This window comes from Hippocampus zosterae, chromosome 2, assembly GCF_025434085.1.
Source record: "Hippocampus zosterae strain Florida chromosome 2, ASM2543408v3, whole genome shotgun sequence".
NCBI classification, from domain to species: domain Eukaryota; kingdom Metazoa; phylum Chordata; class Actinopteri; order Syngnathiformes; family Syngnathidae; genus Hippocampus; species Hippocampus zosterae.
The window spans coordinates 35144184-35284765 of record NC_067452.1 but is presented as its reverse complement, the minus strand read 5'-3'; the positions used below and the strand labels follow the sequence as shown (position 1 = coordinate 35284765).

General features: G+C 43.2%; 10 protein-coding genes and 1 long non-coding RNA gene across 22 annotated transcripts in view; 2 read left to right on the top strand and 9 right to left on the bottom strand.

The window, feature by feature from the left end:
* The window catches only part of LOC127590950 (tensin-2-like), a 55744-nt gene extending 46062 nt beyond the window's left edge, over positions 1–9682 (bottom strand). For 3 of the 4 annotated variants that reach the window (XM_052050624.1, XM_052050642.1, XM_052050633.1), the window contains exon 1: positions 9072–9682. In XM_052050624.1, the coding sequence (XP_051906584.1) occupies positions 9072–9200 (129 nt within the window). In that variant the 5' untranslated portion in view covers positions 9201–9682. Of the gene's footprint in view, positions 1–627; positions 796–9071 lie in introns of those variants that run through there. The other variant, XM_052050651.1, reaches the window with a different exon arrangement.
* A 2606-nt stretch (positions 9683–12288) lies between these two features.
* Positions 12289–16475, bottom strand: LOC127591609 (PTB domain-containing engulfment adapter protein 1-like). Its single transcript, XM_052051874.1, has 7 exons — positions 16318–16475; positions 16095–16166; positions 13992–14090; positions 13778–13915; positions 13596–13700; positions 13409–13510; positions 12289–12580 (listed from the first exon to the last, which is right to left on the bottom strand). Exons 1-6 carry the CDS (start codon positions 16360–16362, stop codon positions 13442–13444), a joined length of 528 nt encoding a protein of 175 aa, XP_051907834.1. The 5' UTR covers positions 16363–16475; the 3' UTR covers positions 12289–12580; positions 13409–13441.
* Positions 16476–16642: 167 nt separating this feature from the next.
* Positions 16643–24900, bottom strand: sars1 (seryl-tRNA synthetase 1). 2 transcript variants are annotated; one of them, XM_052051219.1, is made up of 11 exons: positions 24702–24900; positions 23731–23801; positions 23569–23649; positions 22970–23128; positions 22599–22742; positions 22358–22513; positions 21443–21664; positions 21225–21354; positions 19312–19469; positions 18189–18318; positions 16643–17390 (listed from the first exon to the last, which is right to left on the bottom strand). In XM_052051219.1, exons 1-11 carry the CDS (start codon positions 24835–24837, stop codon positions 17248–17250), a joined length of 1530 nt encoding a protein of 509 aa, XP_051907179.1. In that variant the 5' UTR covers positions 24838–24900; the 3' UTR covers positions 16643–17247. The 2 variants fall into 2 exon arrangements, with proteins under 2 accessions (XP_051907179.1, XP_051907190.1); XM_052051230.1 differs by lacking the exon at positions 24702–24900 and adding an exon at positions 24192–24240.
* Positions 24901–26676: 1776 nt separating this feature from the next.
* On the bottom strand, positions 26677–35730 carry si:ch211-207e14.4 (interleukin-17 receptor D). The gene is made up of 12 exons (XM_052051087.1): positions 35486–35730; positions 33553–33637; positions 32398–32556; positions 31215–31333; positions 30729–30852; positions 29543–29581; positions 29202–29347; positions 28880–28954; positions 28741–28801; positions 28411–28545; positions 28099–28271; positions 26677–27290 (listed from the first exon to the last, which is right to left on the bottom strand). The coding sequence occupies exons 1-12, from the start codon at positions 35594–35596 to the stop codon at positions 26814–26816; spliced, it is 1704 nt and encodes a 567-aa protein (XP_051907047.1). The 5' UTR covers positions 35597–35730; the 3' UTR covers positions 26677–26813.
* A 125-nt stretch (positions 35731–35855) lies between these two features.
* fam50a (family with sequence similarity 50 member A) lies at positions 35856–45131 on the bottom strand. The gene is made up of 13 exons (XM_052051583.1): positions 44847–45131; positions 44632–44716; positions 44391–44490; positions 44122–44279; positions 42458–42534; positions 41576–41642; positions 41407–41468; positions 41239–41315; positions 39883–39937; positions 39713–39761; positions 39242–39312; positions 38322–38432; positions 35856–35989 (listed from the first exon to the last, which is right to left on the bottom strand). The coding sequence occupies exons 1-13, from the start codon at positions 44955–44957 to the stop codon at positions 35981–35983; spliced, it is 1032 nt and encodes a 343-aa protein (XP_051907543.1). The 5' UTR covers positions 44958–45131; the 3' UTR covers positions 35856–35980.
* A 1444-nt stretch (positions 45132–46575) lies between these two features.
* arhgap4b (Rho GTPase activating protein 4b) lies at positions 46576–80141 on the bottom strand. Of its 4 annotated transcripts, none has more exons than XM_052050997.1 (24): positions 79922–80141; positions 69776–70099; positions 66757–66928; positions 66508–66670; positions 66063–66125; positions 65776–65949; positions 64087–64215; positions 63533–63754; positions 63358–63459; positions 62425–62610; positions 62153–62237; positions 61567–61594; positions 61209–61305; positions 60123–60183; positions 59771–59848; positions 58421–58549; positions 57072–57177; positions 56589–56816; positions 55216–55271; positions 54883–55054; positions 54600–54695; positions 53362–53469; positions 52162–52264; positions 46576–49629 (listed from the first exon to the last, which is right to left on the bottom strand). In XM_052050997.1, the coding sequence occupies exons 2-24, from the start codon at positions 69843–69845 to the stop codon at positions 49414–49416; spliced, it is 2844 nt and encodes a 947-aa protein (XP_051906957.1). In that variant the 5' UTR covers positions 69846–70099; positions 79922–80141; the 3' UTR covers positions 46576–49413. The 4 variants fall into 4 exon arrangements, with proteins under 4 accessions (XP_051906957.1, XP_051906977.1, XP_051906967.1 ...); XM_052051017.1 differs by lacking the exon at positions 61209–61305 and adding an exon at positions 60781–60808; XM_052051007.1 differs by lacking the exon at positions 79922–80141 and adding an exon at positions 71294–71940.
* A 1690-nt stretch (positions 80142–81831) lies between these two features.
* On the bottom strand, positions 81832–85601 carry zgc:103759 (U8 snoRNA-decapping enzyme). Of its 4 annotated transcripts, none has more exons than XM_052051808.1 (5): positions 85528–85601; positions 83545–83676; positions 83325–83365; positions 82231–82468; positions 81832–82142 (listed from the first exon to the last, which is right to left on the bottom strand). In XM_052051808.1, exons 2-5 carry the CDS (start codon positions 83674–83676, stop codon positions 81897–81899), a joined length of 657 nt encoding a protein of 218 aa, XP_051907768.1. In that variant the 5' UTR covers positions 85528–85601; the 3' UTR covers positions 81832–81896. The 4 variants fall into 4 exon arrangements, with proteins under 4 accessions (XP_051907768.1, XP_051907784.1, XP_051907759.1 ...); XM_052051824.1 differs by having other exon boundaries at positions 83574–83676; positions 85528–85595; XM_052051799.1 differs by having other exon boundaries at positions 85456–85561.
* A 66-nt stretch (positions 85602–85667) lies between these two features.
* Positions 85668–94876, top strand: LOC127591303 (glutathione synthetase-like). 2 transcript variants are annotated; one of them, XM_052051290.1, is made up of 13 exons: positions 85668–85778; positions 86073–86205; positions 87009–87154; positions 87393–87468; positions 88399–88538; positions 88773–88889; positions 89099–89179; positions 89256–89333; positions 89415–89484; positions 90958–91152; positions 91955–92036; positions 92919–93108; positions 94508–94876. In XM_052051290.1, the coding sequence occupies exons 2-13, from the start codon at positions 86074–86076 to the stop codon at positions 94629–94631; spliced, it is 1431 nt and encodes a 476-aa protein (XP_051907250.1). In that variant the 5' UTR covers positions 85668–85778; position 86073; the 3' UTR covers positions 94632–94876. The 2 variants fall into 2 exon arrangements, with proteins under 2 accessions (XP_051907250.1, XP_051907259.1); XM_052051299.1 differs by lacking the exons at positions 92919–93108; positions 94508–94876 and having other exon boundaries at positions 91271–92037.
* A 3031-nt stretch (positions 94877–97907) lies between these two features.
* LOC127591314 (glutathione synthetase-like) lies at positions 97908–107946 on the top strand. The gene is given in 14 exon segments (XM_052051313.1): positions 97908–97926; positions 100171–100303; positions 100406–100551; positions 100752–100827; positions 102503–102639; positions 103039–103155; positions 103625–103705; positions 103860–103937; positions 104033–104102; positions 105474–105668; positions 106967–107048; positions 107233–107422; positions 107559–107686; positions 107808–107946. Coding segments are annotated over 12 exon segments (1428 nt in total). The 5' UTR covers positions 97908–97926; position 100171; the 3' UTR covers positions 107683–107686; positions 107808–107946.
* Positions 107947–124435: 16489 nt separating this feature from the next.
* On the bottom strand, positions 124436–129169 carry LOC127591696 (uncharacterized). The gene is made up of 3 exons (XR_007959941.1): positions 129049–129169; positions 124986–125108; positions 124436–124902 (listed from the first exon to the last, which is right to left on the bottom strand). It is a non-coding gene; the product is annotated as an uncharacterized LOC127591696 (long non-coding RNA).
* Positions 129170–130636: 1467 nt separating this feature from the next.
* pim1 (Pim-1 proto-oncogene, serine/threonine kinase) lies at positions 130637–134378 on the bottom strand. The gene is made up of 6 exons (XM_052051598.1): positions 133938–134378; positions 133630–133730; positions 133479–133529; positions 133023–133389; positions 132111–132287; positions 130637–132017 (listed from the first exon to the last, which is right to left on the bottom strand). Exons 1-6 carry the CDS (start codon positions 134008–134010, stop codon positions 131803–131805), a joined length of 984 nt encoding a protein of 327 aa, XP_051907558.1. The 5' UTR covers positions 134011–134378; the 3' UTR covers positions 130637–131802.
* Between the last annotated feature and the right edge of the window lie 6204 nt (positions 134379–140582).

The window sequence follows — 140582 nt, the reverse complement described above, 5'->3', positions numbered from 1 at the left end:
CCAGGTGGGTGCCGTGCAACAGTGCCTGGCGTACCCATCAATGCGTGCCCCAACCGGGGTACCATTCACCAATGGACATTCACGTGTTCCATGTTAATTCACCATTTATCTAATGTAAAATATGTGCCTTGGCTCAGGAGAGTTTGGGAAAACACTGCACATGCAGACCGTGCACGCACGCACACGTCTACGCGCACTGGTGAGTTTCATAGTAATCCTTTAACTGTGTGACATTAACGCCAAATGACTTGCTCTGACGCAGTAACCCCGAGGGGGAGAAGGGGTAGGGTGGGGCGGACTGCTTAATGCATCATATGACCCCCCACCCCCTCTCACCCCCTCCCGAAGAGGCGCATGTCATTGCAATGAAGTTAAACGTTACAAGGAGTCAGGCTGTTGTGAGAGAACTTATTTGCGCGATTTTCTCAGGCCACGAAGTAAGTCCAGCGACGTGAATTCTGCAGTTTGAACCGACGTCGTCAAATTCACGCGGAAAACATGCCACTCAATCCAAAGTGCGCATCACTCATCCGGACACAAACACAAACACACAAACACACACTAGTGTGTCGAATTAGCAAGCACACTCGGACTTCATCACCCGCCTGTCACACTAGTTGCTCTTACCTTGCTCACTTTCCCGCTAAACATGCTTCCAGTGGTTGAACTTTCAACGGGGGCCCCTCATGCCGAGGCGAGCTTCCACGAAAACGGCCACACTCTTTGACTGTTGCTGCTATGAGATCACTTGTTTGCTCTGCCCCGGTCCACCCTCCGAGTGTGTGGTGGTAGGGGGCGGTGGTGGTGGTGGGCTGCACAGTACAGGGTGGGGCCACACGCAGATCTGTGCTTCTGGGGGCGTGACATTACCTCTTCGCGCCCTTCCATTGGTCGCTTTGGGAAGGGGAGCGCGAGATGGTCCTTCCGGATTGGCTCAAATGACGCCTTTTGTCACAAGGCGCAGGTACAGTATTGAATACAATACACACATACAGTACGTTATACGTATAGTACACACACACACACACACACACACATTCACACACACACACACATCTATAAATATGTCCACTTTTGCACCAAAAATTCACAGAATGGGGTTCAGCCTGCCCCCATATGGTGGCATTTTAATGCAAAAATGTGGAATAATCCAGGTGATTGTTTCATTGAACTGTATGACCAGTAAATTTTCTACTTGCATCCCTAAAATTTAAGGTTCGCAGCCACTGTGCTCCTATGAGAAAAAAAAAGACTGGAGTCTTGAAAGGATACCTAAATTGGCTTTTGTCAAATCCTGTTTTAATTTTTTAAAAAATTAATATACTACATTTTAAATGGTTATTAATCTTGAAGTTTTACATTCCGTTCTGGATGGGTGACAAAGAAGCAGTGGTGACTTTGTATTATGGGCATCAGGACATTTAATTCCCGTCCAGAAGCTGCAAGTGGTGAATTTTATTTCACTGTATATATTATATACACTAAATAAAGCAGTGATTCATTCATCCATCCATCAATTTTGTAATCCACACAAGGGTAGCGGGCGTAGTGAAACCTATCCCAGTCATCTTCAAGTAGTAGGCGGGCGACACCCTGAACTTGTTACCAACCAATTACAGGGCATACATAGGCGAAGAACTATTCATGCTCACAATCACACCTTGGGACATTTAAAGCTTTCAATCAAACCATCGTGCATGTTTTGGGGATATGGGAGGACACCCAGAGAAGACCCAGGCACGGGCAGAAAATGCAAACTCCACCCAGGAAGGCCGGGGGAGGGAATGGAACCCTGCACCTCCGCACTCTGAGGCGGACGTGCGAACCAGCGAACCAGTCGACCTCCGTGCAGCAGTGATTCTTTTTTTTTGGGGGGGGGGGGGGGGGGGGGGGTACTGTCCCAACACTGACACGGCTGTTTATGAAGCTATTTCCTGAGCCCTAATTTTCCTGCCGAGCGACAATCGCCATGACCAGGAAAAAGAGCACAATAGCTCAAAACGTGGTTCACTTGTAAAGTTTATCAATGAATCTGTTTTGTCCTGTTGTCTGTTAGTCTTGACTCTAGAACATTACCATCGAAATATAAATCGGATTTAAATTAAATTAGATAGAGAGAACCCCCCTCACTCCCCCCAACCATTTCTCCCATTAAAAAAAAATCAAATACCAGTTCAATAAGTGATCAGGACGTGGTGCTGAAAAGCTGCAACTCACGGCAATGTTGCTCAACACAAAGTATACAGTGTGTTTGCACTGCCATCTAGCGGCTGAAATTAGATGACTGCGCGCCAGGATGACGTCATGATTTCTCGGGAGCTTGAAATTCCATCCGTCTGTTAGGTTGTGATATAATTTATATGTACGCACAGGTAGGGATGTTGGGTAAAACTGTCTCTTTTCCAATCACAGGAGAAGTTGACTGTCGTTCTGAACCTAAAGGCACTTTGTACGTGCCAATGCAGTCCATCCCCTCTTGTGATACGCATGGAAATCGGGATTTAGATTTTTTTCTTTTTTCATTTTCTATTTCTTCTTGTTGGTTCATAATTTACTGTATATTTGATGGAACGTGGAAGGGGGGAGCGATTTGTCAGAGAGTTGGATTCACAATGAAAGGTAATACTGAAATAAGTGTCATGAGCTAGTGCCACTCATGAAAGTCATGAGGACAGAGAGACAGGAAACCGATGTTTGGAGTTGGAACGAGGCCATGGGTCGGTCGCCGAGGTGGGGGAGGGTTCCCGCGTGGAAAGGGATTTGGGGAGTTGAGGGTGGGAAAGTGGGTGAGGTAGAATGACTTTAGATGTTGTGAAGTTCATCAAGTCATCATCATTTAGGTTGTGTTTGTATGCTCTGTCCAAATGAGGTAACATGGACCAAGGGTGGACAAGGCTAAATGACGAAAAGGACGGAGCGGGGGGGACGAGGGGGTGCGGGCAACAGGAAATGAGAGGAGGAGGAAGGGGAGGAGGCATAAAAAGCGGCGCTGGATTGTGTAAAACAGCACTCAGCCAGAGTGTTGATAAAGTGCAGCTGTTTAAGAGCAAGAAAGCATGAGGGACGACTCGCTCACGTGTTTTTCTTTTTCTCAGACACTGCAATGAAACAAAACATATTCAGCAGGTATAGGAGGTGGGACTGACAACCCACATTTTCTGGAAAACATGCCGATGTAATGCAAAGCATTATAAAGTGATCGTGCAAATCGTTTTAAAACTTCAGCGAGTGAGCATCTTATGGCTGAACATAATACGCCATTGTTTTTTGGGGGTACGTCGGTGCTGACCACACAATGGTATTGGTGATTGCAAAGAAGTAAAGTGTGATATCCGTACATCCTTAAATGGAAATGACTGATCGCAAAGGATGTGGTTGCTCAAGATAATACCGTATGTGCAATACAAATAATGAATCCATTGTAAGCTGTCCTGAGTCCTCAGCCCTTGACAACGTCCCGGATTGGTCATCACTGTCAACTTGTGGTTCCCAATCGGCGTGTTACAGCGCATGAGCGTGTCAGAAGAGATCATGAGGTGTGGTGCAGAAAATGAATTTCACTTAATTGGTCAGAAAATCATTCTGGACTACAATTGATGTATCATTGTTTATGAATCTATACCAGAGATGTTTAATGACAGGGAGAACCATTCTATGATCTTCCACAAAATGGCAGGAAGTACATTTGCCCTGGTGTCCAAATTCACGTGGCCTCAACTCAACTCAACTGTATTTATAGAGCACTTTATAACAGCCATTGTTGTATACAAAGTGCTCTACATGGAGCAACTATCATATATACAACAATAAAACAAGAAATCAAAAGCAAAGACGGTAGAAAGCACCAAACAGTAAAACTAAGATCAAGTCAAGTCTAGTCAACAGTATTTATAGAGCACTTTCAAACAGCCATCGCTGCATACAAAGTGCTGTACATGGAGCGATTTAACATACACAATAAACAGTAAGACGAATCGATCATAAAGGCGGTAGAAAGCACCAAGCAGTAAAATCAAGAATCAAGTAAAATCAAGTCATGCTGAGTCGAACGCCAAAGAATACAAGTGAGTAAAACTAAGATCAAGTCAGGGTCATGCTGAGTCAAATCTACCTTCATGGCAGAAACTTAATATCGTAATATCTGGCCTGCGGCCAACCAACATTCTCCCGCTCTTCGACACCACTCGACGCCGCTCTTCTTCTACGCTCGTCCAGTGGAAATTCGCCACCGTTTATGCAGACTTATGCAGTCCATGAAGACTACATGAGGACGACCCTTCGAAGGATTCAGCCCGTGAAAACTTACTCGATGATGCAGCCCTCAAATTGAAACGTAGCTAACGTCTAAATAAAACTACTCAATTTATTTTAACATCCTTCCTCGTTGCCAAGATGGTGCCACCGCAATATTGTTAATGCGGCTCAGTCACACTTAGTGGCTGGTATGGGAGGAAGAAATTATATTTTTTTCTAAAGTGGCTGTGCATCCAAGTGCGTGTGAGTAGACAGGCAGGCATACATGTGGTTGTATTTTTGGTAGGGGTCTGGGCAACCCCCCCCCCAAAAAAATGCACCGGGGCCTATCATCAAGATGTTACTCATCTGAGCATGAATACAAAGCCAACGGCTAAATAAAGGTTGTGAAACACTGTTTTAGGGGAGTTTGGAGACTGTCAAGGGAAATGTTTTATTTCTCTTCTTTGCCCTCCATAATCTGTAACAAAGAACAAGTCATCTAATTCTGGCCCAGACTTTGGTCCAGATAATTGTTTCGAAACCACAAGAATCTAGCCTACAGTATACAGCAACCACATTCGGAGTTGAAACCACCTTTTTTTTGTTGGTGTTGGGGTTTTTTTTTGTTTTCGCTAACACGGCCTGAGAGAGAATGTCTTCAGTTGTGTTCTAGTCTGTAGTGGCGCTATATTTACCAACAGATGTCCCCTTAGCGTCTCGAGTGTGTTTATAGTGAATGCCTGCGGCTGCAGTCCGCAGTCTCGGTCACTCTAAATGTTGTTGTTCACATGAAAATTACAGAGGGCGATGGACAAATGTGATACAAAACATCACAATGCCAAGTCAAATTAGTTTTTCTAATAAGGGAAAGCAAGAGCGGTTGCTACTTTTCAGTGGTGGCTAACTCTTTTGGAAGATGAGTTGAGCATGCTAGCTTGCTAGTAACTTGCCAGAGATTTACCATACGGCTTTTGGTGTTGCTGTGAAATAAATGCTTTGAAAGTCATACAAATACTTTGGCCTTTATTTTCGTAGATGGCGTACATGCGCTCAGGCTTAAAAACTGTCGTCTCTTCATTTTTGTGGCGGTAAAAGCCTCGTTTAGTGTGTCTGGGAATTTGGCAGACCGCGTTGCGAACCGATGGCGCCCCTGGCGCATCTGACAATTCGGTGGCTGAAAGGAGTCGAAACATAAGAGTAGATGGAACCAGGTCGAAATTGTGGAGCAGAATTTGACGGAGGTGCCGGGAGAGAGATTCTGAGCTATGTAAATATGTGTAGTGGAGGTCATAGAAGTTCATTTGTAAACATAAACAGTGTTCATTGAATGTATAAGTCTTGTCTTGATGATATTTTTAAAACCACCCACCAGGGGCCACAGCCCACGATCAAGGTGGAATGCGGTCTCTAAGTTCCCACTTCAAAGTGATCTGTAATTACCATGGCCAACTTTACATCATCCGCAAGTGGAGATTTTTTTTGCAATTCCTTTTAAAGACACTTTGCGAGCGTCAACCTCATGCAAGGACGGCAGCCTTGTAGACTGTGTGGCTCTCCCGCACTGAAGCAAGTAAACTGTGTTAATGCCCACAATGGAACAGACGCCCGTTTCTAATTGTGTGCGTCTGCAATTTTAAAAAAACAACAACAGCAACAAACAAACAAACAAAAGAGAGAAAAATCCACCCATGCATCGAGTTACGCCTTTCAATGAGAATGTAAATGGCGCCTTAAGACTTAAAACGGCAATAAATTCCATCACATTTCGTGGTGGAAAAAAAAATACACTCCCTGATGCATACATGCACATTTTGTAACATTTATATGTCAACTCTTGCCATAGCTTCTCCACTACATACTTCCCATTCCATACCAATACTGTATGTGATGATCAAAACAAGTTTTGGATGGAACAAAGATGGATGGCACCACATGTAAAAAGAGGTCTCAACTTCATGACTTTTGCTGTGGTTGTTATACTCACTTAATGGCGTCCCACAAGGGTTATATCGTTTAGCGGAGCTCTGAGTGTTAAACGGAATCATATGGATTCAAACAAGAAGCAATGACAAGCAATGATTGAGGGTCACTGTTCGTGACATTATTGAGGGTGGGTCTCAAATCCGACAGGATCGTACACGACTTCAAACAAATGCAGAAAGGATTAAATGCACATTTTTGGTAATGGTATATTAAGATATTTTGTGATGTTTTCTTTAAACAATGTATATCTTCTCAGTGAAAAACTCTTGAACCTGCTTTGAGATGATTGCATGACTTGGTGACTTGCTTGCCTAAGCAATTTCAGAGATGGACTCTGGAGCCTGCTTTGACGACTTCAGCGATAAACTATTGAGCCTGCGTTGACGACTTCATAGTCTGCTTTGCTTGAATTGTCGAAACTTGATTGTGATCAATGCCACTTGGTTACACAACAAACAGTGTGGCGTAGGGAGGGATGAGAATGGCCACTCACCCCTCCCGATGCTCACACTTTAGAGGATAAAAGGAGGGGAGCGATGCTCCTCAGCAGAGTCTGCTGTGGGTTAGCATACGAACGCCCAGCTCGTATTGAAGCTCACTCTACTGAGGGTGTTGGCTCTCCACCCTAATGGCATACGGTAAGAGTATATCATCTTTAGCTTCATACAACTTGTTTGAACTGTGTCATCACTTCTGTGTGGGACCAATAAAGTGCCTATTGTTGGTAGCCAGAAGTGTCTTGTCGTTATTTCTGAGTTCCTATCTCCGACGATCCTTTATAAAACTTGATATTCATTCAAATTGAATATCAGAAGTGTTTCAAAACAGGTAATAACAAACAAATATGATGGTAAATATGAGAAATAGGAATGACATAGCACAAGCTACAAAGTAGCTGTAGCCTAGCCAGGAAAAGCTGTATACCACCTGTCACAGGTCAGTCTTGGTACTACTCTTATTTTTCCCTCATCATGAACCGGAGTCTGGCGCTAAAAAAAAAAAAAAAAAAAATTGATGAAGAAATTCTCCCTCTTTTTTTTTGCTGTGTCTCAAGATATGTTTAAAGAAAGAAAAAAAGCTACGCGTGACTTGACATTTTCGATCATGGTCAACTCCGGAAGCTCAACAGAAAACATCTCTCCTCAGAAGAATCCATCCAAAAGTATATGATTTGTGGATCCTACACCTTCATTCATTCATTCATTCATCTTCCGAGCCGCTTGGTCCTCACTAGGGTCACGGGGGGTGCTGGAGCCTATCCCAGCTGTCTTCGGGCAGTAGGCGGGGGACACCCTGAATCGGTTGCCAGCCAATCGCAGGGCACACAGATACGAACAACCATTCGCACTCACACTCACATTTAGGGACAATTTAGAGTGTTCAATCAGCCTGCCACGCATGTTTTTGGAACGTGGGAGGAAACCGGAGCACCCGGAGAAAACCCACGCAGGCCCGGGGAGAACATGCAAACTCCACACAGGGAGGCCGGAGCTGGAATCGAACCCGGTACCTCTGCACTGTGAAGCCGACGTGCTAACCACTGGACTACCGGGCCGCCCAGATCCTACACCTTTCTTGACCAAATATTTACAGGAACAAACCACGGTATGTAATCTGCTATTCACACGCTATTAAAAAAAAAAAACCTTGAGACAAACAAGTCCATTAAAAAAAAACTCCATAAATAGAAGAAACATCAACTCTTAGTGTGATCGAGCTGCTTCCCACAGACATTGACTCTAACAGGGGTCATTCGCCGCCGGTTGACGTGGTCCAGAGGGCGCCGCATTCCCACAGAGCTCACCATGTGATTTTGGCCCCGCGGGGACATGCGGTGCAACCAAGCATGTGTATTCAAATATGGAACACAGATGGCAAAAAAAGGCAAACGCATGGGGAGACAGAGACCGGCCGCAAATACTTGTGACTGTCCTAAAAGTCACAGAAAACAGGTATGTGCACAATAAACCGTCTTTTAACGTGCTATCTTCTCATTTTGCCACTGAAAAGAGCAGTAAGCAACTACTTGACATTCTCCATCTGCCGGCCAGACTGCCCTCATTGTGCATTGTCAGTGCGCCATCGCATTACAGTACTGACAGCATCACGCCCCGCAAGGCTGCTTTTTGTGTGGCCACAAATGTGCACTGGGATGACGACGTTGTCGTCAAGTCAAGTCGCGTAGAATAGATTGTAAAATTTGATCTGTCGTTTGAAGCTCTCTGTTTGAAAGTTTGCTACGCCGAAACATTTTTTGCCATCACAGGTGGTCGTGATTTAAAATCCAATGATGAGTGAATGACGCCAGCGTGCGTTTTTCTTTTTAAAGATGATTCCATCACGTGTGTTTTTGTAAACGTTGAGGACAGCCGAGACCAAGAGTGGGGTTTTTTTGGGTGGTGGGGGGGTTGTAAAGTCAACGTTGTCTTCAATTGCATAACTACTGTACATTACATGACATACACTCCACAAATCTTTGTCAAAGACAATTTTGTCGCATGTCATTTTGTCTTCGATGAGTATAACCCGCACATTTTTCTGTAAACTCAAAAATGAAAATTAAATTCCATAAAAAAAAAAAAATTTTAACTTTTTGTAAAATTTGAAGAAATTTTAGTAACACTTAATAAAAAAAAAAAAATAACACAAAATAATTTAGTCTTCAACTTCATCACATAGGCCCCCCATGCTCCTGTCATCGTGGAACACGTTTTAGTCTCACACAGACAATTCAATGTCATCATTGTTTTTGTCAAGAATAATTAAGTTTTCAATTTCACAACAGGCGTTTTGAAATATTATATTGTAAGCACCCCCCCCCCCCCTACCCCCGATCACATTCCCACACTGACCTTCATCAGCCTCATCGTGCCACTGTCGCTCCTCTCCAGGCTGCGACTCCTCACGGACGGGTTCCTGACCACCGGCACCGCTTGCACCACGTCCTCCCCGCACCAGTCCGAGCTCAGGACGCAACCCATGTAGGTGGATGGGGTGGGAGGTGGGGGGGTCCTGACTGTCAGGGATGTCTCCACCTGCTATCCACCACTCGTCCCCGTCTTCCCGGTCCACCGCAATGCCTCGAGATCGGGCTCCCGCTCAGCTGTTTTTGTCAGTCGGAAAAAGAGGAGATGGAGGCCCTTCCCCTTTTCCTGGCTCTGGTACAGCCTGGCTCAACTTGCTCAAAGGGACAGAGGGGAGGATATGCTCACCCCCCCCCCCTTTTCCTTTCAAATTACACTTTAAAAACAACTCTTACTCAACTCCATGCTGGCACGTGGGGACCCATTATTCTACTTTTCCCACGCACGCTTTCCTACTTGCCTTATTCCTTCGACTCCCCAGTATCCATCGAGACTTTCTTCACTCTTTTCCACCCTTCCCATCCCAAGAACACACCTCCCTTTTCCCTCTCCTGAACTGCCCTGCCTCTGCCGCTTAGCTCGCTTACCTCACTCTTATATATGCGCACACAATTACCTCCCTGTTCTTACCCCCCCACCCCCTCCCTCCCCCCACCTTCCCTCATCTCATCTCCTTTGGGCTTCCTGCCCCCAGATGCTGGCGGCCTCCCCTCTCGGCCGTCTCAGTCCCAAAGCACATTGTTGGTATTGTCTGGAAAACAAGCGAGAAAACCGCAACGGTGACGGCGGCTGATAGGATGCTCGTCACGCCTCTGACTCAACCTCAGACTCTCTGTGCCCAAGTATGTCAACAACATATGATCCGTTCAAGCCGAGACAACCTGAAAAAGGGACCCGACGAGTGCGGTAAGGAGCACTGAAAATGCCGCGCGCGTTTCTCTCGTCTTGCTTATTTTGAAACTAATCTGTTCAGTGTTGTGATGGCTGCGCATGAGCTCACAAGGCCTGAACAAGAGAGAGCGGACCCCCTTAAAAGGCAAAATTCTCCATGCACCTCCACAAGACCACACTCCGCCCCCACCCCCGCCCTACCCTCCACATCTTTGTTATTACAGGCCCTTTTGCCTCAAGAGAGCCTTCCAGGAGACCTTCCCCGATAACGAATCCTTCCCTGAGAAGACTAGTAGACCCCCTAAAGCAGGCATGTCCAAAGTCCGGCCCGGGGGCCAAATCCGGCCCGCGGTCGAATTTCATCCGGCCCTCGGCCCCCGTCATAAAATCAGTGCCGTCTGGCCCGCAGGTTGGGCGCAATGGAACACGTGTTGCATTGACTGAGGTCTCGTAGACTGGTGAGTGATGTTTCATAGAGTACTGCTTCCCTCTAGTGGCTAAATGAGTAATAGCATTCACTAAATGAGTAATAGCATTTAGACACTAGAGGGCATCACTCACGAGTTAACAAGACATCACTCCGTGTTTATATTGACTGATATGTCATATTTCAAATGAACCAAAATAAATTCTTAAGATTGTTGAAATTAAAATAAAAATGGAAATGTGAAACAGACTGGCTTACTAAAATTTGTTGAACAATATTGTTGTTCAATGTAAAGAATGTCAGCCAAGGTCGGCCCCCCGACATTTTACCACATAAAATCTGGCCCCCTTGGCAAAAAGTTTGGACACCCCCGCCCTAAAGCATTAAATTTTACAAGCTCCTCAGTTTTCTTTCAAAGGTTCTGCTCGCAGACGTGAGCTCATAATTCAGTGTTTACAACTCCACCCCCCCCCTCCTGATTTTACATGCTGTGAAATTAACTATTTCTAATCAACTGTGAAGATTCCTCGCTTGTACACTGCGATTTTGCACTTACAAGATATATATTGTGTGTATGTGTGTGTGTGTGTGTGAGGGGGGGTTATTTTCCACAATATTTTATTGTCCAAAAGTGTCTTTCAGCATACTTGGCAGGAACGGTCTACACTCAGTATGTCGTTTGGATGAACAAAGATTTAATGGCTTATTTCTGGAAGATGGCGAAATGAGGAAAAGGTGGAACAACAGAGTGAGGAATAGGTCAGAGGGAAACATCCAAATATGGAAAAAGAGCGCAAAAGGGGGGTGGCGGTGTAAACAGAAACAAATCCATTTATTCACCCCGATGATGGAAATTTCAGTGCCAGAGTTGCAAATGTGTTTTGGTTGGTTAGGCATTGATGTGGCTCTCATTGTGTGAGGCTTGACAGCCTATTTGTTGGGCTAAAAACAAAACAAAAATACAGGGTGGGTTGTCTATAATGAGGCCTCATGAAGTATAACAAGACTAACAGTCTTATATCTCACTGGTCTTTTTCTCATGTTTTGTCTCTGTCCAATTTATGGGTACGATGCAACATTAACATATGAACAAAAAAAACTGCATTTTTACTGTATGCAGTTAGGGAAATGAATAAAATGATGTATATTTCATACAGTAGGTTTGTATGTATAGTCATTCATTCATTCATTCATCTTCCTAACCGCTTGATCCTCATTAGGGTCGCGGGGGGTGCTGGAGCCCATCCCAGCTGTCTCCGGGCAGTAGGCGGGGGACACCCTGAATCGGTTGCCAGCCAATCGCAGGGCACACAGAGACGAACAACCATCCACGCCCACACTCACACCTAGGGACAATTTAGAGTGTTCAATCAGCCTGCCACGCTTGTTTTTTTGGAATGTGGGAGGAAACCGGAGCACCCGGAGAAAACCCACGCAGACCCGGGGAGAACATGCAAACTCCACACAGGGAGGCCGGAGCTGGAATCGAACCCGGTACCTCTGCACTGTGAAGACCACGTGCTAACCACTAGACTACCGGGCCGCCCTTGTATGTATAGTCTTCCACTGAATTCATACGCGACTGTAGTTACTTCTGATGGGAATCTTATAATTTGGAAACTTTAATTTGGGGGAAATTGAGGATTTTTTTTCATTTACGTTTTTCGTCATAAAGTTGACAAAATTGTAATTCACCGGCTCTCCACTAGGGTACGACAATTGCACTCAAATTATTTTAGCGTTCACTCACAGACTATTTGGGAACAAATGAGGGCTGTCTGTTCATTTCTCACATTGTACCATCGTGGGATTTTTGGTAGTGTGTATTGAACAAATTATTTTTAACATTTTCATTACATAGAAGCTATGGGGTTTATTGATCCATCCATCCATCCATTTATTTTCTGATCCGCTTTACACTCACAAGAGTCGCGAGGCATACTGGAGCCCGTCCCAGCTGTCTTTTGGGCAGTAGGCGGGGGAAACCCTGAACCAGATCGTCAGTCATCAAACATCTAAAACTGTAAATGTTTGTTAAAGGTCAAAAGAAAGATGGTGCGTACAAAAGACGGAAATAGAGTGCCGAGGTCAGCCTGCTCAGTCATCATGGAAAGGACGGGAAGAAGTTGATCTTAAAAGTCAGGTCAAGACTCGTCGTGTCCAGAATGATGTGATGATGCTGCAGAGAGAGAGAGAGAGAGAGAGAGAGAGAGAGAGAGAGAGAGAAAAAACTGCACTTTCAAACTCCCTGTGCAGCATAAAGCAGACTATCAAAAGTTTAAAAACAACGAACAAAAAGCTAGCGAGTAACGTACAAAGATTGGTAGAAAACAGACTTCAATATTTCAGCAGCCAAGCACGGACAAGAGTGTCAGCGACGTTATTTTCCCAGATGTCTCCAAGTTATTTGTGTACAGTTGTTTCTGTGATGCTTTTTTTTTTTTAACTGCGTTTTCATATGGATTCAACTATGAAAAACGGTGATCCCAATAACAACATTCTGACAGTTGCCATACGTTTATGAATTTGTGTTTTCCTGTTCTTGTTTTGTTGGTTCATTTTACAATGACTCGACATCGTTAACTTTCAAATAAACAAGGAGGCCGGTTCGTTTTGTTGGTAGGCTATACAGTAATCCCTCGTTTATCGCACTTCATGGAGACCAAAACCACCCGCAATAAACGAAAATCCGCGAAGTAGCGACCAATTATTGCGCTTGAGCAGAGCCACACACACACACGCACGCACACACACACACACACACACACACACACACACACACACACGCCAGCGATCCCGCTGCGTGCAGCAGACGTGTTTATGATTAGTCAATTAAGGATGATTAGACAATTAAGGATGGAAGAGACCTGCTTTTTGCAGACTTAAAAAAAAATGTTTTTTTATTTATGAATATGTTTGAAAACATCTGCGATGCACCGAAGCCGCAATAAATGAACCGCAAAATCACTGTGTTCCCTCGCTATTTATATACTGTATAGTTAGTTACATGCAGGCGCAGAAACACTCCAATCTCATCTTTTTATTGTTGGTTGTTCTTGTCCGCAAGCCTCCTCTTGAGCTCGGAATTCTCCTTTTGTAGCATTTTGTTCTGAAAGTGACAAAACAGTGATCATGTTGTAGACTATTGGACATACGGTAGATCGTATCATCATTATAGCCGCGCGGCTGCCGACCTTGTGCCGGAGTGCCTCCACGATCAGATCTCGACTGCCCCTGACGCTCTCTTCTTTTTTCGCGGCTCGGAAGACGTCGCCGATGGCCGAGACCAGCACGTACGACTGGGAACAAGTTTTGGAAATTGGGAGTCGTGCCGATAGGCCGACGTATAGTTGGTGTGAAATGTACGCATGCTCACCAAAGTCTCGCTCTTGAACAAGTAGCAATGGTACATGTCGACCGCTGGGTGTTTGGCCACAAAGCCGAACACTTTGGGCGACAAGGGCAAGACGGCGCAGAAGGAAATAGTGGGGAGGGGGCAGGTGTACAGCAGAAACTGACGGGAGGACAAAGTTTGTGTCAGACGAGGATGTTTGAAGGTCTTGGTTTTGTTTTTGGGGGGTGTTGTGCACCTTGGTTTTGTTTTCCAAGATGTCAATGCCGCTCAGAGACACAAAGAGATGGACTTTGCTCTTCTTTCCAGCCTTTTCTGAAGCGTGTGGGTCCGGCGTCTTGTGAATAACAGGGGACAGCTTTAAACGGTGTTTATCACAACATTATGTACACCTTCGAATGAGATCCAATGTGAGAAACCTTTTTATAAAATGTCGCTTTTCCACCTAGGGGAAATATGGCCCGGAAGCCAGGTAGTGTCCAACCCCATGCATTCTTTCATTTGACGTTTGAAACAAATTTTTGTCACAGGCTCCATCGTAGTTATGGTTTCCCTTGGATGGTGAACCCTAATAAATGTAAGATTTTACCTCATATGATCACATATAGGCCTATAAAACAAGTTGATGGATAACTGGTTTTGAAATCCTAAGCTCGTAAAAACTTTTGTTGTACTTTTCAATCCATTTTAAAAGGTGGTCTGGTGGCCAGCCTTGAGGTTGACATGTATTTTAAAGTTTCAACAACTTGTAACAGGAGACCCACATCCCCCAAAGGCTAGTTAAAATCTCTTTAATTGGTAAACCGATTAATTGGAAATTTAAAAATCTATATGGCGGCCCGGTAGTCCAGTGGTTAGCACGTTGGCTTCACAGTGCAGAGGTACCGGGTTCGATTCCAGCTCCGGCCTCCCTGTGTGGAGTTTGCATGTTCTCCCCGGGCCTGCGTTGGTTTTCTCCGGGTGCTCCGGTTTCCTCCCACATTCCATAGACATGCGTGGCAGGCTATTTGAACGCTCTAAATTGTCCCTAGATGTGAGTGTGAGCGTGGGTGGTTGTTCGTCTCTGTGTGCCCTGCGATTGGCTGGCAACCGATTCAGGGTGTCCCCCGCCTACTGCCCGAAGACAGCTGGGATAGGCTCCAGCACCCCCCGCAACCCTAGTGAGGATCAAGCGGCTCGGAAGATGAATGAATGAATGAAAAAAATATATATACTCTATATTGGTAATCACATCATGAAAATGAATCGTTCAACTATTTTGCGCGAGGTCGGCTGCAATCTCCCGATGGGGAGTTTGCATGTGCATCCTCTGATTTACTCCTACATTCCAAATACATTCATCCATCCATTTTCCGATCCGCTTATCCTTACAAAGGTCACGGGGGTGTTGGGACATATCCCAGCTGTCTTTGGGGACACCCTGAACCGGTTGCCAGCCAATCGCAGGGCACACAGAGACGAACAACCATTCGCACTCACACTCACACCTAGGGACAATTTAGAGTGTTCAATCAACCTCCCATGCATGTTTTTGGAATTTGGGAGGAAACCGGAGTACCCAGCGAAAACCAACGCAGGCCCGGGGAGAACATGAAGACTCCACACAGGGAGGCCAGAGCTGGAATTGAACCCGGTACCACTGCACCGTGAGGTCAATGCGCTAACCACTGGACTACCGGGCTGCCATATATATTTTTAAATTTCCAATTAATCGGTTTACCAATTAAAGAGATTTTAACTAGCCTTTGGGGGATGTGGGCCCACTGGGCTGCCCATTCCAATACATTCATGCTAAATTAACTGAATACTCTGCATCACCCTCCCCCTCCAGCCCGGTAGCTCCTTCAGCCAGAGACTGTTACACCCGCGCTGCAAGAAGGAGAGATACCGACGCTCGTTCCTACCGACTGCTGTCAGGCTGATGAATAAAAAATAACAATCATGATAATAATAATAATTAAATGATGTGAAGGAAAATTGTAAATAGTACTGCGATTTATCTATTTTGTGTTCATATTGCATTTAATTGAAAGATGTTTGTTGTTTTTTTCTTTCTTCTTTCTACATACATTCTTGCTGCTGGAGGCTGTAAATTTCCCCAGTGTGGGACGAATAAAGGATATCTTATCTTATCAGGGGTGACCAACTATGGTCCTCCAGGGACCCCATCCAGCATGTACGCAAAGTCTCACTCCTCCAAACAAACCTGATTCAAATGAACAGCTCATCAGCAAGCTCATTTGACAGCGTCAATCAAAACAAACTGACGTTTGGATTCACGTGTATTGGATCTCAGGTGTACTTTGTGAGACACCATGGAAAGAGTGCAGCTATATTTTACCTTGAGACTCTGAGCAGCTTCCTCCAGGATATTTAGTCCGTTATGGCGGACCACCTCCACTCGGCCGAGAAACTAGTGTACACAACCACATCGGGTGATGCATAAACCAGGATTGTTATATCGCAGTAATTCACCGCACTGAGATCTTTTGATTGAGATCGTATGTACATTATTCTCCGATTTGCTGAATTGTCACACCCAAGAATCGGTCGAGAATACTTACCTTCACTGTAAAAGAGATCTCATTGTCATCCTCTGTGTCACTCATCGTTGCTGCGAGAAGATTCGGCCAAGTGGGCAACAGCTCTTATACACACACAACGTATATATCAGTAATGGAAATAGAAATGTAACTTCAGCTTTCCGTTTTGACAGCAACTTCCTTTAGTGGACGGGACTAAAGTCTGCTGGAGTTAATGAATAACTTGCGTCTTCCTTATTATCTGTTATCAGATTTCCTTGGTGACCAGTTGCAAATGAAAACTGCGCAGGAATTTAAATGGGAAAGGTATTTTTAGGACAGACAAAAGAACAAAACCAAAAAAAACTTCCATATGACCCGGATTTAACATGCTTACAGTCAGAGCCACTCGGTGAGTCTCTTGATACAGGCTGTCTTAAGTTCTAACAGTGACATGATGAAACAAGAGGGAAAAGGCAATATGAGGAGAATTCAGAGCCTCAATTAAAGTTGACACATCAGAAATCATCAAGATACAAATTTACCACAAATTTAGTTGTGACAGCTTTCGAACATGCGCCAACCTTTGGAGGATTCTTTTTTTTCTTTCCCAAATTGTGTTTGGCCGTAAATGAACTTTTGAGGACAGATTTACAGAAGTACTAAACTACAGTGGTCCCCTGCGTTTCAAAGCACGAGCAAACTAACAAACAAAAAAGTCTGAAATTACAGTGATCTTGTTTATGTTGGGCTCGGAATGTGAGTGAGCCATTTTATGAGATGGGTTCTATGACAGCCGAAAATTGCACATGAACTCTCTCTGTGTCATTTCTGGGACAGACTGTTAGAATGGAGCCAACAAAAGCATTGCGGAGAACCAACATTTATCATTTAAAACTGCCGGCATTTGTTTTCTTCCCTCTCCAAAAGAATTCGGTGTTCCAATTTCATGGCTTTTAATCATTTGCGCATCTAGGAGTTGTTGACCGACATCTGCTCCATGGCGTCGGGGAGGCTCTGATCTCCCGCCTGCTTGTTCTTCTGTTTCTTTGCCTTTTTGGACATCTCCTGGTCGATGGGCGCCGGTTTGACAAACTTGATGATTTCGGTCATACCTTGATAAACAGCACAGACAAGTGGACAAATCTGGTATTACAAAGCAAGCACAAAACAGGATATTTGGTCACCCTCCTCCTGTGCGGTGTATCGACACTTTTCGCAGGAGACAAAGATTGAAGCCTGCTACAAATGGCAAAAATACTTGAGTACACCCTGAACTGGTACCTAAAAAAATAAAAAAGAGTATGAAACGACGAATGCCAATGCCAAACAGTGAAGATTCAGGACCACCTTGCATGTATCCACCTCTTTTCACGATTTTAATCCAAAACATATTCTTCAACCCAAATGGAATCATCATTGGCATTCCCTCCAAGATACTTGCCTCATGAGGTGTCACTTGGCATACAAGCATACTAGTGGTGAGCCAAGTTTGCATGCACTACACAAAAATGTGCTTTTCTTGGGGAGGGGAAAAAAAAAGCCTCAACAGCCTGAAATTTGCAAGGTTTTTATAGTACCTGGAAAATGGCAGGTTTTACAAATCATCACTGTTGTGTGAAAATACGTAAGTCCAATTTTGTCACCTTTTAAATGTTTCCATGAATGTAAAAATGGTTTCAAATGGCACAAACGGACATCATGTATTTTTCACAGGACAGCGACGAGAGGTAAACAAAGCTCGGGTCGAGTCTGTCAAAACATTTCATCAAGTTCCCAGCCCTACAAAAAATGGAAATTTAAGTGACGTAACTAAAAGTCTCCTCCGGCCGCCACATCTGCACACGGATTCAACAAAATGTCATGCTCGTGTTCTTGATCTTAACAGCTTTCAGCACGGTCACTCAATTTACCAGGTGGCATGAATTCCCTGAGCTTCTCTGGAACAAGGATGCCCTCTTCTGTTTGGTAATTCTCCAGGATGGCGCACATCACGCGTGTTGTGGCACACATGGTGGCGTTAAGCATGTGAACAAACTCTGCCTGGAAACAGGAAAAACAGGGAGTGTCTTCAGAGTACAGCCAGAGATGAGGGTGTTTCCAAAAATAAGTTTCCTTGTGCAACGACCGGCACATTTGCAAATTTGATGTCTTTCCGCAATGAAAATTAAGTGCTGTGTTGGGAAAAAAAGCCGATGACGAGAATCATAGTTGTAAATTCAGACTCCTACAAATATGTCGGTCAACTGTAACAAAAGAATCTTTTGTTGAGAAAACCGAGAAGTATGATGTTGTAAAGCTTTTTGAAGTCAAACCCAAAGCGTCCCCCAAGCATCGATGGTTAGGAACCCATGGATGCATAAGATTACATTTGTTATTTTCTTCTTCAAAATGGTCACAGAAACAAAGTGGGGCCTGGAATTGCACCGTCTAAGACAGTGGTGGGCAAACTACGGCACGCGGGCCGATTCCGGCCCATTGGTCTTTTTAATCCGGCCCGCCGAAGGTTGGTCCACAATTAAGGTTCGATGTGAATGATTGCATTCATTTCAATTGGACTTGTAATGACAGGCATTTCACAGCCAGGTGGCGCATTGACTTGAAGTTGCAGAACACGGGGAGGGGGGGGGGATCTTTTCGACCACCTTGGACCTCTGTATCGCTCTACTTCTACTGGTCTGATCACAACCCATCTGCAGCAATGCACAGGCTAAAATAGGTCATCAACAACACTGTTGTCATTTAAAAAAGTATATTAAAACAGTACTTTCATGCTTTTGTTCGGTTGATGTTTGACATGGACTGTCAACAAATGCATTTTTTTTGTACCATAGCTCATGCTGACCTGGCCCTTCTGTCAAATTTTAAAAGTCAATACGGCCCCCCGAGCCAAAAAGTTTGCCCACCCCTGCTCTAAGGGGTGCTGTCAAGTAGTGTAACGCATGATGTCTCACTTCCTTCATCGTGACCTCACTGATACTCAGGGTCATTAAACACTTACAATGACCAAAATGTATCGATTGCTGCACTGCCCACCTTGTCCATCATTTTTTTGGTCTGTCCGTAGCGGATACGCAAGCGTCTGGCCTGGTAATCGGTGCAATTGGAGCAGGAGACCAGCTCACGGAAAGCCCCGGATCCCGGGAACCAGGCCTCCAGATCCAACTTTTTACTGGCGGCGTGATTGAGGGCACCTGAAGATGAATGAGATGAGAGTTCACTTGAATTCAAACGACTGAGGAGCACATCCTTCAAGGCCATCAGTTTCTCTCTGTTAAAAATAACCAACGAGCGCTTGCGAGTTGTCTTCATTGCCAGGATTTCTCAACAAAGTGGCCTCGTTCTCCTGGTAGTCATCTTTTCACTGATTGGTCGATGGAAAATTGCTATTTCGCTGCAAAAAGGTAATGGGATGTGTTCCTGCCAATGTATGTGTACATAATACCACGTTGCTGTGGATCTGGTTTGTCATTAATGGCAACAAGTGATTAGTTTCGTTTCACCTTCTTTCTTTTGGTTTCTTTTATTTCTACAGCCGGTTTGTGTGTGGGCTGTACAAGCAATTAAGAGCAAGGACTTCCCTTTTCAGTGCTGCCGACCTAGCGACACTGTGACATTTTTCTGGTGACAGTAATGGTCTTGTTTCTTCTAATAGGCGATAATAAAATGTTACTCCATTGGTATCCTGAGACTTCTGACTGCCCCTACTTAGCAATTAAAATTGTGGCGGCTTTTCTGTAGGGTGGAGAGAATTAATGACATTTTGAATTCATTTCAATGGAGAATATTGATTCGAGATACAAGAATATGTGTTCCAAGTTCGGTCACGGAACAAATGTTAAGTGTTCTTTTGATGGCGGCACGGGGACCCGCAGTGGCTCCTCTTGTTGTCCGTTTAACCCTCGTAGTCCACCGCTTGCGATAAATGTAAAATTATGTCTTTGAATCAAAGGCAAAGGCATTTGGAAAAACACGAGAGCTGAAACGTATGGGGGGGGGGGGGTTCTAAAATGGCCTAAATTTCATGACGTCACCGGCTGATAATTCTCAGGCATTGCAGCAATAATAAAAAAGGTTTTGATTCCGTAATCTTCACAATTTACATATTTTGCACCATAGAGACCCATTATAATTCATATTTTTGAATGCATCGTAAACCTAATGTGTAAACATGCATTTCACGCGATTTTTATGTCAATCAAACCAATGCATTTTACATGAACACGTCCGGTCGGGATTGTTAGTAGGGCTTGGTTGGGACCTCCAGACACAATTTTTTTTCCCTTTTGCAAAAAATAAAGAATAAAAGATCTCAAAGAACTAATAAAAACTATATATGTATGGATAGCACAGATGCCTCTGAACATTTTGAGTGTTTGAAAGAAAAAAGAATGTTTGTATAACACAAAATACATCATTACAAAAATTGTAAAATGCGTAACTTAGGTTTTTTTTTTAATTTGAAGGACCCAAGGGTTAAGAGGGAGGAAATTTCATCTGTGCAGTATGTACATTTGACAATAAAGTTGTACTTGATTCTTGAAATAAACCTCCTGAGTTGACAAACTAACCACTGTACTTTGATGAAATGTAAAATGTCTTAGTCGTTAAATAGACTCGGAGTTACACTCCATTATTTTAAGATTTCTATTTGCATGATTTCATGCAATCCACGCGTTATTTCAATTTTTTTTTTTTCTTGTCAGCTAGATCAACACGATTGGACAACGAGAGGCATTTTAAGACCTTTGTCAGCGTGAAGGTATTTTAAGAATATCATTCTTTAGTGACTTTTAAGAATTAATTGTGGAAAATCTAATGGAAGCGTTTTTTTTTTGTTAAGGATCTGTGGACAAACTACATGTTAATCGATGGGGTTTCCTGGGGAAAACAATCTATTGTGCGTTTTGAAATGGCAACAGATGGGGTAGATAAGAGGTCAGACATACCGGAGACGATGTTGACGATGCGATATGGAATCCCGAGAGACTGGTAAAATTCCTCTGCGGTCCCGATCATTTCATCAAACATCTCCCACGATTTTCCGTCGTGCGGTGATGCATAGACAAATTGCTCAATCTAAGAGGGGGGTGTGGGGTGGGGGCAGAAAACATTTCAGTGCCACTTTAAACGGATCAGAAAACCATCTTGGTCTGACAAGGCCAACCTTCTCAAACTGATGCACCCTGAAGATGCCACGTGTGTCTCGGCCGTGAGAGCCCACTTCCTGTCTGAAGCAGGTGGAGAAGCCGCCGTAGCGTATGGGGAGGTCCTCGGGTTTGAGCCACTCTTCCCTCAAGAATGCCGCGATGGGCTGCTCGGAAGTGGCGATGAGGTACTTCTCGTCGATGGAGTTGTCGTCTGCTCGCTCGCTGCCTTTACCGATGACCTACACAGGAGGTAAACGACTCAAACTCAAGACAAAAATTGCCGCGGGCCAGCATGCAGAAACATAATTACAGTGGTGATTGATCAGTAACAAAATGCTAACTTCCCTTGCAGGGTAATAGTACATCTTATTCATTCCAGCTATATATTTAAGAACCATACTTCAAAAGTAGCAATAATCCTCTTTTGGGGAAACGCCGCACCCGGTTTTCTTCTTTGTCATTTTGTTATTTTCAACAAATTAGTGCCACTCAAAATAACACGTTTGTACATTAACGGTGGATAATGCGAATGGCTTCATTGTTTTTGCTTATTGTTGAATTGTTTTCTGTAAATGTGGACTAAAATGACTATGAAGCTTTGAAAAAAAAAAAGCAGAAGTCAGCATTCTGTAATTATCAGTGTGGCCAAGATGTTGTGGACTTTATGGGTTATTAGTGCAAAAAAACAAAAACAAAAAATAATACTGGACAATTCCCGTTCAACAATACACTACAAAAACTCACAATTTCAGACTTTCGCATTGGGTCTATGTTTTGCTTTGTGAAAAAGATGAAAGGGATAAATGTGTCTCGGTTAACATTTTTCAGAAACACCTTTTAAGATAAGATAAGATAAGATAAGATATCCTTTATTCGTCCCACGTATCTTATATACTTATTTACGTATTACTCTCGCTTTTGAGATGATTTACCTTGTAAAGCTCGTCATCAAATTGGCTGAGCTGGGCCACTTCCTGCATGACTTCTTTCCTCATAAAGAAGGGCGTGTAAAGCATGGTGTAGTTCTTGTTGTGCAAGATCCTCATGGCGTAGTTGATTAGAGCCTGTTCAAGGAACACCAGCGGGCCCTGAATAACAAGAGAGTCGAAGCGTAAGGAAGGTAAAAGACAGGAAAGGTCGGCGAGCGTTTGTGGACATGCTCCACGAGTTCACCTTCAGGAAGTAGCCTCGACTCCCAGCCACGACGGCCCCCTTCTCCCCCTCAAAGCCGTCAATCATGACCACCAGGTCAACATGCGAGTACTTCTTCTGGACACTGCAGTCACCCCATATACGCTCCACCTTATTGTCTGCATCCTACAAAAATAGCAACAGACACCAAGATGGGATTACTAACGAACATTTGCGTGTGTGTTTCTGTGTAACAGACTTTTTTTTAAAAATGGGCACCAAAAGTGTACTTTAATTCTCTCCATGAGGATTCAACTGTACAAGTCTGAAAGTGTTTGCAGTAAATGCATGCGTGTTTGACAATACTCTGGTACTCCAACTTCCGGGGGGAATTCTTGAATTCAGACACCCACCTCATCGTTGCTGATGGGCACAGATGGGTGCAGAAGATTTCCAATCTCCCTCAGGTATGAGAAGCGTTCCCCCTCCAGCTTTAACCGTTCACTATCAGTTTTTAGCATGGCCTCATCCACCAGAACACGCACTTTCTTGATTTGGGTCACTGTTAGGGCCTACACAGAGAGGGAGGGAAAGAAAGGAAGGAAGGAGGGTGGGAAGGAAGGAAGGAAGGAAGGAAGGAAGGAAGCCACAATTAAAATATACAGATTAATTACTTATAAAAACTCTTAAAGGGGACAAGTTATGGAAACTTGATTTTTCATGACTTGTATGCAAATTGTTGGCTCTCTGGATTATCAAACCAATGCCAAAAACGTAAACCCATCTGCAGTGTCTGGATGAGCGTTAGCGAATGTGTCCGCTTCATGCACCACATGCATGCATCCACAACTCAAATCAACAAATAATTTGTAGCTTGTTGTTGAAGTTTTATGAAAGACTGTCAGAGACCTTTTACGACAACTCCTGGGGACTGTTTTAAATTGAGATTTGGGGGGGGGCATTTCTCTATTTCGTACAAGTGCAAACATGTAATCACTCAAGTACCACATACCGAGAGTATATCTGCCGTGAGCGCCTCCAGATTCTGCGCCGCTTCAGGGATTGACTCATCTTCCCCAACTGGTTCTTTCCTCTTCAATGACATGATGGGTCAAAGGTTAACAAACAAAAATAAATAATTCGACACTCCTTTTTGTAAAGGTCAAGCCGATACCTTCATTTTCTCGCCAATGCTTTTGCTGCAAAGGTTTTTTGCTTTGTTGAGGTTGTCTGCAGTGAAGCGGCCTGTGTAAGACAGTGAGCGATGCATTATGAGAATATTTGTCATGGACAGCACTCATGGCAATTTCTTTGCAGGTGAACTCGGACAATCATAATACTGTATAGTGCAGTGTGCACAAGAAATCAAAGCAACAAATAAAATTGTGTACTGTATCTGCAGTGTGGGTCACAATGACACGCGTGGTGGAGTCAACCAGCTGGGCGAGGTTGTCAAACGAACAGTCGGTATTGCGTCAGATTGCACGTTCTTAGCCGGCCAAGCTAAACCAACTCAACGTCATGCATCCCACATAACTAGGTATTTAATTAAAACGACAGTGGTGTTTGTGTGTGCAGGTGCCCATTTTCGACATTCACACAGTTAACCAAAAACTATTGCCTTTTTTGGCTTACTTTCCTGGCTGAGTGACGCTAACATTAGCCCCATAGCGAGGTAGCATATCCAGACTTGACACATCTCACCAAACCCTCGTGAAAAACGCGATCTGTCAAGGCTAAGTTAAAGAGACTCGTTTGAGGTTTGAAATGAGAACAACACGGTAAATTCGGGGAAAGTTAACCACGCCCATTGTAAAAAGTTTAATTGAAAAATATTGAATGCACTGAGACCTGCACTGCAGGTGAACGCGAAAGCCACTGCGGCGTTGGTCTGGGTAGAAACAAACTACATATGGATAAAACATTACTTTTTTAACCGTATCCGTGTGCATTTTGATGCCGAACAGTGGCAATGTCCTTAAATTATCGGTTCGTTTCACGTGTTTAAAACACGCAACTAAAGGGCAGACGGTAGAGACAATATTAAAATCAGTGAAATCGTTAACGGCGTTACACTGATGTTAGCATCAGTGGCTGCGATGTTAGCATTCTCTCCTGTGACTGAATGAGGAGGGAGCGTCTTACACTTTCTCCATTCTGTATCCGCAGCGACCAGCTTGTCGACGAGCGTAACATCCTTAAAGCGTTTCCTTTGACCCTCACGGATAAGTTCAGGATCACCGCCTTTGTCTGTCCGAAAGAGGTCCAAGTCGAGTACCATCTCTCCACGCTGTCACGTTCGCTGTCCGACACCAAGAGAAAGCCGGAATTGAGCTCCAGCGTGTGTTCCGCTTCTACTGTGTTGCCAGCTTCTGCTACTCCAGCCACGAAAATGCACCATTTCAACCTCAATTATGCTTTATTTGCTTTGACTTTTAACATATTCACTTTAAAAAATAATGGTTAAAGATAAAAAAAGGAACGAAATAAAGGTTTGGATACAGTTACGGCGGTTATTGCATCAACCTATGGGAAGGGTTAACACGTTTCTGGCAACCCACAACATCGCATGAAATACAAATACGTAGAACTCCCCGACGGATTTTATTTAAGTGCCAGTCAAAAATTTGGACCAAACTTCAAATTTAAATGACCCTACAGGTCAATAAATTCAAGCTATTAACTTTTGATAATGCACGGTTATGAAATGAAAGACATTCATAGGCATACAGCATCACAAAGCTGGCTGAGAAAATGCCAAGATATCTGAGCAAATTTGAGATGGAAGGTTACAAGAAGTATTATTTATAAATACAGGAATTTATTGTTTTGACACATCAAGAAAACATTTTCCCGCTTTTTAGGGACTATTTCTATTTTATCTATTACAGTACTGGAAGATCGTGCTGTCATGTCGTAACCGTTTACAACCACTAGAGGGCAAAGTTGCTCGACATTGCCATCTTGATCTTGGCATCTCATTACTTTCTGTCACACACATTTTTTTTAAAAAACTTACTGTCGTTTGTTGACAACTCGAGATAATCATATATCGTAGAGTGATTGTCACATGACACATTGAATACACCCAAGGGCACTTCTTTATTAGATTTTGGGTATAGAAAAACAATAGATAACATACGATACAAAATAATTTATAGAGCACTTTCAAACAGCCATCGCTGCGTATAAAGTGCTGTCATGAAGCAATTTAACAGATACAACAAACTATAATTAAGTCGTTTATACATTACAAAGATTGTCTCCTCTACTCTTGTACATATGTTTCACAGAAGAGCTTTTATATTAAGTTACATCATTAACCATGCATCATATCATAAATATCACAAAATGCATAGTGCACAACAATGCATAGTGCACAACCAGTGCAAAGAGAAGGAGAACCCGTTTTAGCGGGATGAGGTTCTACACAAGGACTGCCATACATTGTAAAAATGAATCTGTGTAAATTGTGTTTATGAAAGCTGACTACTATATTTGAATTGTTAGTTGAAATACACACATTACAATGCAACAAGTCAAAGTCAATGGGAGTACTCATTGTCCATCGTACAAAAACCTGACTCCTACTCACAACTTCGAAAACCACAATTCACACATTCATACTCATTTGAATATTGTTCTGGCACAGTATACTGTACGTATATGATTTTGTGTAAAACACATTTTTGAAACTCCATACATAGATGTAATAAATATCAAACCAAGCACACCACAAATAGCTTATTCATAAAAATCAGTAATCACAGCATTGCGACATTTGTTTCACAATATGTCTTTACATAGAACAGCAAACTGTATGAGAACACTTGTTTCAGAGTACGTTCATCTCAAGTTCTCGTACATTCTGCGGTGCAAATAACTACAATTAATACCATATCGACACATTTCATAGGTCAAAGTGCATTGCTGAGGTAGAAGGAAAATGTTCATGGGGGACATCAGCGGTAACAGTTTAGCTTCCTACCTACATCTTCATTTCAGGCCACTTAGGAGAGGTTAGCGGCTGTCATTAACGTCAGATGGTCCACCACAGGTTATTAACTTTGGCCGGTATGGAATGGACCGGATGGGTTTTTTTTTGGGGGGGGGGGGGGGGGGGGGGTTCTGCATTTTTTTCTTTCAAAATAGGCTATCTGTCAAGACAATATAGGGTAGCCTGTAAAATATCAGCAATAATATTTAAAAAAGTATTCTAATTTATTTCTCCTTTGCATTTCCTTCTCTGCCTTCCTGCTAAATGTTTTCGTTCATCGCCTTCTCCGAGTCACTGATCGCCTGCTGCAAAGCCCATCCAGAAGGTGTCATGGCAAAATCTTGCTCTGAGATATTGTTTATCTTTAAATAGCGGCCTGGTGTGTGAAGGCGCACTTGGTGCAGTTGTGAGAAAAGCAGCAGCATGTCAGCGGTCAGCCTGTAACGGACGACCAGACCCAGTTCGGTGGGGATATCTGCCTCGTCTGAGTAATTAAATATCGCTGCCATGTACTTGGAGAGGTCCCTGCCGTCACATTTGGCTCGGCCCACTTCCGCTCCGATGAGGCTGACCATCAACTCAGAACCCAAGAGGTCTTGTTCTAAAGACCCACCTTTGCGACACAGACCCTTGGAGCAAATAACCAAGACAAAGTCACTTTCCTGCATCCGACGGCAGAACCACTCTAAGCTTCCTTCCTCGGCCATCCTCAGGGAATCCCAAAGGTCCAGACACACCTGGAGGGATCGAGGGGGTGGTTAGATGACAACTAAAAATCACAGTGAGCATTTGTTGTGGGTAAGAGTTCTGTCATTATCCCGATATGTAGCTACAGTATGCAGGTCTACCTAACCGGTGGCTGCCCCACCATTTTCTTTCACATACAGTCAGTGTGACAAAATTAACCCCAATCCATATTTCACAACCCCGTTTTGTTCAGTGGCTATGTCGGCGCAATTGTACAGTCGGCGTTGGTGCGGCTGGATGGATGGCCGCTGAAGTTGAGGATGAGGAGAGAGGAGCGTTGGCGCAGAGCGCCGATGCGTATTTGGAACCGTGAGTCGCCGCTTGGAATTGAAATGGATTTCCATGGGACAGGAGAAGTGAATCAATCTCTTTTTTCGTCAATGGATGCTACAGCTTCTTGTTGACTTTGAAACTTAGCTTGTAGCCGACATGTGCACATTTTGAGCATGACGTCTCTGATCCAGTGGTTAAAGGACACTTTGATTCTCTCCTCTTTTATCTCAAACCGCTTCAAACAACAAAGCGTGTGACGGAAAAGTGGTTAGGACTGCACGACTGTCCGTGTTTTATGTTATGTGTTGTGTTTATTATTTTACTTTATGTTAACTGTTTTGTAAAGCGCTTTGTTACAGCTGCCGCTGTTGTGAAAGCGCTATTGAAATCAGCATGTATTGTATTGTATTGTAAGTTTCCCCAGTGTGGGACGAATAAAGGATATCTTATCTTATTACGTATGCCATCGAAAATTAGTTAGCACATTTCTGTCGCACGCTCGTAACAAAACGCCAAGCGGGCTACCTGAGTCGCCATGTGTTGCTGGATGAAGGCTCCGAGCTTCATGACCGCATTGACGTGGGCGGGCCCATCATTACTGCTGTAGCAGATCAGAAGACGAGGAGGGTTCTCGCATTTCTCAGACAGTATCATCACTTCCTTCTGGGCCTCGACTTCTTCCAGCTGCTTTATTGACTCTGAGAAGGAGGGTACATAGTGTGTTTACAAAATGTTCAACACAACATATCAAAATACTGAAATAAATATTCAATTTGTTCATAAAATAAAAGTGTACTCTTGAAATGTCATTTCAAATGTTTAAACTGCTTTTTGCACCTGATTTGATCTTTAACTCTTTCATTTGTGCGCAGTGACACCGCCAGAGAACGACCCACAGCATAATAAAAATGCCCACTGCAGCACAACACACGGGAAGCAGCAGAGTCCAGCTCGGAGATACGGAGACAACTTCTGAGGGCAGGAAAATTGTTGTTGTTGTTTCAAGAAACGTTGACCTCAGCATTGAAGATATACTTCATTTAATTCTGTCTTTGTTTCCAATATTTGTTGAGATAATATGTTGTGGCTCACGTTCATGATGCAAAATAAAAAGAGCTCTGGCCATGTTCAGTTGCATTTGAAAGCAATTTCACTCCAAACACGTACCTGAGTGCTTGACTTGAAATCGGAACAATTTCCTCACGGCATCAATTTCGTTTGCGGCTATCTGGAACATAAATGTCATCAAGATCATTATTCACATGGGAACTGCCATTGTGTTTTCAGGAGTATTTAGTCATTTTACCTCGCATGTGTAATTGCTTCCTTCTATGAGGTCTCTGAGCTCGAAGCTGTGGTGGGTCCGGTTTAATGAATAATTCTAAAGAAGAATACATTGAATTAATAACCATATTTAAAAAAAGAAAATCTCTCTCTTTAACTCATTCACTCCCAAAGACGTTTTTAAACGTCTTTTCAGACTTGGTCCAGAATTGGCTGGTACTGAATGCACACACACACGCACACACGATCATTTGAATCAGCTGAATCGAAAACATGCTGAATCAATGTTGCAGTGCGGACCAAAAGAAGTAGCCAGTTAGTGTATTTGGAACCAAATCACTTACAGGTGCAATCTCTGTGTACGTGGTCTTGCCGTTTGCTGAACAAATAGTAAAGTACGTTTTGATGCCCAAGCTAAGAGGCGCCAAGTTGAAAGTGACGGCGATCACATTTCCTCTCTGCTGAACCTCAACATGCTTCGGATACCAGTCTACAAAAACAAGCAACAATTTTTCATGAATGCAAATCTGGAAGTGAAGTATAAGATGTTACAATTTTACAGTGAAATCTCCAATTGTTTTGTAATTTCAAAGCAATGATCAAAATGAAGTTTTCTGGCGCAATATTTAATTGGTCATTTTGTTTTAAAATGTGCGAAAATCAAGACGGATCTTTGTTTCCTCACCTGCTTTGCAGTTCTGGAATCCATTTTTCTCTTCACATGCTGTAAGATCACAACATACACTAGTTACTACAATTGCGTGTGCTGTATTTTACTAGAACTGGAAATACAGGACTTTCCAAAAGGCAATCACTAGCTTTGTTGTTTGCGTGAATGTTTTTTTTTTGTTTTTGTTTTTTTTAAGAAATTAGTTTGTTAAGAGTGGCAACTTACGGCATAGATAGTGGCTTTCGAAACAGTAATCCAAAAGGTTCTAATAATAATAATAATAATAATAATAATAATAATGATACATTTTATTTGTGGGCGCCTTTCTAGAAACTCAAGGACACCTTACAACAAGCAGTTAAAATCACGAGTACAATGTTAAAAACAACATCAAATAAGATAAGAAAAAAAAATCTGATTTCATTTTATATTTAATACAATCATATATGCATATTCAACTGCTAAATTCATAAATGGATACAGTAAACATGTCTCACATGGCCTGGGGCGGGAGGCAATAACGATACGTGTGCATGCGTGTGTGTATGTATACACAGAGGATATCAAAAGTCTTGCGCACTCTTATTCAAACTCCACGTAAAAAAAAAAAGACTACTCATTTCAGAACTCCCCCCCCACCCACTAATAATGTGACATATAACTTCAACAGCTAAATTGAAGGGGAAAAAAATACATGTTTTTGAAGAAGAAAATTCAAGATAAACAATTGAGACTGTGGTTGCAAAAGTGTGCACACTCTCATAGTTGGTAATGTGGCTTTGTTAATAAACAAATTTATTAGGCTCAAGGTTTTGTGCTGACACTGACCGGTATTTGGAACACTTCATAATTCCCTCCCCTTTAACTAAGGCCCCAATTTGACCTGAAAAAAAAAATCATCTCCAAAGCATGATGCTAGTACTTAGATGCTTCGAGGCAAGTATGGCGTCCTTTGCATGGAACATACGACTTATGGTCAAAAAGTTCAACCTGGGTTTCTAAGATTTGTAAAAACACACTTGAATATCTCGCGATCGCATGCAGGCAAATGTGTTGTGGTGCGATGAAACTCATGAAGAAGTTAAAAAAAACAATGATTGGTTTGTCGAAACGAAGACATTCGTACTGTTAAGGATCCCCTTAAGGAGTACAAGTATTGAATCTGAAATGATTTGCGTGCAAGTGCACAAGTTCGTCTTACATCGTGTGGTGAAGATCTTGCTGTGATAGAAGCGCTCCCACCTCTCAGGCACCGGCACAGCCATAACAGTAATGGCATAATGGGACCCAAGGGGGAGGCCGGGAAACGGGTCTGACTTGTAGACCTGCAAGAAGACAAATGCTGTCATGAGCAGTTTATTTCAACAAATGATGTACCTGCGCTGGCATGATGATGATAATATTTTTGGAAGGGATTTCTTACTTGGAAATACTGGCGCTTTCATTTTATTGTTTTTAATACGTAATCACACGATTTTTTTCAGCACTTTTACTCAAAGTTTATTTATATTTAAATGTTCAAATTCTTGGCTAAAATTAGTAAAAAATAATTAATTAATTAAAATCAATTAATTAGTTAAAATTAATTAATTTTGTGTGACTTCATAATTTTTACATTTCGAGACTTCAATTTTTGAGGTCGATGTAGATGCTTTTGGTGGCGGGGAAGATCCCCGGTGAGAAATACCTTATCGGCGTCAGAAACCGACAAGGTGAGGTTTCTCCGAAAAAGAAAAAGCTGACAGGCAGCAGCAGAACCAGTCAAGGGCTGCATTGTCACCTGAAAGCCTCGCAGGAAGGCAATACCTGCAACACAAGGAAAAAAGAAATAAAGAAAAATGGCATCTTCATAGAAGACCAAAATGCGGTCCGCAAGACATTCTTTTGGAATTTTTCTCAGACATGTTAGAAAGGTGATGTTTGAGTTCATTTGTTCTTTCTTTGGCTCTCAGGCGCGACATTCGGTTTTTCCAACTGACAGATGTAGGTGACTAAAATGTAGGTGAGGTCAAAACGAACAAACATAATCACTGTGAGCTGTGATTTCAATCGGGTGTAATATCATGCACGCTGGTGACAATGGTGGAAAAGCAGTGCATGTCAGTTCCCATTTCGCTTTTACAACCAACGTTTAGCGTAATTGGCATCAATAAATGTTCCAATGTGCAAACTCTAACACATAAGACCACAATATTTTTATGAGCTGAATTGAAATAAATTCATGTCCATGTCAAGCAGCAACAGCTGTGGGCAAGGGAGGTTAAGTCCTGTCTGATATGACTGATTGCAAAAACAAATTCAAAAATATAGTACAAACAACCTACATCAATCAGAGTTAAAATTATAAATTCTAAACATTAAATATAATGATAAATCAGAACTAAGTTGATAAATAGAGAAAGGTATTGAAATAGCCATTATGAATACAAGAGAAAATTGACACAAGAGTGCCAGGGTGAGGATGTATATAATCCCGATACAAACCAAAAGTTGTGAAAATATCACGGTTAATGGAGACTTCTTACTTTTTCTTTTCTGATTGATATAAAAATGATTTAGTAGATATAAACACATGACGGGGTAGGACTAGATACGTTTTTTTTACTTCATCCTACTCCCTTGAACATAATAACTGTGTTGAATGAAGACTGATTTCTTTCTTTTTACTTTTTTATCTACCTTATTTTCTGTCAAATTATTACTGTAGATGTTTTATGTTCAATAAGCAAACAAACAAACAAACAAACTTACGAGTCAGTTTCCTATTGAAATGTAAGAGTAACGGGTACTGCTTTTAACATACTGCGTAAAACGAGATTGGGTATACGGTATAGTACGTGTGTGTTCGGGCGCAGGTCAACACAACGCACCATACTGGCTCGGCTTCCATGAGACGACAATGGTGTCGGAATTCGGATCCAGATTGGGTACAAACTCGATTTGCACATCAGAGGGTGCTTGAACATAGTGCTGACAAATGCTGGGGTCCTCGTCGCCCAATAGCCGAAGACACGGCCAGGGGATGCAATCTAAGGAGGGAAGGTAAACATACTTTTTTTGTCATTTTCAGCTTCTTTTTTTTTTTGCGTTAAGTGTCCGCGTTTGGGGCATGTTTCAGTTGTGAACATTTGGTAGGAAAAAAAAAGACAACATTTGGACAAATGTGTTTTTTTAACAGACAGCCATCGCACTTGAAAAGGCAGTGTTTGATTACATTTAGCTTAACTTTACATTTTGTGGGTGGCCCGGTGCTCCAGTGGTTAGCGTGTCGACCTCACAGTGCAGAGGTCGTGGGTTCAATCCTAGCTACGGCTTTCCTGTGTGGAGTTTGCATGTTCTCCCCAGGCTGGAGCTGGACTCAAACCCTGCACTGCGAGGCGTGCTAACTAGCAGTCCACTGTGCCACCACTAAAATGATTATTCATTCATTCATTCATCTTCCGAAGCGCTTGATCCTCACTAGGGTCGCGGGGGGTGCTGGAGCCTATCCCAGCTGTCTCCGGGCAGTAGGTGGGGGACACCCTGAATCGGTTGCCAGCCAATCGCAGGGCACACAGAAACGAACAACCACTCACACTCACACTCACACCTAGGGACAATTTTGAGTGTTCAATCAGCCTGCCACGCATGTTTTTGGAATGTGGGAGGAAACCGGAGCACCCGGAGAAAACCCACGCAGGCCCGGGGAGAACATGCAAACTCCACACAGGGAGGCCGGAGCTGGAATCGAACCCGATACCTCTGCACTGTGAAGCCGACGTGCTAACCACTGGACTACCGGGCCGCCCACTAAAATGATTAATCAGAGTTAATTCTTGTAAAATATGGCAGTAGGTGTCCTCTTTAATACTTTTTTCTTGATGCCCACTGTAATCGATGACTGTCGAATGTTTTAGAATGAAAACGGACACTTTCAAGCTATTGTATCTATTTAATCTGGTGTAAACCAAATCGAACAAATGTGACATATCAGCCTCAAATGTATTGACATCTAAATAAATGCAAACAAAAAGAGTCCCACTTACTTCCCAACAGATTTGGGGAGGTCAAGCCAAGAACTTGATTGATGTCATCACTGGTTATTCTGCAATAGTCACACCCGGGTCTCCCCTGCGGGTCACAGAAATGCAATCAGTATCAGTGGACTCTCATCCGTTCTTGTGATAAAGTTCTGCACATTCCTGTAATAAGCACTGTGAAACACCAAGGTGCTCGATTTTGGTAGACTGGCGCCCGTGCGCTTGGTGTAAAAATGTGCGTCATTTCATTTTTTGTCAGGATGAGGACTTAGTGTTCCTCTCGCACCTCCTGGCGCATCTGCAAATTCGGTTACAAAAAGTGCACTGGATTTTAGTCTCACAAAAAAGCGAGTCAAATTCGCAGCACTGGTGGTGTGCAACGCGATTTTGGTTTATTTGATCGAGATGCAGGCAGTCAAATTTTGCGCTCCTCAGGTGTGCGTAGTAGCCACCATCGGTATCCATCGTTGTATTTCACTCATAAATATGACACTGACTTTGGAAAAGCCCTATGAATCATTGCAAAAACTGATTTATCGAACAGACTTTGGGCGAATGATTCTCATCTCAAAAATATTTTAAGAGCACCCCTGGGGGTGGAGGGGTGTCTCACAAAGATACATGATTGCTGGCACAAGGCAATCTCCAATTCCCCATGATACATTGACGGCCAACGACATCATCCACAAGGGGAGATCTTGCAGTTTACTTGCCAGAGTCATGCATGGAGGACCGGATCGGAGTGACCCCCGCCTCCCATCCCCAATAGTGGTGGGGATGCTATTAAAATATTTTTAGGATGATAATAATGAATCGATTTCTACAATTCGGATGGATTGCCTCACGCTAGTGTCATATTTATGAAATAAACGACCATAAACACGCGCGTCGGCGGAGCGCCAAATCGGTCTGCCTGAGCCTCGATTGAATAAATCAAAAATGTGTTGGAACCAGGGCGGCCCGGTAGTCCAGTGGTTAGCACGTCGGCTTCACAGTGCAGAGGTACCGGGTTCGATTCCAGCTCCGGCCTCCCTGTGTGGAGTTTGCATGTTCTCCCCGGGCCTGCGTGGGTTTTCTCCGGGTGCTCCGGTTTCCTCCCACATTCCAAAAATATGCATGGCAGGCTGATTGAACTCTAAATTGTCCCTAGGTGTGAGTGTGAGCGTGGATGGTTGTTCGTCTCCGTGTGCCCTGCGATTGGCTGGCAACCGATTCAGGGTGTCCCCCGCCTACTGCCCGGAGATGGCTGGGATGGGCTCCAGCACCCCCCGCGACCCTAGTGAGGATCAAGCGGTACGGAAGATGAATGAATGAATGTGTTGGAACCACCAACACTGCAAAACTGGCTCTTTTAACAAGTCTGCAATGTTGTCGACTATTTGCCACCAAATTCCGAGATTCGCCACTAGGCAAGGAAGTAATGCCCAGTGAGGCGTTGGCCATCTAAGCATACAGAACCATTGCCCCGACGATGTGCCACTTTTTACGCTCAGCGCAGACTACTTTCTATTTCTGTTACCAACTTAGCAGGTGCATCAGGGGCGAGGTTGCTAATGCGCCGACACTCCTTGACAAGCGCAAGAAGGCCCCAAACACGCTAGACTAGATTTGCGCTGACAGCACGCTGAAAGCACGCGGGCACAAGTTTACCCAAATAGGGCCTGTGATATTTGTGCCGTATGGGGTCAGTTTCTAAGAGAAGGGAAGCACAAAAGACTCAGAGCAAGTGATTTTGGAAGACTTTTGACATCGGCTTTCCTTGACACACACGCACGCACGCACGCACGCACACACGACTACAAGAACGTCTGCCACTCAGCAGTCCCACAATTATAATTGTTCTATTTTTTTTGTACAAAAATAAAACCCATAGCATGTTCATAACTAACCCGGTAGCGTCTGTTGTGACTAATGCATCACAGGACGTGCAGCACCTCACCTGACGGATACAGTCGATGGTGCAGTCTTGAGGTCCGATGGTCCCCGTCGATTCAATAGGAACCTGGAGAAGTATGAAGACCTCACATAAAATTAGCACTGCCCTCCACATTCTGAAGTCACCAACATACAAATTTTTTAACGTCACGTACGACCGCAACGAAGCACTGAGCGGTGGGAGAGCGAAGCGAAATGTTCTTTCAGCGTTGTGAGTGAGAAAGGATCCAGGAAGTAAAAATCAGTGCGCCCAGGCGGGTGGGGAAGTGGGCGTGATCGCAAGAGCGTGTCAAAACAAATCCACAGATGACTTAAGACGCATTATGCATTTGGCATCCTGTATTTACAGCCAATAAGAAGAGATCACCTCCAAGTGTCATGACAGGTACAATTTAATAAGCAATAATTACACTTAGAAAAGCAGGTTTACATGGGAGGTAATGAATGTTTGAGGGGGGTTTTCAGCATCACAGGGAGAGAGTCCAACTGTAGAAGGGCTTCACCGGATCTGGAAAAAGACAACAGAGCGAAAGAAGTGTTATGTTGGAACGCCAACCAAAGTGCTAATTTGAAGCAGTCAGACTTGTGCAGTGGTACATCGACTTACAAAAATCAATGGTTCTGGAAAAAATTTCTTAACCAGAAAATGTTGTAAGTATAGACGCGTTTTACATGTAAATGCCCTAATCTGTTCCAAGCCCCCAAAGCATAAAAATGCATCAAAATATGTGACAAATGTATTTTATAATTAGATTATTGCACAATAAATGAGAGTTGTGATGATCATTTAACTTTGAACTGCGTCGTCATTGTTTTTTGCCCTCTTTATTTCATATTCTCTCTCAGAAGTGGTTTTTGCCTAGCATTTTGTCGGCTTTTAACAATCCTTCGAAAATGTCTAAGGCAAACATCAGCATAGTGAGCGATCGCCCGACTGGTGAACACTTTATCTGGGTGATTCGCATTTAAGTAAAGGAGATGACACTATTGGTGATACACTCTCGGCTGAGTGGCCACTTTATCCCTGAGAAGATCCCGTTTGAGGCCTCAACAATGGCTGTACTGTTGACCAACTGCCAGATGTCGTCTTGGCCTCATGAGGTCAAAATAGGAACAAGGTGATTAAACCAGGAACTGTACAGTGTTCATCATTACAAGAAGGCTAATTGTGAGTTGGATGTTCAGGTCCGATTTAATGAACAATCAGTACCGAAACACGAATGCTCGATTCACACGCTCAATTCCGATTTTGGAGTGGAGTGGGACTTTTTGCGTGCGCTCGGTGTGTGAACATATGGGTCGCAAAGTGACCTGCATGCGCTGAAGAAGAGACGACATCATTCACAAACTGGAAGGAACTTTGTGGTCCAGCGCGTAGTTGCCACGGACGTGGGAGGTCTCTTTTTTTTAAGTCGTCTCACATTTACAGAGGAGTGATGTGAGCGAAGGTATAAATATTTTCGGAAATTAGGTGAGGCTTTTCGATCCCATTTCCTAGAGAGGTCACTAAAGACTACATCATGTCATTCACGGCATTAATGAATGAAGCGTCTGTGCAGATGAATTACGACTACCATCACAAATGTCCGCTTTTATCAAGGCCACATACCAGGTCAATGCTGTTACACGTCACAACTTTAACAAATTTACGGACAATTAAAAAGTCAATTTCCGTCCCAAGTCCTCTTTCATCGACCTGCGCGGAGCTCATCTGATGTCTGGGTCAGATATATGCGACAAGGTCCTTTTGACTGCGGTCGTATTGCAAAAATATCCGCAATGCATCAGAGGTCCAGGCCGGATTTGGGAAACAACAAAATCTGAATTGAGCCGTTCATTAATTAAAAAACAATAATAATAATAATAAATTCTAGGGGGCGGCCCGGTAGTCCAGTGGTTAGCACGTCGGCTTCACAGTGCAGAGGTACCGGGTTCGATTCCAGCTCCGGCCTCCCTTTGTGGAGTTTGCATGTTCTCCCCGGGCCTGCGTGGGTTTTCTCCGGGTACTCCGGTTTCCTCCCACATTCCAAAAACATGCGTGGCTAATTGAACACTCTAAATTGTCCCTAGGTGCGAGTGTGAGCGTGGATGGTTGTTCGTCTCTGTGTGCCCTGTGATTGGCTGGCAACCGATTCAGGGTGTCCCCCACCTACTGCCCGGAGACAGCTGGGATAGCACCCCCCGCGACCCTATTGAGGATCAAGCGGCTCGGAAGATGAATGAATGAATGAATAAATTCTACAAAATTATAAAATAAAAAATCTGATCCAGGTTGCATATGTTAAAAACATTTTCAATCAGTTGGACTTGCCTGCAGTGTGAACCTAGACTTAGTTCGCCTGTAAAGGTTTTAGCGTCTTAGGCTCCTCTTGGACTTTCACTCGGAAGCTGAATCTCAATAACTTTGAGTGAGAACTGTGTATGTATTCATTTCTTTTCCCACCTGTGACAATTCAATTTGTTGGCAATTCAGATGCGTTGTGTCCATCACCCTGCAATATGTTTGAATGATCTCATACGTGGCTACATTTATTTTTACACTTGCATGAAAGTTTCGACTGTTAACCCATTACTGAAAACATTGCCTGTGCAATTTGTAAAGAGTACTAACTCGAGCTTACTTGTGCAATGGCAGACTTTTTTTTTTCAAATGCTGCAGAACTTTACGGCTCTTCCAAATGTACACGTGGGCAGATCATTTGCTTGTTGGCGAGTGGGAGGGGTTCCCGGCACAACGAGTGAGGTCGACCTACATGCAAGCTCTGAGCCAGACATACTGTATAGCGGATGTCAATTCGAAATGACGCTCAAGGACCTGCGGAAGAAAAACCAAAGCTCACCGTGTACTTGTCCCATTTCTTCTCAGGGTCGTACGGCTCCCAACGGCTGGCGGGGAAGATGTGCTTGTTCTTCTCGTACCAGCTCCTCAGCACGACTTTACCTGCGTGAGACTTAAGGACAGAGAGAGCACAATTGCATGGAGGTTGATTTGGAAAGTGGGATGCTCTGAGGTTCCATTTAGATGGACTCGTAGCCAAAAAAAAAACAACAACAACAACAACAAAAACCACTATTAACCACCCAATAGATTTCTTACTGGAAAGAATCTTACATAGCAAAGATTATATTTGATGGCTAATATCTTCACGAGCTATGGGTCGTGACCGAAAGAACGAGATCCCGGATACAAGCGGCCGAAATGAGTTTTCTCCGCAGGGTGTCCGGGCTCTCCCTTAGAGATAAGGTGAGAAGCTCGGTCATCCGGGAGGGGCTCCGAGTCGAGCCGCTTCTCCTCCACATCGAGAGGAGCCAGATGAGGTGGCTTGGGCATCTGATTCGGATGCCTCCTGAACGCCTCCCCGGTGAGGTGTTCCGGGCATGTCCCACCGGGAGGAGACCCCGAGGAAGACCCAGGACACGCTGGAGAGACTATGTCACCCAGCTGGCCTGGGAACGCCTCGGGATCCCCCGGGGAGAGCTGGAAGAAGTAGCTAGGGAGAGGGAAGTCTGGGCTTCCCTGCTAAAGCTGTTGCCCCCGCGACCCGGCCCCGGATAAGCGGTAGAAGATGGATGGATGGATGGATGGATGGATGGATGGATGGATGGCTAATATCTTAATTTTGCCGTGTGTACTGCAGACCACAAACTCTCAAAACAACTCAGGAACTTCATTCAAGTTTTTCAATGACCCGCTTTGTGCACCGAGCTCAAATAGAAACACATTCCGGCACATTATAACCTGCTCACGATGGTTCTTTACCTCATCTTTCTCGACAGTGGCATCATTGACCAGGCGGATGTCATCGTGGACGTCAAAGCTGAAGAGAGGACCTGTTGGGGTAGGAACAAATAAGTCTACTTAATAAGGGCAGACAGTAGATCTATCGTAAATGTAGGCGCACGGAAAACGCGAGCGTAAATTGTGTCTTTTCTTCGGTGCTGGAGTGTGTGTGTGTGTGTAAGATGCAGGCAAGCGATGAAAAGAAGAGTAGGAAGGTTCCTCAGAAGAAGAAAATGTGCGATGAAACAAGAAAATAGAAGTGGACACGGAATTTAAAAAATGATGTCGAGATTTGTTAAGATGCTTCAAGGAGACTGCCACAACAGCAAATGCTCACACGTCAATTCACAATAAACCCACCACATGCAAGGTGATGAGCACTTGGGCAGGTGAACGCGATCCAATACGAGAGCGAAATTTAAGGTTCTGCCCTTCGCAAAGACTGCTTACCTGATTTGCCCCTGGCTTTGGTCACAATGAAGTCATAAAAGCTGTGATGCTAAATGTGACAGAAAGGGGGTGGGCGTGAGAATTCCAAAGTATTAAATGCATCATCTTTTTTTTCATAAAACCATTTCATGTGTCGTAAACTAATGAAGCGAGCGATTTAGGCCACTTACATGCGGGATGATCAAATCTTCTTTAATATACATCAGCTGCTCAACTCCAGCAGACCTGCACAGAGAACAAGGCCTCCTTCTGTTTAGCAAATGTCCAATTGCCCTGGAATCACACAGCATCTCAACCATTTTTGGAAAATAATCTAATTGCGATTGTTTATTTCAACCCCCCACCCCAATAATGCCATTACGATTTAATGTGTGGTTATTTTGTTCTGGTGTATTTTTGAAAAACTGCAGCTTTATTACAATAATTCGTGACAAATTTATGATAGATAAATGTTTTGGTTTTACAGGTCAGGCTTACCTTCAAACCAAGGCAAGTGAACGCCATACACTTATTTAGCTACTTTTAGCTAACTGACGAAACATGTTAGCTTTGCAGTCTTTGAGGTGTTCGCGACCGCAACTTCACAACATTTGACCAAACAAGTGTGGCGTGAATCTAAATCGGTCTGGTAAATCGTAAATCAAGTTACAACAAACACGGAAACAAATCTGTGACTTTATTATTTCAGCTTTTCATGTTTCACGGAGCGGCCCGGTAGTCGAGTGGTTAGCACGTCGGCTTCACAGTGCAGAGGTACCGGGTTCGATTCCAGCTCCGGCCTCCCTGTGTGGAGTTTGCATGTTCTCCCCGGGCCTGCGTGGGTTTTCTCCGGGTGCTCCGGTTTCCTCCCACATTCCAAAAATATGCATGGCAGGCTGATTGAACACTCTGAATTGTCCCTAGGTGTGAGTGTGAGCGTGGGTGATTGTTTGTCTATGTGTGCCCTGCGATTGGCTGGCAACCGGTTCAGGGTGTCCCCCGCCTACTGCCCGGAGACAGCTGGGATAGGCTCCAGCACCCCCCGCGGCCCTAGTGAGGATCAAGCGGTACGGAAGATGAATGAATGAATGAATGTTTCACGGAAAAACGTTAGCGCGGACTGCAATTCTTAAGGACTAACCTTACCTAGACCCTAAATAAATACATAAATTATATGTTTAAATAAAATGACAAGCATTCTGACTGACCAAAATGCAATTGCAGGCTTTGCGATGATGAAAATTGAATTCTATCCAACTGCAATGCTCATTTGAATTCCATAACCGGTTATTGCTCAGCCCTACTGGAATCTGAGTCACTCATGCCTCTGATTTCCTGAAGCTAATCATAATCATGCAGCATTGCTTCATCAACACGTCATCATAACTGAATGTGCATGGAAGAAACATTCATCCGTGCCGAGTCAAACAGTTGAAGAGCTGCCAGCCGCCACCGCTGTTGACAAATTCGGTTCAGTTGTCAAAAAGCAAGTCATGACCCCTTACACGAACCCCGACAAACCAAACGAGGTCATCTCCTCCTCTGACCTGAGCTCACTGAAGTCCTTCCTTAGGACTTCCAGGGCCCTCTGCAGAAAGTTCTGGATCGTGTTTCCCTTCTTCATCTGAATCGGAAATAAAACACGACGAGAGCATGAGAGCGACGAATGGAGGAAAGCTTTGGCAGAGCTTTCCAGCGCGGCCAGTGTCCCACACCTTGACGGTCTTGCGATGGCCAGATCCATCCCAGTAACTGAAGGTAATCTCGATCTCCTCGCCTGAGTGATAAAAACATGCATATGTGCAAACACTTTATTGAGACAAAACTGACCGTAAATGAGCCAAAAAGTCGATGAGAGCGTTTGGTGCATTTGGGAAAACACACTCTTGATCTTCTCTTGCTTGAGCTCCCACTCCTGTCTGAGCTCTTCTCTGAGACGATTCTCTTCCTCCTGAAGACCAAAAAGGCATCAGAATTTGTTGAAAGCGATCATCGTGGGGTTAAGGACCTTTACTTGCACAACACTTAATCATAATAGTATCATTTCAATAAACAAAGTCGAAAACAGATAAATACAAATATGCAAATCCACCCATCTCTGCAGGTGTTCACGTTTTCAAATGATCACGTCTCGTAAATAACAATGGCACATCACAGGTAAGAACACGGCATGCGGGATAATTCTTGAGCATCTTGGGGGTATCTGGTGCCCACCGGCACCGTGTTGGCGACCCGTGTGCACTCATCAGTAACCCCAACACATTCACATACGAAATATTGTGGCAGCAGTGCTGCAGCTTGACGGCCTTTGTCAAATTGTCATTGATGTTTATTTTATTTTATGTTTCTACAATCATGTCCGGAGACCCAAATAACGTGTGTCCGATTTGATTCAATCGCCGGTGAATGTTGAAATGTTTAGCAACTCTTTGCTTCTCTGTAGCCAGTGTGAGCTGATGTCAGTGTTGTACTTGTTTCTCTGTAGAATAATTGGAGGTGTCTAAGGTGTGGCTCCTTTTGTTTTGAGGAATTGTTTTCCTTCAAAGCGAAAGAACAACAAACAAGATATTATTTCTAGGTGAACTACTCAGTTCCACACTACCACTACTTCTGTTGTTGTGTGTTGTTGAGTTTTGTATTTATTAACCCCTTTTTTTAGTTTCTTACTAAATGCACTAAGGTGTGGCACCCAAATTTCGTTGTATGAAATACATTGACAATAAATTCTGTTTCATCACCAACGAATGTGGAATAACTGAAGCATACTTCTCGGTCGCGATCAGGAAGGAAACTTGTGTCCACATCAGGATTTTTCCCAAGCTTCTTCTTCTTTACGGGGACATCTAGAAGAGAAGAGATGTCCGTCTTTATATACGAGAAGAGTTGTGTAGGACAGGAAAAGAATGAAGACACACTTCTTCTATGAAATCAAAAAATGACGTTTCTATTCAGGCTGCAGCTATCAGATTCGATTAGAATTGAGTATTCAAATGAAAATGTCACCAATTACTCAAGAGGAAAAATGCTTTTTCATTATGAAACAATCCCAAATAATTCAAAATGGAAATGACAGGCCCCTTAAATAGACCAAGCAATCGGCTTGTATTTTTTCAAAAACTACAGGTATAGTATTTATTCCAACTCCAACACAAACGTGTGTGTTCGGGAAAAGAGACATTTAACACAAGTTTTTCTGCTATTTCTAGTATCTAGTAGTGGTGCAAAAGACCAAAAACAACCTCAACTGTTCAGATTGGATCACGGATTTGAGTCAAAAACAAGATGAATAGAACTTTGTTCTTATTCATTTTGTAAAACATGTTTGCATATTAACTCAGTGTCAAAAATGCCGTTCAGATTTTAAGTGTCATTTCCAAGTGACAACTTTAAGTGTCATTTGCAATATAAGGCAGGATACTTTATTTTTTTACATTGACATGAATGGAAAACAAGATCTAAAAGGGGCAATTTAAGAAACGAAAACAAAATAAGAAATGAAAGAAAGCAAAGCAACAGCCGCCAGACTACTTCCTGTTGCAAGCCTGGCACACGTTGCTACGAGCTACCTTGTGGCCGCACACGCTTGAGCTTTCTCCCTTTTCATACAATGATGGCGTCATTAATTAGTGTTGTCTTTATGTCCTTGGTTAACAACTGAACATTATTTTGGTCTTGTGTTGTGTTGATGTCAGTAGCAAGTATGTAATGGCAATAAAAATTGTGACAAGGCAAGCCAAATTGTTGAAAAGACGAGTTAAGCTTGCAGTCACACCACCCCGTGGGTCAATTTCAAAATAAACGTCACACCCAAGTTAATTATTGGCATCAATGTATCATTTGGTAAATTTTTATTTTGAAGTCAGCCTTGTCATTTGACGGCGTGTTACATTATGTTAACAGCTTCCTTGACATGTCTACATGAAGATGCACACACCAAATAACACGTTACCTGAAACAAAAACATTAAAAAGTCCTCTTTTTTTGAATTTTTTATTTAAGGTACCCAAGTTACTCGAGGACATATTTCACCTCGAGCAGGGGGGGATAGGGAAAGGTGCCTATGTCCATAGTCATATTAGTCTGGGTGGAAAAATGATTAAATTATTGAGAAATAAAGTTCTGAAATTAATGACCTGGTAAAAACAGCGCCTTTCTATGTGAATCCATAACTTTTGAATGGCTATGTATATGACCTCTTGTGTGCTTTCAATTTCATGAAATTGTCTGGGTGACCACAAATGTTCAAACGGTAGTGTACCTAAAGCTTTGGCCGGTGACGATTTGGCTAGCTCTCATGACTGCGAAAATCCTGGAACAGATTCACAGAATTCTAACCAATGATTTTAATGTAATATACGGTATACATTATATGGCAGACAGACCTAGAACCTGATCAAAAGCACTGTAACAATTCTTAAGTTAGAACTCACATTCCTGCTCTTCTTCTTCGTCATCGTCATCTTCTTCCTCTTCCTTTTCGTCCTCCTCCTCTTCATCCTCACCATCATCTTCAGGATTAAACGATAAACTGGCAATCTTCCTTTTCTGTTCTTCTTTCCTCTTTTTTTCCTTCTGCTTCTCGAGCTTGCTGCAAAGTGATAAGAACGTGATTAACAATTTGACAAACACCACGCAAAGAACGAATGGATGTGGGATCATTGCTGCATCATGAATACAAAGCACAAGAGTTTTAACTCACAGCTGGAGCTCTTTGGATTGCTCCTTCTTTGCCAGCTGCTTCTCGCGCTCCTTCACAAGAGCCTCCTGCTTGGCTTTCATATCATTCAATGTCACCAGACCTAATCAAGACATTAGACATGACAAAAAAAACAGGTCCGTTTTAGTCTTTACAGTACATTGTTTTAAGACTTAATCCGTCACTATTTTTTTAGATGAAGGAACAATGTCTTTACTTGTTAGGTGAATACTGATTAACATACCAACTGTGCTGGACTTCAACTCTGCTTCCACAGCATCATAGTGAGCTGAGAACTTCTTGTCAATGTTGGATTTGACCATATTGTCCTGCCAGAAGCATACAATGGAGAAGAGAAACACACATGGCTGTGGATCGGTAGCGAGAGTTAAAGCACCCTATACAGCACACAGAAACATTTCAGACAACGGCTACTATCTAAGTGTACGGGTAACAAACCTCTGCAATCCTCTGTTTAAGTTGTTCAAGTTGTTCCCTCTCCTTTTCTCGTTTTTTCATTAGCTGCATAGCTCTCCCAGCCTCGCTGGCGGCTCCTTTGTATTGTGCCATGTTGCTTTGTTCTTTTTTTAAATGTTACTCCCAAAAAAGTAAAGAATGCAAATGTCACGGAATGATATCTACACGAATGTGTAAAACCAATATCAACAACAACAACGACCCCCCTCCGCAATCGTAAACTACTCTTGCTCGCAGAACACAACAATAAAAATGGCGACGGCAAGATGCATGCTGGGTAGGCGACAGGTTGCGTTCATGGACTGATCAAAGCTCGTAATTAAGATGACCCAACTCACCGAACATCCCGTCCATCCATCCATTTTCCAACCGACTTATCCTAAACATATACAGTATATACTATGAATAAAATGACTGATTATTATTATTGTTATTATCATTATTTATTGTGTACTGTTATTCTGTGCATGCAAATACTTCATGGTTTTCTACTTTCTTCCCTCCAAATTTTGTTGCTGTAAATTGCAAAAGTATATTTATGAGGGCGGCCGGGTAGTCCAGTGGTTAGCACGTCGGCTTCACAGTGCAGAGGTACCGGTTCGATTCCAGCTCCGGCCTCCCTGTGTGGAGTTTGCATGTTCTCCCCGGGCCTGCGTGGGTTTTCTCCGGGTACGCCGGTTTCCTCCCACATTCCAAACACATGCATGGCAGGCTGATTGGACGTTCTAAATTGTCCCTTGGTGTGAGTGTGGGCGTGGATGGTTGTTCGTCTGTGTGTGCCCTGCGATTGGCTGGCAACCGATTCAGGGTGTCCCCCGCCTACTGCCCGGAGACAGCTGGGATAGGCTCCAGCACCCCCCCGTGACCCTCGTGAGGATCAAGCGGTTCGGAAAATGGATGGATGGAAGTATATCTATGATACCTTCCTATGGGTTCTGAAACCTAAAAAAAAATATGCATTCTATCTAGCTATCTATCTATCTAGCTATAGCTGTCTACAATAGAAATAAGAAGTTTACACCCCTGTTCAAATGCCAGGATGTTGTGTTGTAGTAAAACATCTGCCAGGTATAAATCATTTCAAATCGTTTCCCATCGTAGTTGTGACCAATAACCCGTACAACTCAAATGGAAGCAAATATTTTACAGTGCTAAAATGAACAACTGAAATCATCACAAAAATCAACAAAACCTGGCATTTGAACAGTGGTGTGCAGAATCTTGACATCCACCATATCTACAGTATGTATCTGTCTGCCCATCTGTCAGTCCTTCCATCTACTCCACGCATGTCCAGCTGCGGTCTCAGAGGATCCTGATCATTTGAGTCATCAGAAATCTGTTGAACCCCCACTTAAGGTTTGTGTCTCGGTACTGCCCTTCTGATGGTATAAAAATGATGTGATTCTCTTCCTGCTTCGCACTCATGACCTGCAGCCATTGTCTGTAATCCGTGGGTGCCCGGAATATTCCGTTATTAAAATCTTCGAAGGAACTGTTCGATTACCAACATTCTCCTCGTCCGAAATTCAACGAACACGCGGGGGAGAGGAGGCCGCTCTTCCCCCAATACCAACTTAGCCCTGCTGGTTTTGAATCCAGGTCATCAGGACGTCCATAGAATGAAAAACTATTCATCAGGTGTCGGTGCGGCCCTGGAATCAGCCAGCCGTACTGTATAAACAGCTTCATTAAATACACTGACAACACCTTAAAAGTCATCATCGTTTCATCTTTTAATGTCATCATAGTTTCTTTTGCCACATATAATTGTACTTTTACACTTTAAATCTAGTGACATTATCAAACAGCAATTTTGAATAAAAGGGTACCTTCATTTTGTAAAACAAAGAAACTGCATTACATTTATGTTTCGATGAAAACACAACAGAAGACGAATGCAATATATGTAAAACCATCTCAAATGTGTGGAATCAAAGGAGATAACATTATCGACCTCTTGCTCGTGTTCTCCGGATGCCCCCCCCCCTCTCTCTCTCTATATATATATATATATGTGTGGATTTTGTTTTGTGTGCATGAGTGTAGTTCGGAGTGAGTTTGCTAAACTTTGATGCCATAGTCACAGTTAAAGCCAGAAGAAGTCACATGAGTTCTCCGCTGACATGAGGGCAGTGTTGGCTCTTTGCACAGCTTGAAGGAAGCCAAGAAAAGCCACTTAATTCTTTCAAAGGCAAACCTGAGTCTGCCCATCTTAACTCTGCAAAGCCCTGAGTTTTTGCCTCGTCGGCCATGTATCACATATGAAAGGGAATGTGTTTTTTTTTCCATCACAAGTTTGTCAAATCACTGCATGCTATTTCATATTGTGACATTCCGTAACTACAAACAGCAATGTCAATGGAAACACCTTTACATGTCATATATTGTAAAAAGACTTGAAATTAAGAGAAAAATGAAATTGTAAAAATAACAGAGGCACTCTTGACACAAACCGCAGATTGGCTTTTTTTCCCCCCTCTTTCAATAATGAACAGAAGTTGCATTTTCAAAACTTGCCACCAGAGGACAGTCTTTCGCTGACACGAAGCATGTCAATCAATTTGTTTCACATCGAGGCCTGTCACGATAATGGCTATATCGATTTATCGCACGATGACAAAAAATGGACAGGATAGGATTTTTTGGGAGTCGACAAATGGCAATTTGCACGCGTGTTTATTTGAATACGTTATGAACATTCACATGCGCTTCTTCGTTGCCTGTCAGTCAACCTGCTCGTCACCTTGTTAATTTAGCACCCACACACAGAAATATACATATAGATAAACGCTAAGATTGAATAGCTTCTGAAACCCATTTAATTTTTTTGGTTCATTTCTGTAAAAATTGTTTCTTAATCGGAATATCCAAGTCTATTTCTCATTTATTAATGAGCCGCGACGGTGTATGGTATTGCTGATAATAGTTAAGTAGCATTAATTGCTAGCGGGCGCAACCATGCGCATTGCTCTTTGTAGTATTTAATGGCTTCTTTATGCACTTTTGGTTCTGTGAACATTCGTTACACCCACTGGGAATTAAAGAAATTTGGCGAGCGGCACCAGATACTGTGTCCGTTTCAAGTGCGTAACGAGTCTGTATCTGTCCAATGTTGGTGCGTCGAGATAGCTTTCAGCTCGCTTGTCGCGATACATACAAACATAGCAGACGAGGTGCATTTGACATTTATTAATTCAGGCTTTTATTTTGCTCAATAATGATAAAATTGGAGGGAACACAACCTTTGTTAAGCCAAGGTACCTACTTTTGATGACAAATTTCAAACGGATTGGCAGTAAGCAAAATATATATTTAAAAATTTTGAATACTGTAATGAAATAACGATCTTGCCTACTCTCAATTTAGTCACAAATGCACTTAAACGGACGTCAGAATGATGTAATCCAATTTTCGTGACACGACAACACTATTGTTTATCGTGATCGTTTTGGGGAAAATATATTGTCTCGAAAAATTTGTTATCGTGACAGGCCTATTCACATCACTGAAAATAAGGAAGGAGTATCAGGGCCATACTTGAAAATAAAATAAAATACTGCTACGACAATAGAGTCAAAGACTTACAGGTAAACAGGCAATATTTTGAGAATAAAATTGTGATTTATGAGAAATAGATCATATTCCAAAAACCAAAAGGTGTTATATTGAAAACAGTTATTTTACCATCTAAAGTTGGTTTCTTTCCAATGTATGACAAAGGCTCATAATTGTATGTGAATGAAGTTATCATATTCCATTATCAATAATGCTTGCCAACAACAAATTTTAATCAGATGACTTTATGTGTCTCCAAACATATTTTTAAGGCTGATTTCAAAAATGTTCTAGCACATCAGGTTTGTTTTTAAAATCGACCTGTAAAAGCTTGTGCCATGCATTGTCATTGAAATATGACATTTCAGGAAAAAAATGCACTTGTTGCTGAATCTGAACTCTTTAGTCATAAGTATTATTAAATAAATATATTACATGTATTATTATTATTATCGTTATGAGTATCATTATAATGACTACAACGATTATGAAAACCTGATCTGCTTGACAATAAAAGCTGGGAAGATTCAGAGTCACTCTTAAAAAAATTCATTGAGTATACAGTACTTTACTTACATATCTGATTTGTAAAAATTTATTGACGAGTGGGGCCTGTAAACACACATTTTACTCCTGTAGTCTCACTTTGTTTTGATAAAATTTCAAGCTTGCTTTTTGTCATGTTACCATTTTGTTCTCTTCAGCATGGCCCTAATATTCCTTCATAACAGACAGAACACACGCCTTATTTTCGAAAAAGGGAGACCAAAACTGTCTTTACATATTTGGAAAAAAAGAAGACCAAAAGCAGCTGAAAAATCACACAAGACATACTGCAAAACAGCACCGTGTGGCACTATGAGATGGCACAAATGTAAATATGTACATTTATCCTAAAAATAAATCAAGATTTTCCCAGAATGCATGACACCGTATTCCTTCTCAAGCTTTAAATCTATACTTTCAATCATCCATCCAGTTTTAGGGTACGTCACTCTACCGGACGGAAAAGGGCCCGTCCTCGGATACCGAAGCCCACTTTTCTGGCAGTGGGGGCAACTTGAGGGAGTGGAGAGGAAGAAGAGGAGGAGGAGGTAGAAGGAGGAGGACCGGGGGGAGCCACGGCTGCGAGAGTTTGCGGCTGCATGGAAGGTTGTCGAGACAAGAGCTCCTTAAACACAGAGTTCATCTGGCGACTGATCATCTCCTGAGAGCGGCAGAGGGGCGGGGCCAGAATGGGATCAAAACAGGAAATGGAGCGTTACATTTAAGATGACAAACTCTTCTCTTCTGCTTGCTTTAAGTTCTGCACTAAGTACAGCCTGAAGGAGAACATCTGCACTGATTGATAAACGATCTGGACAGAATCCTCAGGGCACTGTCTCGATTGCGGAACAGACCGTTCGAATTGTCTTGGCAGACATTTTGCCTCTCATCTGAGCAGGCTTTATCAGATCATGTGCAGAAGCAAGACAGGACAGCCCTTGCCTGAATGTCAGCCTGGAAAGTATTTATGCTCTAAGTTAGAGGCACATACGAATGGTATCACTGTTTTGGAAACAGCAAGTGGTAAAATCAGCAGTCATCCTTATTAATACGTACTGCATTTAGTTGTAACAGTGGGTGCGGAGGCTAGTGAAGACTGTTTGCTTGCTTGTTTGGAAGAGAGACAAAAATGGCTGCTAAGACAATTGGAACAGTCCAGTTGCGATCGTTTCAAAGCGCTTACAATAAAACGACCTGAATGAATGAGAGTATTCAGACATGTATGGAAAAAAAGGATTGAGATGCCTGGTCATGACACCTGTTGGAAGAGAAAATCCTGCTTCTACTTGTCTTGGAGGGCTTCATGTGAGATGAATTTGGGGAACGTTTTTAAGGCCACTCCCCCAGAAGAAAAACTTTTTACAATGTTTTACTGCCTAATTTGAGCAAATAAGTATTTTACATCAGGGGCACCAGGACCGCCTTTACCAACGGACCTATCTGATAGGCCTCTGACTTGTGAGTTTTTAAATGGTGGTGATTGGTGATTTTCAATCAATCATTTCACATTCTTGGCATGAGTTGACCACCCCACAGGCGATTCTGAGCAGCGCTGTGGCCGTAATTCTAGTGTGTACCAAGAGAGGGACTATTAGAAACAAATCTGAATTCAGTACTTTCAAATTAGTCTGCCACATGTTGAACTTTGTGTCAGTCACTTAGTCATGAAGCCCGCTCAAAGATGCCTAACTTAAAGCCCTAGAGCCTACATTGCAAGGTATTCAATTCCACATTTTCCTGCCATTATTTTTATCAGTCAATCATATCATTGTCGGATCCGCGGACCAATCGCGGACTTGTACGGAACATCACGTGACTGATCCCGAGTGCTTGTTTGTTTATGCAGCGATGCTGACAGGATCGTAGCGGCGGCTTCACGACGGCAGAGTGCTTGCGATGATAAAAAAGGCTTGGAAGGTGACCAGTTAGTTCAGGCTACTGGGCGTATGTACTCACACTTGCCGGGCTTAATCATTGAGACAAGTATACTGGCAGAATCAACAAGTCAGGGCTAGACTGGCTGGCTTGGCGGGCAGGGAGTTGCGAGGGGGTGGGAGGCGATGGCGGTGGACGGCCTAACCTCAGCCTCGCTGTGAGGGCATGAGAAATGTGGCGCTCGCGGGACATCCCACCTCTGTTGCCGCGGCTGGGCGAAGAGGGGACGCTGTCGAGTAAGTAAAGGTGGTCCAGCCCAGAACCACATAAGTAGCCTGTGGACCTGCTCCAAACATAGCTCATCGACATTGTGATATTCTAGAAATGTGGTAGAAGTAATCATTTGAAAATGTGAATGCCGGAAGAGATTTCAAGAAATAAAACTGTTGCGGGTTCGTTTGAATCTGTTTCAGAGAAATGAACATGATCAGTGTCTTCACATTAATAAATGTAATTCATTATGAATAAAAAAAAAACACATGATAACAAGTGATTAAAGGCTATTTGAGCAAATAATTTTTTTCAGAACTGTGTTTCAAACTTGTCGCCCTTTGCATGTATCAAGACCAAAGAAATAGCTCTCGTTTTAAAAACGTTCGGTCAACCTTGCTCTAAATATAATGCATTGCCATACATGTACCGTATTTTCCGCACTAAAAGGCGCACCTAAAAGCCTTCCATTTTCTGAAAAGCTCACAGCGCGCCTTAAAATCCAATGCGCCTTGTGTATGGTCATTACGGTAATATGTCAACCCAAAAATGGCTCCTTGCTAGAGACATGCTGACAACGCAGAGTTTAAACATAAGGCGATTGGTTTCTCAGTTGAACACGGAAATAGAGCAGCGGCAAGAGAGTTCAACGTTAACGAGTCAATCTTATAACTTGCTGGTCGTTAAGTGAACTGTGTCGCTGCCAAATAAGCAGCGACAGCACCAAATAAGTTTTACTGACATCTGATCGTCGCGATATAAATCAGGGTGTAGTGTTCTGTTGGCATTTCCTTGAGCGGAGCTCCATCTAGCGGATGCATTGTAGATTGCGTCTTATAAGGTGGTGTGTGTCCAATATAGGAAAGAAATGACAAAATAGGCCATTCATTGAAGGTGCGCCAGTGCGCCTTTTAGTGTGGAAAATACAGTACAGTACATCTAACATACTCCTAAATATTTACTGTAAAAAGTAGATCATGACAAAAAGAGAAATAAAATATGATTTGACTCTGGGAAAACAAGCAATCGGTTCAATTGAGCAACCAACCTTGTCAGCTGATGTCCTGTCTGCCTGAACAAACGCAGGTCTGTCCACAGGTTTGAACCCTGCCTGTCTCACAGTGTCCAGCGTGTGTCTTCGCTCCTGAGACCTGAGAGACAAACGCAGTTTTTCTTCTTTAATTTTCCCTCAAGAACCCAAAACACAAACATTGTGTATTATTGGTGGTCGACTCACTGACTATGTAACTTAGATGTCAAACAATGTTTAGGAATAAACGTTTTTTTTTAATTGTTTGTCATTCTAACAGTTTATGTGCTTATTTTGTCATTGGTCTTTGGGACAGTAATTGTGTTAACTCGGAAAATAATCTGATGTGCATTGCTGTTTCTGTTAGCTGAATGATAATTTCAGTTGGGAAGTTTTCTAATCAAGCATGAATTATTTGTGTCGTCTATGACATTGTTCCCCAAACGAGGATCATTTTCAAATGACCACAAAAATCTATTATCTCCCCCACCAACTTCACACAATTGACCCATGGAGGTCTGCTGGTAGTTCCTTATAAATGACCTCTTGCACGGTCTCCGAAAATCAGTTTCTCCTTCTGCCACTTCAAGGACTATGCGTCCCTCGAGCGCCCATTTTAAAGAGAATGAGAGTAGCCAGTTCCTTTTGGCGATTAATCTATTTGGCGTCTGCAAAAATACCAAAACAAGGTCTCGCCCGCCTCTGCGCACATTTACGCTGCACCTCATGCCAGACACTGGTCACAAAAATAGAGTCCTGAGGGTAGAGAAGCATCTTGTTTGCTATCATGTTTGTGTGCCAGCATAGCAATAGCGCAAGACTTACACCAGGAGGAAGAGGGAAACATCTAAAACATGCAGGAGAGCGGCCCTCGAGGACCAGACTTTGAGACCTGGAGTCTAAACCCAGCTCATGTTTCCTACGAGTGGCTGAACACTGAAACGCTTGCTGGATTCTGCTTCACAATGATCGAGCCAACAACAAAGGACGAAAAATGCATCATCCTTCCCCAAGCCGCTAAGATATAGCATGCTGAAATCGGTGTGGCATGGGACCTTTAGAAGTGCTTGGTGCTCCCCAATTTTATTTTCAGAACATTGCTGCTTCACGTCATACTTTGTAGCAACATAACTATTTGATGACTCAATTGAAACATGATTATTATTATTTTTTTTAAGTTGCTACATTTTATAAGCCTGAGGTGTAAGTCCGACTTACACTGGAAGGTGACGTGCAGCTGGGGAGGCGGGTGGCTTTTGACCAGGGCTTCCATCACTTCCTCGCTGTCGCCCGGGCAACGAAGCACCATCGCTGTTCACCCGCATCCTGTCAAAAAGCACACAAAGGCATGTTAGAAATTTTCGACTGATATGATTTGGGCTGAAACTGAATATTTGCAGGTACTGTTAATTATGTACAAAATTTGTGATGGGCTCAAAAGTAACATGAATACTGTCAGAACAAAAATGATGAGTTTTGACAGAGCCTCTGTTACTTGATTGTATGGTGCTACTAATACATGCAAGTATATATTATTTTTAGTTCAGAGTACTCATTTCCCATCTTATATTTGACATTTATTTCCGGAACAAGTTCCACAATGTATGCCAAATGGAGTACAAAAGCTATGATGGCCAGTCCCTCCCACCCCCTCCAGCCCGCCCTGACAGCACTTGGTAGCTCCTTCAGCCAGAGACTGTTACACCCGCGCTGCAAGAAGGAGAGATACGACGCTCGTTCCTACCGACTGCTGTCAGGCTGATGAATAAAAAATAACAATCATAATAATAATAATAATTAAATGATGTGAAGGAAAATTGCAAATAGTACTGCAATTTATCCATTTTGTGTTCATATTGCATTTAATTGAAAGATGTTTGTTGTTTTTTTCTCTTTCTTCTTTCTACATACGTTCTTGCTGCTGGAGGCTGTAAATTTCCCCAGTGTGGGACGAATAAAGGATATCTTATCTTATCAAATATTTCCTGATGGTGGTGTTAATGCACAACAGTTGAAAATGAAATTCAGACATATAGGACTTACTGAACATATAATTCAATCGTTAACTGATCCATTGTGAAGGGAAGGTCTTCTAAAATATATTCTAAGCAGAATGAAAATATTCTTAAATATTCAATTTAAGAATATCATAAATATGGCATTACTGGTATACTTTATCTGTGATCAGCTAGCGCGGCGTTTTTGAAATTGAGAACGACTTCATGGTTCATGTGAAGGGCTACCAGTTTGATAGAAACTTCTGAAATAATACGTTTGCTCAAATTACATTGATGATAGAATTGTTTTGGGTTTTTTTTCACATTATTGATATTAAGTGTAGGTTTTGGAAATAATAAACATTGAAAAAAAACATTGCGGAATTTGAATGTGTGCATGTCAGTGTAGGTGTGTGTGTGTGTGTGTAATGTGTGTGTGTGCGTGCGTGTGTGTTTTACCGAACAGTGTTTTCTGTATGAGGATCTTCTGTTGACAAATTTCCAGTACTGCCACCGCTGCCACCTCCTCCATCTTCTCTTTTCCCTCTCTCTGACCTGCAGAAAAGAAACGTTACCATCACAATACAAAGTTTTAGTATGAGATGAGATTTCCTGTCAGGTGAGAAGACAAACATTCCTTTTTTTTCATTTCTGATCCTGTCTTGTGGTTTTTGTGAGATGAAAAAAAGTAGAAAAAGAAACAAACATCATTTGGTCTTAGTTCTAAAGGGTGCTTGCTCACCCTTCCAAGACACTGATGTACTTGTGTGGGATGAGACCTTTGACCCCTGCTGCTTCACCCCTCCACCAATCAGAAGAGGCCTTGCTATGAAGAGTAAGGAGATCTCCCTGCTTGAACGACAGCTCTGCTGGTGACCTCGCCACATAGTCGAACATTGCCACGGCCTCCCACTCTGTACGCGCAGGACATGGAAAAAAAAACCCACACAGAATCCTTTTCATTTATCATCATATTTTAAAACCTAATTCCAAAAAAGGATCGCAGAGAAGCTCTATTTTTTGTCACATCTGTAATTGTAACTGTGTGTGCATATAGGCGTGTGTGTGTTCTCACCATCCTCACTTGGTAGATGTTCAGCCTCTCCATCTCCCTCCTCTGTGATTGGTTCACTGCAGACAAATCAAAAGATGAGTTTGGGGAATTTTCCTCTTCTGGCTATACTACCACACTCAGAGGCTTCCTTTTGCATGATACCTCACTTTTCTTTTCATGTAATTTTGAAAATGCTTGCTGCATTATAAAAATGACAGCTCTATTTGAGAACAGCCCAAATTATTCAAGTTATCATTTCAAACTTATAAATAACCCTTTCATGCACCCTGTAACCTGATAAAATGACCAACTGTCCACTGTTGTAACCGCTGTCCCTGAAAGGGTTCATAAAGCCAGCTATTTGGAGTAGTCAATTTTTTTTTAATGCTATGAATGTATGACCGCTATTGAATCAGGTGTCGGTTGAACACTCTGCTGTTGATGGGTCAAAAGAGAATAGTACACACCTTTTCATTTCACAACTTACAAGTGGCTTTAAAAAATACACAGTGTATGAAAACATTACCGTATTTTCCGCACTATAAAGCGCTTCGGAGTATAAGGCGCACCTACAATGAATTGTAAAACTGTTTTCATATATAGGGCGCACCGCATTATAAGGCGCATAGAATAGAAGCTACAGTAGTGGCTGCGGTTGCGTTATGCATCCACTAGATGGAGCTACGCACAAGGAATACAATACCGCTTTGTTGATAGAGCGCTTTCACAAAGTTGAAGCTGTTACAAAGCACTTTACAGAATATTTAAAAGGTTAAGTCGCAGAAATCTGAATATTGATCCATATATAAGGCGCATCCGATTATAAGACGCACTGTCGGCTTTTGAGGAAATCGAATGCTTTCAGGTGCGCCTTATAGTGCTGAAAATACGGCACAAATATTCAAAGCCATGGATCTTGTTTACTGGAACTAACTGCACAGTGCAGTAGATGCTGTGTGTTTTTTCCCCATTGGTTTAATTCAAATGTCATATTTTGGGGGATGTCAAACATTGAAAAACTCAGCCATCCCAAACAAGCGGCATGTTTTGTTTGTTGATTGACTGTGAATCTCTTGGTAAACGACAATGACACGCAGCAGTGTCAAAATAGAATGACAATATTATGAATGACTGATTTCCCCCTCCTCACAAAAATGGAACATTGCTTGCAAACGGCTGCCAAGAAATGTCTTTGATGTGGCATCAACTTCACTTAATAAGCCAGCGGAAAAGCCAAAGAATGGAGCTGCTTTACATACTTGAAACCCCATCTCAAACTGGATATTAAATTCTGTCACTCACATCACACACATCGCATACAGTAAGGGAAAAAAATGGGAAACTCAAGGAATGAAAAAACACATTTTAAATGCCATTTCTATGATATCCCTTACCAATACTCCTGCTCAAGGGTCATGTGCTTCTCATAAATCGGGCCTGGCAATTCGGACTGGCCGGGAAATATGACATCATGCTGAAGGATCATGGTTTTGACAAGGTCATTGACCTGTGGCTGCTGAGCAACGGCATCATCCGAATCAACTCCCCTCAGCAGGCTCGGGCCAAAGCAGACGGCCAGGTTGTAGGACTGCATCATGTTCTCGTCGCTGTACTGAGTCACGCTGTGAAGACACGCACAAATGAAAAAGTACTCCCAAAACAGGCGGCAAAAATAATCAAACATCTACAAAGATATTTTGTCACAAAAGCTACATAGCTAATTCAAGTTTGGTTTTACAAAACAGATGGCTATGTTGAGGTACTGTGTTTTAGTAGTAAGGCATAAAAAAATATTGGCTGTAATAATTCGACAGTAATTATGTTTTCTGTCCAATATCTTACAACTTTTTTTTTAACCATCTCATGTGTTAACTCACTGATTGAGGAATGCGAACAGGTATCGCATTATGATGAGTAGAGGTCGTGGGAAGGCAGAGACAATTGATTTGATTTGTGCCGCTTTGTCCACCATACCTTCGATTTCTGAATGAAAATGTGAGGAAGGAAGATGAAAGAATAATATCAGACAAATAAAATAAATTTCAATTTACTGCAGTGGCAATCTTTTGATGAGAATAAAATGTTGGTATGCCGACCCATTTGTCTAAATATCAGGAAAAGCTAACAAGGTTTTTTGGAGAAAAAAAAATCTGATTTAGTTGATTCTTTTTCCTTGTCACATTACAAATTCTGCATTGCCAAGTATTGAATGTCTTATAGTGGACCAGTGGGGAAAAAAATGCCAGCCACGTCCTGAATGTTTAAACGACAAACCAATGCGTACCTACTGTATGGGCCACTTGGTTTAAACGCATGAATTACCGGTACATTGTGACAACATCAGCTGGTCAACATCAACATAAGCTGTCCACTGTAGTAACCACTATGCCTGAAAGGGTTAAATAGAGAACAGACAATTGTACAGTGGGACCTCTACTTACGAAATTAATCAGTTCCGGTAGAAATGTCTTATCTAGAAAACGTTGTAAGTAGAGACGCGTTTTCCATGTTAATGCCCTCATCCGTCCCAAGCACTCCCAAAATTCAGACATAAATGTTTTCGAAAGCATAAAAATGCATCAAAATATGTAACAAATACATGTTAAATGACAGTTGTGCATCATGTAAAAAAAACGAAGAGTAAAAATGATGGTCATTTAACTTTTAACGGCGTCCAAATCATTTTTTTGCCCTTTTTCGTTCATGTTCTCTCAGAAATGGTTTTTGCCTACCGTTTTGTAAAGAACTGATCCAAGGACATTTGCTTTTGTCAGCTTTTAACAAACCTTCGAAAATGTACCACTGTATTTTAAAGAGTACAAGACTAATGCCATACAATTATGGGAATATAGCTTTACCAATCTGAAACCTTTCTTGGAAGACTCTTGTGGTTGCTTTAACTTTTCTTTCCTTCAAAAGTAAAACTCCCATTACTATTAAAACATAGTGACTAAATTCGTGTAATGAGGTGTCATAGTCACTTCATTAGTATTTATAGGATTGGGACCAGCGCCACTCGTGATAATGAGCCGCCAGGAGCTGTTCCCACAGTGCCAGATTGGAGATTTGTCGACACAATTGACTGCGACTTCAGTACCAGTACATGTCGGATAAGGAGGTGGAATTGTGTGTGAGAAATTTCAGGAGCTAAAAAGTAACAACAATGTTGAAGCACAGGATGATCGGTATCTGCAAACGAAGAGTACGGAATCGAGTGGGCTCTTACGGACACACTCCAGCAGCTCCAAGTAGCTCTCATAGGGGAAGAGGGGAGGCTCGAGGCCCCTGAAATAAAGCTTCAAAACCCCAGCCACTGAATCCAAGTCACACTCACTGTCTGACAGAGGGTCTTCTCCTACACGGGGAGATACAGATATCGGCATGATATACAAAACACAAGTTCAGTGAATAATTTTGAATCGGAGAGCCACCCAAAGCACCTTGTTTTGTGGCCAGAAAGGGGCATTGAATTGAACTTCATCTGTTTCGGCATCATGAGCATTTTTTTATGACCGTGCTTAATCAGACGTTTGTGAATGGCTTCTGGACATTCTGTATAAATAAAGCTGTATTGTATTGTATTCCCTTTAGCATAGCTCCATCCAGTGGATGCATAGCGTAACTGAAGCCACTATTTCAGCTTCTATTTGATACATCTTACAATGCAGTGCACCCTATATATGAGAACAGTTTTAAAATAGGCCATTCATAAAAGGTGTGCCTTATATTCCAAAGCGTCTAATAGTGCGGAAAATACGGTACCTTATTTGGCAACCAAAGCCACCACCATGCAATGTAAAAGCATAATTGCAGCTTGCACGGGGAAAAAAGAGCATGTGGTGGTTGGCTCTCACTGGAAATCTGGCTTGGTTGCCGACAAAAAGGTCGCGGGTCGGTCGCGGTTTTCAGGTCACCTGAAAACTGTGGCGGTTAGTTGCAATGTGTTCAGGGATCTAGCTGTAGTGACAGCTAATTTCCTACCGAAGCGTACGGTAAGCCTGAGATTGTATTTGCACTTGCACATGAAAGACGATAATCAAGTTAGTCATGTTTGTTTAAATTCTTCATATATTAAAAAACAAACTTTTTTTCCCCCTGTTGATACTATAGGGCGAAAGATGCAGCTGTTTACTCCAGTGGACTGAAGGGGTGGCAACAATGGGGAAATGCCAGTACTATGAGGGTAACTCACAAAAAAAACTCCAATGAACTAGTTCATTTTCTGAGCGTGAACTAGATTCAAAATGATGCATTACGAGCTCTAAAATCAACTCGGGCATTTAAAATTTTTGACTAGTTTGTATAGGAAAATGAACCTTCCCAAACATAATACATACACAATATAAGTAGACTAAACACTACATTTGTGTTCGTTCCAAGTCTTCATTTTCTCGATAAGACGAGGGTCCACACAGTGTGTTTTATTACATTAATGGTTTGCAGTACTTAATCTCTGAATCTTTTGTGATTAAAAAAGAAAAAATGCATATAAAAAGATGTTGAGTATAATATTAGTTCAAATCAATCATTTAGGAGCATATTGTACATTGACTCTTTTTTCCCCCCCAAGATTTACCTCTCTCAAAAGCATCTTTGATCAAATTAACTTCTCTTTGTGACCCAGGAACTCTAAATATTCCTTCATGGTGGAGACCTGAAAAACACACACACACACACACACACACGCACGCACACACACACACACACACACACACACACACACACTTTTATTGTTTGAACTTGTGCATTAAGGTTCTCAAGAAGAAATTGGTTCTCCAGTGAAGTATGATCCCACTGGGACTAAATTCTACTGCTGGTAGAAATAGAGAACACAATGGGCTGACATCATGATGCCTACATGCGCTCGTTTTAAAGTCCGCAGAAGCTCTCCCAGCATGGTTTATGGCCAGTCATGCAAATTGTCTCACCGTGAAGGTTTATGAAGCGGATGCAGCTTTCAACCACCACAGGGATCTGTTGGCCGGAGCTCTGCAGAGGAAAGAGGATTTCAGAGTCAGAAGAAATAGGACACGGAGAAAAGAAGACGTAATAAAATAACAGCTTTTGTAGGACGGGGGTGGGGAGGATGCAAATTCATTTGCGACGTGATTGGAAAATGAATAAAAAGAATGTGAAGGTTGAAAAGCGACAGAAAGTCAATCATGAAATGATGGCAGCTTTGTCTTTTTGTTGCTAAGGTGGAAAACATGCATCAATGGCATTGCCAGGGCAAAAGCAAAGATGAGAAACGCTGTGGTAAAGCAGCACCCTCCTCCTCACCCCCACGCACCCATTTATGCTTCCGCCATATCGACAGTAACTTCCATTTCTCATCGAAAGGTAATTTATAAACCAAATTTATATTTCTATTCTGTGTATTACTCCTACAGGAGTTGGGAAATCCTAATTTATTCCTTTGAGAAATATTTTTTGGAGGTTGTTAGGACAAAAGGAAAGAAAATGGCTACGGGATGAACGATCATCCCTTATAGCATTTTTAGGATAAAACTCCCCCGGCAGTGTGTTTTAAGGGTGACAAAATGACCTCGTATTACCTGCTTCTTATGAGAAGCAATAGTTTGGTACCTGAGTACGAGACATTCTTCTTCTTCTTCTACACCAAGCAAAGCACAGCAGTAAACAGAAAGAGAAAAGGCAAGGTAAGAAAAAGATGTGCATTAAAAAAATAAGAGTAGGAAAGATTTCGAAGGAGTTGCGCAAAGTGCACACGTTCAGTTGCAGAGTCGAGAGAGGAGGCAAGAAAGACTTGAGTGTATTTTAATCCCTTTTGGAAGAGGGGAACGGATAAAAGTGGGAAATGGATTGAAAGGACAGAGTGCCATAAATAAGCTAGAAGCATGACCACACAGCACACACACACACACACACACACACACACACACAGGCATAGAATATTCCGCATCAGTTCCTCAGAAAAGCAAAGTCAGGTTTCACAAAAGCAAATCAAAAGATGGAATATGCACTTTTGGATTTGGAGATTGCGTGATCGTTACCTGTATGTAGGAGAGTATATCGGTGCTGAAGAGTGTGTGGCAAAATTGGGATATGGGTCTGGACTTGCGAACTCGCACCGAGCGAGCGCAGTGAGCTCTGGGAAGTACATAAAACGCATTATGGCATTTTGTTTGTGGGTATTCAAAGAGGCTGTAAAGAGGCTTGCTAAATGCGGCTATTAGTCACACTTGACTTCAGCGGTCTCATTCCCCCCCTCCCCCCCAAAAATTGACCTGTTATGTAATTGAGAATGGCTCAAAATGGAAATGTTGAAACCAACTCTCTGTCCTCACTGCTCTCCTCTCTCGATTTTGCCATATCTCATTCAGTCATACTATGTTTACATTTCATAGATACCTGGAGGGGTCTGTGTTGACGGCCTCAGCTGGTGGAAAGAGCCAAAAAAACAAAACACTTTTAACATTTCTTTAACATATTTCAGGAGTGACAAGTCTTTGAGAAACTACTGCCGTACAGTGGAACCTCCAAAGTTGCTCATGCCCAACATAATGTTCTTTTGCTAGTTGATGTGTTTTGCCTTTTTTTTGTTATGATGCCACCACTGAACGTTACCGATAACAACTAACTCGAAATTTTGATCACCGTAGATCGCAAACCCAAGAGAACATTGGGACGTGTGTGTCTGATCAGTTCAATATGACCACAATTCAAAAATAATTTTACCAAGCTTATGCTAATAAAAATGTGACAATTGAGGACAAGCACTTGAAGAAAAGAGCTCGATCGATGCAAATTTCAGTCAGGGGATACACTACACTGCAAATGTATTGATTCAATTAATACCGATAACATGCCAGTAGATGACAGGATCGCTCCACAAGTCCCTCTTTGAGACCAAATTTGGCGGCTCCACTGACAGCGGTCACGACAGTGGACATGTGTTATCAGGTTACAGGGGTGCGCGAAAGGGTTACGGGCATACCTTTCTGTATGGCATCGTGGAGTAGATCGTGTTTGGCTTGAAGTTTGAAAGTCAGAGAACTACTGGTGAGAAACTCCTTCACTTTCTATAGGAAAAGAGACAATAGCATCTGTTTTTTTTTTTTTTAAACAAGTCCGGGTCCAGGTTGATGATGCAAAATGTAATCACCTTGCCCGGTAAAATGTGAACAGTGATATCCTGCACGGAACTTTTATTCTTTCACATCACTTCTGACATTATCGGAGTTTGTACATAGTATACATGGAACTCACTGTAAAATAGTAGGTCTCGGTCTCCTGCTGATTTGCTCGACGCTTGGCGAGGGTAAGTTTGGGGGCAGAGCCTGCTCCGGCGGCCTCGTGTAATAGGCTGCTGGGCACGTCGGGGGCGGCGTTGCAGTCGCTGTCACACATGGAGTCCAGCAGGGCTGTGAGTGTCGCTTTGAGGGTTTTACTGACCTGAGATAAGGCCAGATACAGATCATCAGGAAACTGTTTTTCACTTTCTTACCATACAGTGGAGACAAATAGAAATATTAGCTATCATCAGTTGACTTTAGCTTCAGTAAGCTAACGTTAGCTTTCCTTAACTACCTCCAAATACAGAATACAGTAAGTATATTCTACTATCTTTGGTCTTGGCAATTATTTCTCTTAGCGATTGTTGAAAACAAGCATATAACAGTGATGCACCATTTTAGATATGCGATGAGCATGCCATTTTGTGAGTCTGCTGGATGAGACGGCTGCAATTTGTTAAACGTACCGTTGCTCTGCTGTTGATTATAAAACTATGGAAAAAGGCAGAATCAACCTTTTAGGGTATATGTAGAGTTTAAACTATTATCATGGGCAATTTATCTGTATCAGTAAAATTATGTATAATACATTCAATGAAAAAAAAATCTTTGTGGTTTGGAGTTGTTTTGTTTGCCTTGGATCTTTTATACATGTTTTGAAAAATGTATTATCATAAATTAAATACAACAATTATGATGTATTTTGCATGCATTTTGTCATTATTAAAAATCCATTTTTTGTCATGCATCTGGTTAGCAAGTCCGTGGTAGTGCTAAATTGTGGCCGACTCCATCATTTAAGTTGCCCATGCCCGATTTACATTTTATTTGGGGGGGCGGGGGGGGGGGGGGGTTGCGGATCGTCTTAGGGTTTGGTTTTTAATGCTATAGTGAAAGGTCATCTTACCTCCTCTGTCTCCAGAGTGACAGCAGCTAGCCGAGACTGAAGTTGTTGAAATCTCGTCTCCATCTCGTATCTAACCTGACTCTCCGCGCTCACCTCACATACCTGGAATACAAATCGTCAATCAAATAGAGCCACATTCGGGTTTCATCACGATTCTACAGAAACCCCGTTATACCTGGTCGCCCTCATGTGGATGGTAGTTAAACCTAAACGGAAGGCAGAAGGCGGAATCATGCTGCTGCAGCAGGGCATCTCTGTCTCCGCCCTGGTCCAGCGACGTTACTGCGGCCTCCAGCTGCTTGAGCCCTGCCTCCTCTGTCTTTTGGATGCGCCACCGACTAGCCAGGTAGCACTTCATTACCCTCTCCACAGACGGATGGAAACCCAGGTCACAACACTGCCCGGGGGGAGATAGGCAGCAATAAAGCGTAGAAGGGGAAGGGGGAAGGATGAATGCCAATAATGTGTCAGAGAGAAATTTCTGTCATTTGTTCATTCCGTTTTGAATTGGCAATCAGATGTGAAACTCATTATTAATCATGACATATGTTTCATATTTCAATTTTAGTTCAAAATATATTGACATTGAAAAATGGGCCTTAGGACTGAGTTTGACAAAATAATAGTGTCATTTTTTTTCTCTGGGAAATTTAAAATGGAAAGAAACAAATAACGTCCATATCCTTGGTTGAAGGGGATGAAAGAGCTGCTGAAATGTTTCTTTCTTACGTCAATGAGAGTGCTGACATCCTGCAGGTAGTACTTGTTCATGGCCGCATTGGCAGCAGCGAGATTGAGCAGGTAGTCGTTTCGAGCTTTAGTGCACTTGAGCTGGGTCTCCTGCACTCGGCCATGCCTCTGCATACACACACAAAATCTCTGTCCAATCACACTTATAGGCCACTGAAGAATGCTGACATGTATCTGTCCACTCACGTGCACTGCACAAATCCAAAGATGGCTTTCCATTCATATCGACACGTACGATGAACACATGACTGTCCGTTAAGTCGCACACATAAGATTTAGTAAACATGTAAGTCAGGCATGTCCAAAGTCCGGCCCGCGGGCCAAATCCGGCCCGCGGTCGAATTTCATCTGGCCCTCGGCCCCCGTCATAAAATCAGTGCCGTCTGGCCCGCAGGTTGGGCGCAATGGAACATGTGTTGCATTGACTGAGGTCTCGTAGACTGGTGAGTGATGTTTCATAGAGTACTGCTTCCCTCTAGTGGCTAAATGAGTAATAGCATTCACTAAATGAGTAACAGCATTTAGACACTAGAGGGCATCACTCACGAGTTAACAAGACATCACTCCGTGTTGACATTGACTGATATGTCATATTTCAAATTCCTGTTTCAAATGAACCAAAAGAAATTCTTAAGATTGTTGAAATTAAAATAAAAATGGAAATGTGAAATAAACTGGCTTACTAAAATTTGTTGAACAATATTGTTGTTCAATGTAAAGAATGTCAGCCAAGGTCGGCCCCCCGACATTTTACCACATAAAATCTGGCCCCCTTGGCAAAAAGTTTGGACACCCCTGATGTAAGTCCATTCACAAACACACACACGGGGCTCGATATTTGAAGACGTTGAACCTGAGCACAAGCAACAAAGCTGGGATATTTTTATTTTCATCCCGGTGAAAACCTTGTTTTGCCTGTTTGAGGATTTGGCAGACCACTCCGCGCTTTGGTGGGTGTTTTGGCATACCAAGGGTGTTTTCTGTGACGTGCAAGTCTTACAATCTGGCGGTTGGAATTCGACTAAACTTTACACTCAAAGGAATCACCTCTACCTTTTGACGCATGTAGTCAAACACCCGATTTGGTGAATTTGATCACAGCACAACAATAGGGGTGTTTGGTGGAGGGCTCAAAAAATCGCTGTGGCAGGGAGGGCAGTTGCCAAGTGCTCACTTCCCAGATCATCCGTCCGTGTAGGTCTGCTTTCAGGTCTTTATGAACGTACTTTATGTACTAGATGCACTTCGACCCACAGCATGGACTCCAGAAAACTAATTCCTTCTTCAACCACCTCAAGGACTGCGGCTCTCGCGCACAAGTTGGAAAGGAATTGAGAGAAGCCGCTTCGACTGGTGGTGGAATCTAGATGCCTATGTTCACACCCACAACGGCGCAAATGCCTATTTTTAATTGCATCAAGCCGCATGCGTCTGCAAAAATCGCGAAAGCCAGTCAAGGTCTATGACCGTGCCCTGCACTATAATTGCACTGGGCACGAAAATATTGTCCACCATCTCAACTTCTTTTCCGTCCATTTAGATACAAACACAACACATATCAAGTCAATATCAGTCCATTCATATAAACACATCACATAAACATTCCCTTCACTTCAACAGAAAAATAAACATTATTATGTCATTCTGGGGGGAACGCATGAGATTTACCTTCTCCATTAATCTCTCCATCTTCTTAACGGAGCTGCGCCTCTGCCCTCCTGATTGGCCGATGCCGAGCTCAGCAGACTTGCCAGTGTGTCGCTCTTCCAATCGCTCAGCCTCCTTCAGTTTGCCCTCAGCTATCAGGCAGTCAGTGTGGTACTGATTGTATGTCTTCAAAGCCTTCATCGGCATGAGCCGTGTAACACGCAGTGCACGTGATCAGTGTCAGTTTCCTCTGCATATGACATTATTTTGCATTGTTAATATGCAGAACATCAATATAGTTTGCTCACCGTCTGCAGCTCAGTAGTGACTTTAAGCAACTCATCCTGCATCTGAATTCCAACCTCTTTGCTCTGTTGGCAGAAAGATCATCAATTCTATTTGATATATAGTAGATACATTGTTAAAGGAGCTAAGTTCAACATTTCCTCGTGTGAGTGCTTCTACGAAGAAGTCTGAATCTTCAAAAGTCGCCCATACCACCAGAGAAAGTTATAAAATGGCAGCCTGTCACATTTTTGAAAACGAGTCGCTAGAATTGGCCACAACCACAACGCATTGCACTCAACATGCTAATCACGGTCATTGAAAGTTGCAGGGCAAATCAAGATGTGAAATGTTTTCATGATTTATCCGTACACTGTAAACGGTTTCATTTCTACTTGGAAGATTTTAATCTGAAACTAAAAAAATAAAATAAAATAAAATCAGCAAGCATTTCTGTGTCCCACTCACCCTTTTGTGGAGTCGGTGTGTGTCCTCGGTACTGTGCGCTAACCGCTGCGTAAGTGCGTTGCAGCAGGTGTCACCCAACGTTGAGTGCTCACGACTTTCCAAACGAGTCTGAGTCAGCAAAACAGACCAGACTTGACACACTGACTGACCCCACTGCTCCTTCCTGCAGAGGAGGAGATCATCCTGACTCACAGCGAACGGCTTATTACTGATTATGCATTCATGTGAAATGAGATGTCAGTTCCTCACTTCTTGGTCTTGTGTGTGAACCTCTCTGTGAGTTTATCAAGGGCTCGTGCGTATTCCGCCTCAATGTCGCCGCGTCGGCGGAGAAACTCAGAAAGATCTGAGAGCTGCTGCTGTTTCACCTCTACCTGGGAGTCCAAAATCTTGATCTGGTCAGTCAGTTGTGCTCGCAAGTCTGTGACACATAGGGAGAAGACACCTGCTGTTATATTTTTAATTAGCACACATTGCATTGGAGTCTAAAAGTGCTGGTTGGTGGCTCACATCACTTCTGACGAGAGAAAAACAAAACAAAAAACAAACAGTCCCCTCCATGTGTTTGAAAGGTAGCAGCATAATGCTCTTAAAATAGGGAGCTTCCTAAAAATGTACCGTAGCCTCTATTAATGATTTCAGTCAACATTTGTCCTCATTTGTGGCATAAGCAATCAAAAGTAATGTAAGCTAAAGTCGCCATGTAATAGTTATGTAGTATGTTTGCCCATTTTCAGCCATAAAGTAGTCTGTTCACCATTAAGCTGCGTTTGAAGCAGTAGGATATAATTTTTTATTTTACAACTTTCGTAATAGAAAAAAAAAAGACTGAATGATATTGGTCAACAAATCCAGCAGACTCTGAAAACTGCCATCTAAAAATCACAAATTTTTCGCAAAGAGGCTGATTTAATAAAAACATAAAAACTGTGTAGTTTCTCCTTTTTATCAATAAAAATGGCTTGCATGAAAGTGAACTCATCCGATTTTGTATTTTAATCATTCCCTAATGAGAAGGTAATGCATGGTTGCAATATATGTCTGACTCTGTTTCATGCAGCTATTACTTCCACTCAGGTAACTCGTTATAACCCCAAATATCATTGAAATACACACACGCTGGTGAGTGAACTCAGCATGGCGCAGTGCTGCGCGTGAGCTTTGAGGCCAATAAAGTCATCATTGTCTCATATCAAATGTGTCTGTGCATCACTCTTCATCTCTCGCTTTCCCAACCTTCCCATCCCCCGCCCCTTCTTTTCCCTTCTTCCCTTCATTTTGGGCGCACACAGCCCAGGGGCTGATTGGATGTGAGGAGACAGCGTGGCTAATAACGACTATAAATACATTCGTGTAGTACAGTACAGAGCCGGCGAACCTCGGTATGCACTCTTCCAAAACCTCGCATGTAACCTTACGCATGCATGCACGCACATACAGTATATGGATACACACGATTAGCTGCAATGTGTGTGCTGTCAGAATTGAATCATGGTTTGGCTTCCACTGAAGGATTCCTCACAAGGCTACGGGGTTATTCCAATGGAGACCTTTTGACATGGCTCATCGGGGGCTTCAACACCAGTGTTTCCCCAACCACAAGTCCATGTGTAATGTGGCAAAAAAAACTCTCTCTCTCTATCTCTCTATCTATCTAGGCGCCCGGTAGTCCAGTGGTTAGCACGCCAACTTCACAGTGCAGAGGTACCGGGTTCAATTCCAGCTCCGGCCTCCCTGTGTGGAGTTTGCAAGTTCTTCCCGGGCCTGCGTGGGTTTTCTCTGGGTGTTCCGGTTTCCTCCAACGTTCCAAAAAAAAAAACTTGCATGGCAGGCTAATTGAACACACTAAATTGTCCCTAGGTGTGAGTGTGTGCAGGCTTGGCTGTTCGTCTTTGTGTGCCCTGCGATTGGCTGGCAACCGGTTCAGGGTGTCCCTCGCCTATTGCCCGATGACGGCTCCAGCACCCCCCGCGACCCTAGTTGGGTGGTAGGCAGGTGGACACCCTGAACCGGTTGCCAGCCAATCGCAGAACACACTGAGACGAAGAACCATCCGCACTCACACTCACACCGAGGGACAATTTAGAGTGTTCAATCAGCCTGCCATGCATGTTTTTGGAATGTGGGAGGAAATTAAGTACCCGGAGAAAACCCACTCAGGGACGGGGAGAACATGCAAACTCCACACAGGAAGGCGGATGCCGGGATAGAACCCACAACAGTCTGAACATGAAATTCCCCAAAACAAACAAAAGCGGAAATAGGCCAGCGCTAAAGGCCTGGAAATGCATTTTGAATGAAGAACACAACAGTCTGGTGAAGTCAGTCGGTCGCAGACCTGATGCAAGTTTTCCAAAGTAACCATTTTACCACCAATTAAATGGTATTCACTTTTTTTGGGACACTATTCACTGTTCCCCCCGTATTAGGTTAATCAGAGACTCTCAATTGTTTGTAGGCGTGACGTAAATGTGGGTGCAAATGGTCGTCTATATGTGCCCAGTGATTGACTGTCAAGCGAAAAGCCCAAAAGCTCTCGAGTGACCTCAATCGAGAAAGCGTCATAAAAAATGGATGAATGGCTGTCCTTCAAATTCTGTGTCAGTGTTGTCTATATAAAGTCTAGAAACGGCTTGTAATTCACAACAGTAGGTAGAGCAACAACACTTGAATCATGAGACAGCCACATGGAAAACGCCCCCCCCAGCCCAATCATGCAAATGGTTGTGTACAGAGTAAGACCAGCTTTTCCGAACATCTTACGTTTTTGATTAGGAAAGTGAAAGTATTTTTCAAACAACCTGACCGTCAAACTACCAGATCTTTACGCATCAAAATGGGTATTGTAGATTTTTTTTTCATGCACCCTGTAACCTGATAAGCTGTCCACTGTATTAACTGCTGTCCCTGAAAGGGTTAATTTTCATTGTCTGTACTTAAATAAAGAGTGAGAGTACTCTTGTCAGCTCTGTGTCTTAGGAAGTGTCAATCCAAATATGAGTATTATTGATTTCATAGAGGAAGATGACAGGCCGTGGCTGTCTATTAGAGATGCAATATAGATGTCATTAGATTTTGATTTTGTGCTCTCCCACGATACGAGTAATTACCATTAAATGAGAATTAAAATGTCACTTAAAATCCAAAACTTATGCAACACAGACGGTTATATTGTAAACACATGTAAATACAAATGCAAGTAATACGAAAAGTGTCTGATCTGTGCATATGACACAACACAAGTTTGTACACATGACCGGCGACTCACCTTTCATTTGAGATTCATATTCGGCCAGACTACCCTTCTCCCTCCTCAGTTTTCCGTGTGATGTCATCATCTTTGCCACCAACTTGATGCTTGACGGTTTTCTCCTTTTCCTCCCAAACCTGGTGTGTTCCTTTCACGTCCCAGTTGACTCTCTGTTATCCTTCCAACTTTATCTCCTGTAGTCTGTGACCTTCCACTTCCCACACCTTGATTGACCTAGTGCCTCATGCAGGACAGGGGCATCGGCGTCAATCGGCCGCACTCGCCAGGGACGTCAGGCCGATTCGTTGTGTCCGTGGAATGACGATCCATTTGCGGATTGTCCTGAACGTGGGATAGTGAGAGGAGAGGATCATGTTTAGAGGATATGCATGGATGGAAGAAGACAGCTGGGAGAAAGAGAGGCAGATTTATGGTGAGCGCAATGGGAAAATGAGAGACTGGACAAATGAGGCCAGGGTGAGAGCAAAAGGGATAGTGACACCGGAGAAGGGAGATTTAGTAGGAGGGACAGTCTGATGGGGTCACGTCAAAGAATGGACAGTGGTGGAACACTGTGATGAGGAGGGTGATGACGGAGGAGGAATGGAAGGGGTGAGGGGGATGGAAGGATGAGAGGTGATGAGTAACAGCAGTAACGAAGGACATTCAGTGCCTCAAGGTCGGGGATGTCCATGAAGGTAAAAATCACAGAAAACAGAAAATTTGATATGGATGCTGACTACACTTGAAAATGAATGTGGTATGATGTCATCTGTTTCTTGTGTGTTCACTTTAGAAGGATTATGGACCCAGTTGCGGTCTACATCATCAAAAGCTGTGCACGCAGTATTGGCTTAAAACAACGTGCGGCTATGAAGATTTGGATTCCCCCCCGTGGAGTTGTAACAAGTTTTGAATTGTTTCAAACAATATCATCATGCTTTGCTAGTGTGTGTATGAATCAGAGAGGAAAGGCGTTAAACATTTCTCAACTCCAAGAGGAAACAGGCCAAATCACAAACATCGGAGGAGCCAGTGGCTGCAAGCTATTTCACGCACAGTGGTGCTCATTTCATATCTGGAAAATTATTGTGGCCTTTTAGTTTAACTTCACCTCTTTGTCTTGGAATGGTAAATAGTCAGGAATTGTGGAATAGCGAGTGGGAGCTAGTAAGTGGTACCTAACTCATTCAACGACGAGCTTCGGTGGACACCAGCTCCATGTAATTTCAAATCTTAATTCGTAAACGCATTATTGTTTGTGACGTTTACCTTGAGCGATGAGTTTCGGTGCACACCAGCTCCATGTAACATAAAAAGATCTGAATTCGTAAGCATGATTATTTGTGACGTTTACCTGTGCCATTTTTTTCCATGGGCGTCTGAGAACACCTCAACATTTTAATTAAAAGTAGGCCTAAAATGCGGTCCCACTGTCATCGCCGTCACAACAAACTGCAGTGAATCTCAGTTCCATTTTATATCGTAAAACAATCAACAAAACAAATAAGACGACTAGCTGGCTCCGTTACTCACCCTGCTATGCGAGTAGAATAAGATTCGAGGAGGTAGTTCTGCTTTCCGTTGACTAGACTAACGGGGCTCGCGGTTTTCTCTGTAGTGTGAACACTTGGTTTCGCCACATCTTCCTCTCACTCGGTAATCCCAAAAGGCTCGGAATGTTGCTTTTCAACTGACAATGTTAAATTTTCAACGGCGAGTTTCGCAATACTTTACAGTTAGTCGACCGGTGCACGTAACGAACCCCACCGTTCTTTCAGCGCCCAAAAAGCGCGAGCCTCCTGATTACGTCATATTTGTTTACAAACCGGAAACAAGTCAATACGTAGTCAAGATGGGAGACACATTTCATACCGTATTATTCCTACGTAACTCTAAAAGTGTCGCATGTCAACAGCGAAGAAATAAAACACCCATATCTGTTTTGAATTCCAAATGTCTTTCCAAATGTATTGAATGGATAGACTGTAAGAATAAATGAATAATAGAAATTAGCATGCTAATTGATCATTTATAAATAAATAAATATATCATGAATAGGCAGTCCTGGGAGACGAGTTTTTAGGATATTTGTCACACATAGGATGGCCTGATTCTTATTGCTCTGTTGACAATGAAATAAAAAGCAGTTCTTTGTCATTTAACAGCAAGGCACCTGTATGACTTAATCCACTGTCAATTTGCAGGGACCATCAATACTGGACAAGAATGCAATATACGGTGCCACATGCATGTCGTACATCATTTGAAGATGTAGTAGAATCAACATTTACAAAGTACTTAACATGACAAAAACATAAACCATTTGAGGCGCTTGGCTTGTTCTCATGAAACAATCGACGGCTGAAAAAAAGCTGATGTTATTGTGGGCCAGTTGGGCCTGTTAAAACCCATATAAAATGCTGGAAGTAGTACGTAATGTGAATGTGAAACTTATTAGCTTCGATTTAGTTTTGCTACTCCTACTGCTGACTTTAAAGCGTGCAACGATTATCTGCATCATCTGTGCAAACGTCATAGTATTGTAATTACCGCACCACTGGCCACTTTATCTTTGATTGATGACTCTCCGGATTATTGCACAACTGTCATTTACTGGTACTACTGCACAAACGCTACCCTTACGTTACGCCAAGACTTTCTATACCGATGTGTCGTGCCTTTGATTGTCATAGTTGCTTGTTACTGCAATACCAGAGTAGCTCACACTACCGGAGACAAATGATTCTCAACTATATGACATGATGGATCAAAAATGGTCATGTCACTTTGGGGGACACCATGTCAGTGCTTCATACTGAAAATTATTTTATAATCCTACAACCGGTACTCTTTGTCTTGAAATAAACATCAGCTCACCCATCTTTCAGCACTGACGAACAATCATATGACATCTTCTGTGATGAAGCAAGTGGCCTTGTTACAAGCAGATGGACAAACAGACACAATTTCACTTTTTTAAGTCTTGTAGATGTTTTTGCCGTCCTTGTTGACACTTGTGAAGTGACTCGTAACCATGGGAAGTTAAAGCACACATCGTCTAGCAATGCAGTCAATGAGCTGTGAAAACAAAAGAAAGGCTCACAAATGGTAACTGCACTGCAAAGTACAGTGCTCACACACACTTTCACCGGAATGTGCTTGTTTGAGTGTTTTGGCACTCAAGGTTTTTCACAAGAGGCGAGGACAGACAACCCCCCCGGCCCCAAAAGCAACGACTCACCACATCCTGTCTTGACAGGTTTCAGCACACTGCAATGAGTGGCAAAGTCTGCCAGTTTGACGACAAGTTTGATTGTTTCTCATCAGCTGGGGAACATCAATGATTGAACTAGCACAGCTACACTGTGCTTGTCGCATGCGCCTGACTAACACCGTGTCTTGAGTAAAACGTTGACACCTCGCAGAGCGGAAGCATTACCATTATGATTAAGAAGCTCAATTTCTGTCTCCCAGCCTAAGCTGGGCTACAGAAAGAAATTGAAAGTTAATGGAGAATTACAGTGAATAAATGGAGTGATTTCCCACAGCTGGGAATTGTGAGGACACGGAGACCTTGGAGGAGGCTCACTGGCCTTCATCAGTGTGCGACCTTAATCGGCACGGAACAAAGCGAATGTTCAAGATCTGCCCTGGAGGGGTGTAACAATCCTGAGGTGAAACACAAAAGGTCACGAAACAAGAAAATGACTGTTGAAAATATTTGTAGGATTTTGTGCAGATGTTAATGCAATACTGTGGTAGAACATTGATATGTGAATTGTTATTAAAAATAGACAGAATCGTATTTTATGGCTTGATCAGGCTATCATCTATGAAACTGGTCTAATTGAATGGGAGTTTAAGATGTTCATACCAAGGTTATCATCACATGGCCTTTTTTTTTGACATCGTAAGAGTCAAGATGATCCCCAAAGTGACTTTACAGCAGATTAAAGACCAAAAAAAAAAGGAAGCAAATGTGTCTCATACTAATACAAAAGGGATTTCCAGCTATGACTGCGAAGGGGGAAAAAAGTGATGCTTCATCAGATATAAAACAGGATATGTTGTAAAATGAAATGAGCAAGGGGGACATTTTGTTTGATAGTATGGCAGATTGTGAGTGCGCATTTCCTGAGAGACAGACAGACATACACCGAAATGTGAAACCACATTAAACTTGGGCTATGTGAGATGGTAGTCTGTTATTTTGCCATTTTGATGGCAAGTAGAAGCTCAAAGGAGCACTGGAACAGAGATGTATCATTAAAGAAAACTATTAAATGCAATACAAACTGGAATTCACCCAACAGTGGCAACATTTTTCACATTGGTATGAGTTCTATGTTACATTCATTCATTCATTCATTCATCTTCCGTACCGCTTGATCCTCACTAGGGTCGCGGGGGGTGCTGGAGCCTATCCCAGCTGTCTCCGGGCAGTAGGCGGGGGATACCCTGAATCGGTTGCCAGCCAATCGCAGGGCACACAGAGACGAACAACCATCCACGCTCACACTCACACCTAGGGACAATTTAGAGTGTTCAATCAGCCTGTCATGCATATTTTTGGAATGTGGGAGGAAACCGGAGCACCCGGAGAAAACCCACGCAGGCCTGGGGAGAACATGCAAACTCCACACAGGGAGGCCGGAGCTGGAATCGAACCCGGTACCTCTGCACTGTGAAGCCGACGTGCTAACCACTGGACTACCGGGCCGCCTTCTATGTTACAATATCTGCCAAAAACACAACCTCTTTGAAATTGTAGCAAAATACAGCGGTGCGTTATGTGTAATTCATTCTTGTAACTCAAAACACTCATATCGCAAATCACACCCCACTCCATTGAAATGGATAGAGGTGCCGATTATTTTGTTTCAGCCCCACTTTGTGCTCTTTTTTTGGTGCATAAGTTGTTTTCGGTTAGAGGATGACGTCATGTATGCTTGTGATAAACAGTATGTCGTCTGTCTACAAGTGTTGCTTTGCCATTTGTGTTCAAGCAGCCAATGCTTAAAGGGTTACAACACTGCAACTATTGATGCTATTCATTAGACTGTCGATGGCGTTTTGCATTATGTGTTAACATTGACCTATCTGAAATTTCTAATATACAATATTACCAAGTTGTCTTGATTTTAGCTGGTTTTCCCCACCTTGAAAAAAACCCCCAAAAAGCATACACGGCATATTAGTAGTGGCACTGCAGATGTTTGGACGTGCTCGTCTTCCAATTTGAATGTACTGTAATGTAGTACTAAATTCAGTACGTAACAAGTCACTTGACTTCGAATCTTTCCTACAGCTGTGTTGCCTCGAACAGCTGCAAGCTCCCACAAGTTGAAAATAAGTCATAAATAAATCAGCCATCCGTCCATTATCGATACCGTTGTTCCGGTTTGGGCTCGCGAGGAACAGGAGTCTCATCTCCGCAGATCAAAGCTGGACTAAACTCTAGACCCGGACAGGTCAATCGTCAAATCGTAATCGAACCCACGCTTCTCGTAAGAGAATGAGGCGAGTTTACCATTTCACCATCAGTGACTCATTTGGCAAGCAAGTCCTTTTATTATTTCATTAAGTTGATTTTGTTGGGGGGCGGGGGGGTTCTAGGCAGGCACAAAGTTGACCAAGTTGCATGCCGTTGTACATTCACTGATGCGTGACCCTGAAATCCTTTTGGCTCACTGGGAGGAGATTCTCAGGGGGAAAATGGCTCATAGCAATAAACTTCTATCACCTGCTTTCTAGGAAGTCTTTAAAGCCCCGCTCGGAATGTCTTCTAAAGGCTAGCATGCATTCGTGACGCTACCTTTCAGTCCGAAATCTGCAAGGGTTCCATGAGTATGTCAGTAGGCTGATTTCGATTAAATAAGGTTTACATCCCAATCATTAGTTATTGTTTGACCTTATTCGATATTTATTATAGGTGATATTATCTTTTTTTTTTAAAGTACCGCCTTGAGAGAAGTTGGGGTGTTTTTGTGTTTGTTATATTTCATAACGATTCACTTCTGAGTGATACCATGAAGACATTAGCTGTGTGGGGAACATCTACAATGCTAACCACCTTAATCCTTTACCCTTCTTTTCATTTAAATTGTTTTTTAGTTTGGTCATTCTCTCGTTCTAAAGATGCATTGTATTATATTTACCAGTGGTTAGTTTCTTTTGTTTGACAGCTACAAATGTTTCAATGTTACTTCAAAGATTGCCTGTTGATTTAAAACGCCCGACCCTGGATTATTTCACTTACTCCCCATTAACTTTAGATTTCAAACTTCTACATATCAAGTTGATTTACTGCTGATGACAGAAAACCCCAAAAGAGCTGCTACAAGTAGGAAGAACAGCCTCATACTGGCCTTTGTTGTAGAGTATCAGTCAAACAAATCAAGCCTCTGAAAAATATGTTATGCGCAGAAGTTTCAACCAAATTCAATATATCACTGACAAAATGAGTTCTGGTCAGACTCAGCCCGCACACTCAAATATTATTTATTCAGAGTCTGCTCCTTCAGAAGTGTTTCCAGCCACATTCATTCTTATTTAGTTCTTATTTCTGTCATTGTGATCTTAACGTTTTATGTGTCTCGCTGTGCTATTTTAGAAACCCGTTTTGAGACTCTGGTTGAAAACTTTATGCTAAGTCAGGTGCATTTATGTACACTGTTTATTCTTGGGTTGATTAATGCGCAAGATCCCAGTGAAATAAATAAATAAATACAAAATAACAAGCAGAAACAAAAAAACATACTGTGGGGACGACTCTTTTAGGGTTGCAGCGCAGAACGAAACATCCAGCACTAAACAAAGGACGGCTTGCAGAAAGCAGCGGGTTGACCGTTTTTAATCCAATGGTAGCGATCAACAGCACTGGGTATCAATAGATTTTTGCTTACAATCTGCCTTTTAGCATTTTGAAAAGCAACTAAATACAACTGAAGATAACAAAAATCGAAGCCTTTTTTTAATGCACAGTTATCAACATTTCTCAGCTTCCCGCTGTGGTTGAGTTTATGTGGAGGATCATTTACGGGTTTTGTTTGCGGAAGGCACAGCTAAAGGCTCTGGTCGAGGCACAATTAAAAGCAAACAGTTTGGCTGTGTCCAGGGTAGAGAGGCTTATGTCTCTGCTGAAAGGACATACCGACAATAATTACAGGACCATTTCCAAAGAATGATTTAGACAGTGAAGACATTATTACAAATATGGCTCAAATTGCTTCTCTTACAGGTGTTGCAATTTTGACATGCCAGTAACTGCAGTTGACAATGTATTGCCTCCTGCAGGAGTTACCAACTCTGGTCCACGAGGGCTCAGGTTATAATCAGGTTTGTTGGAAGATGTGTGTCGAATCAATGCAAAACTTGTCATCTTTTTCACCAAATGGTACAGTCCAGGGCAGTTTATCTCAGGATTTAACGTACATTGAATTCCTATCAGGGTTCCGTGGCACCCAGTGTGCCATGAGGGTTCAAAATGGGTGCTGTGGAAAATTTTGCAATTTCACTTCATTTGCACCAAAATCTTGTACCGGTAGTTAAAAATATATTTTTAGCCATATATCTACGTATATCAGCAATGTACAGCGACAGGCAGATCAATGTAATTCACGTCCTTTCAATGGCAGAAGGTACAATAAAATTTTACAACCACCTGTTTTGCATTTCATACAAGAGAATAAGTCATGGTTTTCTGTGAGTATATCAGTTTTATATTTGAGTAAACAGTCATTTGAGACAAGTTCATCATAAATTTAGTTTGATATTTGTTTGGGACATTTTCATTTGTGTGATTTTTCTCATGTAAAATGGACACGATGGCTCAATAAATGTTGGCAAATATTTTTTCCTGGATTTTCTGAATCGCTTATCCCCATTCTGATCGCCAGCGTGCTGGGACCCATTGACCGAGTAAATAGTATGACAGGAAAAAAATGTATGTCTTTCTTCTGCTTCATTTTAGCAACATCACCGCTACTATTGCTAGAAACAATGTGAAATCCCATTGATATGCTAACAGGAAATATGCATTTATTTCCGGCAGTGATATTCCCTTGAATAACAAATATTCACACACAAACGCTGGAGAAACATACACGCAGGTAACATCATAATTAACAATACAAATAGTTCCCAATCTATTGACAACAAAAGAGCTGAAAGCACAACTTTCTTTTTCCACTCTTCTTATCACAGTGTGTGTACTCCATGCATAACCGTCACAAAATAAAACAGAACAATGCGATATGATCAAATAAATACAATTTGAAACTGGGCAAGGATTTTAAGGCGTGGTTGCAGTAGAATGAACATGCAAGAGGCTTGACTTGGACATGATATTTACGAGATTATTTTGAAAGAGTGTTTAAAGCAGTGGTCCCCAAACTACGGCCCGCGGGCCGTATCCGGCCCGCTGGGACATTTGACCCGGCCCTCTAACCCTCCTGTTGTCATCGGGTCAAAATGGCCCATCACTGTGTTAAAAACGCCCCAAAACCCCCCTAAATGATAATTTTTTAACTTGAAATTTTATGACTTTTCCTAGATTGTCCCCAACTGCAGAAAATGTTAAATGTTGTTTTTATTCACATTTCCATGGAAGCTGTACAAAAAACAGTACAAAGGTGGTCTTCGGGGCAAAATGACCCATGACGCAAATAGGGTTGAAATCAAGGTCACAAAGTTATTTACACTCCATAAAATGTTTCAGTGTTTTAGTTGTGTCTCAGATCAATTCGTAGAACACGTGAACAAGACGGTAGCAGACATAAACAAGACAAGATAGGTGGTGTTCTCGTAGATGGCAGAACTCTTTTTTTGTGGATTTCAAGGGGCTATAAAGAGAGAGAGTTGTTTAGTTATTATTTATTTCCTGTTTTTCTGTGAAGAACTCAGAGAGGGTTATTTAGTTGTTATTTATTTCATTAATAGTGTTATTATTTGTTTCCTGACTTTTTTTCTGTAAAGAACCTGGAAAGGGTTATTTGGTTATTATTTATTTCATTAATAGTGTTATTATTTGTTTCCTGACTTTTTTTCTGTAAAGAACCTGGAAAGGGTTATTTGGTTATGTGTGGCTTTCTGGGAAATCGTTGATGTTACAAACTGACACCGGCCCCCCATCAGAGAAGGGAAAAGTTATGTGGCCCTCACAGGAAAAAGTTTGGGGACCCCTGGTTTAAAGGATAAAGTCTTCGACATGCTGAACATGCATGAGGGTATCGTCTTGGTTTTGAGTTGTTGAGCTCTTGTAGTTGAATAAATATCAAGTTTCAAAATCAATGAATAATTATTTTTATTAATCGTGATTTCAATATCAATGAACATTTCTTGCCCTACTGTTGGGAACAGTGTACTTCCCAAACACAGTCAAGGTGCCCTTTGGGCAACCAAGTGCGACACATCTGCTTCCCAATGAATATGGGTGGCAATGGTTCATTTTGTCAGAACTTGGCTTTGGACTGGATGCTAATGGGTTGGAGACCCACAGTGCACAAACAAATGGAAATTGGCAATGGTTGGGGTTGCACGTCCTGGGCATCGTCGACCGCCCCCCCCCCCCCCCAACAACAAACTATTGGTGGCATGATTGGTGGCAATCATGAGCGCTTCATTTATTTATTTAGCAGTTTATTTCCTTATCATTTCTTTTGCAAGTATATACAGTAGATTGAGAAATAGATGCCGTTTTTATTTTATGGATCAATATTAGTGTTTTTGCTAAGCAAAGTAAATACCACTCATGTGACATCTGTTGATTTTAACAGATGGACAACAGCAGATACGCTTGACAAATGCATTCCACTTAAGAATGAGCCGATGTGGTGTGTCGACTTCTATTTACAATTGCCATAAATCACCTCCTGCGACCAATGAGACACTGTGGCCACGGCTCCACACAATAGCCACATAAACACCTCGGCGTAATTACACGAGCAACCACGCGCGCGCACACACTGAACATAATGCACGCGTTACATAATAGAGTCAGCATGTGTCATCTCCAAAAGGCTTTTTAAAGACCCAAACTAAAAACGACAAAAAACACAAAGTCATTCACTTTACACGGACACAACCACTGCGCCACTCACACGCGGGGAGCGTAAACACATAAACGTACACGCACACAAACCGGCTGTCAGCGCCGCATACCTCACTTGGTGCTCCTCTGCTGTCTCTTTCTATCTTTTCCTCAGATCTCCCTTCCCATCCCTCGTTCTCTTGATCGCACAGACAGCGAGAGTCGTGTGTGTTTGAATCTGACAGATTCCTCTCAGCTCAGTACTCTCCTACACTCCCCCATATCTCTCTCTCTCCCCCTTGCATCTCAGACTCAAAAACAGCCCTCCCTTCACTCTTTCTTCCCCTCTCCTGCCAAATACGCTAAATAGCCTCCCTCTCACACCAGAGATGCTTGACTCCTCCCATTCCCTCCCTCACCACCTCACTAAGCCACGCCCCCACAATCTCCTCTCCTCCGGGCGGCTATAAATAAAGCTGCTGCTATGAATATACCATCTTTTCCCCTCAGCATCCCTTGTTCTTGCTCTACCTCCCTCCCCGCATGCGTCCATCCACCCATCCACCGCTTGCACCCCCCCCCCCCCCCCACATCTCTCTCCCTCTCGCAAATGTTATTCTTATGACCTTGTCGTATGACTTGCACATACGCATCCGAACACACGCTCACGGTGATGGATGCGATAAGCCGCCAACATACACAGACATCGAGAGACAAGACAGACATGTTTGCTGTCTGTGATCCCGGATGCAGAGCGTCACAAGCGGCTTACACTCATTACAAGATCGTAAACACAGTTCGGCAGACAAATGCATTCTTCGTTTGGATTCTTAATGCTGCTAAAACTAGGGGTCATCGTGAGTGATGGCTTTTACACCATAATGGAATCATTCATCACCTCGTGTGATGGATTTATGATTCCAGGGTGTTGCCCTCACTGAATGTCGTGGGTGTGATAAACTTGATTTGAGAAATGCTGCATTTTATGTGCAGGCGGGTAGAACGAACGCCCGAACTTGGACCGTGAGCATTGGCCACATTATGACAACAGCGTGGCTCTGCAACATTGTGTGGGAAGGAGGTTGTCAACATCTGGCGCAGCCGCCTCATGTGCACCGAGGGTACATTTAAACAGAATCAAATCTTCCGCCGCGGGCTATATAGCATGTCACGCACGTAATTAATCCGCGGATTGCCCGGCAACATGCTCTAACTCCATAAGCAACATTGAAAAAAAAACTCATCTATGATGTTCAAATCCAGGAAAGGGCGGGTACTCTCTGACGAATTGGCTATTTTACTTTGAATATGGTCATATTAGTGCAGACTCTTTATGGCCCGTTTGTCTTTTTTATTGTTATATGCTGCTTTTATTGTTTGAAAGTTAAAATAAGAAATGTTATTTTATGGGTGGGAGCACTGTTATATACAAAGTTGTTTCTCTGGAGTTAGCTGCTTATTTCCAAAAAAAGTGTCTCTGAGAGGACCATTCCGAATGCTCTACTTTACAAAATGATGCCTCACTCTACTTTGTCTGGCTGTGACTGGAAAACTGGGTGAAAAGGTAAGCAGAGCTGCAGCGAAAACACAGATAGGCATTAACTAACTAACTAATATATATATATATATATATATATATATATATATATATATATATATATATATATATAAATTTATATAGTGAAGACGATTGGAAAGATTCTCCGGTGTCACTTTTCTACTATTGTGTCATTTGTCATCCGCAACAAACTGTGTGTAATAACGTCATAGAAAGCCATAGAAAATGAATGTAAAATGGTATGACACACAGCTAAACGGGAAGTCATGTGCGTCAGCCGGTAGTAGTGGCCAAAATTAAATGTATATTAATATTGAGGAGATGGATGGAGAGATAGATTTTTAATAACGTAATTTTCAAATGTATACCAATGTAAGTGAGATTCAAAAGAATGGCAACAAGAAAGACATTGGATAAAGCTCATGAGTAAGTGGCACAATTTTCTTTTCTTTTTAGAATAGCAACACAAAAGTTGAATGTGGGTGAATTTATAATACTATTTATTTATATTGTTACTGTACATCTGTGTGTGCTAAAGTGACCGGGATTCAACACTGATCCCTCTTGGCTGCCGTCAACGCAAGTGCTGCTTGCATGTCCCTTGCACTGTGTGCATGTGTCTTGATTGAGTGCTTGAGGGCTTTGTGCAGGTCCTCTGGGGCAAGCAGGTGGAGGCGGAGTAGAGAGTTGAGCAGCTGGGTGCGAGCATTCCCGATGAACGCATGCGACAGGAACGAGGAGAGGCCTCCTCCATTTTTTGTAGTGTAGAGAGGGACTCGGACCATCCCAAGGACCTTGCCATAAGCGGGATAGAGCCAGTGGGGAACAGAGCATGGGATTGGGAAAAATGGCTGCAATCTGGCATTCTCGAGGCAACACTACCTCCTGGCCGTGATCTCTTGCTGTGGATGCAGACGCTTGCTCTACCTCCTTAATCTGCTCCTCCGTTAGCTTCTTCACATAGAAGTGAGTGATGAGACTGGGGGAGCAGGGAGCGGTTCCTGGGGCATGGCGAGCATCCACATGATCGTCTTCGGATATCGAAAGAGCCACACCCAGCTCCTCCTGTAATTCCCTACAAAGCCCCGCCTCCAGACTCTCTTGTGATTGATCAACAAAACTGGAGGATAGGCGGTCAAGGGTTTGGAAATAAAACAGAAATGCCTATCAACAATTTGGGGGAAGTTGCTCCAAAGTGACCTTCCAAATGTGGGTTGAATCAATATGGAGAGCGGATTGATAACAAAAGGCCATCCGGATGAAGTTTTCAACTCACACGCCCCAAGAGTTCAGAGTTTTACTTGAGAATTAAAGCTTTGCCGTTTTGCTGTATGGTACTGAGCAGCCTTGAAAGTGGCTTGTGTGTTTTTATTTTGCCATACTGTATGTTTCTTCTGAAGTTCTATCGGCCATCATCACATTTTTTTTCCCATTCATTGATCCTCTTCCGTGTTGGTTTTGGAAAAAAATTACAAAGACATGACAAAATGCGATACATTAGAACAGTTAATATGGTATTGTGATTTACTTCTGACTAGTCCTGGAAGTACGCCACATCCTGCCCAGAAGGCATCAGAGATCGGCTCCAGCTCACCTGTGACCCGAATGAAACCAGGCACGAAAGAAGCATTCTTGACATTTCCCCTGAACCGAAGTCTGATGATACATTCAGGTCTCACACGATGACATGCCTCTGGGTTCATAATTTTTGTGCAAGTTTGGAACCGTATACATGTCAAATAATTCCCGAATTGCTCAGCTAATAGTCAACTTTTCCAATGATGCAATTAGGTGGATGGATGCACCCTTCTGAAGTTGAATTCCACCCTGATGGAATATAATAATCAAATAGTCTAGTAAAAAGATGGAAGAAACTGAACAAAAATGATTGGATCTTTGAAATGCATTTCGAGATCATACACGGAATTGGTAGATGAATGTGAAGGAATAAAATAAAAGCAGTAGGAGAGACTCACCCGCCAGGGAAACCCAGCAGACCGTCAAAGCGCATCTGCATCTGCGGGATGTGACAGGACAAAGGCTGTTATACACTCACACACCAATGCTTCCGAACACGTTAACACATTTCCGACATAAACTAGTGAGAATTTAGCTCAAATTTAAATGCGGAGGATTTTACCAAGGCATTTTAAATGATTGCATTTTTGCCTGTTCCCCATTCCCTACCCCCCTCACCAGTATGATATGTTTGATGGGAGTTCTACCAAAAAGCAGACTTTTCGTGTCAGAGTAGAGCATCGCATGACATGCGTGTCTGTAGCCTGAGAAGGCCAACGCTTCGGCCCTTGACAGCTGCCCATTTGCCATCTACGAGTACAGAAACAAACAGTGCACTGTGATACAACATGACCCACTTGTCACAGCTCAGAGCATTCTCATATCCTTGAACGTTGCCCTTCTGTTGTGCAGTGAAAGCAAGACATCATTCAAGTTTTCATATTGCTCCCCATCCTTCATATTCAAGCTTTTACCAAGACCTGCGGAAATGAAGTTGCGTGAATGTGTCAATCCAGGAAACACGCGGTAAAGGCTGGGTATATGCAGAATGCTTTAGCACCCTCTGGTGGTACAGGGTTGAATGGTTCCACATCTTTCAGCTCTGATGGGAATTGATCAAGTTTCACATTTTAGTTTGGTGGTGTGCGGGGAGATTTGCTTTTAATGTAAAATATGTGCCTTGGCTTCGTAAATGTTGCGAAAACCAATTTACCAGTTCATCGTTTTTTTTGTCTTCACTAAAGTTGTGGTTCAGATGGAGTTTTTCAATCTGATTTTGGATGAAAAAATTCGGTAGTCCAGTGGTTAGCACGTCGGCTTCACAGTGCAGAGGTACCGGGTTCGATTCCAGCTCCGGCCTCCCTGTGTGGAGTTTGCATGTTCTCCCCGGGCCTGCATGGGTTTTCTCCGGGTACTCCGGTTTCCTCCCACATTCCAAAAATATGCATGGCAGGCTGATTGAACACTCTGAATTGTCCCTAGGTGTGAGTGTGAGCGTGGATGGTTGTTCGTCTCTGTGTGCCCTGTGATTGGCTGGCAACCAATTCAGGGTGTCCCCCGCCTACTGCCCGGAGACAGCTGGGATGGGCTCCGGCACCCCCCGCGACCCTAGTGAGGATCAAGCGGCTCGGAAGATGAATGAATGAATGAATGAATGAATGAAACAAACTTGCATGTTTTTTTTCCAAGCTGGAGTGCCTGAGCCCGATGTGCAAACCACTCTTTCTAAGACATAATATTTAAAAAAATATCACGGTATATTTTTGCTGGAGTAACAATGCCAAAGTCAAGTGACCCAAATGTCGAACCATTTTTGGAACAATATCAATTAGAAATCAAACAAGTAAATATTGTCATTCTATGATAAGTAAAGAGTAAACTTTTTTTTTTTTTTTACAAATCACACGTATACATTCTAATTCAACATTTGTTATATTATACCACTTTCACAACAGCTGCTGTAATGAAGCACTAACAATACAGTACTACAGAAGACAATAACATATTTTTCTCCATTCCCACATATGCTTTGCTGGTTGAATATTTAAAATGTATTTCTTGATATATATTACTTGTGGCTCAGATCAGTGTTCGTAAAATAAATCATGACGTTTGTTTTGTTATGTCTTTAAAAAATACTTTAAAGTGACCCGATGTTGACACTTCACCTGTTGTTCTTTTTGGTTCTTTACATTGCTATATATTGTCTCGGTTAGAGCAGTGGAAATCCGGATTTGGTAATCTTGAAAACGGTGTAGCCTTTGAAAAAATGGACGAACAAATAACCTAATTACCGGTAGTAGGATTATCCGATCATGCATAGCAAAATATTGAATTTGACAATCCAGATCATTTTGAGGATTTCTTTTTTTAACGACTGGCGACATTGAAGGGCGATGTCATGATCACAGCATGTATGACATTACACATATCTGCATCTGTACAAACATTGAACAACGATATATTTAGAAACGTGAAGTGAGATTCTATTGAACAGACACCACACAACCATTTATAATGATGTGACGGTTTTCAGAAGGCGTTTCAAACCCAGAAACTGGAAATAACAAAACAAAGATGGCTCGTTACGTTGGTAAACGCATTCTTGGTGCAAAGTGTGAAATAGCAAATTGCAAAAGAAGAGAGGAATAGCAGCCTCACTTTCCGTCAACGCTGTGCTCAGCAACTTCCTGGATTTTGTTCTTCAACTCGGAGATTGGGTGCTTTAATCACGTGTCTACGTGTAGCCAATAGCGAAGGAAGCACAGAAAGACTAGACGTGGTTGGACACGTTTGCATTTCCGAGTCTGAGTACTACAGATTGTACTAAAAAGCTATTTGTCTCTGCGGTGGGATTCATTTTTTTCCTCGTACAGTGATCGCTCCAGACGTAATCCGGAAAGCTAACACAGGTATCTTTTGACATTCGTGCAAATTTAAATCAAAGAATGCTTATACTACACAAGGAGACAGGCAGCTAAAAGGGACGTTTATTGTAGTTTTGGACTTTGTCCTGCACTTTGTTGATTAAAATCCTTTTTACATGAGGCTAATATCTGCATTATTACGTGCCAAACATTCATCCATCCATTTTCAACACCGCGTATCCTTGTATTGATAATTGCATAACTGCACCTGCCCTACTATTCAACACATTTCTATTTGCTCTGTGTGTATTTGTGTTTTATGTCTTAAATGTCTTTCAGAATGGCCCAAGGGATACCAAGTGATCTTCTGATGAATGCAACCCTCATAAATGATTTAGCAAGTGTGGCAAAAGATGCTGCACTTTTACAAGGTGTACTAATGAGGGTTAAAGAATCCCCCAACTCCTCAGAGGTGAGAATTTTCCATCTTTTTGGCAGTGGTAGTAGGATCAGGGTTAGGAGGGTTACTTTTAAAAATGTATTCAGATACAGTTAAGAGTTACCTGTTAAAGTATTTAGTCATGTGTTCTGAGTACCTTAATATTAAAGTTAATGTAACTTGACTTGTCATGGACCGGCAACTATTCGCCGCCAAGGGGCTGGGCAGGTGGGGGCGGGATTAAGGGGTTGAGTGGTGTTGATGTTTCTAAACCAATTTTTTCATTGCTTTTAATTTGCCAATTTTAGAGCATTGGTAGTGAAAAACAAAGATAATTATACAGTAATTTCAACATCATCGCTGACTTCCCTTTACTCAATGGGTCATGCTGCAGTGGCATTGTAACGTAAGTGCAGCTGGCTCAGACACTTGGTGTTTGCTGAACAGGCTCATGACATGAGGCCCAAGCAGACCATAATTTCCAGTCATCTAACAAAGCATTGTCATCCGTGTTTACTTTAAAGTACTATATCAACACTTCACTGACATCGCCTCCATCTGCCTGGAAGTTGTATGTCAGGCTGGTAAAGAGATATTGGTGTCGTAGTATTTGCGTGTTTTTTTCGTGGAAGTGCAGATATAGCGGATCAGCACTGACACCAGTATATGTCTTGCTACATTCCTATTAATTATTTATAGACAAAACTACTCAAAATGATTTCTAAGAGCCTATGTAGAAGGGTGGACTGTGGACCAAGGAAGTGTAGATCCAGATGCGGATCCCCATTTCATTCCCAGCAATCACTTGTATATCACGATTGCACTTTTGTTTTTAGGTGGTGACATATGCCCCCTTCACGCTCTTCCCCACACCGGTGCCGAAAGCTCCTTTCCTCCAAGCCATGGCAGTGCAAACTCATTACAACACACTGGTTGATAAGATCAGCCAAGATCCTGACTTCCTGGAAGCGGCTCTTGCCAGGTAGAATCCCACCTTCATACTGGGGTGTAAAATATAAATCAAACCGAATAGATTGCGAGATGTCTCGTAAAATAAGAAAGATGCTTCAAATTTGAAGCAGAAAATGTTGGTCGGACAAACCTCTAAAATAGCCAGTTCTTTTCACAATCTTTGTGAAGCTGATCGCTAAACATTAAAAAAATATTATGAAGGACAATAATTGCCTTCTTTTGACACATTTTTATATATTCTACTGTAGCACCATTGCTGTGGATGATTTCACTGCAAGATTGTTCAAGATCCACCAGCAGGTCCTTAAAGAAGGAAGGTTGCAGGTATGAGAGCCCACCTCTACAACGTGCTTTTCCAAAAGTAGCCATTAATTTAAAAAAAAAAACAACCCTTTTTAAGACAGGAATGCATTCAGAGACTTTACAAACAAAAAGAAGTCTGAAAATGTTCAAACTCATGATATAAGTTCAGTTAAGAGAAGAATTACGTCTGTGCTCAACTAAGAAATGTTGTCCAAGCCCTCATAAAAACATCACTAACATAGGTTTCTACAACCTATATACTACATGTTTATATTCAATTGCTATTACCTGTGTGTGTGAACATACACTATCTATCTATCTATCTATCTATCTATCTATCTATCTATCTATCTATCTATCTATCTATCTATCTATCTATCTATCTATCTATCTATCTATCTATCTATCTATCTATCTATCTATCTATCTATCTATCTATCTATCTATCTATCTATCTATCTATCTATCTATCTATCTATCCATCTATCCATCCATCCATCCATCCATCCATCCATCCATCCATCCATCCATCCATATTCCCATCCATCCATCCATATTCTCTCTCTATATCTATCTATACATTGTGTGATCCGGGTCGCGGGAGCCTATCCTATCCCAGCTGTCTTCAGGCAGTAGGTGGGGTGCACCCTCAAGTAGTTGCCAGCCAATCGCGGGGCACACATAGATGAACAACCATTGCCACTCGCAGTCAGATCTCGGGACAATTTAGAACATTCCATTCATATGCCATACATGTTTTTGGAATGTGGGAGGGAACCGGAGGACCTCGCGGGCACAGGGGAGAACACGAGGAGGGGGGAGGGGAGAGAGAGAGAGAGAGAGACATACACATTTATATGTATATGTGTGTGTGCTTGCATATAGTACATAATGGTCACAATGTCTTGATCAGTTTCAGTCAGTCATACGGTATTCTTGCCGTCTTTCCAGTCAATTGTCTTGGGTCTGAATCGAGCTGATTACATGCTGGACCAGAAGGAGGATGGACACACATCTCTAAAACAGATCGAGATCAACACTTTTGCCGCTAGCTTTGGAGGCCTCTCATCACGAATGCCTGATGTGCACCGGTAAAGTAGCCATCACCGGGTAAATCAAAAATCATTTGACATCCACCGATAGTGGTTTGGGATTGATATACCAGAAAGATCCTGAGGTTGTTCAATTAGGAATCTGAGGAAAAACTCCATGTAAAAATGGACCTGAATCCAAATAAGGTTCAACCTCAGGGGTTGCAAAGAATGTATTCCTTTCATATTTTCTGTTTAATATTGACACAAATGTTCTCTGCCCTATTACAACAGACACATTCTTAGGGTCGCTGGCCGGCTGGAAGAGAGCCAGTCCATCATTGACAACAACCCCGCAGTTGGTCTGGCGAAGGCCGTGGCCAAGGCCTGGGAGCTCTATGGATCAAAGCGGTAAGTCCACTCAAAACCTAAATAAACAACACTTCATTGTCTAAAAGCCCATTTCAGTCTCAAGAATATTGGGACTTAATTTCACATGTTATCCATTGGGCTGTCCCAAGATGACCATTTGATACAACTGCGCACCGTATTTCGGATGCAAAATGCATCTCCAGTGTGTGCGGGCAGAGTGTTTCACGGAACTCATGTTATCATTAAAGAGCGGTCGTCATGTTCTTGGTGGAGGAGAACCAGAGGAACGCCCTGGATCAACGATTTATTGAGAATGAGCTGTGGAAAAGGTAAAGTGTGAGAACTGAAGACCGTGGCAGTATCTTGAGTAAACTTGATGCTTCAACTGAACACCTTTGTTTTCAGGAATATTGCCACCATACGAAAGCGTTTTGAGGATGTCGCTGAAGCGGGAAACCTTGATCAGGACAAGAGACTGTTTGTGTAAGTGTCTATTAATATCCAACTGCGATCTATTTTTTTTGTGCTTTTTTTTCATCCAACTCCATCCTGTCACTTATTCAGTGATTGTCAGGAAGTTGCAGTGGTCTACTTCAGGAATGGCTACATGCCTCAGAACTACGGCTCTGAACAGGTATACCAGAAATATGTACATGCTGACTTATTTCTTCAAGGTTGCGGTGAAGCACACTCATTTTTTAAACAAGCATTCATTTCGCGTACGTGTTGTAGTATGTACAGTTCAAATTTTTTATTAAATTACACGATCAACATTTAACTCAAGTAAGGACACGTATATGAAACATTTTCCGTTCTTGGATCAATCAGAAAATGTGCTGACTCGACCGGGCTGTTTCTGGGGAGCCTCCAAAATCCACTGACAATGTGACTGGGATGGAATTCTTCTTTTCGTGTTGTCAGCTCGTAGTCACATGCTTCCTGTCCCTGTGTCAAATTCAAACAAACTTGCTCATGCTCTGCTGCCCGATAGGATCTCTGTTTTGTCAAGGATAGAGAGCAAATGCAGACTTGAAACACTTTTTAAAAATCTGTTTATGAGATCAGAAATGAGAAAACGGCATCTCATCCTCAATTAGTCGATGGTTCTGCTTAATGAAGTTTTGAGACTGTCAAGTTGAAGTTGACAAATCTATATTAGATAGTGCTGTCATTCAAACATGTTCATGTGGAAGTCATGGTGAGCCAAACACGCAAAGGCAAATATTCATTCATTCATCTATCCCAGCTGTCTCCGGGCAGTACAAAGGCAAATACAAATGTTTAATTATACCAAGAAGGAAGACGAGCAACTTTCTGTTCCAATTCTCAAGGTTTTCCCTAGAAAACTTGCAGCCGAGCTCAACCAGCCTCGGAATAGATATTTCACGTTAGTCGGTGTAATGTATTTACATTATTTATTGGTCAGCCTGTCATGATAAAAAACATTTTCACGACAATATATTTACCCAGAAAATATCACGATAAATAATAGTATCGCTGGTTAGTTTTTTTTATTTTTTTATTTATTAAAAAATAATAATACAAGTGATTATATTAGGCAGTGGTTCTTAACCTTTTTAGAGGTACCGAACCCAACCAGTTACTGTGCACATTCACCAAACCCTTCATAAGTGAAAAATAATTATATATATATATTTTTTTTACACATTCAAGATAGTAAAAAAATGCTTTTATTTTTTTTAAAAAGTGTATATATATACACACACACAATATATGTAGTGGCAGAAAAGCCTGGTGGCACGCTAAGTTTATTTAGCGCCAGGGAGACTCTGATATCAAATGGCACTGGTCATTGTCTCTGACCAACGGCTGTTGTCAAGACTGTCTCCCTCACTAGTGTGTAAGCCTCTTGCACATCAGTATCCAGCTACCAGACCCCCTTAAAACGTAGCGCTTGAATTGTACTTAAGTGTTCGATAAAATTTAACTTGTCGACAAATGTACTGCAGTAGGGGATGGGGAGGTCAAGCTTGAGCCGAATAACATTAAATATAAGTTGCACGGTTTGGATGTTCTAATTCAACGATTCTGACTTCTCACTGGAGTAGAACTGGCACCACACAAGAATCACTGTTCTGACTTATAGGCTTGGGAGGCTCGCCTGATGATGGAGTGCTCTTTGGCTGTAAAGTGTCCGGATATCGGCACCCACCTGGCTGGAACGAAGAAGGTGCAGCAGGTGCTTGCTCAGCCTGGTGTTCTGGAACACTTTTTCCCTGACCAGCCACAGATAGTGGCGCAGGTCAGGGCCACATTTGCTGGCCTCTACACTCTGGACGTGGTGAGCAACTGTTTCATTTGTACCGTTCCACGCCAGCTCTTTTGCCACTCCATGCTGTGACACTGCAAATGTATGTACAACGTTGCAAAGACGGTGCATCCCAAATCCCCATCCACAGATGATTCTGGTGGCTCACAAGATGTCAAGCATATGCCAAAGCAACAGGCTACACATAAGAAAACCTTTATTACAATGGAGAAATTCCCGATTCACAGCAGCAAAGTTATGAAAGGACGAAGTAGTCAAAGATCTGCTCAGCGGAAACGGTGAAAAAACACTCGTGATCCAACAAAAGGCAGTCATAGCTGTGAACTGATCATTTCTCATGGGTAATATGCCAAACTAGAAGTGCATTGTCATAGAGGTCCACGATGTATCTCAACAGTCATCTTGCAATTAATGATGATGCTGTTTATGACCATGTTGAGGTCGGAAGAACCTTCAGAGACATACAAACAGCCGTTGTCAGCATTCCTCTAGCGGCATATAAGAATGGAGGCAAAAAAACAACACTTGTTTTCCTGTCCATGTCGACCCTGCAAACTGAGGGATCCTTTTATACATCTCTGTCCTTTAACAACAAAAAAACCTCTTATGTAAATGGTTTTAATACTTTGACCAGCATGCCTGTTCAATTGGTAACTAAAATGATCTTGATGGTGTGTGTGTGTGTGTGTGTGTGTGTGTGTGCGTATAGATATAAATCCTGTCTTTTGAAGAAATTACCTTTCAGCCCGTATGCAATGTCATTGTTACATAATGATTACAATCCTTGCCATGGTTTCACTTCTTTGTACTCAAGGGAGCAGAAGGCGACAAAACAGTTGCAATGGCTTTAGCGACGCCAAATCGGTTTGTCCTGAAGCCTCAGCGAGAAGGAGGAGGTACGTAGACAAAAAACGAAATGTCATGCAAAACCGCTATCCCGTTCGTTTTCTATGCTATTTAGAACTCCAGGGTGACATTTTATAAGGTATATCTCTCTGCTGTGGCTGCCAGTGGCTTCAGAAAATAAATTGAAAATAAATGTATGATTGTTCATTCATTCATCTTCCGAGCCGCTTGATCCTCACTAGGGTCGCGGGGGTGCTGGAGCCTATCCCAGCTGTCTCCGGGCAGTAGGCGGGGGACACCCTGAATCGGTTGCCAGCCAATCGCAGGGCACACAGAGACGAACAACCATTCGCACTCACACTCACACCTAGGGACAATTTAGAGTGTTCAATCAGCCTGCCATGCATATTTTTGGAATGTGGGAGGAAACCGGAGCACCCGGAGAAAACCCACGCAGGCCCGGGGAGAACATACAAACTCCACACAGGGAGGCCGGAGCTGGAATCGAACCCGGTACCTCTGCACTGTGAAACCAACGTGCTAATCACTGGACTACCAGGCCGCCCCTGTATGATTGTTATCTTTTAAATTATAAATGTTTAGGTCAACGCTTTCACACTCAAACCAAGAACTCATTGGATTAAAACCGAACCATTAGATTTGAGATTTGGAGATTTTGTGATATGGTTATTTATTAATGGTTATATATTGTCACAAAGGAAAAAGTGAACAATCTTCATTTTAGAGATCCAAATGGTTTTGTGTCTCCCGCTTTTTTTCCCCTCCTCTAGGTAAACGGGTACAAATATCTCTTTGAGTATTCAAGGATTGTGAGTTACTCTGCTTTTTTCCCCCTCCCAAGCATTGCAGGATCCAGAACAATTAAGATAGATAGATGTAATGAATAAATAAAATCTACTCTTTACTTCAAGGAAACAACATTTATGGGCAAGAGATCTGTGAGGTTCTTGGCAAAGTGAAGGACAGTGCTGAGAGGACGGCCTTTATTCTGATGGATAAGGTCCAGCCCGTGCCCACACAGAACTACTTGCTGAGAAGAGGCACGCCCCTCCAAATTACTAATTGTCTCAGTGAGCTGGGCTTCTTTGGAACCTATGTCAGGTAAGCAGTCACCATTGATTTTTGTGTCCGTTAACGCGGCAAAATATAAAAATATTTGAAAAATATTTGGATATTCATTTTTTTTTAATTGTGCCTTGTGCATGCACTCTGACAGACCGAAAGCGTTGAAGTGCCTCCACCCAATTTTTTTCAGCTAAGTACTGGTCGGCACATTAAAACATGCACTCGCGCTAGGGCAGCCGAATGAAAAGTTTTACCAGCACGCACTGTCGTGATGGCATTTGTGAGCATATTGGGCGCAGCGTCGAGCCCTGTGTTAAGAATTTCATTTCAAGTCAAGTCAAGTCAACAGTATTTATAGAGCACTTTCAAACAGCCATCGCTGCATACAAAGTGCTGTACATGGAGCGATTTAACATACACAATAAACAGTAAGACGAATCGGTCATAAAGGCGGTAGAAAGCACCAAGAAGTAAAATCAAGAACAAATCTAAGTCATGCTGAGTCGAACGCCAAAGAATACAAGTGAGTTTTGAGGAGGGCTTTAAAGATGGGCAGCGAGGAGGCTTGCCGAATGTTCAGTGGGAGGTCATTCAAGAGAGAGGGACCACAAAGGCATGAATTACTGTCTCAAAGTGTTCATGTGAGAGGAGAGGTTTTATTTTGGCGAGCTGTCTAAGGTGAAAGAAGCTTGATTTAACAACGGCACCAATTTGCCGATCGAGTTTGAAATCACTGTCCAGTTTAAGGCCCAAGTTTGAGACCGTTGATTTTAGATAAGGAGACAGGGGGCCCAAGTCTACAGGATGGAATGTACAAGGGCCAATGGGACCAAACAATATCACCTGTCTTCTTTTCGTTGAATTTCCAGAATTTATGTGCCATCCAGGTTTTGATTTCTTCCAGACAGGATAGGAGTGGCCTTAATGAGAAGGCGTCTTTCTTGCTCAGTGGGACATAGATCTGGCAGTCATCTGCACAGCAGATTTCAGCCACTGTCTGTCACGTAGCGAGGTGGTGGTGGTGGACCCCAAAAAGCAGGCAAGAGGGAGTAGCAGGGTGAACTTGACAAGTTGTATTAAAACACAGAAAATAAATCCAGAACAAACATAGTCATGAAAACAAAAGGATTCCAAAGTAACAAACCAAAACCATGGCTGTGGCAAAAAACTAACAGGAACAAACGCATGACAGCAGCAAGGAGCAACAAACAAATATGACAGTAGCCAACAGCAACAATGACCCGACAATGAGTGCTCGGGCTGGGAGTCCTTTGAAAGCCACTTACCTAACGACCAACAAATGGCACTGTGGGGCTTTTCCCTGCAGCTGCACACCTGTTGGTCACAAACCGAAACATGACACTTGTTTCAGCTAGGAATTGCTCCGATCCAGAACACAAATGTCTTTCTTATTCCTCACGTCATCCCTTTGCAGGCATGGTAAAGACATGGTGATGAACGACTGTGTGGGTCATCTTCTTAGGACCAAAAGTTCGGAACAGTTGGATGGTGGGGTCGCAGCAGGAGTGGCAGTTTTGGATAACCCGCTCCTCTTCTGAGACCGTGCACTGGTATTTGGATGACAACGTTAGATCCTCAAGTGCACCATGTTTTTATGTATTTTTAGAGGAATACTCACTGCTACCTCATGCAAGGCCATGTTGAGAAAGGAAAAGTCAAATGGCATTTGTAGCAATCATCTACATTTATCATTTAAAAAGTTAATCAACATTCGTGATTGCAAAAATTCAAGAAGTGGTGAATGACAACCACTTATGATTTCAGTTTGGGATTGTTTTAAGGTGACGTGATTGATTTTTGTTTTTTTTTGGTTTTGTTAATTTGGTATGTTTTTTGGTGCCTTCAAATAACAAGGAAACAGCCAAAGGCTGGGAAAAGTTGTTATACGCTTGATGAAATTAGTTTTAAAATGTTATTCTCATCCCTGCTGATGTAAATCTGAAAATATTATAATTATAGGATCCTAGTATAATCTACGGTCTTGCTCACGAAAGACAGAAAACCACCAAAAATGATGGACTTCGACCATGGGTCTCATCATCACTAACTCGGTCAAGTACCACCAAGCTTCCTAAACAGGACCAAAAATACCCACAATAAGTTAAATCCATGACAATTATAGTTTAGCTGGGCAGAGAAAAAAAAAAAGATTTGTAAAAAAAAAAAAATTGTAAATTACCCACCTCTGCTTACTGGTACTTCTCGCTTCTCGCGGTTGTTTATATTAGCATAGATGTGTTGTAAGGGAACATGTGGTGGACCCCACTATTCCTGAGAGCTCCGGACCAGTCGGCTAATCACCGTATAATTGACAGCCATTGAAATGCATTGGTGTAAAAAAAAAAAAAAAAAAAAAAAAAACTGCTGTATGTTTTCCATGAAAAATAAAAGAACTATACATTGAGTAAAAAAAAAAAAAAATCCAACTCGTCAAGTACGTGAATCTGCAGGTGAGTATGTGGGTGTCCATCATACCACCTAAAAGTATAAGAGAATTGTTAACTGTGTCCATCTAGTCTTCAACAGTCTTCAACTGATAGGACTTTTGTCTTATGTTTGTGAAATGATAGCAAATGTGATTTTTTTTTTTTTTTTACTCTAGGACATACTCAAGCAACGAAAAGCATTTTTAGTGTGAGTTTACGAACTCAATCGTTGTCTTTACTGGCTCAAGGTACTGGATTCTTTTTGAGTGTGATCAGCGTGTCAAACATTGACAAGTACTGTATGTCCATCTGGTGGGACTGTTGTGTTACTGCGCTGTTTATGAACACTCCAAACTTTTTTTAAGCGTGCTACACACATACTGACAATCGGGACACATTTGAGTATTTCCGCTCTCTTGCCGTCATACACAGCAAAGGCTCCACTCTCAGATCTCTCTAAAGGGCTGTTCACACGGCAAGATTTGGTCCGGTGCTGCACCGGGGCTGCCCCAGTAGAGCGTTCATACGTGCAAATTAGCTCCGGCGTAGCCCCGGAAAAGAGCTTATACCGGACCAAATTTGACCCGTAGTCGCTTGAGTTGTGTTTATACAGTACGTTTTAAAAAGAACCAACGACAGCTCGTTTGTTTTCTGTCGTTTTGCTCTGCTGCAGAAACTGCCGTGTGAACGCAAGTGGGGCAGCCCTGACACTGTACCGGGGCTGCCCTGCTCAGCGGCTTTGTATGTGTGAACGCTCCACACAATTTGCTGCGGTGCAAAATATCCCGCAACAAAATATCTCGGTGCAGCACCGGAGCAAATGTGTGCCGTGTGAACGGCCCATAAGACTATCCTGAGGGATTATCCCAGGCTGTGTTGCGTGACTTTATTATTATTATTATTTTTTGTCCTCCTAAGAAGCTGTGATAGTCAGTCAGTCTTGGTACAATGACAGACGTTATGCATGCAGTATGAGTGGTGTGCCGTGTTGTTAATCTCGAGAACTCCACAAAGGCCAGGAGTAAGCACATACGGTTCATTTTGATTCTTCGTCATCTGTGGGATCTCTCACCTTTTAGAAATCGGTCACGACAAAAACTAGATTAAAAAAAAAATCGGTACATGTGTAACCCGCAAAACCTGATAATCAAGGTTGGTTCTACGAGGATGACGCCATGCACAGTTATTTTCGAGGCCTAAAGAAAGGCAGTGCCTTTTCGGACACTTTATGTTGGACCTTTTTATCTGTTTCATGTTTTAGACCGAGTGAAGATTGTGCAGGGTCTGTGTGTTTTATCCAATGGAAATAAAAATGATTGAAAAAAAGTTTGTTTTGTGCTTATTTTACATTACATTACTTGAACAGTGGCATTTGTCAATTGCAGTCTTGTCATCTTGATTAGTATTTGTTTGTTTGGTTCTTTTTGGAGGGTTACTGCTTTGGGTTAGCCCGACTTAATTCGGTTGAGTTGGCTGCAAGGTAGCCTCTGGCCTTTTCTGTTTTTTGTCCTGGGCAGAGTCCTTTTCTGTCGGCTTAACAGCGGGTCTCAGTTGAGGGGTCATGAGGTTCTGTTTCAGGTGGCAGTGAATGTGGGTGGCGCTTCCATTTAACCCTTCTCTTACATCGGCACAGGAACTGAGGGTACACAGAGATGGAGGGAGGATGAGGACCTGGGGGAATGTAAATTTGAAAATTTGAAGAAGATCAGACAGATGTGGGGGTGTGGGGGGGGGCAAGGTTATGGATGGCGTTAAATGTATAGAGAAGGATTTTGAAGTTGATTTTAAGTTTGACGGGGAACTAGTGGAGCTGTCGGAGGATGGGGGTTATGTGATGTAAGGAAGGGGTTCTAGTGATGATCCTAGCTGAAGAATTCTGGACCAGTTAAAGTTTATGGAGGAATTTGTGATGGGCACCGAAAAGAAGTGAATTGCAATAATCAATATAGGAGATGACGAGACTGTGGACAAGGATGGCAGTGGTGGGAGGGGTGAGAGAGGAACGGAGACGATTGATATATGGAGGTGGGAATATGCGGGTCGGGTCATGTTATCGATGTGGGAGTGGAAAGATGGTGAGCTATCAAGGGTGACACCCAGGCTCTTAACCTTAAGGGGAGGGGAAACAGTGGAGCTATCAATTATGAGGGAGAAACTGTCGGCTTTGTGCAGGGTGGATTTGCTACCGACGAGAAGGAGTTCTGTTTTATCGCTGTTAAGTTTGAGGAAGTTATGGGTAAACCAAGATTTGATTTCTGAGAGGCAGCGTGAGAGGGAGGAGGGTAGGAGAGGCATCAGGTATGCTGGAGAGGTAGCGCTGGGTGTTATCCGCGAAGCAGTGAAAGTGCATACCAAAACTTAAATCAAGATCAAAAACAAAGATCTAAGTCTAGCAAACCGTTCAAAGGTAAGCAGCTTTCAATCTAATTATATCGTTGATTATTTCATTTTGCTGTGTTAAGGAATTATTCCGCTAGAAGTAGTAGTAGAACATTGTTGAGGAATTTCACCTTGCTATGAGAGCTATTGATACTAGTCTCTGTCCTGAACATCTGCATTTAGATCCTATTTTCACTTGGTTAATTAACAGCCCCCCCGAGGGTTTTCTTGCCCCCACCACCTCGTAAAAGTCCCTGAAGGCTGTCAAGTGCCTTCGAAGAGGAACCCTAATCTCAAGATTTGTGGACCAGCAGCAGTGGTCTATACTTTGTCATTATGTCAAGATCGAACTTTGCTTGACTTTCTTTGTCTCTGATTTTTAAATAAGGGGAAGGACTGCCCGCCCCTAATTAACATAATTAACATATTATGCCTATATGGGCACCGGCGGCCCGGTAGTCCAGTGATTAGCACGTCGGCTTCACAGTGCAGAGGTACCGGGTTCGATTCCAGCTCCGGCCTCCCTGTGTGGAGTTTGCATGTTCTCCCCGGGCCTGCGTGGGTTTTCTCCGGGTACTCCGGTTTCCTCCCACATTCCAAAAACATGCGTGGCAGGCTGATTGAACACTCTAAATGGTCCCTAGGTGTGAGTGTGAGCGTGGATGGTTGTTCGTCTCTGTGTGCCCTGTGATTGGCTGGCAACTGATTCAGGGTGTCCCCTGCCTACTGCCTGGAGACAGCTGGGATAGGCTCCAGCACCCTCCGCGACCCTTGTGAGGATCAAGCGGTTCGGAAGATGAATGAATGAATGAATGAACATACTATGCCTATATGGGCACCGGCGGCCCGGTAGTCCAGTGGTTAGCACGTCGGCTTTACAGTGCAGAGGTGCCGGGTTTGATTCCAGCTCCGGCCTCCCTGTATGGAGTTTGCATGTTCTCCCCGGGCCTGCGTGGGTTTTCTCCGGGTGTTCCGGTTTCCTCCCACATTCCAAAAACATGCGTGGCAGGCTGATTGAACACTTTAAATTGTCCCTAGGTGTGAGTGTGAGCGTGGTTGGTGGTTTGTCTCTGTGTGCCCTGCGATTGGCTGGCAACCGATTCAGGGTGTCCCCTGCCTACTGCCCGGAGACAGCTGGGATAGGCTCCAGCACCCCCCGCGGCCCTTGTGAGGATCAAGCGGTTCGGAAGATGAATGAATGAATGAATGAACATACTATGCCTATATGGGCACCGGCGGCCCGGTAGTCCAGTGGTTAGCACGTCGGCTTCACAGTGCAGAGGTACCGGGTTCGATTCCAGCTCCGGCCTCCCTGTGTGGAGTTTGCATGTTCTCCCCGGGCCTGCGTGGGTTTTCTCCGGGTGCTCCGGTTTCCTCCCACATTCCAAAAACATGCATGGCAGACTGATTGGGCACTCTAAATTGTCCCTCTGTGTGAGTGTGGGAGTGGATGGTTGTTCGTCTCCGTGTGCCCTGCGATTGGCTGGCAACTGATTCAGGGTGTCCCCCGCCTACTGCCCAGAGACAGCTGGGATAGGCTCCAGCACCCCCCGCTACCCTCGTGAGGATCAAGCGTTTTGGAAGATGAATAAATGCCTATATGTATGTGTGACTGTAGTTGCTCGGGGCTTCCTGATGAAATCTGAGACTCACAGGAGCCCGAATCGATTCGTGTTGCGTTGTGATAAACTGAAGAAAAGACAAGGTGGTGTTGGGTCTTCTTCCACCTTATAGAGGGATAAAAGAACCAAGAGCAAATTGACAGCTCCCATTCCTCAACAGCTGATATTTTTTTCCTAAACTGACATTTGATGAGCATTATCGAGTGATTAACAACATGGTTTGAATTGTGAAAACCAAACAAGTATTGATTGAGATGATTGATTTGGGAGATTGATAATTTTTTTTAATCCCGGAGTATGCGATGCATGCACAGATATTTGTGCATGCAACGCAAGATGTATTGCATGTACCATTTTTGTCCATATTGTATTGAGTAACGTGTGTTTGATGGAGTGTTTTTAAAATCAAAGCTAAGCATATCATCAACGCCATCTCAAAATCAAAGTTATTAATAACCCTTTTAGGGACAGCGGTCACTACAGTGGACAGTTGACCATATGATAAGGTTACAGGGTGCGTGAAAGGGTTAATGTTCTGATTGATTAATGACAGGATGAGATAACACGTGTAAGAACAAATGGATGTTTTTATTGCAGATTTCCATCCACTTTGACTGTGTTTCACGTGTCTTAAAACTCAATCCAATCAGAATGGCTGAGGGGAGACAAAATGATTTACTGACGAACACCACCTTAATAAATGAACTTGCTCAAGTGGCAGAAGATTCAGCACTTTTGCACGGCTTCATTGTGAGGCTTAAAGAATCCCCCAACTCATCAGAAGTGAGAGTTTCCCGTCTTTTTGAAAATATTTTTTATGGTGACAAAATTTGGTGAAGGGAAGGAAAATGGGCCAGCTGATCACTTGTGTTGTTTGCATTTTAGGAGGTGACGCATGCTCCCATCACGCTCTTCCCCACGCCAATGCCAAAAGCCATTTTCCTCCAAGCCATGGAAGTGCAAATTCACTTCAACACGTTGGTGGATAAGATCAGCCAGGATCCTGATTTCCTGCAAGAGGCGCTTGCCAGGTGTGACTTTGACCTCATATTGAGGTCTAATCACACATCATAGCTGAACAGAGTCATCATGAAGCGAAGTAGTTTTTTTTTCAGCAGAAAATATGTTCTTGATTTAGACAAACTTTCTCTAAAACATTATGATGACATTATTTTGGCATCTTTGTCATAAAATATAACACCTTTTATTTTGACACATTTTTGTGTTCTAGCACAATTACTGTGGATGATTTCACTGCACAGTTGTTCAAGATACACCAACATGTCCTCAAAGAGGGAAGGCTGCAGGTAGGTAATTCCAACCCGGTCAAACCTGCTTGTCAAACTTGATGAGCGAAGCATGCATTCAGTGAACATGGTGCTCTGTGGCTTAGTGAAAAAAAATCCACAAACTCATCATATCACAACACTCACGCTATAGTCCATTGTCACTAAGACTAAGCAATGTCATCCAAGCCCGGGGGTGTAAAAATATTCATTCATTCATCTTCCGAGCCGCTTGATCCTCACTAGGGTCGCGGGGGGTGCTGGAGCCTATCCCAGCTGTCTTCGGGCAGTAGGCGGGGGACACCCTGAACCGGTTGCCAGTCAGGGCACACAGAGACGAACAACCATCCGCACTCACACTCACACCTAGGGACAATTTAGAGTGTTCAATCAGCCTGCTACGCATGTTTTTGGAATGTGGGAGGAAACCGGAGCACCCGGAGAAAACCCACACAGGCCCGGGGAGAACATGCAAACTCCACACAGGGAGGCCGGAGATGGAATCGAACCCGGTACCTCTGCACTGTAAAGCCGACGTGCTAACCACTGGACTACCGGGCCGCCCGTGTAAAAATATAATAAGACACATTCACAGCACTATTGATTGCAACTGAATTAGCTTCATCATTCCCATTCCTTGAATGGAAGGTGCATAGAATGAAACGTGCCCGATCAATGCACTAGCCATATTCCACTTAATATGTCAAACTACCGTGGACTACATCCATGCAGAATAAATAAAAAAGAAACACACTCATTTTACATATTACATATTTACATATAGTTTTACACATTTGAATTACAGTACTACTTATATGCGTGTGTGTGTGTGTGTATCACAGGTATCAAACTCAAGGCCCGGGGGCCAGATCTGGCCCCACACATCATTTTATGTGGCCCGCGAAAGCAAATCAAACATGTCAACTTCCATGATGCTTGCTAAAATATCTCCCAAAATTTAAAATTCTCACATGTAATAAATAACATCCATATTGTAAACATTTTCTTGTTACCAATTATTGAATTTTTATATGGTTTCAGTGGTTTCAGTCATAACAGCCCTCCAAGGGAAACGGTAACTCAAATGCGGCCCACGACAAAAATTAGTTTGACACCCCTAGTGTACGTTGGTGTGTGTGTGTGTGTGTATATATTTAAATATATATATATATATATATATATATATATATATATATATATTTAAATATATACACACATATATATATATATATATATATATATATATATATATATATATATATATATATATATATATATACACACACACACACACACACACACACGGGAAACTCGAGAAATACCAAGGGCTCAGAGAGGAGCTGGAGAGAGCCTGGAAGGTAAAGGTGACAGTCGTGCCTGTGGTGATTGGAGCACTCGGGGCAGTGACCCCCAAACTAGATGAGTGGTTGCAACATATCCCGGGAACAACATCAGACGTCTCAGTCCAGAAAAGCGCAGTGCTGGGAAAAGCAAGGATACTGTGCAGAACCCTCAAGCTTCCTGGCCTCTAGTAGAGAACCCAAGCTGAATGGGGGATGGACACCACCCGAGGGGTGAGACGAGGATTTTTTTTTATATAATAGGACAAACAAGCTTCATTTTAGAGGTCACAATGACGACAATGTCTTCATTAAAGTATCCGTCTCTCAAGTGGTATTCTTTGCCCTCTTTCCAGTCAATTGCGTTGGGTTTAAATCGATCAGACTACATGTGGGAACAGAAGGATGGGCACACCTCTCTGAAACAGATCGAAATCAACACCTTTGCTGCTGCTGCTGGAGGTGTCGCCGCACGTATACCTGATGTACACCGGTAACGTACAAAGTAGTTGTCAACATCCATCCATCCATCCATCCATCCATCCATCCATTTTCTGATCCGCTTTATCCTGACAAGGGTCGCGGGGCGTGCTGGAGTCGATCCCAGCCGTCTTCGTACAGTCAGTGTTGGATACCCTTTACCCGTTGCCTGCCAATCGCAGGGCACACAGAGACACTCACACTCACACCTCGGGACAATTTTGAGTGCTCAATCAGTTAAAATCTTGCTTTAAAACCAACAGTTTGACCCTGGAAGAGAGTCTCAAAACTATTTCAAAACCCAAGTTGTGTTTGACCTCTAAATTTGCACATAATTTCTAACACTGACCTTCTTCTTGAATTTTCTGTTCAATTAATGTTGACAACAAATTTGTTTGTGTTGCTGAAACAGACATATCCTTAAGGTCACTTGACAGTTGGAAGAGAGCCAGCGCATCATTGATAACAACCCTTCGGAAGGTCTGGCCAAGGCTTTGGCCAAGGCATGGGAGCTCTATGGATCAAAGCGGTACGTCCACTGACAACCTTCTTGAACAACACGTCATTGTCGAATAAAAGCTTTTATTGACACATTTGCGAGGTGGTAGATGGAGGACCCCAAAAAGTAGGGAGACATGCGAGGGTGCACTTAACAAAATGTGTTTAACAAAAATACAAACACAACGTGGTTACAGTGAGATAACAATGACCCGACACCGACTGGTCGGGCAGGGAGTCCTTTGAACAAAACACTCACTGATGACACAATGACCAACAGGTGTGCCACTGCAGGAGTAGCCTCACAGTGCCACCTGTTGGTCACGAACAGAACCACACAAACATGTATAAATAATATTTAATTTCTCATCATATTTATTGGGCTTTCCAAAGGTAGCGATTTTTTTTTACCATTATGAACCACATTTCTCATGTGTATGTGAATGTATTTATGTACTGTAGTGGCGTAGTGTTTAACAGGAGCCCTCTTGTCCTTAAAGAGCAGTTGTGATGTTCCTGGCTGAGGAGAATCAGATCAATATCTTTGATCAACGGATAGTCGAGAATGAGCTGTGGAAAAGGTAAAGTGTGATTACTTAAGACATTCACAGTGTCTTGCGTAACCTTGGTGAAATGAAATGAATGAAACCTTGAAACCTCTGCTGCAAAATGCATCCTTGGCTCACTGTTCATTTTTCATGTCATGATAATCTCACAGTTTTCAATGTGTTCCAGGAATATTGCCACCATACGAAAGCGTTTTGAGGACGTCTCTGCATCTGGAAACCTTGACAAGAATAAGAGGCTGTTTGTGTAAGTTTCTTCCATCCATTCATAGCCAACACGAAGACCTGTGCGGACTGTGTTTTGGCTTGTTTTGATACATTTCTGTTCTACCACAAATTCAGTGATTGTCAAGAAGTTGCAGTCGTGTACTTCAGGAATGGGTATTTGCCTCAGCACTACAAGTCTAAAAGGGTAATTACTTGAAGGGAAACCGCAACAGCTTTTAATCAGACGTGGGTATCATGATGAACTTTTAACACAAGAAAGCAAATGTTTCCGGAATCCTCCACTCGCAATGAGCCTCATTCACTAAAAATGCACGTGCACTAGTTTGTGTGTGCTGGTGATTCATCAATATCTTCATTCTTCAATGTATGCCTATTGTGCAAACACATTTAGAACATCCTCAGGCCAAGGAAGCGCGCAAGTCTTTATCATTATTTTGATGATAATAGGTTAAGTCGGCCATTTGCCAATGAGTTGACTCTTGTCTCAAATGCTACATTCAGGCCTGCATTTTGCAGAATTCTTGAATGAAACTGGTCTAAGTTGTGGTGCATGTCGCGAAATGAGATTTTGGTGAATTTGATCAAGGTGCACGCAGATTCTGCGTTCTTCTGTTATGTGTGGTGGATGTCATTGTCTTTCATTCATTCATTCATCTTCCGAGCCGCTTGATCCTCACTAGGGTCGCGGGGGTGCTGGAGCCTATCCCAGCTGTCTTCGGGCAGTAGGCGGGGGACACCCTGAATCGGTTGCCAGCCAATCGCAGGGCACACAGAAACGAACAACCATTTGCACTCACACTCACACCTAGGGACAATTTAGAGTGTTCAATCAGCCTGCTACGCATGTTTTTTTTGGAACGTGGGAGGAAACCGGAGCACCCGAAGAAAACCCACGCAGGCCCGGGGAGAACATGCAAACTCCACACAGGGAGGCCGGAGCTGGAATCGAACCCGCTACCTCTGCACAGTGAAGCCGTCGTGCTAACCACTGGACTCCCGGGCTGCCCTTGTCTTTCATTTATTTTGTAAATATGACAGCAGGATGCATTTAATCACTTTTTTGACATAGTTTTAACATGGCAGGATTAACACTCTCTGTAAGAATACCAAATGACATCCAGCTTCACCTGACAAGTGTGGATGATTTGAGGAGATCACTTTCAACCTGACACCATGAAAGCCAAACTGATGACTATTGTGGAATCACCTTGAAATTTGTTTACCCCTTTTCACTGCAGTCGTTTTGTCAAAAGGACATAATTATCAGGATAATACAAACCGATCTGAAACTCTTGGGCTCGGCTGGCGCGCCGCATAGGTAAAGGGAAAAAAAACTATTTTGATCTGGATAAAGGTGCAGATAGTCAGCACTCCGGTCGACTGGTTAGCACTTCGGCCTCACAGTGTAGAGATGCAGGTTTGGATTCCAGCTCTGGCCTCCCTGTGTGGAGTTTGCTTCCCAAAGTAAAGTAAACCTGAAATAATTTTCTCATCATGATCATAAAGATAAACCACACAGGTGTCACTTTTAATAGCTGCATCTCTTTGTTTCGAGGCCTGGGATGCCCGCCTGATGATGGAGGTCTCTTTGGCTGTGAAGTGTCCGGATATCAGCACCCACCTGACTGGAACAAAGAAGATCCAGCAGGTGCTTGCTAAGCCCGGTGTTCTGGAGCATTTCTTCCCCGATCAGCCGCAAGTAGCGGAGCAAGTGAGGGCCACCTTTGCTGGCCTCTACACTCTCGACATGGTGAGCAACATTTTTTTAAACATTTTATTTAGTGTTTGTGCAACATGGTAAAGACTGTGCATTGTCACGTCAACTTTATTTATATCGTCCAAAATCACAGGAATGCCTCAAATGCCAAACTCCAAATGCATGCCCATAGAAAGGAGTGTCTAAACTATTTGGACATCATCTGTATGTGCAATGCAAACACATTTTTGGAGGCACCGCTTTGGTGTGCTGCAGCTTTTATGTGCATGTGCATGTGCATGTGCATGTGCATGTGCATGTGCATGTGCATGTGCATGTGCATGTGCATGTGCATGTGATAAGATAAGATAAGATAAGATAAGATAAGATAAGATAAGATATCATTTATGCATGTGCATGTGATAAGATAAGATAAGATAAGATAAGATAAGATAAGATAAGATAAGATAAGATAAGATAAGATATCATTTATTTGTCCCACACTGGGGAAATTTACAGCCTCCAGCAGCAAGAATGTCGGTAGAAAGAAGAAAGAAGAAAAAACAAACAAACACCGTTCAATTAAGTGCAATATAAATACAAAATTGATAAATCGCAGTGCTATTTACAATTGTTTGTCACATCATTTAATTATTATTATTATTATTATTATTGTTGTTAGGGCGGCCCGGTAGTCCAGTGGTTAGCACGTCGGCTTCACAGTGCAGAGGTACCGGGTTCGATTCCAGCTCCGGCCTCCCTGTGTGGAGTTTGCATGTTCTCCCCGGGCCTGCGTGGGTTTTCTCCGGGTGCTCCGGTTTCCTCCCACATTCCAAAAATATGCATGGCAGGCTGATTGAACACTCTCAATTGTCCCCTAGGTGTGAGTGTGAGCGTGGATGGTTGTTTGTCTATGTGTGCCCTGCGATTGGCTGGCAACCGATTCGGGGTGTCCCCCGCCTACTGCCCGGAGACAGCTGGGATAGGCTCCAGCACCCCCCGCGACCCTAGTGAGGATCAAGCGGTACGGAAGATGAATGAATGAATTATTGTTGTTGTTTTTTTTTTCCTTTTTTCTTGATAAGAGGAGAGATGTAATTATAGTGCATTTTGAAACGTCCTCCATAGGAGATGAGACCAAAAACATGTTACATACATACGTACATACTGATAGTGCACCTCAGGGGCCATTTATACAATTATTTTTAACAACCATTTTGACAGCCAACCACTTTTTCGCAATGTTTAGACTTCATCTGTATGTGCAATGCAAATACGTTTTTGGAGGCAGTTTTTTTTACAGAGCATTCATGTGAATGTTGCAAAGCTCTTCTCTTTTTTTTTAACTAAAGGGAGCAGAAGGTGATGAAACAGTAGCGATGGCTTTGGCAACACCGGATCGGTTTGTTCTGAAGCCTCAGCGAGAGGGGGGAGGTACAGTCCAAGAAATAAAATAATTCCTTTCATCATGGAACACAACATCTGTCCATTTTCTACCCTGCTCAAGCTGTGCCTTTACCAGGGCAAAATGTCATGAGTTCGGGCTACTGATATTTTTGTATGGATCGCTAAAATTAAACTTGCTAAAAAAAACATAACCACACTTCTTTACTTCAAGGAAACAACATTTACGGACAAGAGATCTGTGAAGTCCTTGGCAAAGTGAAGGACAGTGCGGAGCGAATGGCCTACATATTGATGGATAAGATCCAGCCCGTGCCGACACGCAACTGCCTGCTCAGAAGAGGCAAGCCCCTCAAAATAAGTTCTTGCCTAAGTGAACTGGGCTTCTTCGGAGCCTATGTCAGGTAAGCAGTCACTGTTGCTTCTGCGTCGGATTGGATTTTTTGAATATTAGAATGCTTGTTTCGCATTGGTTGAGGAGATGAAAAGAAAGACAACAAAAGGTTTACCGTGGAATCCTCACATGCCATTTTTGTGCAGGCAGGGTAAAGACATGCTGATGAACGATTGTGTGGGCTATCTTATGAGGACGAAAAGTTCAGAATACTTGGATGGGGGTGTAGCTTCAGGATATGCAGTCTTGGACAACCCGCTCCTCTTTTGAAAAGGTGCACATGTACCTTGTGTTTGACACAATCCCCCGCCATTAGTCAACGTTGCATCCTCTCTGCTCTGCCAATTAGCCACACCCACTTAATTGAAGGCTCTGCTTCTGACTCTCATTGCCAGATTGTTCAACACACGTTGAGGCAAGATGCTCCAGCAGCTTTCAATGGATTGATCTTCTGTTGCCGTCTCTTGTCCTCCGTGCCTCGATATTCTCTCTTGAATCCCCTCTGACTTCTGCCGGAGCAGACTATAAGTTCTGCCTTAGCTTATTTGCCTGTTCTCGTGGCTGTTTGCTGTTTTGCTATGACAACCAAGTGTGAGTTTCACCATCCTGCTGACCGTGGATTAATGAGCATTTCATCACCTGACTCCAAACCACCTCTCCGGTCTTTGGACTCATTATCTGAGATGGATTAAAAAAAGTTTTTCTGCTCAATTCATATTCCACAAATGCAATATTAACAGGAATAACATGTTTTGATGACTGGGGGCATATTACCGTATATAAAATATTGAACATATTATTGTCAAGGAAATATTTTACTTGACAGCATTTTTCACAACCCCGATTTGTTCAGTGGCTATGTCAGCGCTGTTGGACAGTTGGCGTTGGTGCGGCTGGATGGATGGCCGCTGAAGTTGAGGATGAGGAGAGAAGAGCGTTGGCGAAGAGCGCCGATGCGTATTTGGAACCGTGAGTCGCCGCTTGGAATTGAAGTGGATTTCCATGGGACAGGAGAAGTGAACCAATCTCTTTGTCGTCAATGGATGCTACAGCTTCTTGTTGACTTTGAAACTTAGCTTGTAGCCGACGTGTGCACATTTTGAGCATGACGTCTCTGATCCACTGGTTAAAGGAGACTTTGATTCTCTCCTCTTTCATCTCAAACCGCTTCAAACAACAAAGCGTGTGATGGAAAAGTGATTAGAACTGCATGACTGTCCGTGTTTTATGTTATGTTGTGTTATGTTATGTTATGTTATGTTATGTTTATTTTATGTTATGTGTTTATTATTTTACTTTATGTTAACTGTTTTGTAAAGCGGTTTGTTACAGCTGCCGCTGTTGTGAAAGCGCTATATAAATCAGCATGTATTGTATTGTATTGTATTGTATTGTATTGACTTCCCCTTTAAGGCTGTAGTCTGGGAACAGGTCTGCCAGCATTCTTGATGAGGAGACTTTCCTAAAAGTAGGGAAGCCTGTTTCCTCCCCATCACGCCCCGGATGGGCATCTCTGATCCACTTGCTCCTGTTCGGCAACCACCATGAGTTTGTCCAATTTCACATACTGCATCCCTGGTGGACCTTTGGTGTTGACGACACAGCTCGAACCTCAAACGGACAACCGGTGCAATCTTCGCTTGGAATTTTTCCTGTCACATTTGCCTCAAAAAAGTTGTCACACCTCTCTGCTCACCATCACCTGTTCATGGCAGCTTGAGGCACCCGGTCTGAAGAAATGTGTTTGAGCCATCTTCTGACAGTGCTCTGCCAACGCATTCCGTGCAGCCCATCCAACCCTCTCCCAGCAAGCACGGAATACAACATATTTACCAGACAAGCCAAATGATAGCCTAGATTCTTTGACTTCTTCTGCAACTATTCTCTTCTTTGTATTTTCCCTCTTTGATGTCAATTCTAGGACTGTTACAGACATTGTCTGTTGTTAATAATATGCCCTCTTGTTATTATCAAATACACACACACACACACACGCACACACACACAAATTGATGTGACTTAATGTAAAAGGTGTATCTTAATTATTTCAGGACTTTTAATGGAGAAGAGAAACATCCCAGCTGTCTTCTTCTGACAAGTTTGAAGGACTTTGTGGTTTAGAGTACATATTTTCAAGCCAAGATGTATCATACTGATAAACCCGTTCCCAAGACTTGTAACAAGACCTCTAAACATTTATTTACTTCGTCTTAGTTTTAAATTTTTATGCTGAGACGGTAGTTGATTGGTGAAACATGTTTTGCATCGATGGACGTACACTTGAGGACTTTGAGGTGAAACCCCGTATCTTGTATTTCAGCAAATAGTTCACTAGATGGCAGTAAAAGCAAAGCTATTTTTCTTTCCAAGTCCATGAGCTCAACAAATCACAGCTACTTTTTGATCTTGTAAATTAACAAATAAACTTTTTCTGTATTTATTTATTTATTGTCACCAACGCATTTAACGTATGAGGGACAGCTGTGGGTTACCATATTTTCCATAGCACGTATCCACATTTGGCTGGTGGTTGGGCTGGAGCCGATCGTGGCTGACTTTGGCCAAGAGGTATGGTGCATCCTGGAATCCTCACCAGCCACTCTCAGGGCACAACTGAGAATTGAACCTAGAACCTCAAGTGTGTGGCCCAGGTGCTTAGTTACCATGACTAAACTAATCTGTACAGCTGCTGCTTATCTGCGGTCTGGGTGGCGAAGGCAGCAGCCTAAGCAAGGTAGGCCAGATTTCCCTCCCTCCAGCCCTTTTCCAGGGACATCACAAGGCGCTGTGAAATTGGCAGATGCGCTATGACATGACTGCCGCACTCCATGGCGCATCTCGCAATTTGGTGACAAAAACAAGACAATATTTCTGAGTACCTAAAAATTAATTTCCTTCATAAATCTGACAACAACATGGGACAATCCCTCTGAATCATTGGCGAAATCAATTCACTAAGCAAATTCTGATCATTATCACCTCAATAGGCCTTGCGGCATGACGAGTAGCTGAAGATGGGTCACACATGGACGCACTGTCGTTGGCCTAAGGCAGTTTCCAATTGACAGCATCCGCAAAGAAAGATCTTGCAGTTTACCTGCCGATGTCATGCGCGGACCCCGCCCCAGCGAGCCTATTTCTGCTTTGGCAATCTCAAGTCGTTGTGAAATCCGACCACCCTGATTTTAATGCAAATGAGGGAGGCAGCTACAATTTCACGTGTTCTGTCCTCCAATGGCGCACAGTTAGACTGCACTTTGCACTAGACTGTCGCAGGGAAGGAAAATAGGGCCCTAGAACTACAGTACATGAAAGCTTGCAATCCTCCAGTTAAGAAAGCACTCACATCAACACAATTATTACACAATTTTGCTCATTCCAACTATGGCTGTTTCCTTACCGGAAAACCTCTGTCCCTCCAGGAGTCTTCCTGTTGTTCTTATCCTTAATAGTGTTGACTTGCGGGTGTGACACATTCCTCAGTGGAGGTAATGGGGTCATCGAACAGAAACAAAGGTCATTGCCGGTGAGGTCTGTCAGCACCAGATCATGTCTCGCAGGAAACGCGTGCTAACTGCCATCCTTTTGTTTTTGTTGGGAGAGCACCAAAAGAAAGAGAACATCCAAAAAAAAAAACATTTGTGATTTTCTCGCCTGAAGCTGTTGTCATTGGGATATGGATCACATTAGTCTCACTCCTTTTTCTTACACACTGAACTTTTGGGAGTTCAACCAGCCTAAAAATTCAAAATTAGCATTGTCATCATTTAAGAAAAATTACATTTGTCATACAAATACATTTGATCAAGCAGTAGGGAGGTGTGGTTCTGGAATAGGGAGAATAATGATAACTATTCTGACGCTCATGCCTGATAGGGGCCCAAAAAATGAACACGTTCAATGTGAGTTTTCACTGAAGACTTAGATTTGTTCTTGATTTTACTGTTTGGTGCTTTCAACCATGTTAAATCGCTCCATGTACAGCACTTTGTAGGGAGAATAATGATAACTATTCTGACGCTCATGCCTGATAGGGGCCCAAAAAATGAACACGTTCAATGTGAGTTTTCACTGAAGACTTAGATTTGTTCTTGATTTTACTGTTTGGTGCTTTCAACCATGTTAAATCGCTCCATGTACAGCACTTTGTATGCAGCGATGGCTGTTTGAAAGTGCTCTATAAATACTGCTGACTTGACTTGAAGGTCTGAAAGTGTTTTCTTTTTCTGTTTTCGAATTTCATGACGATATCAATCGACCAACAAATTTCTTTGAGATCACATGCCGACAAAGCTCAACATGTGTTCTTATGCTGCCTTCTGACTGACACACTGTACTGAGCATACCTGTAGACAAGACTTTCCGCTTTAAAAATAAAACGCCACCAAGTGACAGTATTGCACTGCAAAAACCTTGCTGCTGCGCTTCTATTGGCGGGCAACAGGCTTCTTTCAAGTTTATTTGTACAATATACTGTACATTCACTCCTCATACTTGTAAGTAGGAAAAGCAAAATATGACTCACGTCGCTTTGGTTGGGTTAGTAAAGGTTTAATGATGCAGAGAATTTCCAGAAAAACATGAATGTTGAATTTAGAACAACTTGGAAGTCAACCAGCATCCTGAATTGGATCCACTAGTTTGTCACATGACCGTTGGAAAGCACAACCGCTGGGGTTAATTTGAAGCTCCCGGCCTAAATCTCAAGTCCTTTTTTAATTGCCTGCAAAAGGATGACGGTACACGAGGAAAACAAGGACAGGGGTGCAGGAATGTCACAAGTGGCTATTGGCGGGTTAGTGGTGCAGTTACCATCTCCCTGTTATGTTTTGACCTCCGTTTAATTCCCAATGCACAGCTCCAAGACTGCATCATATCCAACAATTGTGCTGAAATAAGGCGGTTACACAAGCGCTCTGGCCCAGTTAGCCAGTGACCTCTCTCCTTTCAGCGTGAGTCAAGTGTGTGTCTGTGTGTGTGTGTGTCTGTGCATCTGCTTGTGTATGTCACAGAGACACAGTGCTAGAGAGGCAGGATGTGAGCTGTGAAAAGATGGAAGTGGGTCAGAGTCACCCTGCTCTCTTTCTTGAGTCCTTCCTCAGGTAGGAAGCAGAGATATCAGAATTAATGAGACCATTTTCGAAATCGCCTTATCCTCACGGGGGTCGCTAGCGTGCTGGAGCCTATCCCAGCCGTCTGCGGGCAGTAGGTGGGGGACACCCTGAGCTGGTTGCCGGCCAATCGCCGACCACATCTAAGGACAGTCTAGTGTGTTCCATGAACCTCCCATGCATGTTTTTGGAATGTGGGAGGAAACCGGCGTACCCGGAGAAAACCCACGCAGGCACGGGGAGAACATGGAAACTCCACACAGGAAGGCCGTAGCTGGAATCAAACCCTGCACCTCTGCCTTGTGAGGCCGACGTGCTATCCAGTCACCCGGGGATGCCGCCCCAGACAATTTTTACTTTTTTAATTAAAGAGGGGCGGCTCGGTAGTCCAGTGGTTAGCACGTGGGCTTCACAGTGCAGAGGTACCGGGTTCGATTCCAGCTCCGGCCTCCCTGTGTGGAGTTTGCATGTTCTCCCCGGGCCTGCGTGGGTTTTCTCCGGGTACTGCGGTTTCCTCCCACATTCCAAAAACATGCGTGGCAGGCTGATTGAACACTCTAAATTGTCCCTAGGTGCGAGTGTGAGCTCGGATGGTTGTTTGTCTCTGTGTGCCCTGTGATTGGCTGGCAACCGATTCAGGGTGTCCCCCGCCTACTGCCCGGAGACAGCTGGGATAGGCTCCAGCACCCCCGCGACCCTAGTGAGGATCAAGCGGTTCGGAAGATGAATGAATGAATGAATGAATAATTAAAGAGGACTCTATTTAGACAGCATATCTGCAATCTATAAAGATTGCAGATCCCATATTGATGAATGTGTCGGTACAAGCATCTTTTGGTGTGTTTGGAAAATTCGGCAAACAGCAATGCTCCATACTGGTTGTTCTGGCGGAATCTGGGCATTTTCATTTCCTCGGCTCCTGCACACCTGACAATTTGGTGTCTGAAAGTAGAGTCAACTTTAGACCAGGTGAAGGCAGGTCTACGTTGTGGCACGTGTGCTGTAAGATGAGTTTGGTAAATTCGATAGAGGTGCAGCAAGACAGATTCTGAGATCATCATGTATGTGCGGTGGATGTTGTTGTATTTCATTCATCAGACTTTCTGAATCATTATCAAAATCAATGCAAATGGCAATTTCACAGTGATGATCTGTCATTCCATCCATCCATCTTCCGAACTGCTTGATCCTCACTAGGGTCGCGGGGGGTGCTGGAGCCTATCCCAGCAGTCATCGGGCAGTAGGCGGGGGACATCCTGAATCGGTTGCCAGCCAATCACAGGGCACACAGAGACGAACAACCATCCGCCCTCACACTCACACCTAGGGACAGTTTAGAGTGTTCAATCAGCCTGCCACGCATGTTTTTGGAATGTGGGAGGAAACCGGAGCACCCGGAGAAAACCCACGCAGGCCCGGGGAGAACATGCAAACTCCACACAGGGAGGCCGGAGCTGGAATCGAACCCGGTACCTCTGCACTGTGAAGCCGACGTGCTAACCACTGGACTATACCGGGCCACCCTGATCTGTCATTGCCGTGACTCACTTTGCACCGTCCACCTCTGGAGGTCTGCTTGCAGTTCTTTATGAACAAACTTGGTGTGATTTGACTTTCCGCATGGACTCCGCTGCGTTTCTTTCTGTTTTCGCAGTGTCAAAGACGATGCGCCACTGGTGCATTGATTTTAAAGGAAATGCGAGGTGTGCTACTCACCAGAATTATGCCACCAATGGATACATGGATTGGTGATGTATAATCTGTGTACCATTAACTCATTCACTGCCAAAGACGTTTTTATACGTCTTTTCAGACTTGGTCCAGAATTGGCCGGTATTGAATGAGTTAAATGTGGCGAAGCCGAGCGTCACTCAAAGTTTGATGGTCATTTAACCTGGGGAAAACATGCATCACTTTTTGCAGCACTAATATATATATTTTTTAGGTACCAGAATATGTTTAAGGAAAGTAGACCTGGCAACCCGCATTAAAAGAAGCAAACCCAATCTTATTCTTATCCTGCTCCTATTTTCTTCCTAATTCTCCTAAATCACAAAACATCTGCCAAGAGTATGGCGCTATCGTGATACACACCAACATTTCTTAGGTCATCACATGTAAATGAAGGCAAACCAGTCCATTGGTCACAGGTTCCTGAAGATAAGATCTTGAACGGTGTCTCACTTCCAAATGTAATTATTGTGCCTCACAAGGTCACATGACCAGATAGCATGATATCGTCTTGCACGCGATCGTTCTGATAGCTGAGGTTTTTTTTTTTAGATATTTTAGTCAGAGCTCTGCCAGATGGGTTTCGTTTTTGACCCTGCAAATTATGACATTATGTAACAGTTATTGTTGATTTAAAAGGCACGAATGTCAACAGAATTACAACTCCCATCGTAGTAACAGGTCATTTCAGCATGCTGGAACTTCTGTGACTAACATTCCGGCGACATCGTGCACAGAGGGAAAAGTAAAGATCAGATCCTGTTTTTGAACCTTTGGAGTTCATTGCTACTATAAACTGCAGACAGTGACATTCTGCCGCTCTGAATGACCTCTTACCAAACAGCCGGATGGAAAATCAGGGAGAGCAGCCATCCAAGGTCACAAACTGCTGACACCCACGCCCTCACTTACTCATTAGTGACCACCAGCTCGCTCACAGCCGGAGAAGCCTGATCTCTCTCGCAGAGTCGAAATGGAATTTCATGGCTTGACTTCATGTCCTACTAAAGCAGGGGTGTCAAACAAATGTTTGTCGCGGACTACATTTTAGTTACCGTTTCCCTTGGAGGGCGGTTATGACTGAAACCAAATTTAAAATGTCAAAAATAACGGTTTATTCAATTTTCAATCATTTAAGTAACAAGAAAATCTTCCAATATGTCTCTTATTTATGAAGTATGAAAATTTAAAATTTTGGTCGAGATAAATAAGAGAGTTGACATGCTTGATTTGCATAAATCACATAAAACGACGTGGTGGGCCAGATCTGGCCCCTGGGCCTTGAGTTTGACACCTGTGTACTAAAGGCTCGGTTAGACTATTTCTACCTGACTTCATCAGTGATCACCTACAAATGTCACAACAAAGAGAATTTCACACAAAATCAATTAATAATGAATAATGGTGTTTCATAAACATGATTTTTATCCGCATCAAAATAATTTGGATTTTTTTTTTCATCGTCGCCAAGTCTAGCTGATGGGCGTGAGCTCCAATATGACCAACAAACCAATACACACAAAAACTATATCTAAATCGATAATTCCCAATGAGAGCTACTATGTGATCAATTTCCTCTTCTGTCTCTTTACCTGTCAGCTTTCCTATCAACCCCGAGTTTGTCACTTGTGACCGTTATATGACACGTATCACTTTGGGGCAATTATAGTTCCGCCCCACGAGCCCTGCAGAGTAACAAGCGGCCAGGCAAATGTGATTATCTCAACAAAATGAATCCTTGTTGCTTCGGCTCGATTGTTAAAATTTTACGTGAGGTTTTATAACGCTTCACACACCTGGTTTATTGCCTGTGCAGCAGTTTATTGTTCCGAAATGGAACTAATTCTTTGGTTTAAGGTTTCTTTTTTGCCCAGACAATGGTCTTTTTTTTTTTTAAAGACTTTTTAGACTTTTAAAACCCTGACCAAGGTTTCGGCTGTCATTTGAGCCTTTGTCGGAACTGTCACTGCTTCCTTATGACATGTTCTCTGACTGACTCCCGTTCTCCCTGGTCTACTTATTAACTCATTCACTTCGTTTTTATACATCTTTTCAGACTTGGTCCAGAATTGGCTTGTAGTGAATAAGTTAACAAACAAATTGACTGAAAACTCGCAATAACTAGGGCTGTGTGACATGCTATAAAATGTCATATCTTGATATTTTTGCCACATAGCTCGAGAACGATACAAAAACGATCGTACGATGGATGCTGTGCCAACTAAGCACGAAGAGTTTCAATTGAATGGACTGGCGAGGAATGGGTTGCTCGTACATTTTTACAACAAGATCTGCTTTTTCATCCGCTGGTCATTTTGAAATTAGAAATATGCTCACGCAAACGTTCTAAAATATTATTGTTCGAGCACGAAAGTAGATTTCTTGTATGCTGGCAAAGCAGCATGCGTGTGTCACTCCTCCCTCGAACGCTCCGCAAGATGATGGTTATCTGCTGGCTTGAACTGTCGATCATCACCGGACTTGGAAGGAGGAATGTGGTCGGTGGAACTGATATTTAGCGTGGCAAGGGGACGTGCCTGACATCGTCATAAAACCCGAACGATAATTGATCAAAATAACTGTTGAATCTGCTATTTAAGTAACTGACTGACAAACGGTCTGTCGTGGTGAAGAAGGAGCTGAGCCAAAGGGCGAAGCTCTCAATTTACCGGTCGATCTACGTTCCAACCCTCATCTATGGTCACGAGCTATGGGTCGTGACCGAAAGAACGAGATCCCGGTTACAAGCGGCCGAAAGGAGTTTTCTCCGCAGGGTGTCCGGGCTCTCCCTTAGAGATAAGGTGAGAAGCTCAGTCATCCGGGAGGGGCTCAGAGTCGAGCCGCTTCTCCTCCACATCGAGAGGAGCCAGATGAGGTGGCTTGGGCATCTGATTCGGATGCCTCCTGAGTGCCTCCCTGGTGAGGTGTTCCGGGCATGTCCCACCGGGAGGAGACCCCGAGGAAGACCCAGGACACGCTGGAGAGACTATGTCACCCAGCTTGCCTGGGAACGACTCGGGATCCCCCGGGCAGAGCTGGACGAAGTAGCTAGGGAGAGGGAAGTCTGGGCTTCCCTGCTAAAGCTGTTGCCCCCGCGACCCAGCCCCGGATAAGCGATAGATGATGGATGGATGGATGGAGAAACAAAAACGCAGTAAAATCATCCATCCATCCATTTTCAGCACTGCTTATCCTCAACAGGGCAGCGGGGAGTGATGGAGCCTATCCCAAGTGATTTCGGGCGAAAGGCGGACTACACCGAGAACAGGTCGCCAGTCAGTCGCAGGGCACATACAGAGACGAACAACCATTCACACCCACATCCACACCATCACTGAGTGGGAACTCATACCATGCTGCCCGCTCACAAGTCAGACGAGTGTACCACTACACCATCAGTGACTGACGAAAATGAGCAAACCTAAAATTTGGACATATATACGCGAAATATTTGTTTTTTTCATGTGTCAGCAACAAATTGTGACATGTAGAGCAATTAAGTGCTCTTCAACTAGAAGCCAGAGATGTACCTTTTTTGGGGGGGCGTTTATTTAGGGGTGGGAAACCCCATTTGTGGAACACGCAATTTGAAATTAATGAGCTTTTTTTTTTAAACATACAGAAAGAAATTACCAAGCATTTGAATGGGCTTCAATTAAATGGGAATAGCGGGGGTCCACCGTAATAGCTTCGTGTTTAACTAAAGAGGCTCCGATTTCACACCGAGTAAACTAATCTATGAGTGAAATGATATCAGATTATCATTATTTCAGTGTATAAAGTAATGCTGTTGGAAAGGTTGTCTAATACTACAATTAAGAATGCAAAATGGAACCAGCGAGCTAACTGACTGTGAGCGCTGATGGTTTTGTTCGTCCGTGTGTTCCCTGCAATTGGTTGGCAACCAGTTCAGGGTGTACCCACCTATTGCCCAAAGACGGCTGAGATAAGATCCAGCACGCCCGCGACCCTCGTGAGGATCAGCGGATTAGAAAATGGATGGATGGATGGCCGGGCCATTACTGCAATAAATAACCAGTGAAAAGAATCAAAGCGACTGCATTTTAAACCTAAACTCAGTACCTCGCTTGTGCAATAATGAGCAATATCTGAGCCATTTCATTTCATGTGCAATATGTGTCCTGTGTGCAATATATGCCTCAGTCCACACTGCCACTACTGCTGCTGTTGTTGTGTGTTGTTGAGTTTTGTATTTATTTGATTCGATTTTTACATTGTATTTTCTTATTGTGGGTGGCCCGGTAGTCCAGTGGTTAGCACGTCGGCTTCACAGTGCAGAGGTACCGGGTTCGATTCCAGCTCCGGCCTCCCTGTGTGGAGTTTGCATGTTCTCCCCGGGCCTGCGTGGGTTTTCTCCGGGTGCTCCGGTTTCCTCCCACATTCCAAAAACATGCGTGGCAGGCTGATTGAACACTCTAAATTGTCCCTAGGTGTGAGTGTGAGCGTGGATGGTTGTTCGTCTATGTGTGCCCTACGATTGGCTGGCAACTGATTCAGGGTGTCCCCCGCCTACTGCCCGGAGACGGCTAGGATGGGCTCCAGCACCCCCCGCAACCCTAGTGAGGATCAAGCAGTTAGGAAGATGAATGAATGATTCGATTTGATTTTCTTCTATTTTTTTCCCGAAATGCACTACGGAGTGGCACCCAAATTTCGTTGTATGCTATACAATGACAATAAAGGCGATTCTGATTCTGATTCTGATGGTGGATTTATTTTTTTTTTTTACTTTAAAAAAAAGAGGTCACTTGGACATAACAGCAAGGTTCAACCGAAGTCACCTCCTTCATCACTTCCGATAGTGACAATGGTGGCGCATTGCACCTTTTCAGATTTATCAACATTGCTACCCAGGATTGTACAGTATTTCCAAACACACACATCCTGTCCCCACTGTCCAACACCCAAACAATACATACACACGCGCGCGCACACACACGCACACACACACACACACACACACACACACACACACACACGCGCGCACACACGCATATGCACTGTGTCAACTCAGGCAAGCAGAAGCTGAAGTGTTACCACATCATCGTTCTTTATTGGTCTTTCAGGAATGGGGAAGTGTTTGAGGCTGCATCTTTACGGGAAGCCAGCACGCGCATGTGAACGTGTGTGTGTGCGTGTGTGCGTGTGTGTGTGCGTGTGTGTGTGTGTGTGTGTGTGAATGTGTGTGAGTGTGTGTGTGTGTGAATGTGTGTGTGAGTGTGTGTGTGCGTGCGTGCGTGCGTCCGTGCGTGTGCGGAGGAAGCGAGGAGGGGCCTTGGGGGAGGGGCTTAATGGGAAAGCGCGTGGGTATGACAAATATTTGCAAACGCAAACAGGAAGAGGGGATTAGAAAAAGAGGCAAAGTGCAAAGGTAGTAATCGTATTCATCAAAAGCAATCACACATTCAATGCGCGCGTGCTTCGGGGCGAAGGCTTGTGGTTATTGCAAAAGAAGGAAATGTCATACCGGCATCTTGTTCGTCACACTAGGTGGTTATTCAACAAGGGCATTCTCGTTTCTGGGGAAAGTGATACAAAGTGTTCTATTTCACAATGCAGTGGTCTTTTCATGTTGGAAAAAAAATCCAAGTAAGAAACATTCTTTCAACTTGTGTGCAATGCCAATTGCCAATGCACCAAATAACACTTGCAGCCATCTTTAAAATCTACATGTAATAGAAAAAATAAACTATCGGATAAGTCACCTTTGTGCAGAGTTCGTATGGCGCGAATATAACCGCCCCATTCACCAGTTTGAAAAAAATTACAGTATGCCAGTAATGCGTCCTTGTCTGAGCAGCCTCAACGAGGATTGTTAAAAGGAGACATCTTGTGCTCCCCCCTACAATTTGACGCGGCACACTGTCATCTAGAAAAAGCTCTCTCGAGTATTTCCTTCAAAATACACAACTGATAAAAAAAAAAGGACACTATGATGAACTTTTTTCTCGTCTCCCGTACTCCGGCCTTGCTTTAAACACGAATAGTTGGTTCATTGATTAATCCAAATTGTCCATAAGAGGGAATGTGTAAACCCTGCAATTTGGCTGGCGACCATTTTAGGATGTTCACAGCATTTCGCCATCTAGGCTAGGCTCCAGTGTGCAAACCTCAGTACAGAAAATTGGTAGATGGGTATTAAAAAATAAAATAAAAAATAGCACCGTCTACCATCTGCTTTCCCAAATGCATGCATATTTCTAGGTAAAAATGTTTTTGGTTTCATAGCAAGCGTAATTATACAGCACAGCAAATACATAACTCACGTGTCAACGACACACACGCGCACCCATTTATTGCTATCCGAGTGTGCACCATGGCCGTGTGCATGTGTGTGTTCTTCATAACACAACAAAGACATTCACCCTTCCCTCACCATAACTGCAAGTTGGAGTCTTCAATCTCACAGTGTGGGTGGGGACGCTAACCTTTCCCCTGAAAGGACATGTGTCGGGTGCTTTTGAGTCAGCCAACTGGAATGTGGTGCTCGCCGAGCATCTCCTTGAAGGCCTGCATGAGTTCTCACCACTTTGATTATCTGTAGTTCTGTCTTTAATTGCCACTAGATGATGACTTATATTTATTTTGGTCTACATATTGTCTGTTGTTTGTGTGTGTGTGTGTGTGGGGGGGGGGGGGGGGGGACGACCCCCCCCCCCCCCCCCAGCAAATAACACTGTTTGTTCTCCACTTTGAGCCACGGAAGGGGTATTTCTTGTATCATGTGGTTCTGGGCTCAGTGACCTATTGCATAAATATTTGAAGTGAAACTCAATAGTCCCACCCAGATTCTTCCATGTGGACGAGTAACTTGAAACAGGTCAACCTGGTTGACCTGGTTGGAAGCCTGCTCGTCTAGCTTGTTCTTCTCTATTCAACACAAAGCACGCCGGAAAGGCTGATCCCAAACATCAATGGAAACTGTGAAACGTGTCGGCGAAAACATTTGGTTTGTCTCATTAAGTCATCCACGCTTGGACAAAGAGTTCGTATTGAACATCACCGATAGCAACAATCATTTTGAGTTTGTTTTAATAAATTGAATCGGTATCTTTAAACCAGCACAACACAAGATAATGGGAAAAAAAATGAAATATTTTAATTAAAAATAACCAAAGATCTGAAAATCAAATTCAATGGCTTTTATTATTTCCACCAGCAAAATAAAGAATAAAAAATTGGCTCAAAATGTGTCAATTTCCATTCAGGTTTTAAGTGTGTGTGTGTGTGGGTGTGCAACGAGTTCAGGGTGTCCCCTGACTCACCATATGTATATGTGTATACATGGTGTGTGTGCGGGTGTGTGTGTTTCTTTTTTCAAGACAATGGTCTTATTTTATTTTGAATTTTTTCGGGGTGAAGAGAAAAACTCTTGCCTGAGTCATTTCACATTTACCATTTTCAGTCGTCGCAAAAGTAACCTCCTCTCGCAGTCATTAGCCAGCCCAATATTTTACCATCAAATTATTTCCATACAATTCAATTTAATAATGGTGATACAAATATAGAGCCAATATCAGTTGGCTTTTCATCTTTGGACAATTTCCAAACAAGTCAACTAAGGACATCTGCTACTGCTTGTTGAGCAACTGTCAGGCATGACTGTGTTACAAAGGCATCGGACTCATTCCGTCACGCTGATTTGATTTTTATTTTATTTTGTAATGACATAAGATGAGAAAAAATATGCTTTTCTCCCCCTTTCGTTTCATTCTGTGTTCTAACATGAAGAGAGACAATATTTATGAGCCAAACAAACAAAATTCATTGGAGACCATCTTTTCCCACATGTGATTGACGCAACTCTGCTCATCACCAAAAGAACAAAACACCAACAGTCAACCACGGTGTGGTGGCAACATCGTGCTTTTGTGCTGTTTTTCTTTCCGCTGGAAATGGGGCCTTAGACAAGGTGGAATGAAATGAGGAACGATTTGAAATCGTGGTCAGCGATCGTACAAAACTGATAGGGTTCAGTTAGAAAGTAAAATATCGGAAAAATCAAATGGAACAGCTGAAATTTATTTGGGGGTAAATTATAGCTTCTCTGCAGGTGTATGCTGAATCTCATTTAGGTCCCTCGAGTGTGAATTTGACCAGTGATCTTCTCAGTTTAAGTGACTCAAACTGATGTCCGCATAATAGGTAAAACATTTGCTGGGGGTATTTAGCATTGTCCTCATATATTCATGTATATCTTTTTACAGTATTGTTAGCATATGTGGCAGCGCAGACGGAGCAACGAAGGCATCCCATCACGATGACGTCCTGATCTATTCAACATGGCTTCTTCAAGCTCCCATTCCCATAACCTTTCACTTTCCGCATAGTGCTGCCTCTACTTACCGCAGCCTATCAGCTGCTCAGGGAACTGACCAAAGAGAGAGTCAGGGTCACCCCTGACTCAGACAACGCACTCCCCACTACCTTGGAAACCCACCAGGCATCCTAGAGACAAACACAGAGACACACTGAGCTACCGCACTCACTTCCTGGACTCCCACAGAAGCCTGCCAGGCCTGGGAAAAGTTGCTCGCCACTAATGCTTAACCAAAGGCCAAAAAAAAAAAAGTTCAACCTGAAGAAGTCCTCATTTTTACTCCGGCTTCACCTTGCTTTTCTCTCGTGGACATTAATGTGGTGACCCTGAAAAGGTCAGCAGGATCTGAATGAGAGGCAATCTATCCCAAAGTGTTTCTTGAATAAATGTCCTAGTAATGTGGAACTTTGCAGCCCCCCCAAAAAAAAAAAGTCGGCAATATAACGGTGAATCGACACTACTTTACTTTATACAAGTCAAAATGTCTAAAAGCAATATATTCCTCCCTACCCCCATTTCAAAATAAACTGTAGCACAAATAATGGAGGTCATACATGTGTTCTTAAATCTATTGAAAGGCACTTCATGAACTGATTCATTATTTCTACAATTTCAGAATTCAACCCACGCTCAAAAACCACCAAGAGGGTATTGCGAGCCACAGCCAAAGAGCCAGTGATGGCGAAAAGAAAAATGTGATGACGACGATGATGATGATGATACGTTGCGTGGTGGGATGCCTCCGAGTGGCGCGAGGGAGGAACGCCGGGGCTCTTGGGCCCCAGACGCGGCTAAATGCCCACCAGCCGGCGGGGAAGGAGCTGGGGTCTCACCAGAAGGTGAGGCGCCCAGTGCTCGCCCCGCCGGAACGGAGGCGAGTGGGAGTAGCCGCCCCACAATCCTCTTTAAACAATAATCAGGCGAGGGTCCTTCCGGGGCCTGCACTGGGTGTGAACCTCGTGAGGCACCAGCGAGAGTCGTACCGGGTGTGGGACATGGGAGGGGGGGGGCAAGTCCCTGATGGGGGCCGATTGCCCAGGAGGAGTAGGAGGAGGATGATGATGATGATATAATCGAAATGGATGTTATCCGGGCCGCCCCTCTTACACATTTTATTGTTTATTCCTCCAAAACTGCACACCTTTCTCCACTTTCAAGTCGCGTCTAAAAACACACCTGTTCAGGATTGCCTACAACACCAAGCTCTTCCATTTCCTATGTTTTTATGATTTGATGTCCTGTTTTTATATAATATCTCGCTTACCAATTTTTACATTGTATTTTCTTATTGTGGGCGGCCCGGTAGTCCAGTGGTTAGCACGTCGGCTTCACAGTGCAGAGGTACCGGGTTCCATTCCAGCTCCGGCCTCCCTGTGTGGAGTTTGCATGTTCTCCTGCGTGGGTTTTCTCCGGGTGCTCCGGATATCCATCCATCCATCCATTTTCCGAACCGCTTAATCCTCACCAGGGTCGCAGGGGGTGCTGGAGCCTATCCCAGCTGTCTTCGGGCAGTAGGCGGGGGACACCCTGAATCGGTTGCCAGCCAATCGCAGGGCACACATAGACGAACAACCATCCACGCTCACACTCACACCTAGGGACAATTTTTAGAGTGTTCAATCAGCCTGCCATTCATATTTTTGGAATGTGGGAGGTAACCGGAGCACCCGGAGAAAACCCACGCAGGCCCGGGGAGAACATGCAAACTCCACACAGGGAGGCCGGAGCTGGAATCGAACCCGGTACCTCTGCACTGTGAAGCCGACGTGCTAACCACTGGACTACCGGGCCGCCCCCTACAAAAAATATTCTCAACTTAATTTTCTTAAATTGTTGTTTCCATCGTAAAGTTGCATTTCTTTTCTTTTTGCGGGCCCCTAAAACTCTAATTGTTTGTCTATTTTAAATCCCACTCTCACACTTACCTAGAAGTCAGACAAAAAATGTGCTAAATACGATACATGCACTTCATACATAATCTTGAAATACAGAGAAATATTAACAATAAAAAAGTGAGTGGTGCCGAACTGGAAATTCCCAACATGCGCACGTGACCTTTGCTTTCCCGCGTCGTCACATCGGAGCTTCCGTCGTATTTTCTGGGCAAAAAGTCATGGAACGAACCGCGTGGGAATTCTCCCCCGGAGTGAAACGGGATCGCATTGTTGTTTTTCCAAACCTTCACGCATATGCCAATCCTCCCGACACCTGCATCTCACCGAACTCCTGGCGTCATCCTTGCCCAGACACGTCGGACATGGAGGTGCCAGGGAAGGCGGCGGCCGCGTGGGACCCGACGTCGGAGTGCTGAGGCGGGGTGAGGGGGGGCAGTGAGTACGTTTCTCTACGCCTGAGTCACTCAATGTCGGCATGTGAAAACAAATTCTTACTTTCATGTGAATACAAGTGCGGGAGGATGGCTGCCGGCTGTCTTCTCCTACGGATGAAGCGAGTAGGACACGTTGACGCATTCCTACTTGATGAGTCGATGAATAACAGCATCGCAGGCTCGTCTGTTGATGAGCACATGGTGTGCTTTGCCTTGTTGCTCTGATTGAAAGCTCATTCTGCTCTTTTCTATTCCACACTGAATGCACACTTGGAAATATCTGACGGTTGCCTTGCAAAAAATGACCTCAAATGCAAACATTCATTCATTCATTCATTCATTCATCTTCCTAACCGCTTGATCCTCACTAGGGTGGAGGGGGGTGCTGGTGCCTATCCCAGCTGTCTCCGGGCAGTAGGCGGAGGACACCCTGAATCGGTTGCCAGCCAATCACAGGGCACACAGAGACGAACAACCATTCGCACTCACACTCACACCTAGGGACAATTTAGAGTGTTCAATCAGCCTGCCATGCATATTTTTTGGAATGTGGGAGGAAACCGGAGCACCCGGAGAAAACCCACGCAGGCCCGGGGAGAACATGCAAACTCCACACAGGGAGGCCGGAGCTGGAATCGAACCCGGTACTTCTGCACTGTGAAGCCGACGTGCTAACCACTGGACTACCGGGCCGCCTATCAATGCAAACATTCATTAGAAAACAGCAAACCAGGAGAGGCCGGTTTTTCCTCATTCTTACCCAACCATTTTTTTTTTTTTACTTGAATTTACAACCATCGCTACAGACCCAGTGGCTGTGAAACAAATTTGATGTTTGCTATTTTAAAACTCGAAAACTGCCATCTGACTGATCTTTTGAGTAACGGTGTCAAGGTCGCGGGTTCAGGTCTCAAAGAGTGAATAAAATATGCCAGGGTTGCTTTTAGATGATGTAGCAACATGTTCTCATGAGAACCGAACGTTTTTTTGTTTTTTCGAACATGCGCATTTGCTGGGGATTTTTCTTCATTTTCTGTTTTCCACTCATTCGAATGCTCACTAACTAATCAAGTGTGTCATCAATCCTGTCAGCGTGATGCCTACATCATGATTGAGGATCATATCTCCTTATCAGTTTGCATCGCTCTGACTTGCACATACCTGACGCCAAAGTGACGTAATACATCACGATGACTTCTTTTTAAACGACAGTATTTAAGTTTGAAGCAGTAAAGCGATGGAATAGGTCGCGCTATCCGTTTTCTACAAGCAAGGACTGGTCGCCATTCAATTACAGGGAGCAAATAGACAAATAATCATTCAAACCCCCCCCCCCCCCCCCCGGGCTAATTTAGGGTGGTGCATTCTCCTAGAATGTTTCTGGAATGTGGAATGCAGAGTACCTGGAAAGAAAACTATGCAACTCGCAAGAGATCCAAATGAGTGCAATCAACCAAGAATCATTGCGTTCTCAACAAAGAGTCTCACAGCAACTTTGCGCCGTTGTCGCTCTGCTTGACTCAGCCGAGGTGGCTCGAAATCGTGTTTGGGTTACGTGCGAAGGTTTTGTCATTGGTTTAAAACAGGAGCGATAATGATGTTTTCATCCCAACACACCCGCGTTGAGTTTTTTGTTGTTGTTGTTGTTGTTTTTGTTTGTTTATGTGTTTGTTTTACCAGATGCAGATGTATCAAGCCATTCATAAATGAGGCTGGGGGGGGGGGGGGGGGGGAAAAGGACAAATGTTTACTGTGTTGTTTGTTCTTCTAATAACAAAATTCATGATTACGTTTTAATTTGGAGCTGGGAGTCGCGGCTTGGAGTTTGAAGCGGATTACGTGGGACAGGAGAAGTGAACTAATCTCTTTTCGTCAATGGATGCTACAGCTTTGTGTTTGCTTTCAAAACTTAGCTTGTAGCAGACGTGTGCACATTTTGACGTGATGTCTCTGATCCACTGGAGAAAGGACACTTTGATCCTCTCCTCTTTCATCTAGAACTGCTTCAGACAACAAAGTGTATGCAGAAAATTGGTGAAGATTGAACGACTGTCTGTGTCCTATGTGTTGTCTTGTGTTATTTTTGTTATTTTGACTTCAAAATGGCGCCGCGAGAGTGGCTGCCTTTCCAGCAGCTCCTATATTTTGTTGTTCTACTTCTTACTTTCATAACTTTGCTGCTGTGAATTGGGAATTTCTCCATTGTGAGACTAATAAAGGGTTTTCTTATCTTATCTTATCTTAACCCATTTAATCCCAAATTTTTCCCAGACATTTAAAAGTCAAAATAAGGTTTCATTGGTAGCCCTTTGTCAGAGATTTTCTCGGACAAAGTTAAAGAAACGACTCGGCACACAGGAAAATCGTCTTCAATATCGGCGGGAGCGGACCTCTGAGAGCGAACGACGGTTGTTGCTCCGCGATCACACTCACAGTCCCGTCTCCGCGAGTTCCACATATTATTGTAACATATGCAAAATACAAGAAAAACACTGCCCCCAATATTTGCATGCCGCACCCCCGGTCCGGCCCTCGGTAGTGATTGGTTACCTGTTTTTCAAACTTGAACCATCAATACATTGGCGCCTTTTCTTTCTGGTCTACATCGAATTAGCATGTTGTAGACTTTGCGGATGGTCAATGTCGTCTGGGTGCGACGGCTGTTCCCGAATTATTCATTCCCCTTTTGTGACCAAGTTTCGCCCTCTCCCCCATGATCGCCCACCTGTATTGACGTGCTAATTGTGGACTTCAATAGCCTTTGTGTGTAGGCATTTGGGAGTGATGGATATGCACCCAAACGCTTCGATGCGCCCAAATAAATGAAACTTTAAACATGATACAATTTCGCTAATAGATTCTTCTAACACCCTTTTAAGTAATCAGTAATAAAAAATTGTTAGAAAAAATTAAATCATTGTTTTCCTTCAAGGGCGGCTTCACAGTGCAGAGGTACCGGGTTCGATTCCAGCTCCGGCCTCCCTGTGTGGAGTTTGCATGTTCTCCCCGGGCCTGCGTGGGTTTTCTCCGGGTGCTCCAGTTTCCTCCCACATTCCAAATACATGCGTGGCAGGCTGATTGAACACTCTAAATTGTCCCTAGGTGTGAGTGTGAGCGCGAATGGTTGTTCGTTTCTGTGTGCCCTGCGATTGGCTGGCAACCGATTCAGGGTGTCCCCCGCCTACTGCCCGAAGACAGCTGGGATAGGCTCCAGCACCCCCCGCGACCCTAGTGAGGATCAAGCGGCTCGGAAAATGAATGAATGAATGAATGAATGAATGAATGAATGAATGAATGAATGAATGAATGTTTTCCTTCACAAATGTGACCGGTGGGATTAAATGGGTTAATTAGCCCCTCCATATGTTTATCTCAGTGTTGCACCAAAAAAATATACTAAGATAAGATAAGATATCCTTTATTTGTCCCACAATGGGGAAATTTACAGCCTCCAGCAGCAAGAATGTACTTGGGTTGTATTCAGCCCCAGGAGAAACACATGAGACAAGCAAGGCTTGTCTCACTTAACCCGGTTAGTGACGATTACACCGACGCACGCGAACTCATTTCTGTCAGTGCCTTAGTCCCACATTTTTGAAAAGATTCCCGTCACGGACTGACGGAGCTTCCGTCAGTGCTGATTGAACGCCCGATTAAGAACAGAACCGGCCATATGTGGCACACGGGCCATATTTGACCCACCCCTTGCTCATGATGCTATCCAAGGGCTGCATTAAAAAATTATTAACACTAATACTCAGTTCGAACAGAAAGTGAGGCTCGGAGTAACGAGCGATGTTTCCGTCAGTATTACACAATGTAACAGTCAGAACAGATGAGTGGCTGATTATGAAAGGAAAGTGCGCTTACTACACTGACTTGCGGGAAGGGGACGGACATGATCAGCTGGCGGACAACACTCTCGCTGATTAAAAATGCAAGAAGGAGGACGATACGGAACATTGTAATAAGATAACCTCAAACCGCCACTTTATTCTTCATTATAATCAGGGTGTCTGTTTTTCTTCAAAGCTCCTCGTGTTCTATTTTGGTGATGACTCATTCCTAAACTAACCTTGTCCGTTGGAAAGTGTGCATTCATGTTGTGATAAGCCATCACATACCTCCAACGGCTTACTGGCATGCCGTCTTGATATAACGCCTGGTTTCTTCGAACGAGAGAGGAAATGAACCCATGAGACATTCACAGAAACCAACTGTGGTGTGATGCGGCTTGCGCAGCTACCAAACGGCAGTGGCAGAAGCTGCAACAAAAACATGCTTGTTTTTTTTGTTTTTTTTTTGCTTGGGTCCTTTTTTTTTTTTTAATTTACAAAAGAAGAATGATGGAGTTCACAACACTTCGGGACACTTTACAATCAAGGACAAAACAAAGAACAATAAAACCAGAGAGAGAGAAAAAAAAGAAGAAATACATTTAAATGGAGTCTGCGATTTTGAATAGGTGGGTTTTGGGATGGGATTTGAATGTGGGAAGGGAATCAAAATAAGTCAAGTCAAGAGTATTTATAGAGCACTTTCAAACAGCCATCGCTGCATACAAAGTGCTGTACATGGAGCGATTTAACAAACACAATAAACAGTAAGGGGCGGCCCGGTAGTCCTGTGGTTAGCACGTTGGCTTCACAGTGCAGAGGTACCCGGTTCGATTCCAGCTCCGGCCTCCCTGTGTGGAGTTTGCATGTTCTCCCCGGGCCTGCGTGGGTTTTCTCCGGGTGCTCCGGTTTCCTCCCACATTCCAAAAACATGCATGACAGGCTGATTGAACACTCTAAATTGTCCCTAGGTGTGAATGTGAGCGTGGATGGTTGTTCGTCTCTGTGTGCCCTGCGATTGGCTGGCAACCGATTCAGGGTGTCCCCCGCCTACTGCCCGGAGACAGCTGGGATAGGCTCCAGCACCCCCCCGACCCTAGTGAGGATCAAGCGGTACGGAAGATGAATGAATGGATGAATGTTATTATCATTATTATTATTATTATTATTATTATTATTATCATGAAATTTAGGGTTTGGATCTCAATTCCAGTCTTTCCATGTGGAGTTTGCAATTGAACTATTGTGCAGTGTGTGCGGTACAGCAATCAGTTTTCATGAGTGGTCACTGGTTTGCATCAGTTCGAAATTTGAACGTGTCGTTTGGAGGAGTAGCTGGGTGCATGGTGACTGATTAAATGCGTAACCCTCGTCTGTTGAGATGAGCAGCTTCATAGCCCGGTGGTCTCGAGATTAACTCGACGAGCATCTTGAGCTTGTTAGTGAGATTAAACACGCGGGGACTCGCCACTGCCGTCACACTTTATTGATTTGATTATGTCCTCTGCTTTATGATGCCACGATGCCGCAACACTTTTTGACAACATAGGATTATGGTGATCGTATGCTGAATGATTGAAGGTAAATAATATTGTAAACAGTTGGTAGGTTCCATTCAAGTCCACCTGTCTAGTTTGTTGCATCTCAAATAATGCGGTCACTATAGCCTGAGATCTCAAATGTATTTAGGGCATGCCCATATGGGCCTTGACGAGTTCTAAAAAAATCTGGGCTCACTATTTGGCCATCGAGGTCTCTACTGCCGTTATCTAATCATTCAGAGTCACTAAAATGTTCGATTTGATCAAAAATAAACTAATTTAAATCAACACAGGTCAAACCAACACACACTCAAGTCATACACAAGACTCCAGAGTCAACGTTGTAACAAAAATATTTATTGAACTCGTATAAAAAAATAATTTCTAACATCATGTACAATTCTAATCTGAATGGTTGAAGGAAATGAACAATCAAAGCTGCATCCAAATGAGGTTTCTCGCTTTCACATACACGCAGGCACACTGCATCCAACAGTTCATCAGTAGACGTTCAGTGTTCAAATACACTAACATGGAAGTGCTTTGGGAACTATTTACAAGTTATTTACAAGACATACACAAACATACACACACGCGTGTGTGTCTGCTCTTTTGTTACAAAACAAAATTCAAGCCATAATAAATATGGTCAAAAAATATTCTTGCTTTTATCTCTTAAATAACGGTGGGCCCTTCAGTGACTGTGGAATGAAACAATTGAACAGCCGTGTAATTCTTCTCATAAATTAAATAAATAAAATCTAGATAAGAAGCTCGTCGCAGAAAAAAAAATAAAATAAATACCATATTATATCATTCAAGACTCCCGCCCAATGTTGTGTGAGGCACTGTTTTGACATAATCTTTTCAAACATGTCAAGGAGGGGGACGATGCCAGAGGATGGTGCATTTCGCCATGCGCGATTTTGCATTGCGGAGTGGTTCAGGGTGTGGTTGTGACAGAAAGAGAAAGGCAGATGCTGCGGTTGAGAAGCAGGTGAGGTAAATCCAGTTCTGATGTTTGCACAGGATGCTGCCAGAGTCGTGAGGTTTCGTCTGGTTGCTAATGAGATTGGATTGAGCAGTAGTAGTGCTAGTGGTGGTTGTAACGTAACGACATAGGCTTCACTGATCTAGGCCCATGAGTGGAAAAAAAAAATAAGATAAAGCCTTGAGCATTGTTTAAAAAAAAAAGAAAGACTATCAATAACATTAGCCTTTTTTGCATTCCAAATATTCAAGTATTTCCAGGTTCCCCCCCCCCACCCCCCCAACAGTCTCATAAGGCACTTTTAAAAACAAATCCGCAGCAGAGTGGTTACATAACTCGCACCCTCCTGGCAACATGTGATGTTCTGTAAGCAGAGCACGCCCTCGTTACAGGCTAACAATCAGGCATCGGAGTCCACGGAGATCGATGGTGGTCTGATGTGGTCACAGGGAGTAAATCAAGTGAGGCACAAGGATGGCGAGGTTCCAAACGCGGCGCTTTTCTCCACCGTCACAGCGCCACGGCCACAGAGGTCGACGTGAAGGCCGAGGGCTCGTGGCTGATGCTGTGCAACTTGATCTCTGTGCTCGACTTGTCCGTTTGCGGCGAGGGCAGCAGCGCCGAAGAGGGCGTGCTCTGCATCCATGGGTGGTTGATGATGTCCTCAAAGGACGGCCGATCGGCCTGCCGCAAAGACAGGCACCACTTGATCAGCTGCTGGCACTCTGCGGGTGGGGGGTGGGGGACAATTTGGTTAGTCACATTACTGTAACCCGCGAGATATGACAAATATTTTAATTGCCGTGTATGCATCTTACCGGCAGAGATTCTCCTCCTAAAAAGGACTTGTCCTCGGAGGATCTCCTCGTCATGTTCGAATGGGATGTCCCCACACACCATGTCGTACAGCAACACACCCAGCGACCAAACTGTGGCCGAGCGCCCCTGATAGCGGTGGTATTTGATCCATTCTGGTGGGCTGTAAACTCGAGTGCCTTAAAAGAGAAAACAAACCATCAGAACCACGGCAGGACTAATACGAGAGTACAATAGTTTCGGAAAATTTGGGGAAATTTTCCATTTCAGTCATCTCTTAATGGGGAATTTTAAAATTATTGCAGAAAACATATGTAATCAATACACTGAATAAAACAAGCAGACTTCAGACCTACCGAGTCTGCACGAGTGCCTATTTATGAGGAATGAATGTTAAAGTACAAATCCAACCGCTTTCCATTAAATTACCAGTTAATTCCCAGGGATCATTTGCAGTTTGAAATATTTACAAAATCCCCCTTCTTAATTTCCCAGTGAAATTTCTAGAAAATTTCCATCTCGTTTAAACCCTCCTAAAATTCTGTTCATGATAAAAAAAACGGTGCATCAGGTTAATCCTCTTTGCGTGTGTTATGTGGGCGCAGGTGCCAGGGAGCGTGACAAGCCATGAGTGCGTGAGCACTAAGAGCAAGTACGCACGGGCGGGGGCAGCAGCCATGTGACTTTGTTTACAAACTTTGAGTTGTAAAAATACCACTTTCAACCAAGAGGGGGCGCCAAAGTGCCTGCTTTATTTCTGGCTTTGGATTCGAGGCTGCTACTCTTTGATGACTGAATTTTAAAAACATCCACTTAGCAATGTAAAAATAGAATCGAATTCAAACACGACTGGAAGAGAGCAAAAGTAAATAAAAAATAAATAAAATAACAATAAAAAGGTAGTGGCGCCTCACCATCAAAATCTGTGTAAATGGTGTCCTTCAGCAGGGCTCCAGAGCCAAAGTCGATGAGCTTGGTCTCTCCGGTACGGAGGTCGATGAGGATGTTCTCGTCCTTGATGTCTCGGTGCACCACGCCACAGCTGTGACAGTGACGCACGGCGTCGAGCACTTGGCGGAAGAAGCTGCGGGCCAGCTCCTCGGGCAGGGCGCCCTTCTCCGTAATGAAGTCGAACAAATCCTTGACGTTTTCGGGCCTCTCCATGACGATAATGAAGCTGTCCGCTCGCTCAAACCAGTCCAGCATTTTGATGACGCCCCTGAAGCCTGTGCCGACCTTCTTTAACAGCACGATCTCCATCGGGACCCGGGAGCCGTTGGGCTGGGCAGGAAGGAGGGGGGGGGGGGTGCGCGTTAATTCACGTTGTCACAAAAATGAATGAGTCAATAAATAAAGGGCGCATCACTCACCAGCTCCCCCCACTCGGAGATGCGGTCCTTGGCGACATGTTTGACGGCCACCTGAGCCAAGCAAAATCAAGGTTGAAAAAAAAAACTAAATTAATTTAAAATTCATTGCCATTTTATATGAATGCGACTGATAACCAAATGGATTACTAACCGGTGCTCCGTCTGACGTCCTAGTGCCGGAATACACGGTGCCGAAACCGCCGCTGCCCAACACCGCCCCGACCTGGTAGAGCTTCTCGAAAGGTTCCCTCGCTGCGCACACAAATACACAGAGAGAAATCTCCGGTTATAATAAGCCACCAAAATGTTCCGTAAAAGCTTATACGTTCGATCAGATTTGATAACATTTAAGTTAGGCTTGAATATAAAGTGGCGCCCTTGAGAGCGGGCTGCCATTGCTACACGCCTTGTCCTCCATGACGACGGTAAAAAAAAAAGAGGGAGAGAAGGGCGTCTAACCTGGATGAGCTTGCAGCTTCGCCGGCATGTCGCTGGAAATGTGGGCCAGGGAGTTGAGCTTGGAAAGCAGCATTCCTTTAATTCAAGTCCCTTCGTAAAATACAAAGAACGATCTTGGTCTTGGCTTTGCCGGGCTGGAGTTAGGATCCTGTTGGCGCGGTTCTCCCGTGTCTCGTGCCCTCGTCGCAAGAACAAAAATGTGCCAAGGATCCCTTCATCCGGATGGGGAAAACCCGCGCTCGTCTCAAAAAGGAAAACAACGAGACTCTTGTGTCGTCCGAGTGAGAGGCGGTGCGTTTGCGTTCACACCAAACGCACGATCGCAGCCTCTCCGCGGTGTTTTGTAAACAAATGAGTACAAATCGACGACATCAACAGACGGCGTTCCAAGTCCGAGGATCTCTCTCAGACACCGGCTTTGGTAACAAGAGGCGTGGTGAAAGGACACTTATATGGGAGTAGTAAGAGGCGTTACCTACCACTCCCCGGTTTCGCCCTCTTCCGCTCTGTCCACCAATAGGAGAGCGAGTTCTCGCTTCGAACTCACGTCAATCACCTTCATTAAAATAGAGTGAACTCCGTAACCCAGCCCGCCAGACACAGACGTGGCGGGAATCAAAACGCGCCAAAATTGGTGGGGGTGTATGGGTTGGGCTGGGGGAATCATTTGAATTAGGCGCTGTGGACTCACTTTGGAGAAGGGGGAAGAGAAGAGAGCCATTCAAATCCAAGTATCTACCCCCCCCCCCCCTGTAAGCCTCACTCAGCGGGAAACTGATGACATTGTGAGGAGAGAGGAGCATAAATGAAACAGAAACTCACGTGCTCACAGCCGCAGTGCCTATTAACACACTTCAACCATAACACTTGATCATGTTTCCCTTACTCTTAGAAATATATTTACAAAGTGTAACTAGATAGCGCTGTATCAGTATTTGTCATGTTTACGTTTGTGCTTTTAATAGGAAATAGCATAGCATAGACTGGGAGGGGGGGGGCATCAACTGCATTCCAGCTATTCCAACCCCCTTCCATTTACCTGATTGTTTCCACATCAAACAAGGAGGTTTATTGGCTGAAGTGAAGTTCCTTACTATGGCCTTTATTTGAGTTGTCTGACAATGACTCTTAAGCGGTTTGTGCTTCAAGGAGCGGGCTTGGGGCGGGGTGTGAATGAACGCATTCCACTCATTCTTTCAAATTGGGTGGCCGCGTTTGGAGCCGCTCACAGGATGTGGGAAACTGGAGATAAAAAGCTTTCCATTTACTCCCATCCCCCCACGGCTCCGTCCCCGTCTTTGCTCCTCCCATCCCCGAGCTCTCCTTTTCCCGCGCGAAGTTATTGTTTGAAAAGCATTCGCGACCCCCAATCCCCCACGGGCGCCTGCCCCACCCACACCCACGATGTGTGAGAGCTCGAGTTTGAGTTTATTTAAACACGCGGGCGCGCACGCACACACAAAGACGCACACGTTTATTTGTTTTGACGATGTTAATTTTATTGATTTCAGTTATTCAAAGCACATTCTCGCTGACATAGACTTAGAGGACGTCGACGAATGCTGCATTCCGGTAAATCGGAAAATCGGGTTTATACCGATAGGGATTGAATCGGAGTGTGCCAAATGCGACTTTAAAGCATTCCAGGTAAACGTAAATTACATTTATTTTGTTTTGGTCCTCACAAAATATTTTCACCTCGAAGTAAAGGTGCGTTCATACATCGCTTTATTTATATAAATAAATGAATATCTGATTTTAGAAGCATTTCATGCATTTCAAGCAGCCACTACAAAATGCGTTGTGTTGCACAAAGGTATGTAGAACAACCAAATGGCAGAAAATGCCAATAAATGGCCAAAAAAAAAGTACAGTAAAACTTGTAAACCAGAGTCTCCTTGGGTCAAGTAGTTGCTTCCAAACAATTAGAATCAGATATTTTATTTTTGTAAAAAAATAAATAAAAATAATCAAATAAAATAATGGCAGTTATAATTAAAATTTTCTTTTCAAGGCTAGATTGCCCAGTAAGTTTGCAGGAGTGTATATCTGTTGAAATGGAGGAGGTACAGTTTTATTCCCCCCGAAAAAAGAAAAAAAAATAAGCGTTTAGAATACAGCTCCAACGGGGTCAAAACTGAGTATTATTTTTATTAATATTCTTTGCTTTTGGCATAATTTATTTTTCACTGTAATTCTGTATATTGACCATACATCACAACCAAATATTGCCGATATGAATGAAAAGGAAAACATATTAAATCACATATACATTCAATGTATCTTTTTGTGAATATTTTCACAACTGCAAGAACACATGATTTCTTTCTTTTACTTTTTTATCTACCTTATTTTCTGTCAAATTATTACTGTATATGTTTTATGTTCAATAAACAAACAAACCAACCAAAAACCAACCAACCAACACACTTTGTGTGGGGCTAGTGGTGGTTGGGGGGGGGCTCCCCCAACCCCTGTTGACTGGAATGAAAACGAGAACGTCGGAATGTTCATACTTGCTTTGGGGATGCCGAGGGCACATTGCCGCCATACCTTTGAGATGTTGCAAGACAATATGCAAATCAAGCAGAGATGAACCCGAGGGTTTTCTCAAAGAATTTAAGTCACTGGATATAGGGGTGCAGTATGTAGAAGCGGATCAAACAGACGCTGCCTTGTATTTGGATTCCTTGCAGCAAGTTCTGTTAAGCATGCGTGACCTCAATTGTTGCTTTGGGCGTGAAATCGTGTGTTTCGCCGAGTGCTGAAAGGTTCACAGAGGACTTCAGGAGCTGAGCTCATGCCCAGCAGTCAGGGCCACTGGAGAGGTGTGTGAAAATGGAGAGGTCCAAGTCAAGCGGTATGACAGAGGAACGCTTTGAAATGCCAGCGGTGAGTGCGTCCCTCCGGGGGCTGCCTGCCTGCATGGTCAGCAGGGCTCAAATGACGGCGCATGTGTCAGGGGTGAGGGGGCGGCATTATTAGATCCATTGCTTGCTTTGGGGCCAGTTGCTCACTCAAATCTCAGCAAGATTCGAAGACAGCTCCTTAGCGTAAAACAAGATTGCTTCCTTGTGGGCCTGTTGAGCCCGCCACCCGATATGCCATCGTTTCAAAAACATTTGGGTGAAAATAGCACAGTCACATTCATGAAAAGTTCTTCCTCTTTCTAGATTCATGGAAAATGCGTCCTGAGCGCCAAATGAATTTTCTTGATGTTTAGTGGATGCAGCAATAATCCATCCATCCATTTTCTGATCCGCTTTATCCTCACAAGCCTATCCCAGCCTTCTTTGGGCAGTAGGCGGGGGACACCCTGAACAGGTCACCAGCCAATCACGGGGCACACAGAGACAAACAACCGTCCATGCTCACACTCACACCTAGGGACAATTTAGAGCAGTGGTCACCAACATGGTGCCCGCGGGCACCAGGTAGCCCGTGAAGACCACTTGAGTAGCCCGCCAGTGCCTGGACATTGTGATTTGCTAGTAGAAATTATGATTTAAAAATGCAAACATTGGCAGTACTGTGAGACATTTCGAAACACGATCAAAGCCTGACAATTTAAATCATCAAGTATTAAAAATAACACATCCTCATATTATTGAAGGTATTTTGGACAAATATGTTATTTCAGACGTGTATCAATTTGGTAGCCCTTCACACAATCGGCACACATGAAGTTGCTCTCACCCTCAAAAATGTTGGTGACACCTGATTTAGAGTGTTCAACCAGCCTGCCATGCATGCTTTTGTCATGTGGGAGTAAAGCGGAGTACCCGGAGAAAACCCACACAGGGACGGGGAGAACATGCAAACTCTACACAGGAAGGCCGGAGCCAGGATCGAACCCTGCACCTCTGTACTGTGAGGTCAACGCGCTACCCACTGGACCACCGGCCCACCTGAAGCAATACTTTTCTCGCTGAACACAATTAAGACTACAGTGGGGCCCTCTTTTTTTTTTTTTTTTTTTTTTTGACTGGCTCCCACCTGCTCCAGATTTCGATCTGCATGCGTTCATCCTATCCGACCCATCCATCAAATTTCGACACTGCTTTTCTCAATAGGGTTGAAGGTAATCAGAGCCTATCCAAGCTGGCTTTGGGTGAGAGGCGCCACGCAGCTCCTGACTGGTCATCAGTCAGTCGCAAAAATAAAAATGACACAATAATGAGCAACATAGTTGTCACTCAACATGTTCATTAGAAAAAATGGAAGGAAACTGTAGTCCGTGGAGGAAGCCCAAATATGATGAACAACAGAACTCCACAAATATGTTTCATTGAAGATTTCACTGTGAGGCAGAGCCATATAACACTCATCAATCATCTAGATCAGGGAAATATTTGCTTTTATTGTCAGTCAACTGCTGAAAACATTTCATTCATTAAGCTCGGTTGTCGGCAAGCGGTTTTCTTAAAACCAACTAACACTGAGCTGTTGTCTTCATCGAGTCGGAAGTCTTTCACAGAATGTCTTCCCTCCGAAACAAATGAAGAGTGTCAGTTTGATCTAAAGCGGAAGGGCTCGTTTGAAAGACAATTCAGGCAGCCATTGGCGATCCTTGTTCTAAACGTGTGGTTGTAAATCTCAAATAGTTGCAGTGGTCATTTAGTTACACCGCTTGAACGTGGAACGTGTAATTAATGTCAAAACTGGAAAAAAATAAACCCCACAGTGTGTTTTCCGGAGTCAAATTCCCTTCAGGCAAATAACTAATTATAAAGGAGCATGAGCGAGAGATTATTTCTTGACATGTGAATGTGGGAGGAAACCGGAGCACCCGGAGAAAACCCACGCAGACCCGGGGAGAACATGCAAACTCCACACAGGTAGGTCGGAGCTGGAATCGAACCCGGTACCTCTGCACTGTGAAGCCGATGTGCTAACCACTGGACTACCGGGCCGCCGGAAAACCATTCATTTATCCTTTTTTTTCTATTGTGCTTGTGTTCATTGGGTTTAACGTCATTATAGTTAACGGAAACTAAAAATAAATCTGAAAAAAAGTGTCATTCGCCGCATGACAAAAGGTCGAACAGTCATCTGCGCCGAGGTTGTGGCCCCGTTTGTTGTCAAAATAAAACCCCTGGATGACACGCTCACAATGGTTCCCATACATTGTGGCAGCAATTACACAAGTGATCCGGATATATTTGCTTATGGATAGAATTTAAATTGAAACACAGCAAGCAAATACGCCACGCTCAACCCAATAAAGACCAAACGTGGAAAAGTATGTCTAAGGCGAGAATCATAAATTGTATCCATTAGGCAATCATGCTCTAAAGCAGGCATGTCCAAAGTCCGGCCCGCGGGCCAAATCCGGCCCGCGGTCGAATTTCATCCGGCCCTCGGCCCCTGTCATAAAATCAGTGCCGTCTGGCCCGCAGGTTGGGCGCAATGGAACACGTGTTGCATTGACTGAGGTCTCGTAGACTGGTGAGTGATGTTTCATAGAGTACTGCTTCCCTCTAGTGGCTAAATGAGTAATAGCATTTAGACACTAGAAGGCATCACTCACGAGTTGAAAAGTCATGGTGATACATTTTATTTTTCAAATCAATCAATTTGCACTCAGGAGACTTCTGTTTAAGAAAAAGTCAAGTGAATAAGCAGTTGCATGTGATATACCTGTTTCAAATGAACCAAAAGAAATTCTTAAGATTGTTGAAATAAAAATAAAAATGGACATGTGAAACAGACTGGCTTACTAAAATTTGTTGAACAATATTGTTGTTCAATGTAAAGAATGTCAGCCAAGTTCGGCCCCCCGACATTTTACCACATAAAATCCGACCCCCTTGGCAAAAAGTTTGGACACCCCTGCTCTAAAGTGTCCCCGGTTAAATCGCTCAAAGCACCATAAAAATGCAATAATTTAAATGCAACACCTCTCTCATCATGCGACGCTCTCCTCTGACAAGCTCGTCATGGTGGAGATATGACGGGTTCGCGCAGGCTGCGCAAACGAACCGTGGCCAGGTGTCTCCTGATGTTGTGTCCGCCAGGACAGTGATTGACAAAGATTACACCGCAATTAGAGTAGGGTTGTAAATGCTCCCCTGCAGCTCAGCGTGAGGAGCTGCCTCACTCCTGTCATACAAACAAAGCCTGCCCATGCCACTTATGTTGATGGGACGGACAAACATGGGGCCTCCTTTGGTGCAATCCGTACACGTGTGCATCAAACGAAGCACGAGGCACAAACGTGTCAGCCATAACTACATTAATCCGTGAATGAGTGCGTTATTTGGCAAACACATTTACATCTCCTTATGTATGCATAAATGAAGAAGTATCAGCATGTGGGCGTGGAAAAAAATGTGTCAAACACACAGCTTTTCGCCAAGATGCGCAACGTATTGACATTGTAGCCATTTGGAAAATCAATCATCCTAATTTTAATGATAACAGCAAATTTTAATGGCCTTCATCTGTCCTCAAATGTATTTTTGATGCTGCTTTAAAAAATGTATTTTTATATTATTATGAAGACAACCTGATATGCTGGAGAACCAACAAGGGCAGCGATTCTAGATTATGAACCAAACTATGGCCATTTATGGCCCATCATCCATTTTTCAGCAGCCCGCAACATGACCCCCCCCCCCACAAAAAAATATATATTTTTATTTT

What these genes read in the sequence shown, in the direction of transcription:
- arhgap4b (XM_052050997.1), bottom strand. Translation starts at nt 69,845, where the DNA reads ATGATGACATCACACGGAAAACTGAGGAGGGAGAAGGGTAGTCTGGCC. An exon ending in GTCAACACAGACCCCTCCAG is followed by an intron (nt 61,306 to 61,566) that starts GTATCTATGAAA and finishes TGTACTTCCCAG; the next exon opens with AGCTCACTGCGCTCGCTCGG. An exon ending in CTGTTCGCATTCCTCAATCA is followed by an intron (nt 56,817 to 57,071) that starts GTGAGTTAACAC and finishes GTGTCTTCACAG; the next exon opens with CGTGACTCAGTACAGCGACG.
- LOC127591609 (XM_052051874.1), bottom strand. Translation starts at nt 16,362, where the DNA reads ATGAGTGACACAGAGGATGACAATGAGATCTCTTTTACAGTGAAG. An exon ending in TGTTCAAGAGCGAGACTTTG is followed by an intron (nt 13,701 to 13,777) that starts GTGAGCATGCGT and finishes ACTTGTTCCCAG; the next exon opens with TCGTACGTGCTGGTCTCGGC. An exon ending in TGGAGGCACTCCGGCACAAG is followed by an intron (nt 13,511 to 13,595) that starts GTCGGCAGCCGC and finishes TGTCACTTTCAG; the next exon opens with AACAAAATGCTACAAAAGGA.
- sars1 (XM_052051219.1), bottom strand. Translation starts at nt 24,837, where the DNA reads ATGGTACTCGACTTGGACCTCTTTCGGACAGACAAAGGCGGTGATCCT. An exon ending in GGATACAGAATGGAGAAAGT is followed by an intron (nt 23,802 to 24,701) that starts GTAAGACGCTCC and finishes TGTCTTACACAG; the next exon opens with GCCGCTTCACTGCAGACAAC. An exon ending in TTGATGACGAGCTTTACAAG is followed by an intron (nt 21,665 to 22,357) that starts GTAAATCATCTC and finishes CCTCCTGTGTAG; the next exon opens with GTCATCGGTAAAGGCAGCGA.
- si:ch211-207e14.4 (XM_052051087.1), bottom strand. Translation starts at nt 35,596, where the DNA reads ATGTGGAGGGCAGTGCTAATTTTATGTGAGGTCTTCATACTTCTCCAG. An exon ending in CCATCGACTGTATCCGTCAG is followed by an intron (nt 33,638 to 35,485) that starts GTGAGGTGCTGC and finishes TGTGACCCGCAG; the next exon opens with GGGAGACCCGGGTGTGACTA. An exon ending in ATTTCAAGTCAAGCACTCAG is followed by an intron (nt 28,546 to 28,740) that starts GTACGTGTTTGG and finishes TCCTGCCCTCAG; the next exon opens with AAGTTGTCTCCGTATCTCCG.
- fam50a (XM_052051583.1), bottom strand. Translation starts at nt 44,957, where the DNA reads ATGGCACAATACAAAGGAGCCGCCAGCGAGGCTGGGAGAGCTATGCAG. An exon ending in GCCATCGCAAGACCGTCAAG is followed by an intron (nt 41,316 to 41,406) that starts GTGTGGGACACT and finishes TTTCCGATTCAG; the next exon opens with ATGAAGAAGGGAAACACGAT. An exon ending in AAGATTTGATCATCCCGCAT is followed by an intron (nt 39,762 to 39,882) that starts GTAAGTGGCCTA and finishes TGTCACATTTAG; the next exon opens with CATCACAGCTTTTATGACTT.
- pim1 (XM_052051598.1), bottom strand. Translation starts at nt 134,010, where the DNA reads ATGCTGCTTTCCAAGCTCAACTCCCTGGCCCACATTTCCAGCGACATG. An exon ending in GAAGCTGCAAGCTCATCCAG is followed by an intron (nt 133,731 to 133,937) that starts GTTAGACGCCCT and finishes TTGTGTGCGCAG; the next exon opens with CGAGGGAACCTTTCGAGAAG. An exon ending in CATTTACACAGATTTTGATG is followed by an intron (nt 132,288 to 133,022) that starts GTGAGGCGCCAC and finishes TTCTCTTTTAAG; the next exon opens with GCACTCGAGTTTACAGCCCA.
- LOC127591303 (XM_052051290.1), top strand. Translation starts at nt 86,074, where the DNA reads ATGGCCCAAGGGATACCAAGTGATCTTCTGATGAATGCAACCCTCATA. An exon ending in AATCCCCCAACTCCTCAGAG is followed by an intron (nt 86,206 to 87,008) that starts GTGAGAATTTTC and finishes TTTTGTTTTTAG; the next exon opens with GTGGTGACATATGCCCCCTT. An exon ending in CGAATGCCTGATGTGCACCG is followed by an intron (nt 88,539 to 88,772) that starts GTAAAGTAGCCA and finishes CTATTACAACAG; the next exon opens with ACACATTCTTAGGGTCGCTG.
- zgc:103759 (XM_052051808.1), bottom strand. Translation starts at nt 83,676, where the DNA reads ATGGCAAATGGGCAGCTGTCAAGGGCCGAAGCGTTGGCCTTCTCAGGC. An exon ending in CCATCAAACATATCATACTG is followed by an intron (nt 83,366 to 83,544) that starts GTGAGGGGGGTA and finishes CACATCCCGCAG; the next exon opens with ATGCAGATGCGCTTTGACGG. An exon ending in CAAGAGATCACGGCCAGGAG is followed by an intron (nt 82,143 to 82,230) that starts GTAGTGTTGCCT and finishes GCTTATGGCAAG; the next exon opens with GTCCTTGGGATGGTCCGAGT.